The sequence below is a fragment of the Poromitra crassiceps genome, assembly GCF_964638095.1.
Source record: "Poromitra crassiceps genome assembly, chromosome: 19".
Taxonomy (NCBI): Eukaryota; Metazoa; Chordata; class Actinopteri; order Beryciformes; family Melamphaidae; genus Poromitra; species Poromitra crassiceps.
In genome coordinates this window covers 12,519,681-12,663,859 of record NC_139646.1, presented here as the reverse complement: position 1 = coordinate 12,663,859, position 144,179 = coordinate 12,519,681, and the positions used below count along the sequence as shown (strand labels likewise).

At 42.7% G+C, this 144,179-nt stretch overlaps 5 protein-coding genes and 2 pseudogenes across 11 annotated transcripts; 6 read left to right on the top strand and 1 right to left on the bottom strand.

Annotated features, from left to right (window-relative positions):
* Nucleotides 1–40,288: 40,288 nt before the first annotated feature.
* Nucleotides 40,289–42,698, top strand: ptger1a (prostaglandin E receptor 1a (subtype EP1); the record flags this gene model as incomplete). Its single annotated transcript, XM_083656145.1, has 2 exons — nt 40,289–41,161; nt 42,423–42,698. 2 exons carry the CDS (start codon nt 40,289–40,291, stop codon nt 42,696–42,698), a joined length of 1,149 nt encoding a protein of 382 aa, XP_083512271.1.
* Nucleotides 42,699–45,036: 2,338 nt separating this feature from the next.
* On the top strand, nt 45,037–71,347 carry ilf3a (interleukin enhancer binding factor 3a). The gene is made up of 20 exons (XM_083655955.1): nt 45,037–45,167; nt 45,707–45,853; nt 48,298–48,409; nt 54,200–54,393; nt 56,494–56,668; nt 56,847–56,997; nt 58,420–58,511; nt 59,212–59,307; nt 60,539–60,650; nt 60,730–60,827; nt 60,921–61,029; nt 61,270–61,422; nt 64,006–64,196; nt 64,415–64,534; nt 66,040–66,171; nt 67,185–67,346; nt 67,920–68,046; nt 68,224–68,262; nt 68,972–69,361; nt 69,669–71,347. Exons 2-20 carry the CDS (start codon nt 45,741–45,743, stop codon nt 69,839–69,841), a joined length of 2,739 nt encoding a protein of 912 aa, XP_083512081.1. The 5' UTR covers nt 45,037–45,167; nt 45,707–45,740; the 3' UTR covers nt 69,842–71,347.
* Nucleotides 54,819–55,809, top strand: LOC310793437 (zinc transporter 7 pseudogene; annotated as a pseudogene). The gene has a single exon. The product of its transcript is annotated as a zinc transporter 7 pseudogene (transcript).
* A 3,109-nt stretch (nt 71,348–74,456) lies between the features above and the next one.
* On the top strand, nt 74,457–76,939 carry acp5a (acid phosphatase 5a, tartrate resistant). 3 transcript variants are annotated; one of them, XM_083655567.1, is made up of 6 exons: nt 74,457–74,524; nt 75,136–75,226; nt 75,338–75,537; nt 75,657–75,781; nt 75,947–76,292; nt 76,460–76,939. In XM_083655567.1, exons 2-6 carry the CDS (start codon nt 75,136–75,138, stop codon nt 76,703–76,705), a joined length of 1,008 nt encoding a protein of 335 aa, XP_083511693.1. In that variant the 5' UTR covers nt 74,457–74,524; the 3' UTR covers nt 76,706–76,939. The 3 variants fall into 3 exon arrangements, with proteins under 3 accessions (XP_083511693.1, XP_083511692.1, XP_083511691.1); XM_083655566.1 differs by lacking the exon at nt 74,457–74,524 and adding an exon at nt 74,899–74,956; XM_083655565.1 differs by lacking the exon at nt 74,457–74,524 and having other exon boundaries at nt 75,045–75,226.
* A 4,233-nt stretch (nt 76,940–81,172) lies between these two features.
* Nucleotides 81,173–84,474, bottom strand: LOC310793895 (glycerophosphocholine phosphodiesterase GPCPD1 pseudogene; annotated as a pseudogene). Its single transcript has 2 exons — nt 82,545–84,474; nt 81,173–81,456 (listed from the first exon to the last, which is right to left on the bottom strand). The product of its transcript is annotated as a glycerophosphocholine phosphodiesterase GPCPD1 pseudogene (transcript).
* A 13,320-nt stretch (nt 84,475–97,794) lies between these two features.
* Nucleotides 97,795–129,107, top strand: slc44a2 (solute carrier family 44 member 2 (CTL2 blood group)). 3 transcript variants are annotated; one of them, XM_083655390.1, is made up of 22 exons: nt 97,796–97,890; nt 108,780–108,828; nt 111,880–111,953; nt 112,191–112,275; nt 112,492–112,576; nt 112,857–112,976; nt 113,080–113,140; nt 118,159–118,282; nt 118,806–118,889; nt 119,082–119,194; nt 119,936–120,067; nt 120,549–120,648; nt 120,931–121,023; nt 121,239–121,323; nt 121,430–121,692; nt 122,233–122,327; nt 122,904–123,007; nt 123,166–123,239; nt 123,480–123,550; nt 123,653–123,741; nt 124,541–124,625; nt 127,697–129,107. In XM_083655390.1, the coding sequence occupies exons 1-22, from the start codon at nt 97,854–97,856 to the stop codon at nt 127,804–127,806; spliced, it is 2,133 nt and encodes a 710-aa protein (XP_083511516.1). In that variant the 5' UTR covers nt 97,796–97,853; the 3' UTR covers nt 127,807–129,107. The 3 variants fall into 3 exon arrangements, with proteins under 3 accessions (XP_083511514.1, XP_083511516.1, XP_083511515.1); XM_083655388.1 differs by having other exon boundaries at nt 97,795–97,890; nt 123,480–123,741; XM_083655389.1 differs by lacking the exon at nt 97,796–97,890 and adding an exon at nt 105,923–106,089 and having other exon boundaries at nt 123,480–123,741.
* A 572-nt stretch (nt 129,108–129,679) lies between these two features.
* odad3 (outer dynein arm docking complex subunit 3) lies at nt 129,680–139,522 on the top strand (the record flags this gene model as incomplete). The annotated part of the gene is made up of 13 exons (XM_083655784.1): nt 129,680–129,758; nt 130,327–130,448; nt 130,616–130,693; nt 131,857–132,048; nt 132,340–132,441; nt 133,769–133,894; nt 134,651–134,773; nt 135,117–135,266; nt 136,345–136,505; nt 136,851–137,034; nt 138,039–138,188; nt 139,207–139,291; nt 139,395–139,522. 13 exons carry the CDS (start codon nt 129,680–129,682, stop codon nt 139,520–139,522), a joined length of 1,680 nt encoding a protein of 559 aa, XP_083511910.1.
* Between the last annotated feature and the right edge of the window lie 4,657 nt (nt 139,523–144,179).

The window sequence follows — 144,179 nt, the reverse complement described above, 5'->3', positions numbered from 1 at the left end:
ATGGTGGGGAGGGGGCGGGGGTGTATTCTGCAGAGGTAATATTGGAACAGAGTTGTAACTTTCATCTAATTGCCACCTAATACTATAGTAATACTGCACACTATAGAAAATATCTGCAACATTATTTTCATTAGGTGGCTTTGGTTACACAAATCAATTGACTCAAAAGTGCAATTAAGGGTGCTTTCACACTGGCGCCCAGGTAGCGTTCACGAGCACACTTGTCCCCAAATTGACCCCAGTTTCGGAACGTTTTATGAGTATGAACGTTGCATTCCGTTCCGTTCCGCGCCTGGGCGTGGCTACATAAGGTGAATAGCGAGAATTATGCAGGCCACACTGATTGGTCTGATTAATGTAAAGGGCCTTACACAAATCAGACCAGCGGATAAGAGGCGCTTTTCAGATATCTAAGCACAAATAATTGCACGCATTGGGATGGTATGTGAGGATTTAGCACAGCCTAGTTTAGCATAAGGCACCATCCACAGGTGCGCCAAGGTGGAAAAACCAGCACAAAAGTGGCCGCTATCATGGCCAGAGCGCAAAATGAGTGCAAATTGGCAGCTGCGCTCGTCCGACAATAGCATCCGACGATAGCATACAGTAGACACACCGTTATGGCGCGCAAACCGGCCCGCAAAAAGTGGACAGCGCTGTACTAATATAGGGCCCTGTGTCTTCCTCTCTGTCTGAGCTGGTGATGGTCGGTGTTGACATTTTTACGCATTCCAGCAAAGGCATGGAAAATGTTATGGCATCAAAATATGAGACCAGTAGTTTTTACCACATCCAAGAAAAACATTATCCTGAGAGATTCATTCATTCTCTTTACCCACTTATTGTTATTCAGAGTCATGGGGGCTATAGGAACCTATCTCAGCATGCACAGGGCCGAAGGCAGGGAAACACGCTGGCCAGGTTGCCAGTCCATCACAGTGCTAACAGACACTGAGTCACACTCACTATGGGGAATTCAGCGTCTGATCCACCTCACTTGCATTGACTGTGGGAGTAAATCCACACAAACTCCACACAGAAAGACAAGAAGTCACAAAGTGCTTCACATAAAAACAAACAATATTAATAAAATAGAGCAGTGTAGGCAGGGGCATCATGCAAGCCAAAAATCTGAGGGGGCGACTCTCTCACTCTCTCACTCTTTGGCCGTGTTTTTTCTTTTGCCCTTTGAAGACAGATTTAGAGGAATATCTCATTTTAATTTAGCATTAGGATTAGACTGTTGTGATGTCATTCAGTTTTAACCATCAATAATTTTTATTTTTCTCATTAGAGTAAATACTGTATATTTATTTAGAGATTTCTGTCAATTATTTGACATGTGGCCCGCACTGGAATTGAAAAAAAGAAGAAGAGACAATTACAGTGCACCTGAACGCAACATGCAAGATACCCGCTGAATAAGTGTCCAAATGTTCATGTCATTCTGGCCTTTTTTGACATTTCAGTCTCTTAATCAAACATTCTCCAACAACTACATATTCTTGGTGGCAGTTGTTGAGAATGTTCGATTGGTGTGCCATGGGCTTAAGTCGCACACAGGGTGACTTTTGAGACTTGACTTGAGAATCATCCTCAAAAGTCTTGAGACTCCACTTGGACTTATAACATTAAGGAAATGTCTACTAATAATATTGTCAACTATCAATGGTGATATGAACGCAGGAGTGAAGATAAATACAGTACTTGCTTTGAATTCCTTGCAGTGTTCTAAGCAGGCCGGATGACATGCAACACATGATAGAACGCTCAATCATAAGAGACTTGACACTTGACTTGCACTTGCCCCTCAAAAAATGACTTGTGAGCATCTCTGGTTGCAATACCGCACAACAGTCTGTACGCTCAGATGAATGAGCTGAGCGATCAGATGATGTTTGAAACCCACATCCTACTATAAGCTGCTGAACCATTCGGCTCTCAGAATCTCCATCCCTCGCCAAGGGTTCAATTACTCCCCTCCCTCACATCGACCATTTTTAACCGGGGGAAGATATGATGACACCTCCAGAGGATTTTCTCCATCTCCCAGTGGAAAGCAGATGACCTGTTGGCTGTGTGTGTGTGTGTGTGTGTGTGTGTGTGTGTGTGTGTGTGTGTGTGTGTGTGTGTGTGTGTGTGTGTGTGTGCGTGTGCGTGCGTGCGTGCGTGCGTGCGTGCGTGCGTGTGTGCGACTGGCTGGCAACGACAGACAGGACACAGATCCTGGTGCAGGAGCACCAGGGCAATAACAGGCTAATCTGCTGTCAGGTGTAAGCCACACAAGATGGATATTTCACTTGCATTTCCGAGAACTAGAACTCAGAGCGTTTATTTTTTACCAGGTTGGAGTTAGCCAAGTCTTCCCCGATTATGACCCGTATTGGAGGGTCTGCGAATACAGTTGAGTATTTTATTACTGCCTGGGGAGATTAAAGGATATCTCTAATTTCTGTGGAAAGTCATTATAGCCATTACAGAATGCATGAGCTGCTGTGGTGGACACGGATAAATGCTTCCCATCACTGCGGACAAGAGGAAAAGTAATAAAATGCAGTGAGAATGTGTTTAGAATGTCCCATAAGGAGGATAATATGCACAGCACATTGTATACAGGTTGATCAGATTCAGGTACCAGGCTCTATTTATGCATTCAAAATGATTACGTCTCCCCCATCTTCCAAGCTGGCAGCACAAAGAGTCACCAAAGGCTAACGTAAAGATAAACACAAACAATTGTTTTCGCCCATTGTTTTTCATTCTCAGCCTGCCTCTCTGTATTTATATTTATAGCCATATATGTTGTCATATATATATATATATATATATATATATATATATATATATATATATATATATATATATATATATATTTGTATATGGCTCCACAGTGAAGCCTTTGACACAGCCCGATCTCTGCATTGTATGCAACTGATGCGGAATTGTTCCTCTTTTGCTCCAGAAAGACATTTCACAGACTGATTCAAACAAGTCATGCAAGCATATTCCAGGAAAGGCATACAGTAACTTGGTTGGGTTGTGACTTTGTGTAAACCGTGATAGCTTTCCTTCTTTCACCCAGCAACAGAGTGGAGTCACCGCAGAGTCACTTCCAAGTGCTTCATCTGAGAGTCGATGGGGATAAGGCAGGAATGTACTGAGAGACAGGAAAGTCCAATCCAATGCAATAGATCAGTGGTTCTCAACGTGGGGTCCGGGGATCCCCCAGGGGTCCTTGGGGGGGGGTTCCAGGGTGTCCCCAGCAAAAAGGGTGAATTTTTCTCTCTCACTATAATTCCATCCATAATTAACACAATAATGTATATGTTTTGGTCATTCTATAATAAAATGTAAAAGCAAAAATCTTATCAGATGTGGGACACTGGGACAAAATCGAATCGTCCGTGATCTAATTTGTGTCGGTTTTCCTTGGCGTGAAAAAGTTTGAAAACCACTGCAATAGATGAATAGAGCATTATGGGACAGTGGACAGACATGTAGGTCTAAACATGCATGCTCTCAGTTTTACTCGTAAATTCGACAATGAACAAACGATGATTGTTGGTATTTTGGGTAAAAGGCACAGTTGGGAAGTTAATTGGCGACCAAACGTTTGACTTGGAAATGGAAAACGAGCATTTTTCACCTTTCATGAGGCATAGTTCAAATTACAAGCCCTAATTTAGGCTACTTGTGTCTGCAAACCATACAGATCTAAACAGACCCTTTACAGCCTCAATATGCACGTAAAACTCTTGTTTAGCTTTGATATAGTAGGCCAAGTATCAGCTCAACCATTCACTTTGAGAGTAGAAAAGATCAAATAAAATGTCAAATAAAACAAAACGTAAAAAAGACGCGCACACACACACACACACACACACACACACACACACACACACACACACACACACACACACACACACACACACACACACAAAGAGAGTGACCTTTGTTCCCCTCATTTCTACCAACACTGACTGAAATGCATCAGATAGCAGTCATCAGACGCAAAAAAGTGAGCATTTGCGATCAAATCAAAGTTCTTCTCTCTGACTGTGTTTTCTCAGCTCTGTCAGCGAACAGTGAAAGTATACATTGGGCGCTGCTTGAACATAAAGTTCAGTGAGTCTCCAGAGTGTCACATAAACACATGACGCCTCTATGGTGCAGCGGGGCTCAGCGCTGCAGCACAGCTCCAAATATGGATCCAAAAATATTGGGGAGTGACCAAAAATCTCTAAAAGCTTGCTGTGTTATTTTATTTTCATGTTGTTTATAGCGAGGTCCTGTTAAACAGTGAGTAGAGGCTAGACTCCCCCCATGTTTTGTTCCCAGACAGTGAGGCAAACGCAGAGTTTGGCTCCTGAACAGCAGCTAGCTCATGTGCTGTTTATAATCAGAGTTTGGCTCCCGAACAGCAGCTAACTCATGTGCTAACAGGTGTGCATTTATTTCGCCTGTTTCTCCTCCTATCTGTCACTTCTGTTTCATTTTATGTCACAAAACAGCCCTCAGGAAGACGTTTTTCACCGTATGTAGCCCCGCCCACTTGACCCATTGTGTCACGACTTCCTGTTCAAAACGCCGGCTGTTTTACCTGCTCAAACTAGTCTGACTCACCTGGTCAAACCTAGTTGGACTCACATATGAGTCAGACTAGGTTTATGAGTCACAGGAAGCGTAAACACAGTTTGTCTGTACTGTGCATTTTGTTCTCTGTTGTATGTATGTACTGTATTGTATGTGTATTATTTGTTTGTTGTGTGTATTGTGTATTCTGGTGTTTATTGAATGCATTGCAACTTCTATGTGCTCAAACAAACCTGTCCACACACATTATGGACAATTGAAGAATAGAATAGAATTGAAATTCCCATACCCACCATTGTTACATACAACAAACAAACGTTTCATGCACCGTGCATTGAAGCACACTATTTATTCCATAGATGACTGCTATGAACAAAATGATTGGCGAAGCCCCTGGAAGCAGAGGAATACACACTAATGACGTATTCATGATGAATCTGATTGACTTCCTGATGTCACAGCTATTGGCAGACGTGTTGGCAAAGTATCATTTACAATCTGCTTTAATGGCTGCTGGTGAGAAACGGATCAATTTGAGCCAAGGCGGAATTCATGTTAATTGTGGAAGAAGCAGAACAAGAGATTCAAGTTGATTCAACACACGCATAGCGTGACTGAAAGTAAGAACATTAATTAGTTGACAGTGTCTTTCCTGTCAGTTGTCACTCTCTCTGTCTTTTGTGACTCTTCTCTCTCTCTCTCTCTCTCTCTCTCTCTCTCTCTCACACACACACACACACACACACACACACACACACACACACACACACACACACACACACACACACACACACACAAACACACACACACACACACACACACACACACACACACACACACACACACACACACACACACACACACACACATTCTCCTCTGCCTGTATCCCTGTAGCTCTTGTGTGATGTATCTTTCTTAATAGGCACTATCCATCACACTGTACCTTCTGTTTGAGCTGTTTTTAGACTGCCATGGAAGTCAGCCAACATCCCCCCACCCCCACCCCTCGGTGACTGGGGGATAGCACTCCATTAATCTCACCCTCTGCAGTGTATGGATGTGCACCAACACATTAGCAGTTAGCACCATGGGATTTTGATCATTTTATCATGGCCTCAGCTTCACCATTCTCTTCGGATGTGTACTGTGTACACAATTAGGCCTATATCGTACATTTACAGTTTATGAACGCTGGAACTCCCAAACTGACTGGGAGGGGAATCTGCAGCTGAGGTGATGTGATGGCTCCCATGCATTTGACTGAGAGCAGGTGTCAATTTTTTTGTAAAGGGGTTTGATAATTGATTATAGCAATCAGAAGGAGACAGAGATTGTGAGTGTGTCACAGAAGTGCAGACCGTATAATGTTTCCATGGTGTGGACCTCAAGGCTATTTTATGTTAATTTTCAAGCGGCTAATACAGGCATTAACCAATCAGGTGAATAGTGGGTTTCCATGATTAAGGTCATTTAGAAACATCATAAAAGTAGTTCAGCCTGTCATCTGTTCCTCATGCTAGAATGAGGTGGGAGAATGCCCCTCCCACCACCCACATACACCTAGCCGCTCCTCCTACCAAGCCCTTGAACCCCCGACTCTCTACAACAGGGGTGGGCAATTATTTTTTCCTGAGGGCCAAACTGACTTACATCAAGTAAGCGAAGGGCCACACATTGGAGATTATACCTGCCAACACTCCTGATTTCTGCGGGAGTCTCCCAATTTTGAACCCTCTCTCCCGTTGTGATTGGTAATTTCTTGTTAATCTCCTGATATAATAGTGATACAAATCCAATGTAGCAGATGAGATTTATTAACATAATTCTGCCTTTTATTGAGTTTTTGGGGGTCGCTTTGTTTTTCTTTGAGTCACATTTTGCCCAACATGGGCAAAATGCGGCCCCAGGGCCACAGGAAATGACTGTAGAACATTAATTTCTTACACATGAGATTACTTTTTGCCTTTTACTCATAAAGATGATTGAAAGATAGCCTATTCCATATTCCAGACTGAAATGTTATAACAGAAGTGGAGTATTGGCCAGAATGACATGAACATTTGGACACTTATTCAGCGGGTATCTTGCATGTTGCGTTCAGGTGCACTGTAAAAGAAAAGAAAAATGTAATTCCATGCGGCCCGCGGGTCGTATTTTGCCCATGTGTGCTCTACAACCTTCCTATGCCCTAGCTATGGCCCCTTCCCTAGCCCCACCCCCTTCACTCACCATGCCCCCTCCCACCACCCACATACACCTTGCCACTCCCCCTACCCACTCCTCGAATCCTGACTCTCTCTCTCCCACCTTCCTATCCCCTATATGGCCCCTATTCCCTAGCCCCGCCCCTTCACTAAATGTCCCTGATGTGAATGTCCTGACTTTGGCATCTTCTGCCGCCCATCCTGGCCTGCTGCCAGTGCCGTGGGGAAAACAGCATGTAGTTGTGGGAGGGAGGTTGAAGAGGAATTCACAACAATGCTTGCTCAAGTGTGCTGCTATCACCTAGCAATAGTGTTCTGTCGCTAAAGCAAAACACTCCCATTCAGCGCACGGCTGGCCAGTATTTTCAAGCATAGCATACAAGTATGTATCATTCACCATGAGGACAGTAAAAACCTGGCTGCGAAATCATTTATCAAAACAAACCCACCCATGCCAGTCCCAAGAGCACAGAGAGAGAGAACAGATCAGAGAGTCCAGCCAAATAGATTACACTGTGGATCTCAAGAGGACTGTTTAGAAACGGATCAAATAGTGCTGCCAATTACTGGACAAACTGCCAAAGTGTCAGACATATTGAACCACTAATATTTGTTAAATATCTTCTTTTCAGCTTCACACGCGTTGGACCAGAGTTGGATTGGCTACAGGGCTAGTCTCTTAGAACAGACGAGTTGGCTTCCGCAATTTTCAAATGCTCTCGCCATACCGTCTGTACTTCGTGGGGGAGAATCATGCACCAACCGGAATGGGAAGTAGAAAGGCGGGTCTTCCGCTCATTAGTCCAATCAGAATCCAATATGCCGCATTCGCGTGTCGTGATTGGTCGGATTCCGTAGAACTTCTTTCCTGTCTGAAGGTTTTTTTCCCAACTTCCTTGTGCATGTTCTGGGGGTGTAACGTACAGACTGTATATAGCTGCATTCGCCGGATGTAGATGATACAGTCTGTTTTAAGAGACTACTACAGGGCACACTGGGACAATGGTGGTCCGGCCGCTCTGTGGGCCGCCGGATCAGCTCTTTTTTCTTTTTATTCAACTCACGGCCAGGTGCATCGATTTCCTCAAGTGCCAGTGCTGCAAAGAGAACCGCTCTTTTTATAGGGCTTTCACCATTACTGACTTCTGTGTCACTCTGATGTGGACAATTCATCTCAAGTTTAGTCCTATAAAGCTGCATCTATCCCACTAAAATAGACAGAATACAGGAAGCTAGGTGTTTTTACCTTCAAAATAAAGCACTCATTTATTACTGGGTAAATAAAAAACAGTCAACTCACTGCAGGTTAAAATTGACTTTGTTCTATGTGTTCTGTGTATTTCGGATCACATACAAAAACGTTACAACGGGCATCAATACGTCTATTTCACTTTATTTAATTGCTATTATTGTGAAGGTTTTAACCAGAAGTTTCAATTTTATTCTGTCTCACTTGGTGCTGACATTTGCGGCTCCAGTCTGCACCCGAATCATTATCACAAATGGGTATAAACGCGGAATCAAAGGCCGGAACGCAACGACAGTTTGTCGTTTTTATGCAGAGACCGTTGTCGTCTAAACGTGGCCTCACTCAAATGACCCTCTTCACACTCTCTCACACCACACTTCCTATTTCTTACTCCAAATTTCCCCTTTCGGTCCCAAAATGGAATTTTTGTTGTTGTTCTTTGACTTAATCTAAGAGGTGTAGTTGGTGTAGAAATACAGGAAATTAGTTTTAAATTATTATTATTATTATTTTCTGGGAGAGGATCTCCACGTGGCCTCAATCACTTGGTCGTGTCGATTTACCCTGTAGGCCTACAACATCAGGAAAATTAGACCCTACCTGTCTGAGCACGCAGCACAACTCCTGGTTCAGGCGCTTGTATTATCACACTATGCAACTCCCTAGTGGCAGGCCTCCCAGCATGCACCTTCAAACCTCTGCAGATGATCCAGAACACGTGTCACACCACTACTCATTTCCCTCCACTGCCCCCAGTGGCTGCCCACATCAAATTCAAAGCCTTGACACTCGCTTACAAAACTGCAACAAAAACAACGCCTGCCTACCTGAACTCCCTCATTCAGGTCTACACCCCCTCCTGCCTACCTGAACTCCCTCATTCAGGTCTACACCCCCTCCCGCTCACTACGCTCTGCCAATGAAAGGCTCCTGGCAGTTACTAGACTCTTCTCCTCTGTAGTTCCCCGGTGGTGGAACGACTTACCAAACTCAATCCGATCTGCTGTGCTGAGTCTCTCTCTATCTTTAAGAAGAGACACAAGACCCAGCTCTTTCGCAAACACCTTCACACTTGATGGGCTGGAATGATGAAAGGGATTGATGAAAAAGGGATAATAGATGTGCAATGTGAATGTTAATTGCGTGAATGATGATGAATGAGGGGCATGAATGATGAACAAAAGATCATATGCACTCTGTGCACTGCCTGGTGGCACCTAGGTCCATTCGGACTCAAGCTTGGCCTCATAGCACTTACTCATGTTGTTGTCTTCTGACTAGATCATTGCTTGGTTCATAAGGCCACAGAGAGGTCGAGAGGGTCAATTTATGGATAATGCGTATTTTATTATGAACAGATAAATAGGTGATTAAACTGTGCCTGCGTGTGCACACGCAGGTGTGTGTGCGTGAATGTGTGTGTGTGTGTGTGTGTGTGTGTGTGTGTGTGTGTGTGTGTGTGCATGCGTGCGTGTATGTATATGTGTGCAATGCATGCGTGTGTGCCTGTATGTCTTACCGGCTTTGAAACGGTATCGTCCTCAAGACGAGATGCTCTCTCTCTCTCTCTCTCTCTCTCTCTCTCTCTCTCTCTCTCTCTCTCTTTCTTTTTGTCCACCTGTGTCTCTGTGCAGTCAGACTGGGGAGATGTGGGCGGGGCCTAGGCGAAATCTCATTGCAAACTCTCGGTGCACACATCTCGGACACACATGTCTCCCCCACAAACACACATTGTCACTTATAGAAGCAGCTGCACTGCTTAAAAATAAGTCATTTACACCCTCTTTTAGCTGAAATCTTCACTCTAACCACTTGATCCAAGACGGGCGGGTGCAGCACAGTGTCAATATAAGCTAAAAACAGGGTGTAAATAACGTATTCTCAAGTCAACTCTGCATCTCAGGGCTTCTGGAGACTTACGCCATGTGAGCAGTATGGAGGCATTCCCACAAATGTTTTGTGGATTAAAACATTTTCACTTTTGGGTGAACTTATCCTTTAAGGGCTGGTGTGTTTGTGTCGATATGGCGCTTGTGTTGGAGTATAGGCCAGTGGTTATCAACCTTTGGTACGTGTACCACTGGTGCTACACAGGGCTCCCTCCCTCTCAAGGTTCTCAAACCTTGGTGTAAAAAGGTTGAGAACCACTGGAGTAGGCTATTCGCGGGCTAGTTGAGGTGGGCTGGTCCAGGCCCATTTTTAGTCCCAGTCCGTCTCTGCGCTGGACCGACCGACCACATCCGTGAAGTGTTTCGATTTTCATCATATTTTTCGCCCATCTGTCTCTTTTGCTCTCTCTTTCTGTCAATTGGGATTTATGACTCAGAGGTTTAAGCGGTGCAGGAACCCGTAGAGAACCATGGTCCAGAGCAGATCCATCAGTCTGGTTGAGAAATACTTTGTACAGTGTTGCTGCAGGAAATGAACTAATGCTTGTTGTCAATACCACAGACCAATAAGTCCCACCAACGAGGAAGAGGAAGGGAGAGACTGATTTATGGTATCAGGCTGATTTCGTAGAGGTTTGGAACCTCCAGTGTCACAAATGATTTACTATAAAAAAAAGATATTCTGGCAAGCAAATCATTGGTTTACAATTCACAGCAGGAGTAACAACTGATTTCTGCCAATGGACAAGTGTAAACCGTGCTGTATCCCCCGCAGTTGGGAATCGAGCCAGGAAGCTCCAGCATGGGAGGCGGACGCTTTCGCGAGGCTAAAACCCATGGCTCTAGTGTCTCTTGAGGTCTTGGAGAGTGAGGTTTACTCACTGCACAGCATTACCTGCTGTCCTGCTGGCTACCTTTACACTCACCCCCCTAAACCCGCACGCCCATCCAGGTCATAGCACCAATGTCATGTTGTGCAGTCCCCCGCAGTTGAGAATCGAACCAGGAACCTCCAGCATGGGAGGTGGACGCTTCAGCGAGGAGGAGGCTAAATCCCATGGGCTGTTTGTCACTATAGAGCGTCTCTCGAGGTTTATCGTGACTGAGGTTTATCACTGCACAGCAATCCTATAATACTGTATGTGTGTGTGTGTGTGTGTGTGTGTGTGTGTGTGTGTGTGTGTGTGTGTGTGTGTGTGTGTGTGTGTGTGTGTGTGTAGAAATTGGGTTCGGCCACAGATATGCCATTTTATGTACGATCGCGCTTAATCTTTCAGCAAGTGTAAAGAGCACCCCTACAGGTGACCTAACGGAGACAGATTTTTGAATTAGGTCATTAGGGCTGACTAAATGGGCAAAAAGGGCTAATTAGTGGCCAAAATGAGTCAACACAGGTTCAGCACCATGGAGAGCTCCATTCGTTAGCTACTGATGGAAGACACCATGGGTGGAGGAGCACACCTGAGCGGAGTTGGAATCCGCCAGGGAAGTGGACTATGAAAACCCTCTGGGGAGAGAGAGGAGAGGTTGCTTGCCAACTTTGTGAGTGAGGCCTGACTAAATGACCAGTCACGCAGGGACGGGTATTCCGCTAGTTTATATTAAATTGTAAAGCTGTCACGGTGTCAGCCGTTCCACCAGGGAAAGGCGGTACTGAAGCCATGAAAAGTTTGAGACGTGCGAGATTCCCTCTCTCAACTCCCGGGCTACACACCTGGGGCTGGTTGCACAAAACACCTTGAGTTAAGATTTTCCTTAAAGTCAGAGTTAATGGTTCTATAAAACAAAAGCGGTTGCACAAAACACCCTTAAATCTTCTCCTTAAGGGCGGCTAAACATTTGAAGGAAAACTTAAGGACAAGACTTAAGAGTGTTTTGTGCAACCGGTATTATTTTATCTTAACTTAAGGTGTTTTGTGCAACTGGCCCCTGAATCTCATCACTCATGATATTAACCAGATATCAACCTCAGTTTGCCATCCACTCATCACCAGATTGTTCCATTTAACTCATGGAATCCTCGAGCCCGTTCCTCTATGTCTGCCTGTCCGCCCACCTCAGCCTGCCTGTCTGCTCATTCGCCTGCCTGCCTGCCTCAGCCTGGGCATCTGCCTGTCGGCCAGCTCGGTCCATTACAGCTCCACCTTATTGTGTCACAGCCGATGTCTCTGTCCCATTTCCCCTTGCATACCTAGTTACCAGCCATTGTCCAAACCCTTTCCTTTACCATACACCTCTTGTCTGTGTCTGCCTTTGGGTCCCAGAAAACAAACCATCACAAAAGCTTGTTTGCTGCTTGTTTGTCTGTCTAAATAGTGTCTGCAGTGCACCGCACCAACCTCACCAAGGCAAATTCCTAGTATGTGAAAATGTACCCGGTGAAAAATACATCTGTCTTTGATTCACATGCTGCACATTTCAGTATCATTTTGACTGGTATGGGGTTATCACTGCTGTATGAGATGGAGTGCTTTCAGAAATCTGAATGGGTTAATAAGAGGGATCACGGGAAGAGGCCTGACATGCTATAGACCCATAGACCCTTTTCACGGGGGCCATTTTGTGTCGAAAAGGCAGAATAAACACAGGTGCAAGCAAAATGTGTTTGCAGCTAAAAGTTAAATGATGTCTTGGACTATTTTCAATAATGAAGACTACTTAACAGCTAACGCCCAGTTCACGTCATATCACAGTGCACGCCCCCTTTCTTTGAGGTCGTATAACCCATTCATTGTTAGGCTCGCCCCCTTTCTCTGATGCGGTCTCCTCACCCATTCACAGTTTGCCACACATGTGGCAATAACCAATCAGCCCAAACCATTCCTCTCCAGCTGATCCCAATCACCTAATCAGCATAGTATATCAGGGTCCATGTTTTGTACTCTGTTTGCTATGTGCTGTGTATGTGCCATATGTCATCAGAATCAGAATCAGAATCAGAAAGACTTTAATGATCCCCGGGGGAAATTGGGACAAGTTACAGTTGCTCGTTCACATAACACACATAGCATAAAATAAAATACAGTAATGGATAGTAAAATAAAATAAGCAGAATAAGAAGAAGAAGAAGAAGAAGAATAAGAAGAATAAGTATAAGAATAAGCAGAATAAGTTTCTCAGTTGCTGATCATCATCCTGAAGCAGTTTTTGCCCCACCTCCTCCCCTGACCACCACCATCGTCATGACTCCTGATTGAAGAATTCCCTATGGGGGATTTCCTATCCTATTCTTCACTGATGACGCCCTCATCATCTCAGGAGAGCGTCATCATAGCATGGAGTCATACGCCAAAATTAATTTGTTGTATCATTAAAGACTTGTTAAACTTTCTACTAGTCTCTCATGATTGAAATACAGTAGTGTTCACTGGGAAATAAGTGACAACTATATTAGCTGTGATTTTTGCATCTGATAGACTCATAACCATATAATGGGTTTTCAAGGGCTACTGCAACGGCGTAGACATCCAATGCCATGTGGGCTAGAGATGAACTATAACTCAATTTCATATATTTTTTTATATGATGACAAAATCCAACAATTGCTTCATTCATTTTACAAACATGATAAATTTAGATTCCAGATTTTTAATAAAAGCAGTTAGGCACAAGAATATAGAAAAATTACAGGCCATTTCCTGTACTGAAGGAGGGAAACTAGCTCATCACATGCTCAATTTGACGGTGCTTTGTCTTCAGAGTCGGGGTGGGGAGGCGTGTTCTTTCTGATTTTACACTCCATAATTCAGTTTATTGGACATGTACAATATAAAGATGGAAAGGCAGAAGCCAGAGCACTAGGACCGGCTGGAGTTCAAAGGAAAAGGGTCTGTCTGTCTGGCAGGACCATGCTGCAATGCTGTACAGCTGAGTTCAAAAGTCTGCTACATGTCAAACTGAGGATTCTTCAGCTCCAGCTCTTGTTGAGAATTATAGTTTGGGTATGTTTGGTATTTGTGTCAACACCGTCCTGACAGCTACCATAAACATGTCAAAGACATTTGCTGATAATATAAAAATAAAAATAAAAAATAAAAAAATCTCAACCAATTTTTTTTTAACGAAACGTTTATTAATATTTCTGCACATTAGAATGTACGCAGCTGCTTTATCATTAAATAACAAACAACAGCATGACATACGAGAAAAAAATAATAAAATAATAATAATATATAAAATTAAAAGAGGAACTATTCACAGTCCGGCAAACATACTGGGATTTTAAATCATGGCATCACATACATCCACATAGAGCGGAGTCTTACAATCAGGTCACATTGCTAATCCAAAATAAGCCATAACAGGAGCCCATCTGTTCCCAAACATTTCAGTTTTGCAGTTTTTTTCCCCTTTCAACACAATTTAATGTTATGCTAATGCAAAAGCAGCCCCCAGGTTTCCTGCTTATTGTTTCCTGCTTATTGTTTGTATTGTATTGTATTGTGCTGATTGTGGGAATCCTAGTTAACTCTCTCATACACACAGACACACACACAGACACACACACACACACACACACACACACACACACACACACACACACACACCTACACACACACACACACACGCACACACGCACGCACGCACGCACGCATGCACGCACACACACACACACACACACACACACACACACACACACACACACACACACACACACACACACACACACACACACACGCACAGGTGGCTGGAGTTGCACCATTGTAAATGGACCAATTCAAAAATAAAATTTTCTTTTGCTGGGCCTGAGGCCGGGTGTGAGTGTTTGTGGGATTAGACAAGGATGAATATAATCAACTGTGCCTGTGATGAAATCCAAACGACCTTGTCATATATTCCAGACATGTAACTGGAGTCACAACAGGCTGTGATGATTCTACAACAGCAGGTCAAACACTTGGGCAAGTTCCCTTGCCCTCCTGATTCCTAAAATAACCCAAAGCAGGTCAAACACTTGTGCTAATTCCCTACGTCCTCCTGATCTCTACAATAACTCAACCTCTCAAGGAAGCACACGCTGTTGAAGAGTTGAAAAGGAGCGGAATTACTTTTGTTTGTTTACAGGTTGGATGCAAGTTTTTGGTTTTATATACAGAAACCTCTCCTGTTGCTTCTGCTCTTCCTCTCTGCTTTTGAGCCTGCTCAACTACTTATCTATTTAGAGTGCGTGTGTGTGTGTGTGTGTGTGTGTGTGTGTGTGTGTGTGTGTGTGTGTGTGTGTGTGTGTGTGTGTGTGTGTGTGTGTGTGTGTGTGTGTGTGTGTGTGTGTGTGTGTGTGTGTGTGTGTGTGTGTGTGTGTGTGTGTGTGTGTGTGTGTGTGTGTGTGTGTGTGCCTGTTTGGACATACAGTACATACCTGGCTGCATGTGAATGTAAAAGGGTGAGTAAGAGAGAGAGCAAGGGCAACAACAAACTAATAGCAGTTGCAGCTGGAAAAAGACAGACTCCACACTGAGCTACACTGAGCAATGTTGCTCTGTATGTAGAGAAACATCTGACCCAAAATGATTGGGACCACCTCTTCACAGCATGACATGTATGTTGTTAAATAAAAAAAATAAAAAAAATTCCTGACAGCATAAATACATTCCAGCATGTCTAGATTCTATAGTACCACTAATAGTTATTTAATAAGTCAAGGTAAAGTCCCACTGATTGTCACACAATGTGTGAAATTTGTTCTCCGCATTTGACCCATCCCCTGGGGTGAGCTCGCAAATCATATGGTGATCTAACCCCCCAATTCCAACCCTTTGATGCTGAGTGCCAAGCAGGGAAGCAAATGGGTCCCATTTTTATAGTCTTTGGTATGACTCGGCCGGGGATCGAACTCACGACCTCCCGGTCTCAGGGCGGACACTCAGACCACAAGGCCACTGAGCTGGTCACTAATAATAGAGATAGTAGCAGGGACATTATTCAATTTTTCTGGCAGAAGGTTCGTTCTTGTCAAGCCAACTTCACTGGCTGGCGAGGGCTGGAACAGCCAAGTCAGCAATAAGTCAATAACACAAACTATCCTTTTTCAATAGCTTGCTTTTAGACAAAGTTTTCAGATTTTTCCAGGACAATTTATAGGTTTCTGTTAAGGGTTTAGTAAGGATTTATTTCCTCTGCATAACCTTTATCCAGTGTTTCCAGGTGAGAAGATGCCTGTCCGTCCTCAACTCATCCTAGGACTGAAGCGATCTGAATTAAGAAGTAGTAGTAGTAAGTAATAGTAAAATTTAAGATGTGCAAGTGCATATATATATATATATATATATATATATATATATATATATATATATATATATATATATATATATATATATATTATTATTATTTGGGGTTTTTCCCCCAAATTTGATATGCATTTTTGAAGTGTCATCTTTGATAACTCATTATGTTGCATCACTGGTAGTGTTCCGGCAGAACAGGAAATATATTTATATATATATATATATATATATATATATATATATATATATATATATATATATATATATATATATATATATATATAATGGAGTTAAAATACATTTCTGTTATCCTACAGTACAGTATATGGAGACTAAGAAATGGCCCAGGTGATAATTTACATATTATATAAAAGAGAGATGGATGCCAAGCTATGGAGGAGCAGCATCTGTAGAAATCTGATACACCATTTGTCTTCATCAGGAGTTACGATTCAAGAAATGACAACATTAATGTTTTGCACTGTGAATATAGACCATTTATGCATCAAGAAAATGTTCTATAGAGGCATGTGATGGTTTTAAACACTGTGCACCTCCAACATAATTTTCCATTTATGAGTGGCATCTGTTCCCAGTATGTATGAAATGTGAGAAATCTCAAATCTTGGCTAGATGTTGTAGCAACACACATAAGTATAATTTGTCCCAGATGCTGTGCAATCTGGATCTGTGCTTTGAACAAACCACTGCTCCTTCATCTTTTAAAAACAGTGTGGTTTCGCTCAAATAGCTACTCTTATGGGTCTCTGCATTTGGTCAATCCGAGATTTAGCCTCGATATGTTTCCCCACTTGTTGCTTACCAATATTTCCTTAGAACTGGCAGTATAGTAGTAAGCTGAGCTGAAAAAACAACTTCAAACATAAAACATTTTTTCCAGCATCCTTACATATAGTGGTGGATGGCTGGTAGCATGGTTGTGGTGTGGCGAGCAGCTATCCTGTGCCAAGCATGTGGTTTAGGTTTACAGTAGGCCTATCTGGATGGTAGGTCAGAGTGACACTTTCAAATCTCTTTCCTATCTTTATTTATTTATTTATTTATTTGTTTGTTTATTTGTGTATTTGTGTATTTGTGTATTTGTTTATTTGTTTATTTGTTTATTTATGTATTTATCTATTTAGTTAGTTACTTAGCTACTTAGTTATTTGTTTATTTTTAAGAACAGCTTGTGTGAACTTTGCTTGAATCTGTTATTCTACCAGTAAACATGAACCATATTAAAACACAACGATTTATACTGCACCCTAAATTACAGTATCAATTTTGACATTTACCATGTTATGTATTAGAATCACCTTTACAGCACCGTTGGGTGTCCAGTGACAAATTGACAAATTACCTGATGAAACAAACTTTCAGCTTTGTTTGGTTTGGTTTGTTTGGTTTATTTCATATCAAAAATACATAAAAGCATGACAAATTTACATTAATAGTTACGAAAAAAGTACACATTATGTAAATCGAAGAATAAAACGATCCAAGGATAGCCCAGTAAAAAGTTACAAACTAGAAGCCTGCTTATTTCCATTGGGGTCCTTCAAATATCAAAACCTTTGTATTACACAATGTACTTTATACAAGAAAAACAGAAAAAGCTTGTTTGATAACGGTCTCATTGTGCTGTAAGCAGAGACGAGAAGGTTGGGCTGGAGGTAAGTACAGCATGATATGAACAGCATCATATTATAAGCCATGAGCTGCAACACTCCTTTTTGCTGTTTCACCAGAGTGGTGTATCTTAGACAAAGCTATTGTCAGCATGTTTACAGCAGGTGCCCATAAATATATATTGAACTTGAAAGCAAAACAAGTTTCATTGTTAGTTCTGCATCTGTATCTCAAGTAAAGATATGATAGCCGGAAGCCTCATTGTCTGCCATACTGTCAAAGCTGTGTGTGCTGACACCGGAAATAACTGGAGGTAATTGTCCAGCTTCTTGCACAAGCACTATCACACTATTTTCTTTTTTCATACTGCCAAGTGTCAACACTCCATGTAGGGTTTATTTTCAGATTGCTTCATCATTTATTGTAGGCGTACTGCAAAAGTCAAAGACTGAATGTGATAAAAATGTAATCCCTTTAACCAACAAGCCACAGCATGCTGCCGCTATCTTTGTAAGTAACTTTGTATGCATTGAGTGAAGAGATAGATTGCCCCTATACTGAGACTCACTATCAAATCAGTTCGGGAATTAACTCATCAATTCCACTTCAGCTGAGGAATTGGAATTGGAAATTAGATAAACATGCAAGAAACAAGGGAGTGAATTGTAATTTCAGGAAGTTGAATTTAATTCTGTGGGATTCTGTGAAATTCTGTTTTTTTGTTTGTTCTTACCACATATCTGCGATATGTATAGAGTTATATCGACAACAACTAGAAGTGCACTCGGAGAGCGCAGACCTCCGCTAAGGCCAATACTCCACTCTGCTATGATATGCAAATGTTTGTGAGTCAGATCACAACCCAGACCCAGAGCCGTATAATAGAAGAGTTCCGACATCTCCATTCACTCCAATGGACCAGTTTTTTTCCAGGAAGTAGAAAGTGGAACTCTTGAGTAAAAAAAGCAGCACTGTCGAGTTGCAGCAAAATTGACAGTTTGTGTTCTACTTTGAAAGGGTGTTTCATCCTTTGAATCAAATTGTACAATATCAGCTTTATTTTAGCATGCAAAAGTAGCGCGAGACCCATTCCTGGCTGTTCATTGGCTAGTCTCGCATTTTGGTCCTCCGCTGACGCCACTCTCTTACTAGAGGACACTACCCAGACCCACCCACATCCCCCCAGCCACTCCCCTACCCACCCCCCAAATCCCAACTCTCTGCGACCTTGCTATCCCTATAGCTAGGGCCGCTTTTCCCTTTCCTGAAAACGCCCCCTCATACCACCCAGATACACCCGAATACAGACACTCTATGACAGGGGTGTGGGTGTCCAAACTTTTTTGAATGGGGGCCAGATTAGTTAATGTGAAAATACCTGGGGGCCTCAGCTGCACCTGTAACTTCAGGTTTAACCCTAGGTTTGCCGTGCTACGACGCTAGTAAACCTCTTACCGAGATAGATCACCATAGCAACTTATGGTTGCTAACAACCTGCTCTGTAGCAGATTAGGTTCAGAGGATAAGATCAAAACCCATGAAAGACCCACCTTCTTACCAATCAGCTCTCTGGAAACAGTGAGTCGCCATTCATATAGGATCCCCACAGCAGCGTAACGAGTCAGCACCGGGCCCCGATGCAAGATGGTCAAACCGGGCCCTGCTCATATAGCCCTGACAAAATCTGCTAACGGCGGCGCACCTTGATAGGCAATGCATTTTCGGTGACAGCGCACCTGTCCTGACCAGAAATGAAAAGGTGATGGCACACCAGAGATTAAAACATATTGGTGACACCACACCGACCAGGGAGACACACAGCAGCCTTATAAACACAAAACACAAGCGTGGATGTTCATTATTAGTTAAATAAATAATAAATAAAGCTACTTGCATCATAAGTGCACAATTTTCAATTGAGAGTGTTGCAAGTCCAGATAAACGGGCTTGTGACATTGAGCTTCTCATGTAAGATTTAATAAGCTTCAATTGGGAAAAGTGGGAATAGTTAGGAAAAGCAGTAAAATGGTAGGCTACAGACTTCGCCAGAGTATTCATATCTAGGCTACTCCTGCATTTAGCAGGTGCAACTGTGTTGCTTTTGGCCTGTATTATGTGATTGAACTTCATATTATTTCCAGCATAGTACTTGTATGAAATATGGAGATATGCGACTCTGCTGTCAATATATGTGACCACAAAATAGGCTATTTAGGCTATCTATTTATTTATATAGGCTATCCATGAAATCTATGCCTACACCGTGTCAATTCAGTTCAGCAGCCTTTTTTTATTTTATTATCATTATCATTTATTTATTTATTGATAGCTTATTATAGGAATTATTCCATCAGTGCGAACAAACACATCATGAGATCATTATTATTCATTGAGCCTAAATGGTCTAAATACGCCTACGGAATCCGTAGTCGTATTTAGACCATTTAGGCTTTCCAAAAGATTTTGGAAATTTAGACTGAGATAGATTACACATTACTTCCACTCGCAAAAAAGACATGCAGGTTTTATTGAGTTTATTGAGAGGGTGAATTGAGCAGCTGTAGGAATATACGTGGAGAGTCAAATAAATGACTGATGTGAGTAAAAGCGGTAACTTTAGACAGTCATTCGGGAACAGACTAATAATATCCAACGCGGATTTTGATTCTGACATACAGTAAAGCTTCACTTTGATTTGCGCTTTGAATGAATAAGGAAATAGGTGTGTCTGTCGCTGTAAGAGCTGGAGCAGTGCATTGTGATTGGCTAGTTGTTAAAAACCACGCCTCTTTCGTGTGCACGAGCTCCTGTGCACGAGCTGTGCATGCGCTCTCAGCTGGATTAGAAAAACCTGGATCAATGTATCGAGTTGAAAACCAGAGTCGTGGTATGGGTTAGCTGCAATGATCTGGTTAAGCCAAACCAGATCAAGGGACAGATCCTGGATCTGCTTATCCTACATTTGTGGTATGGGCCTCTGCTCTATGACCTCCCTATCCCTATTGCTACGGCCCCTTTTCAATAGCCCCGCCCCCTTCCCGATCCGTGCCCAAACTTAATGGGTTCTTCCTTGGCCCCTGCTACACCTTCCCACCGAGTTTCATGAAAATCGGCCCAGTCATTTTTTCGTAATCCTGCTACAAAACAGACAAACAAACAAACAAACATTGCTCACACACAAAATATGCCAGCTGTGTTTATATTTAGAAACAAGAAGAGTGCTTGAGACGGCCACACAATTGCACAATTGGTCGAAAATGATTCTTTATCAGTCTGGTCACATATTGTTTGGGTTTGCTCCTGACAGAAAATACTAACCACGTGTGAGAACATGAAATGCCATTTGGTGAGTAAGCATATCTGCCATTCCAGCGTTTATTACAGTCAAACCAAGATAATGTAATGTAAATGTTTCTCAATTGATTCATCACAATAAAACAAGAAAGCATAGAATGACCAGCCGTCTCTCAGACCCGCCATCGTTCATTACCATGTGGCTCTCAGACTATTAGCTATCAGCAAATGGCCCAGCCATTTCCAGACAGATTCAGTTTGTTTTCATTAGATAGTGTTTTATGTCTTCCAGCCATTTTTGGCTGATTGTTCTGTGTCGATTTCAGCCCCAAATCACCAAGCAGAATCTGTTTTGCTGTACAACATCGTCAACAACTGCCTTCATGGAAATTGAACAAATTGTCTATGAAAAACAACCTGACGTTTGGGGTGGCTCATGCCAAATCTAGAAACAGACACAGTATTGATGTCTTCATCTCATTATAACCTACTACCTTATTGTGACTCCGCAAGCAACATCTCCCGCTGGAAAAGTGTCATTTAATTTCACCCTAATGAATTCCAATTAAACATGCAAATTGCAAAATGATGGGTAAATAATTTAATTGCAAACTGTCTCAGTTGGAATCTAGTCTGCTAATCAGTCTGTTAAGTTACAGAAAAAAACGTATGTTAGGCGTTCTATTGTTATCCTTTATTGTCCCTGTGGAGAAATGCATCCTCTGCCTTTGACCCATCCTCTGAACCTTCCTAGAGCTAGGAGCAGTGGGCAGCCGCTGTGCAGCGCCCGGGGACCAACTCCAGTTCTTTTGCCAGTGTTTTTGATGATGGTGGGAGGAAACTGGAGCACTCGGAGGAAACCCACACCAACACATGCAAACTCCAAACAAAGGACCTGGGACAGTCCAGGGTTCGAGCCTGGGACCTTCTAGCTGCGAGGAAACAGCGCTAACCATTGAGCCATTCGAACATAAGCAAACCGTCAAATTAGGACCATGAAATGTTTAATACTATGTGGGCAGACAGGAAGGTTTTATATTGGGTTTATACTGGAATTGAGGGGCACACACTTGTTTTAATCTTGTAGAAATGTTTTATGTTTATTCTTCCAACATGGAAACTGAGGGTTATAGTCTAGGCCTTCGGCTATGGCTAGTAAGTGCTTCATTTAAATCTGAACCATGAAACCTCTTGAAAATCTCATTGAGCGCTGAATTCATTAAGAATCCAATGAATAAATACACATCAAAAGCACAATGGTGCTTCCGGTAAGAAGTGCGTGTGTTGAATACGTGATGGATGTGTGTGTGTGTGTGTGTGTGTGTGTGTGTGTGTGTGTGTGTGTGTGTGTGTGTGTGTGTGTGTGCGTGTGTGTGTGTGTGTGCGTGCGTGCCTGCGTGTGTGTGTTTGTGTGTGTATGGGCCCCGCCAATTAGCAGTCTTCGGTCCCTAAATCTTTCATGCCGCAGAACCACTTTAATGACGGTAGCACTTCCCTTCTTTTCCACACATGGACAGGAGCCTTCATGAATCACTATGAGGAGGCGAGCCCTTCACATTTATTACCACATCATCAGCAAAGCAACAAAGCAAATGTAGTGCTGGGTGGTGTCATGGATCAAACTGCTGCCTGTATTCAAATGTGCTGAGGCCCCCTGCAAATTAAGTGCCACCTTCTCTTATCTTTCTGCTGAGCTGGCAGAGATTGGTGATGCATTGCAAATTGAATTCTTTTTAAACTGTTGTCTGATTGGAATGGCCTTGAAATGGGAATGTGGGAGTCACACACGAGTATATCAAGAACCACAGAAAATCATTTTCCTTCAAGCTGAGAATTTATATATGCCGCTGTCTTTCTCAACTTCCAATTCTCTTTTTTGGCAAAGGAATATAAGATTTATGAACGTACCACAAGCCAGTGAGACAGCTCCAGTTGGAGACGACCCGAGTGTTCCTATATAGATTCATAAAGGTGGTGTGTTTGTCTAGGCCAGGGCATGAGATGGGTTTGGTTTGGCTCAGGCACCACAGTCAAACCCTCATCATGTGAGCTGATTTTGTCCAAATTCTGATATGAAAAACTGTCATTGGTTTAGCCTGCAAGAAAAAGAGCCAGAAACACTATCAGATGTATTATTATCATTATTATTATTATTATTATTATTATTATTATTATTATGATTATTATTATTATTATTATTATTATTATTATTATTAGTCTGAATAAGTCAGAACAGCGTTATTCCTAGGATCTTCAATGATTCATTCTAGATTTGTAACAAACTCAAATCTAGAATGCGGAGAGCTAAGACTGTCCGTCCGCATGTCCTTGAGTGCCCACCGCTCGGGTGGGCTCGTCAAAAGGGCCTTTCTGTGTGGAGTTTGCATGTTCTCCCCGTGCCTCCCGGAGGTTTCCTTCATATAGGAACCCCCTTCACCAAAACATGCAATATCCTGGTTGCTAATGTGGTTCCTCCTCTGGTCGTTAATGGCGCCTATTCAGAGCGAGGGGAACTGGTTGGAATAGCGTGAACCTCCCACGTCCTATTTCCTACCGGTGAAGCTTCCCCTATCAGGTGAAAAGAAGCGGCTGGCTAACTGCCCATGTCTCGGAGGAAGCATGGAGCCAGTTTCGGCTCTCCCCACATCGGCAGAGGGTGGAGTAGCAACCAGGATAAATAAATTAAACTAGCACTAATAAAAATAAAAATGGGATAAAAAATCTGGGGGGGGGAAAAAGAAAAAAAAAGGCTGTCCTGTGGATAAAAGCATCTCTGTGATGTTTACCAGCCATGACAGCATGTGGCTGGTGTTGTTTTCACCTTGTGAGTCTCTGTGTGTGTGTGTCATCATGGCAAAATGTGGCCTACAGACATGTACTGTAGCAGGAAGTACCACAGAAGCTATTTTGAGTATTTTGCCAGGTGTTTATGTCTGTGGACAATTTAGTCAATGCAACATCACAACTGTGCAAGATGCAGTCACAAAACTGTACATGTACATGTATATATCAGATCATATTGAAGGCTGAGTTTTGAAAATGGGTGTGGTTCGAGCAAAGGGGCCCGAGGTAGGGGGTAGGTGCAGGGAAGTGGGCCATTTGGTGGGCCCCCACTTTACGCCCTTGGCCCACATTTGTTTTAAGTCGCGGGTGTCGCGGCTGGTGTGACACCATCGCAAACTGGTCTTAAAGTGAAGTATTCCAACCTTCCTGGAAAAACACCACAGGTGTTATCACTATGCACAAGTCAAGTCAAGTCAAGTTTATTTATAGAGCACATTTACAACGACCAGTGGCCGACCAAAGTGCTTCACAGATAAAAACAAAAGAGTATAGAAACAATAAGTACAAGTGTGGATAAAAACAATACAAGTATAGAAACAACAGAAACAATTGATCAAATAAATCAATAAAACAGCAATTTGGTTGTCAGGAGGCAGGCTCAACTCAGATCGAAGGCCAGGGAGAAAAAGTACGTCTTGAGCAGGGATTTAAAAGCCACGAGGCTCTGGGCTGATCTGATGTGGAAGGGGAGGCTATTCCAGAGCTTGTATCTTGTATCCTGTAAACTTGTGTCCTGTAATAGAAACGTTCTGGGAAGTGTTGCTCGAGGATATTTCAGAAGACGGTCTGTGACAGCAAAGTCGCTGCTTCAGCTGGACCAGCTGGGAAAAATCTGGATGGGAATAATGATTGTGTAATGCTTCCCCATCCCCTCCTTCCTCCCCCTCCTGAACTACTGTTGGAGAGCCCTGGAGCAAGGCATTTAACCCCCGACTGCTCAGTAGACACCAGCTGACTGTGACTATATTGGCATGCACATTGCTGAAACCCACAGGAAGAGTTAGTACACAACTCAGATTGCTCTTTTTTTTACTTGGTACATTTAATGAGATCAGTTCGTTCTGCTGTCCTTGGCAGTTAATCTTGACAGAGGCCATATATTCTGACAAAACAGTTCATCGTGTGCGCCTTGCCTGTATCTACTGGGACATGCTGCTCCGTTCCGGAAACCCCTCCTCACTGACAGAAATCTCATTCTCTCATGCATCACCACTTTTGTATCTGAAATGATCAACAGCCGCTACAGCAGTGGCGTTGTTTTCACCTGTGTGTGAGTGTGTGTGTGTGTGTGTGTGTGTGTGTGTGTGTGTGTGTGCGTCTGCGTGGGTGGCATCATGGCAGAATTTGGTCCATGAGACATATTGTAGTCTGAACTACCACAGAAGCGGTTTTGAGTACATACGTACACGTGGCTACTTTGCCAGGTGTATGTCTGGCTGTCTGTTGACAGACTTTATCAGCGTCATAGAGTCACAAGATGTGCAAGATGCAGTCATGAAACTTTACAGGAGGGTAGTTTAGATCACAATGAAAGCAGAGTTTGAAGATGTGGTCCGTGCAAGGGGGCCGGCAGTAGGGGGGTATAGGAAGCAGGGAAGGGGCCATTGCCCCCCCCCCCCTGCTTTACGCGCCTGGCCCACATTTATTTTGAGTCACGGGTGTCGCAGCTGGTGTAATCCCACCGCAAGATGGTCTCTAAAGTTGTCTCCATTGTTGTCCTTGTTTGTTTCTTGTTTTAAGTTTAACTTGATGTCTATAGCACAATACACACTTAATACAACACAACACCTGTGTGTACCAAGGTGTGTGTACCAAGGGGTCCGCTGAGGTCCCGCAGGGGGTCCATACATTTTTGTCAAAGTAGGTTATGAAAAATGTAACAAATGTATTTTAGACAAAAAATAAATAATATTGAGTAAACTCCAAGCATTAATAAACAATAATAAGCTACTTTTGTCAAAAGATATTTACAAAGCAAATCAGATGAAGCAACATGTGAAACATGTTAGCTCCTTCATGCTTTTTTATGTAATCTTTATAAAAGAAGTATCAATCCTAATATCCTGGTGTGCACTGGTTACAAATGTTATTAGGCCATGCGTAAAATGCAACACGTTTGTTTTTTTTAGATTATTTTGGGGGCATTTTTGCCTTTATTTAGATAGGTCAGTATATAGGCAGACAGGTGGGGAGAGAGAGGGGACGACATGCGACAAAGGACCTCGGGTTGGATTCGAACCCGCGTCGGCCGCGCGAAGGACCGAGCCTCCGTGGTACACGTGCTACCACGTGTACCACGTGGGTGGTAGCTAAAATGTAGCACAATTTTAATTTATTTTTTAATTGTCCCTGCTCTGTTTCATATCAACCAAGGGGTGCTTAGGCTGAAAAGGGGCAGACAAGCAGGGGCTTTAAAGAGGGTCACAAACGGTGAAGAGTATGAAAAGCCAGCAGCAGCATTGAGACATAAAGTAAACTTGCACAGGACAAGTATGCTAGAAATGTTGCTCCATAGTCCTGATGAATATCAATGATCCAGAGACAGTCCAAGTTGGCACCTTGCCAAAAAATGTTTTCTTGTCATTCAGGCCTGTTGTGTGAGCCAGAACCTCAAACCCAGACTTTCTGGGTGGCGAACCAAACAGCTAATAGTAGTTACTGCATGATAACAATGGAGGGTGGGGGGGAGAGGGGTAGTCCTTCAATATAGACCAGTCACACATGTCTTTCTCTCTCTCTCTCTCTCTCTCTCTCTCTCTGTCTCTCTCACACACACGCACGTGCGCGCGCGCGCACGCACACGCACACACACACACACACACACACACACACACACACACACACACACACACACACACACACACACACACACACACACACGCACGAAACCAGAACAGAAAGGATCCATAACAAACAGATGTCTGTAGTGCTGGGAGTCACTGTCCCTGTTCACCTGTTGTTTTGTTGAATGATTTTACTGGGTTGAATTTATCCTTGAGGCAGAGGCGTTGGCTGTTGCTGGGCCTTAGCCTACTGTCGCAAAAAAAAAGTAGCTCAGAAATGGAAGGCTCCTCATACTCTGCCTTTTGAACAATAAGAAAATATTATGGCGTGGAATGTATTGAAGCCATGCGTGGGGACCATGGACATTGGCATGATAGCTAGGTTGCGTTTGTCTTGTCTTTTTTTTGCTGTGTGGTGGAGACTGCTTATTGATTCTGCCTGTGTTGATATGATCTGTTCAAAATGGGTTCTGTAAGGGTTTAGTTTTGTACATGTTGAAGGGCACCTATAGTCCTGCTAGCTAATATCTTTGTGGGTTTGTGGGTGGGGGGGGAGGGTCCTGTGGGAAGTGGGGTTATGTTCTGAGTGAATCTGTTTGTGTATGTGTCTGTATGTATAGTTTTTTTTGTAGATGTTTGTGTTTTTTTGTCTTGTTCTTTCTTTGTCATGTAAAAAAAGTAACCAATAAAAAATGTATAAAAAAAAGATCCATAACAGATACGCTGCGATAGGGTAACAGGCCAACAGCCATGCTGTCGGGGGACTGCCATCTTGTCAAAAGGGAAAGGAGAAAGAGGGAGCACCTGCATGTCCCTTCACTAAGATGTTGAGAGGGGCTGACTGTAACACACACACACACACACACACACACACACACACACACACACACACACACACACACACACACACACACACACACACACACACACACACACACACACACACACACACACACACACACACACACACACACACACACACACACACACACACACAGTCACAGATATACCACTGCTCCCTGAGCTATCATGGAAGATGTTAGGAGGTAAGTTATCGTCCAGAGTCCAGACCAGACGTTGAAGCTTAAATCTTTTACCAGACTACACACTTTGCCTCATGTGCTTCATTGAACATGCAGACAGATCGCTGAGGATTGATGAAAGAAGAAAAATTTGGTTGATTTGCTGTGAAAGATTTGGGCCAAGATTTGTGAATATTGAGCCATGTGCATGGCTGTTCTGATGTTACTACATGACTGTAACTGTTACGGTAGACAGGCCTCATTAACTGTTCTGCTGTTACTGTAACTGTTATCGTACACATACATCGGCCTACTTTTACATTACATCAGATTTCCCCCCCATTTTCTCCCCAATTGTATACTTGGTCAATTTCCCCCCTGCTGCCCTGGTTGCTGCTCCACCCTCTGCCGATCTGGGGAAAGCCGTAGCACCATGCTTCCTCCGACACATGCGCAGTTGCCAGCCGCTTCTTCTCACCTGACAGCGGGGAGCTTCACCGGCAGGACGTAGCATGTGGGAGGATCACGTTATTCACATCAGTTCCCTTCCCGCCCCGAACAGGCGCCCTGACCGACCAGAGGTAACACGGGGGCGCGAACCTACAACTCTCGTGTTGGTAGGCAGGCAATCTATCGCTACACTACCCGGACGCCCCATAGCCAGACATTAAGTAGCCTAAAATATCAGTAGTCTAATGAATGGAGAACTTCTATGTTATTAGAGGCGAGTCTTGCATTGTTCCTGTTTTGTAGAACTGTTGAAATGATAATTGTTTTATGTCAATAGATATGTTAGCCTGGGTAAACCCATCCCCCACGTGACCTGCTCTCAGACCTGTTCTCAGTCACTATGAGGGTTAGGGTTAGGGTGGGATAGTGACTGGGATAGTGACTGGGAGGGATAGTGACTGGGAACTGAGAGAGCAGGTCACGTGGTGGCTGGGTTTACCTAGGCTATAGATATGTAGTGGTAGCCTGGCTCATGTAGTGGTCAAGTTCATATTCAACTTTGCTTAATCTTTGACAAAAATCAGTTACAGTAGGTGCAATGGCAATACACCATGGACACAAGAAAGAAAGAAAGAAAGAAAGAAAGAAAGAAAGAAAGAAAGAAAGAAAGCATTTTTTATCGCCTTTTATTAGTATTTTGTAAAGAAAATTATAGTGTTTGGTAAATGCATTGGATAATAGGCTGCATAGCAATATAGATAGGTTGGTTCTGTAGGATATTTACAGAAGCCGATGTATCTTGATAGATCGTTAGTAGAGAGCAGCAGGGAAGTGACACACACTAACACCAAGCAGCAAATGAAACATGTCCTGTGACAAAAATAAATAAAAAATAAACTTGTACCACTGTTCCTTCAGAGGTCGTAGTTGTCATAGACTGTGTTGCATAGTTGATTGCTCTATTGCTGACAAAAATGTGTTAATGTAAGTCGCTTTGGATAAAAGCGTCAAATGACGTAATGTAATGTCCTCCTCATCTTAAATTCATCATTCTACGCATTATGAAGAAAGTCACCACAACAATAACTTAGCACTGTATAATACTTTACTGTATTCACCTCATGTAGAAGAGACTAACAGGAAGTGTAAACACAATCGTAAGTTCTGATTGTGTTTACACTTCCTAGTCTGATTCATATGTGTGTCAAACTAGGTTTGACCAGGTGAGTCAGACTACTTTGAGCGGGTAAAACAGCCGGTGTTTTGAAACAGGAAGTTGTGACACATGGGTCAAGTGGGCTGGGCTACATAAGGTGAATACTGCACTCCGAGACAAAAGGTGGTTTGAATAAGCTGAAGTCTAAAATAAATAAGGGTTATCCTGGCCTGTAACTTTCTGCCTCTATTTCGTTCAGATCCTGTCACATCGGATCGGAGGTTATTCTGTGTCGCTGTGGAAAGTGCAGCTGAATAGGCCGATCAACTGCCAGTGGGTCTGTCGAACAGCTGCTCTCCTGTTCTGCTCAACTGAAACAGTAAATATTCAGCTGTGTCAACACAGTTGTCTCTTGACATTGAGGATATCTTCCTGCACATATGTGTATATATATATATATATATATATATATATATATATATATATATATACTGTATATATATATATATATATATATATATATATATATATATATATATATATATATATATATATGTATGTATATATATATATATATATATATATATATGTGTGTGTGTGTGTGTGTGTGTGTGTGTGTGTGTGTGTGTGTGTGTGTGTGTGTGTGCGTGCGTGCGTGCGTGCGTGCGTGCGTGCGTGCGTGCGTGTGTGTGTGTGTGTGTGTGTGTTTTCTTTGATAGAAGTTTGGTTTGCAAAGCCCATTAATTGTTGTTATGTCAGTATTATTGTTATTGCCGTACTGCAAGTATCTCAGTAGTGGAGAACAGGAAAATCAATCAATTCTCTGGGTTTACACTGGCCCAGGGCAGAGTCAAATCTGTGCTTGCGGTGGATTCATAACATACAATCGTGAAGTTTATTTCCTAGGCGTGGACTGTTTCTGACTCCACTCCGTCCCTTCTCCACAGTTTAAAACATATAGGTCAATACAATAACTGAAATATTTAGAAATGACTTCTAATGGGGTGTGTGTTGGCTGAACACTCAAACATTCCACAATTTCTTGTTGACTTGTTGATTGTCAGACGGATGCATGTGGCTTTCCACTCATAATAGCCAGCATCACCTTCAAATGTCTGTGAGGAATGCACTGAATACATTTGCGTGATGTCACATTGTTTGATTCAGAATACATGGTAATTGTGGAATGGGAAAAGGTTTGGCAAACTAGGCTGCTGTTGGAGGACTAAATTGCTTTGTCCTGGTTCAGAAAGAAAGAAAAACATTTCAAATATTAGACTGTTTCTGGCAAACAGTAAATTCTGTGAGCTGCAAAGTCTATTTCAAGGGTAAGAAACAATCTGATATCAGTCTTTCTGACATCCTGGCATGTGCTGTACATGAAGAGTTTTGGTGAAATGAGGGATGAGCAGAATCTCTGGACACTCGGTAGGGCCTCGGGAAGTTTTGAGTATGAATCTCTGGACAGTCGGTAGGGCCTTTACTATGTGGCCAGGGGAAAATAATATGTACTGTATGTGCATGTGCATATTATGGGTTCTACACATGATTTGGAAATGGAGATTAAAACATAGAGAATGCCTTTGCTAAGCAGTTACCAAGAGATCCCTCTGCTTTCGTTTAATATTACATTTCCATAAATAGATCGAGATCTCACGGATCCCAGCTAAAACCATGTTAAGAGCCTCTCTGCCAGAGAGCGCTTCGAAGATCACCAGGTTTACAGTCTTTTTTTCTTCTTTTGAAGATCACTTTGTGGTCATCGGATGGGGAGAGGGTGCAGAGGGAGCCTCAAACCCCAGACTTGTTATTGGAAGAGCCAGTGGGCTGCAGAGGCCAAATGGCACCATTTGTAAGAGCAATTGATGAGGAAAATGGGGGCAGCAGGGTCTCCTTTCAGAGTGAGCTGGAGGAAAACACACATGGACGCCAAACGCTTGATGCTCTCAGAGACTAAATGGGTACCATAAAAAGGGAAGACAGTCAGAAATTTGAAAAATATTGGATCCTTAATCCAAGATGAATAGACACTGGACATGCTGCCTTTTCAGATGTGCTAATGAAGAGCTGGCTGAAGATGCTGATGCTGAATTCCTTCTGTGGGCTTTGAATTCAACCTGGGTCCTGCCAGAGTTGAACAGCATTGGTGTGCATATGTTTAAGACTGCTACTATTACAATGTCTAGTCGCTGTAGTATTTGTAAGTAAGATTTTATATACAGTATAGGCGATATAACCAGGGTGGGAATTACACAGAGGCCTCCGTTGCCCCTCCGTCTGGCCGTGATGCCCTGAGATCCCTAAGGCCACCTTTGCAGTGCCCTGCTACCAGCCTGCTACTGTCAGTTGCTTTAAAAGCATCAGTGGTCTCAATATAATGTAGACCTGCCCTATGCAAACGATGTGTAATTGGCTCATTTTAACACACATTTTAGAAAAATCGCTCTTCACAATGTCAGTAGAGCAATTGCCGGTGTGCCCTGGCATGTGGCCTTGTGCCCTAAAAAGCATTTGAGATGCTGAAGGTGGCCTTGCCCCTAAAATGATGAAATTCCCACCCTGGATATAAGACAAAAGAACACCAAATCAGATACACATACACACAAAAAACAACAACAGTGATTTCCCCCACGCTGATCCATTGGTCACGCGTATATGACGCCATCACCGTCTGAATGTATAGCCTTCTTCTTTTTCACACATCTCTGGAACCTCCTTTGAATTGACGGATGCTGCTTGTGTCCATCACCTTTTGACTGAACAATGCTTCCTTTTACAAGAGACGTGTTTCAGATTTTGACAGTTTGACGCAGTGAAATTACACAGTTTCCTTTCTAGCTGTCTTTCTTTCTTATTTTTTTACAATTCCACCTCTCCTTTCTTTCCTGTGAGCCAGTCTAAAGTGTTACTGTTACTCTGTTGCCAGACCAAAACTGTGCACGTGCGTGCGTGCGTGTGTGTGTGCGTGTGCGTGTCCAGCCGGGGTTGCCTGAGGTCTGTGGTCTATGTTGATTTAAAACAAACAGGAGCACCTGTCTGCAGTATGCAGCAAAAGAACCAAAAGCTGAGATGTAAAGCTGACACATCCTTCCTCCTCACGCTTTCCCCCCTCGAGTGTCAATCAAACCACCAGAAAATCTGATTGTATTACATGTTTTCTTTTTAATGTGGCTACAAAAGGCCCGCAGAATTAACTTTGGTGGCCTTGGGGAACATCTGGATCTTGAGGATGAATATAATTTTTCCATATTTTTTGTCCTGTTATTTTCAATGAATATTTGGTTATTTGGGTCAAAATATATAAATAAAAACAATGCATTTCCCCCATAATCTAACCAGATCTAATTCTCAGCCCTTTCTTCTTCTTCTTCTTCTTCTTCTTCTTCTTCTTCTTCTTCTTCTTCTTCTTCTTCTTCTTCTTCTTCTTCTTCTTCTTCTTCTTCTTCTTCTTCTTCTTCTTCTTCTTCTTCTTCTTCTTCTTCTTCTTCTTCTTCTTCTTCTTCTTCTTCTTCTTCTTCTTCTTCTTCTTCTTCTTCTTCTTCTTCTTCTTCTTCTTATTATTATTATCATCAAGGACCCCTAATTTGGTCCACATTGTGGCCACGGACCCCCATTTAATGACATTTTGTGTCTCAGACCCAGATCTGAAATTTGTCCAGAATTTCATGACTCTCTATATTGTCCTGTAGATTGAGAGATAACAGTGGAACTATGATCAAAACAGTCATTCTTCTACATTATTGTCTATTCTAAGTTCTTGTCAATTAAATAATGGTGAAATTTAATAATTAATCAATTCAAGATTCAAGATTAATTTGAATAGCCATAGTGAGTAATTATAATTTACAAACAAGGAATTTGACTTAGTGCAAGTATGCAGCGCAGATGGAGCAAAACAGAAAACAATCTCAAATTATAAATGATAAAGTGCAAATAATGTCCGTGAGATAATGTATAGCCTATTGTGCTCAGGGGGGCATCGGGGGAGACGGGGGGATGGGGTTTGTCGGACAAAGTCCTGATTTGTGGGGGCTTTCAGGTCTCATTGAAGAGGCGGATGGCAGTTGGGTGGAAGCTGTCCCTGTGTTCTGGTACTGCCAGACATCAGGCTTCTGCCATGGGGGAGGGCCCATGAAGAGTCTATGTCCTGGGTGGGTGGGGTCGGCCATGATTTTCGGAGACCTCTTTAGCATCCTGGCAGTGTGTAGGTCCTGAAGGGATGGCAGCCTGCACCTGACCACCTTTTCAACAAGGCGAATGATGCGATGCTGTTGAGAAGATGTCCTTGTGGGCAGCAGCAGCATACCATGCTGGAGGAGGTGAGGATGGACTCGACGGTAGAGGTGTAGAAAAATGCCAACACTGCCTTTGGCACCTTGAACTTCCTCAGCCGCCGAAGAAAGTACATCCTCTGTTGTGCCTTCTTGGTGAGAGCTCTGATGTTTGGCTCCCATTTCAGGTCACAGCTGATGATTGAGCCCAGGAAGCGAAAGGTCTCCACAGTGTTGACTGCAGGAGACACTCAGGGTGATGGAGGAAGGTGGGGCTGCATTCTTCTTGGACAACTGATCATTTAAACTGATACTTACTTTGAGCAGAGCTTTGGCCACTGAACAGCAAAAGTGAATGCATGAAATTGTATCAGTTCACATCGATCCAGGCGCCTGAAAACTGAGCAGAAACAAGATTGAAGAATGTTTTGCCCAAAGAGATTAAACGATTTCATCTCTATGGTTATCCCACAGAGTGATCGCAAAAACATGCATTAAACATAAACATCTTGATAAATTGCCACAATAAATATGAATGAGTTTAAGTTTTAAAAGGGCTAGCCCACTGCAAATGTGTACTGAGAAAAGTAGATATGGCTCTAACATTTGCAGTTGAAAAAAATCTCACTGTTAAATAGGTTAATAAATCGATACCGATATCCAATTCTGATTCAAGCTGTGTGTGTGTGTGTGTGTGTGTGTGTGTGTGTGTGTGTGTGTGTGTGTGTGTGTGTGCGTGCGCGTGTGTGTGTGTGCATGCGCACGTGTGTGTGTGTGTGTGTGTGTGTGTGTGTGTGTGTGTGTGTGTGTGTGTGTGTGTGTGTGTGTGTGTGTGTGTGTGTGTGTGTGTGTGTGTGTGTGTGTGTGTGTGTGTGTCCAGCCGGGGTTGCCTGAGGTCTGTGGTCTATTTGAATGAAAACAAACAGGAGCACCTGTCTGCAGTATGCAGCAAAAGAACCAAAAGCTGAGATTTAAAGCTGACACATCCTTCCTCCTCACGCTTTCCCCCCTCAAGTGTCAATCAAACCACCAGAAAATCTCATTGTATTAGATGTTTTCTTTAACATGGCTGCAAAACGCCCACAGAATTAACTTTAGCGGCCTTGGGGAACATCTGGATCAGGGATGGGCAACTTTGATGATAGAGAGGGCCACAAAAAAATGTCCTCGCTACCAGAGGGCCAGATTTTGCTGAGGGCTTGGGGCCGAATGGCGCCGGCGAGAAAAATTTGGGGCATTTGAACCCAGGTTTAGAGGAATAACTCATTTTAAATTAACAGTTGTGATGTCCTTATTCAGTCTTAACCACCAATATTTGATCCTTTTCTCATTCACTCCTATGTCACCACCTGCTCTCCCTGCAGGGCTTGAAATAAATAAATGTTTTACCACCTGCCAATATGGCTGCTAGATTTTAAAGTTACCAGCCAATCAGAATTTCCACTAGCCAAAATGTTTTTCTTGAAATAAACCAGAATATGAGTGGGTTAATTTAAGCATAAGTATCAGTAAGTGGCTCTGGATTCTCAAAGCCTGTGTTGAGGGTCAGACAAACAAAAATGCACTCTTGAAGCTAAATAAATCCAAAACCAACGAGTTAATTATTAAAAATTTTACTTCAATGTCATTTCTTACACATGAGATTACTTTTAGCCTTTTAGTCATAAAGATTATTGAAAGATATTCCATATTCCAGACTGAAATGTTATAACAGAAGTGGAGTATTGACCAGAATGACATGAACATTTGAACACTTATTCAGCAGGTATTTTGCATGTTGCGTTCAGGTGCACTGTGAAAAAATAAATAAATATATATATATATATATATATATATATATATATATATATATATATATATATATATATATATATATATATATATATATATATATATAATTTATTTGTTTGTTTGTTTTGTTTTGCAATTCCAGCGGGCCACACAGGGGGCGCTTGCGGGCCGCAGTTGCCCACCCCTGATCTGGATCTTTAGTGAGGGTGAATATAATTTTTCCATATTTTTGTCCTGTGATTTTCCATAAATATTTGGTCATTTGGGTCAAAATCTATAAATCAAACGAACGTATTTTCCCCATAATCTAACCGGATCATTTTATCTCTAAGCCTGGTCCACAATGGGGCCACGGATGTCAATTTAATGACATTTTGCGTCAGACCCGTGTCTGAAAATGTGTCAAAAATTCCATGACTATCTGTATTATAGGTAGAGCGATCACAGTGAAACTATGATCAAAACAGTCATTCTTCTACATTCGCTAATTGTTTTTATCTTCTTGTCAAATAAATGATTGTGAAGTTGTTTAACAATTCATCAATTTGACCTCCTGGAACTCCCTCAAGGACCCCTAGTGGTCCCCGGGCCCCACGTTGAGAACCACTGCCCCACCTGAGTTGCAGTCTGGAGGACATCCAGCGAGCTGAGCATCAGAAAAAAGCCATCTGAGTTATAGCTGCAGACTGATTAAGAGCGTATTCACCATGCTGCATCCGGCTGGACAACTGATACCTCCAAGGTTATTTTGAGCAGAGCGCACAGTGAACAGCAAAAGTGAATGCAGGATGAAATTGAATCATTTCACATCGATCCAGGACCAGGCTCCTGGAAGTTTTACCTCAGAGTGATCACAAGGACTAAGATGCATTATTGTAAACATCTTGATGAATCACAACAAATGCTGAATAAAACCGTTTTAAGTTTTACAGTCTACATCTACTGCAAATTTGTGCTGAGAAAAGCTTGAGTCTAACATTTGCAGTGGGGGGAGAAAAAAATCATGTGGTTAACTAGGTTAATAAATTGATACATTAGTTTGGACTATTTGATAACATTTATAGCCTATAGTTGCATCTTTTCATATGGCTTAGCCTACTGGCGATAAAAACGGCATAAAATAGCCCATTCTGATTCAAGCTGATGCAAAACTGTGTGTATGCGTGCACATGCGCGTGTGTGTTTGCGTGTGTGTGTGTGTGTGTGTGTCCAGTCAGGGTTGCCTGAGGTCTATGTTGATTTAAAACAAACATAACCACCTGTCTGCAGTAGGCTATGTAGCAGAAGAACCAAAAAGCTGACACTCCTTACGCTTTCCCCCTTCAAGTGTCAAGCGAGAAGGTCTCATTGAATTACATCATGTTTTCCTTAAAGGGACACCACCAAAAAACAATGCTGATTTTGCACATGATCTCACACATATCCGAAAACTGTAAACCGTTTTGCAGGCATTCATTTAGTTTGACAGTTATGAGTTGGGGGTACGGTGGCGCAGTCGGTAGCGCTGTCGCCTCACAGCTAGAAGGTCCTGAGTTCAATTCTCGCCTGGGACGCTGTGGGCGCTGGAGTTGTGACCCCCCCATATCTTCAGTGCCTATACTGCCCAGGTGGGCTATCTCATCGAAAGCGCCTTTCTGTGTGGAGTTTGCATGTTCTCCCCGTACCCCCCAGGGGATTCCTCCGTACATAACCCCCCACTAAAAACATGCAGAAGATCGTCATCCGACCAGTGACGACAACATCTGAAGTTGGTCCAATGATGGTCCAATGATGGTCCCCGGGTGCTGGAAAGAAAAAAGCGACCACTGCTCCTGGCCTGCCCCCTGGAGGAAAGGACAAGCCTGGATAGGTCAAATGCAGAGGACATATTTCACCGGCCACCGTCAGCATGAGTGTGTGTTGTGGCCGCATGCATGTGTTGTAGTGTGTTCGTGTGACAATAAAGACGGGGTTCCGTCTGAAATCGTGTTTTAGTTGAGTTAAGTTGTGGACCAGTGATGTCATTCATGCACAAGTGACATCACCGGTCCACTCATCAACTCATCAACTCTCAATAACTGTCAAACTAGCCTAAATGAATGTCTGCAAAACTGTTTTCGGATATGTGTGAGATTATTTATGCAAAATTACTCAGCATTGAAAATTGGTGGTGTTCCTTTAATAGCTGCATTTGGTGGCTATCAACTTTTTTTTTTATCCATAGGCGGCTGATGGCTGTTTAATCAGTCTGCTGTTAACAGATCTGCCTGAATGTCCTCCAAGCAAGAAATAAAATGTAGGATATGCCTCTATGGCCAATTTGGTCCAAACACGGTTTGGTATTATGGGACAAAATGAAAACAACCTAATTCCAAAAATAAAAACATAAAATAAAACATTTGTTTTTATTATTTTGTTGCAAAAGTACATCATATTCATGTTCCATCAAAAGTTTGTGCAATATATTAGCTATGAGAATTTATGATGAAAACTAGCTAAAGCTTATGTCATTTTCCTCACCTCATGCCCTGCAGGGTCAACCTCCTGTTTGAAGCTTGCCCCGCCCACCTATGCGATGTCACACCAATGAGGGCATGCAATTTTGATTGTGTAGTTTCACAGGTATAGGGCTCAGTAAAAAAAGTTTTTATTTTCACTCATCAGGCATGAGAATATAGCCTCTATAGTTAAAGTGTCCCATAATACCTTAAGTCACCCTACATGTAGACTCAGCTCTAACCGAGACTACCCTACATGAAGAAACTTGTCGGATCATTACAGTAGGCCTACAGCACAGCACTTTGGTTCCTACAATGGTTCCTACGTTCCGGCCATAGCCGGAAGTCAGGGAGCGAGGTTTTACCATCCAGACCTGATCCAGACTAGTCAAAACAAAGTGACAAAAAAAACTCCAGGAGAGGAGTCAGACGTGAACTTGACTCAGTGAGCAGAGCCGCCCATAGAGGCTGAGCGGGAAGCTAACCGGAGTGTGTGCTGAAGAGACATGCGGTTTGATGACAGGATCCTCTCCTCACACCCTCCATAGCTCCATCCACGGCGGCTGCGCGTCCACACCGTCCAGCCATGGGGAATTATAACAGACGGTACCGGGGTTTACTATCACTTCACCCTCAGATGGAAACGTGACTGTCGAGCATATTAAGCAAAATACATTTTTGGATGGGTTGAAGACTTTTGCTGAAATTGTTCCATAGACCCGCGGCGCTTTGGATTATTTCTGGATGTTTGTTTTGAGGAGGAATAATACACTCGGATATTCAACTTCACTGAAAATGATTTCTACTAGAGATTAGGCTATGCAGTGGTGAGTTTTAAAGGTAAAAGTAAAAAGAGAATCAGAACGTAGGAAAATTAATACTTAAATTAAATTAATTAATTAACCCCCTTTATCAAAACAACCAGAATACATAAGCTAAATGTAGGCCTATAGGCTATTCACTCTATATTATTTTATTTGATTATTTGATCACAATTAGCCTATATTAGGCTATCTGTGCAATCTTAGATGTAGCCATAGGCTACTCGTATACCGGTAAACTGCATCAAATATTCTGATTCAAGCTCCTGCAAAACGTGTGTTCGTGCGTGCGCGCGCGTGCACGTGTGTGTGTGTGTGTGTGTGTGTGTGTGTGTTGGGGGGGGGGGGGTGATTAAAACAATCAAAGCCATCATAATGTAATTTCCTCATAAATAGTCTACTCAGGCTGTTCAATAAGAAAGTATTGGCTATATCATTTTGGCTAGCTATATTGCTTGCTCTAGTGAGTTTATGTTGCTTGAAGGATCTGTTTCAGCATGACCTCTAGCCTACCTGAGTGAGCACAGTCCTTCGTGCTTCAGTAACACGAACAGACTCCTGGACAAAAGCTTCAGCAGAGGAATGCTCGTCACATTTCTGCGGTTGTCGAAAGGAAACTGTTGTGACTTGTCAGCCTGCACTGTGAGGAGGTGAACAGCTGTCATGTCAGGTTTAAATGGGATTTTCGAGGATAATTTGTGGTCTGTGGGTCGTTGAGGGCATTCTGAATGTAGTTAGGTAAATACTTAGTAATTGATGGGTAATTTATGGGAAACATCTGAAGAGTCAAGAGTTCATTTGCAAAAACAGATATCCCTATTTGTAGGCCTATTTACTATCCATTTTTTATTAGGCTAGGCTATGCCTATATTTATGTTGCCTTTATATTAGGCCATATTTATTTTATATTTTATTATAAATGTTTCACTTTTGTGCACTCCAGTTTATTCATTTTAAGAATGGCTTTTATCTGTTTTTACAAAAGAAGTCTTATCTGTCTTTGTTGCCAGGAGTCCCTGAAAGTACAGTATAGAGGGATCAGCTAAGCAGCATTTTGGTAAACAAACCACGTCACTTGGTGGCAACGGCAATGGAACCCTATGGAGCACAAGTGGCGCGAGGCATGAGTGTCTGCTCTAGCCGGCTTGACTCTGTTTACATTTTAAAAACTGCGACAGTTCACACAACTTTAACACGACATGCATATATTATACATCAAACTCTTGAGCTACTTCTGCTCTCACTCAGAATGTCAAAATATAAGCGATGTGATGTATAGTTTTTGAGATATTAACGTTTGTTTGGCACAACTCATACTATTAACTGCCGCGGGGTTACGCATTTCTGGGTGGAAAGTGATGTCACGCTGATTCGTCCTATAGATATAGAGGCTACGGGAAAGGAAGATTGAGATTAGATTGCCATAAAAATGCTTTGTTCATCATTTCATAATAGCCCTATAAAAAATGTGATTTAGGCTATTATGTTGACCTGCTCCTTTGCACCGTGCAAATGTGTTTCCATTAACTCACCTCTTCTTCCTCTTGCAGCCTCCCTGAAGCATGGACCCCATAACCTTCAAGCTTCAATGATGTTAGCTATGAGCCACTACAACTCCTCCGCCTCCTCACTCCTCCCGCCTTCCTCAAACACCAGTCTGGGGGAGGTGGAGGCCGAGGTGGCGATGAAGGGCCTGACGCAGCAGGGCAACCTCACCCTGGACCAGCCCACCTCCAGCGGCCCCATCGCGGCCATGCTGTCCATGACGCTAGGCATCGTCTCCAACATTGTGGCCCTCTTCATCCTGGCCAATGCCTACTCGCTCCAGCGCCGCCGCTCCAAAGCCACGTTCCTCTTGTTTGCCAGTTCGCTGGTGGTCACCGATTTCACCGGGCACGTGATCACCGGTGCCCTGGTCCTGCGGCTCTACCTCTCCGGAGGGGTTCCGGCCGAAGCCTACGACTCGGCCAATGCCATGTGCCAGTTCCTGGGTGGCAGCATGGTGTTTTTCGGTCTGTGCCCGCTGTTTCTGGGCTGTGCCATGGCCGCGGAGCGCTGCCTGGGCGTCACTCAGCCGCTGCTGCACTCCTCCCTGGTCACCACCACCCGCACCAAGATCTGCCTCTCCATCATCTGGCTGGCGGCTCTCTGTGTGGCCATGCTGCCTTGCTTCCAGCTGGGCTCCTATACCTATCAGTACCCGGGGACCTGGTGCTTCATCAAGGTGCTGGAGGACACCCAGGAGGCAGACGTGGCTTTCGTGGTGCTGTTCTCTGGCCTGGGGCTGACATCGCTGGCTGTGGCCCTGGTGTGCAACACCATCAGCGGACTGACGCTGGTGCTCGCCCGCCTCAGGAGGCACCCATGCTCCCAGCACTCTGCCACCAAGTCCCATGACATAGAGATGGTGGTGCAGCTGGTGGGCATCATGGTGACCTCCTGCATCTGTTGGAGCCCTCTGCTGGTGAGTCAGATTATAGGGAAACAGAGGAGAATACAGTGTTGTAGTAGAGTCGGACTCAACTCGAGTCCGAGTCCTGGACTCATTTTCAGGACTTGTGACTCGACTTGGACTTTAGCACTGATGACTTAGACTTGGACTTGAGTATTCATGCATTCGGACTTGGAAGTTGAAGACAGAGACTCAAACATCTTAATTGATAAAGACTGTTTTTTTTTGTATATTTTTTGTATTAGGCCATAATAATTTGACATAAGATATTGAAAGCTATATTAATACAGTGACAGTATTCAATTTTGTCCAAGGGCAGACATGTGTGTTCCACCTAAGATTCACATTCAGTATCTCCGGACTCAGACTCAGGTAATGGGGACTCGACTCTGACTCTTCTTTGGTGACTCGGGCTTGGACTCGCACTCTCAAGTCCCAAGTGAGTCCAATTCGAGTCTCAAGTTGAGACTCGAATTGGACTCGAGATATAATGACTTGGTATATAATAACACTGGTAGAATCATAATGGAGTGTCGGTGGGGAATGTCACATCCCCTCTAACTACACACTGGCAGTCTGAGAGCTGTGAGAGGAGTTATGGGGCTCAGTCAATTTGTGTCGATTTTATTGATTTTATTTCTGCCATTTGGGGGGGGGGGGTAGAAACAAATATAGCTAGCCTACAATCAGGCACAGGTGGTGTTAAAAAAATCATAAAGGACTTATAGTAAAACCTCCCTACATACAGTACATACATACATACACTATATTATTAGCCTGGGTGAACCCAGCCTTCAACGTGACGTCACAGACTATGCCTGTAACATAAGTGACTGATAGTAAGGTCACATGGAGGCTGGGTTTACCCAGGCTACTATATTATATTAACATAGCCTACATATGTCATATTATGTCATCATTTTCATAAAATATGTAAAAGAAAAAGTGCTTATCCAGGAAACCCTTTTTTTGTTTGTTTGTTTGTTTGTTTGTGTTTGTTTTTTGAATGAGTATTAGATTATTTTAAGAGGGACCTTCAATCAGTACTTTTGTTCTGATGATGCTTTGTAAAAATGGAGAGGAGGTTTAGTTTGTCTGCTTAATAACATTGTTGTTTTTGAGAAATTGCTGTATTATTGGCTTAACTACAATATTTATGCAGTGTTTTGGGTCAAACAGCAGACCAGTGACTCATAGCACCTCAAACAAATACTTAAATAACTACTTGGAAATAACTGTTAACTTGTATAATAATATAATAACTTGTTTGCAGATATTCGGCCTGATGTCGGTGATCCGCTCCTACAGAGACTCCATTGGGGATGACCTTTCCAGCTATAAGACCCTGATGGTGATGGGCGTGAGGCTGGCCGCCTGGAACCAGATCCTCGACCCCTGGGTCTACATCCTGCTGCGCCGCACCGTCCTACGCAAGATCTACCTCATCACTAAATGCCAGGTGCCAGCGGACCTGAAGGGCAGCATGCTGCGGCGCTGGGAGCCCACTTCCTTCCACACCTCAGAGAAGAACGCAGTCAATCACGTCTGACCTGAGAGAGAGAGACGGAGACCGCGGGGCTGTGGACTCACTCGTACCCCGGGTCGTTCCGCATATGGAGAACTCGGAGTGCCGAGACTCCAAAGAGAAAGTTCAAGGAACAACCTGATGTGGTGCTGGCTGTGATGGTGCACCAGCTGAAACATTCACTATTTAATAGCTATCTGGGGCGACACATAAAAATATCTCTGTACACTCCTACTTTAGAAAACTTTCCTGAGAACAATCACATGAAGCTGACGGTGGATCTCTCTCTCTCTCACTCCATCGAAGCTCACCAACGAGTTTATTTTCTGATCTTTCAAATGAAAGCTAGCTCATGCTGTTATTTTGCACATATTATTAGTATTATATACTTTGTACTGTTTTGCTTACAATAAGTGAACATTCCTTATTTTGTGTTTTCATTTGGACTGACAGTTGTCCATGTCATGCTCATATTAAAAACAGGGCAGAGATGCTAGGCTATTAGTATTATGTAAATGCAGCACACTATTTTATAATTTAGTCTGTCCTGAAAGCCTCAAAACAATGCTGGCAGAGTTTGCAGCAACAAAGTAAATTTGGTTGTATTTCTAAACCTTGTTTTCGCTGGCCTAGAGGGGAGCCTATAAATTTGAGTGTTGTTTTTATAGTTTTTAACTCTTTATAGTCAAATCTAGATCATTTTGGAATTTCACTGTGATTTAGAAATGCTCATTTTGACTCACTTTTACATTAGAGGAATGTGAAAGGACTGAGCCATATCCAGGGTAAACCCAGAAGTTGATTCATTTTTCCTTTCTTATCGAGACATGGACAATCATCAAAAATCTAAATTGAAGAATGAAAATTTAGTATTTTTAACTTTGAATTTTACTTTTCAATGTTAAATTTAGCATTTTTCCAATCCAAAATGAATAATGATAAAAAGGGAATGGCCAAAAAGAAAAATGGGGTCAGACTTTGATTGTTTTTGTTTTTCGATTCTGTTTGGAAATTGATTTTCAGCTTCAATTAAAAAAAAATTAACTGTTTTTCATTCTTCAATTTAGATTTTTTTTTTTTTTTTTTTTTTTTTTACCATTTTCCATGTCTCAATAAGAAAGGAAAAATTAATTATACTTTAGTACCCCGATCGAAGTTGGAGCCTGCTCATGATGTTAAGTCCAGATATCACATATAGCATTTAGCTGAATGTGTCTAATTAAGGAATGTTAATGTTCCATTCCATTCCATGTATATCCAGTAAGCAGTGTCATGCTCGTAAAGGAATATGCTTTTCCCTCCCTGGGTTTATACAGTACGTGTCTGCTTCATGTGACATAGTGTAAAGTTGTATAAGTTAATATACTTGAATTGTTTCCTTGATGTCCTGAGGATATGTAAATAAGTTTAAAATAAAATGAATGTAAATAAAATAATGGAATGTGACACACTTTAGTCATACATTTTGCATTTATTTCTGATGAACTGTCTGTTTTCTAAGTCAGACAAGGCCTATGTTAACAAGGAGGGTGTAAATAGGTCAATATGCATTTGGCAATAAAGTGCATAATACAGTAACGCTACATTTCAGTAGCATCTTTTCTACTATATGGGTATCCCAGCCCCTTTGCTGGGAGAGTCTGGCAAGCGAGACTACTACATGCGTGGATGCAATTATTCTCAGTTAACTTTGCACCTATAGTTACTGTATAGGCTACTTTTCTATATTATACACAAGGATGCCATTCAATATTTACACTGATGCCAGTGAGATCGATTTCTGTTTATTTTTGGATGTAACATTGTTGAAAATATATACATATTTTTTTATTGTCTTGACCTTTTTCATGTATGCTATTTGCCGCTAGGTGGCAACAAACGGTGACATTTGGAGATGGATCTGCAGTGCACTATGCTGTATTTGCCATCAGAAATTGTTCATGGCAAGTTATTTTGATCTACCTTATTATACTATCAATGGGTCTACCTTACTTGGCCTAAAAAGTCGACTTGCTATATTTTCATAAATTACCCAAGTAAGCAGCTGACATTTATTTATTATCTGTTTGCAGGACAGGTACTCTTGTGAAATGCAGCAGTCTACAGTTTCATTTGGAGAAGGACATCTAATAAACTCTAAACTAAACTAAACTAAAAAATAAACTGAAATAAACTAAAATGAAATAAACTCAAATCAAATCAAATCAAAAAACAAAGTTTGGGTGGTCCTCCGGAGCTCCAGCTGCACCCCTCCCTCTGTACTGGGAGAAAAGCTGATTTTGTCTCTGCAAGTGCTATATTACACAAAAACTGATTCAAGAGACTTTCATTTCATCGAGTTTTTCATTATGCATGGTGAGTTGCCCTGGCCTATCACGTCATCTCTATGCGCCACACCTCGGCCAGACACTGGTTGGTTTCTTGCTTGCACACTGCAGCAACAAACGGCATTGCGACTCTTGCGAGAAGGGCGAGAGACTCTACTTGACAAAGGTGAGCGGTTAAAGCACGAATAAGACGTTAAGCAAGTTCGATAGAGCTACAGATAACTCTTAAAACGTGAAATCGTGTATTCGCTAACTGTGGACAGTAAATGGCCTAAAATGGCCGGCGGCTAAACAGTTGGCTACGCTAACGTTAGCTTCAACTGCAGAGCTAAGCAGCTAGCTCGCTAGCTGTAAACGTAATTGATTGATTGATCATGTCCCCGGTTAGGTCGGGTAAAATGTGCTACGTTTCTAATAATTAACTATAGTGGTGCATTTTGCTGGGGGAGGGGATGCTCACACAATGGTCCATGACATTTCAGAGAATGGCCTCATTCAACCCGCCAGAGTTTCCTGTGTAACGCTAGCGTTACTTACTACGCTAGCTAACGTCGTTACCGGGTAACGTTCGCGGTACATCATTGTTGAAATGTATTTGGCCAGTTTAATCTCGGGCACAAGATTTGATTTCACTTCACTGCTTTTGTTCCATCCCATCAGTTGTACGTTGACTAACGTTAAATGACGCCTTTCTTTGTGGAGCAGGTGGGAACCTTCCGTGCTGAAACTGTAAAAAGCCATGGCCGCTGGACCAGCGACAATGTGGGATGAGCGCAAGGCCTACGATGAGCTCCTGTACTGGGACGATTTGATACAACAGGGCCACCGCCTCCTTCCGCATGACTTTGATAGGTACAACTGGCTCTACAGCACCCCCACTTCATTATTGTGCTTGCTGGTAGGCAAGCACAATCCTTGGAATCTCTCATACTTATTCTTCTATTTTCTTCTGGTCAAAAGTGGTTTGCCATATCTCCTACAGTTTTTACACTACATAGATATGTGAGACATCAAAATGTTCGGCTCATTGATGACACGTGTGCTCAGAGATGCGTTGCACATTGTGATATTCGCAATAACGTGCGATCCCCCCCCCCCCCAATTCACTAGAATGGGGTTTTGAAATCGTTGGCATTGAATTAGCTGTAGCTCAGAAACCATAAGACCTGCCTCTACTAAACTTCGTAGGTAGGTTCGCAGTCACCTTTTACTATGGGCGAAATAATTACACTAGTTGACCACTAGGTGCCGCTAAAACAGCCCTCTTTACGTTTTGGTCCATAACTTTTGAACCATAGCGTCTACAATAAAAAAAAATCCCTGGATTCCTTGGGTCATTCCGCATCTGCTCATATAGGCCTTGCCTATTTCCGTCTAACTAGATTTTCGAAAAGTGTTTTTTCGCTATTTCTCCTTTCGCCACCATCAGCTGTTAACTCATTGAGTGCCATGGACGAACATGTTCGTCATTTCGTTTAGTAACGTAGAGTGCCAAGGACGAACATGTTCGTCAATTGCGTTTTTTGACGGGGGGATGTCGATCTAAGCCTCTTACATCGCCTCTTACAATATGGGAGCTATTGAATGTGTCTAACCTATTTTACAGAACCCTTAGGTGACGACAGTGCTCTCCCGATTAGACAAAGGCCAGGAGAAAAGAGAGAAGAAGTCATGAGGAAACGGAAATCGCATCGATATGCTTGAAGCATAACGTTAGCTGTGCCTGTGAACAGCAGTCATCTGCTGCCACAATTGAGCCCCATCTGTGTCCGCTGCGATAGCCCATCCATATGATTTAGTTGCCGACACCAGCGTCTTTCTGAAAAGTTACATTATTCTCAGCTGGGAGCCGAGGACACGCTGTAAAAAAGCGGGGGGATGCAGCGGACTTTTCAGTGCAGATCAAACTCAGAGCAAACCGCAGCAGAGACACTCCTCCCACCACGGAGGAGGAGGAGGAGGGGGGTGGGGCACGCAGGGCACTACAGCATACAACCATTGACAGTACACACAGACCCAGGCAGCAGCAGGCTCGATGCATAGAGAGCAAACAAGCTAGAATAGGCTATCTGATGCCCACCAGCAGTAAATCAAGACCAGCAAGAAGGTGTAGGGTCTGCTCACGCAGGGGCCAGCGCTGCTGGTTGCAGCTAAAACATATTTGGCCAAACAAAATTCCTTTGTTTTCACTCTTTTATTGAAGGAAATTATTTTTGAGGTGTCATTATATCAGAAAATATTAGCTTCAGAGTCAGAGTCAATGATGTGCTTGAAATGTTTAATTTCACAAAAGGCTCATTGTCTCAGCTTCTAGAAAAAAATTGCTGTTTTTCGTTAAATCAAGCTATCTTCTCCGGCTCATAACTAAAGAACGGAAAATGGGATCAATAAACTTTTTTTTGCAGATGATAGAAGAGAGTCTCCTCGTTCTTTGTGCGTGTTCGGTGTTTACATAGTAATATCACACAATATTCTGTGGGCCTCGAGAAATCACTGAAAACGCTCTGAAACTCTGGCACTGGGAGCGTCCGTTCTCCAAAAGTGGCTGGCACTCAATGAGTTAATGAGCTGCTAACGTTCGGTTATGCAGTATGCACCTTATGAGATGAGACTACAGACATCAGTGAGACTGGACATCCACAGAGATACACTCCAACTCCGATAATGTTAGACAGACTGTTATAAGACCCTTCTGCCAACTAATTAACCACGCAGCCACCATCAGCTGTTAACGAGCTGCTAACGTTACGCAGTACGCACCTTATGAGACTAGACGTCCACAGAGATACACTCCAACTCCGGTAATGTTAGACAGACTGGTATAAGATGTTACTGGAATAAATCGCAAAAGCTGTCGAGCTGTCCTTTCTGCCAACTAATTAACCATGCCACGAACTGACAGCCGTTTCCCATTAGCTGATATGGCCAGGTGTTGCACCGCACGCTGATCAGTCTGTCCATTCCGGTAACGTTACAACACTGCAAATAGCTTTTATTTATAATGATCAGCTATCAGGTATAGTGCACTTTGTAGTCAGTACACTGCACAAAATAAGAAAAAAAAGTACATTGCAAACATTTTTTTTTTTTTTTTTTAATAGACCCCATTTCGACCAATCGATTGGTCTGAGCTGCGATCGATTTCTGGTCGACCAGAATAATCTTTGGTCGAGGGCAGCCCTAGAGACACTGCACTGCAATGTGCCGGCCCCCATTCCTATACATTTCCTTAGTGCCTACATTTGGCTTGAGTGTTTAGAGAGCAAGAGTCTCATTTTACTGTCTTGTCCCTCTAGATATGAAGACCTGCGTTACTGGTATGACTGTCTGTGCTATGAGGAGGAGCTGAGACATTACCACGACTACGTTCATTCCATCGAAGAGATTGAGGACAACCGGAGTCATGAGGTTTTTGCTTCACCTCTTAAATCTTCCCCTAATGGCATGCTAATCTGTTGGTAGTTTGATTTTAGTCTTTTCACCTCACTTCTGCAACTGTAATCAAAGGCTGAACATCAACCCCCCCCCCCCCCATCAATCTTATTTCTTGTAACAAAAAAAAAGCTATGTCATCGTGTGATCCATGTGTCCCGTTTCCCAATTTTTTTACCATAGTCCTTTTATACTTCCCAGTCCCCCCCCCTGCGATGTGACTATTGCGCATGCGCGATAGTCACATCGCAGAACGTGCGATGTCCAAGGCAAATTAACTCCTCATGTTGCTTGATAAACTCTCTTTAGGGGTAGCCTACTGAGTGAAATGCAGGCTGTCTCAAAGGAGAGAGATGCCCTGCTACTGTACTCGCTCATTCGGTGCTTAGCTTCAACACAACAAACGTCCACAGAGACCTAAATGGAATTATTTTTGCTTACGTTGCGTTGCTGACAGGTAGCCCGTCTGTAAACGATGTGAGTGGGGAGGCGGATGCGTCCAGCTTGGCCATATGCCAACAAACATCCAGACCTGTTCAAAGAGCAACAGGTTCGCGAATGTGATCAATAGCACAATTACATTCCCTCAAATAAGCCGTCAATCAAACGAGTGTTATTTTGTGACAAGCAAACGTTTTTCACCGTCAGTTTGACGCTCACGCAAATGCGCTCAGTACGAGCACAACTTAATGTAAGTCATGACGCTGTTTAGTAATAGGGAAGGGACCTTCTGGTCTATTCATACATTTTTGTGGAGGCAAATTTCAATGGCTAATGAATAAAAGTTGTTATGTAGTTTTGAGCCCATGTCATTCAGAGGCTGTTGGATCATCCTACCTGTCAGTGCAGAGGGGAGAAAAAATAGGCAGCACTGCGGGAGGCAATCCATTCTGTCCAAACATCACCAATCTCATCATGACATCTAGGAATAGGCTATATTTTGCTAGCCAATGCGTTTAGAAAAACATTCTCACTTTGTTCAGACAGTCTTGCTATAGTGTAGCGTTATATTTTACATGATTGCTATATTGTAAACGGCCGTGAGATTTGCTTGGGGAGCATAGTGGCTGCACAGAGAGAGAGAGATACATGCAGAAAGAGAGCGAGAGAAAGAGAGAGAGAGACTCCCCCACTTCACGTCTTTTAGCCAGCCTCAACCACGACAATTTCCTGTTCTTCTGAATTTCAAAATAAAATACATTTGGCGTTTCTTTTAAACTAATAATACCAAAGTAAAAAATAGTGAATACAGTGACATGCTAGACATGTAACACAGGGCAGGAACAGGTTGGTCAAGTGAAAGTGGATCCCTTGATTTAGTCAACCACAAGGCATTTAAGCAACCTGAATTCCTGCAAAAGAGTGAAAGTGAGTGACTAAAATTAAAATGGCTGACCTCAGGCTCATTTAACTTCACAAGATGCATTTACATCAGAAAGCAGTAATTAAAATCAATGAAATCTAATATTTTTCTGCAAATAGCATCACTGGGAGGTTTCTTGTGGCACTCAATATTAGGCGTGGGCAATATATTAATTTTATATCAATATTGTGATATGAGACTATATGGTCTTAGTTGTTGGATAATGGTAATATGGTGATGGGGCATAAATGTTGTCTTTTCCAGATTTTAAAGGCTGCATTACACTAAGTGAAGTTTAGGCTAGTGACATTTTAAAGTAGAATGTCGTAACTCACTCACTTTTTCATGCTTGTAAGTCATGGAAATCCATTGGTCAAAATGTATATGAACCCTGATAGATGGCGCTGAGGCCTACCAGTGGGCCACAGCCCAGTGGTTGAGAAACACTATTAAAATACCGTACCTAATTTCCCCATCAAAATCAGATGGACTCCTCTACAAAGGCACCCAATCATTCTAGAAGTGTTTCTCAAACAGTGGTCCGCGAGTTACGAGTAGATTTCTATTTAATTCCTTTTTTTTACCTCCCACTATCCAATCAGAGAAATATTTACATTTTCTGGGAAAATCAAGGTCAGATCATGATGCCTCTAAAAGACTATATGTATTTTTTCACCCCGAATCCAACGCCACCACCCATGACTCTCTACGACTTACGGTTGTGGAGATACATCCACTCTGCCTGCAGGGCTACAGGACAGAGACAGAGTACAGTGGGTGGTTGGGAGTTCCAAGTTACTGACCAAACACTCTATTTCAGTAATTGCTGTCAGAATATAGAGCCATTTAACACTTATTTGAACACAAAAACATCACTGAATGCATCTTGAAGATGGCAAAAGATAGCCTATTTGACTTTGGCAACATTGTGCATTTATTGAACTTGAAAAAACTTTATTTGAACTTTGGATATATTTGAACTGAACAGGAGAAATAAATGTAAAAAAATAAAGGTAAATGGACTAACTAAAATAAATTACATATATATTTTTTATATCGGTTATCTTGTTTTCATAATTGTGGGAAGCCAAAAATTTTATTAATTGTACTGCTATTTGTCATTTAATTAGCCTGTAATTTGTCATTTACAGTTGAAGTAGTAGGCCTATTGTTTTTGGGGATGTTTTGGGAGTTAGGTGGTCCCCGAGTTTTTTTCATTGGTTTAAGTGGTCCTTGGTCTGAAAAAGTTTGAGAAACACGGTTCTAGAAGTATTATTTTCTTTAAAATACAGCTATTCTGGTAATCTGGTGAAAATCTCAGTATTTTTTCATATCGCAGGCGGGGGGGGGAAATATCGCAATTGTCAGTTTTTTTCCAATATCATGCAGCCCTAATCCATGTCTATAAGACCAGCTCATTTAGGTCACATGGAGATCGCTATGAACTAGAGCCCGACCGATATCAGTCGATATGGCAATATATCGCGATATTTTATTTCCCGATACTGTATCGATACTTGGATGCCAAGTATCGCGATATTTAAAAAAAAAAAAAAAAAAATTGCAGGCCATGCCATGCCAGGCCTCTGCATCTGGTGATTCCCACCCCTAATCGATACTGTATCGATATTTCCCATATTGATGCGTTCAGTAACACTCAACACTAACTAAATTTGTCCACTAACTTATAAGTATAAAGTGATGTACGGTACATATTATTACACTACCTGGGTGGTACACAGTGTGTTGTATCTTTAGCTCTATTATTTAATTTTGAGTAAATTCTGTAGAATATCGCAATATATCGCAGTATGTATCGCATCGCAATATATCGCGATACAATCGTATCGTGACCCAAGTATCGTGATACGTATCGTATCGTGAGATCCTTGCCAATACCCAGCCCTAATTTCTAGTTATTTATAATTATTAAATTCCCGGTGATGTTTACTGTTTCATTGCATTGATGTAATTTTGGACAATAAAGTTGATTGATAAGCTGTAAAACATCCTCCATATATTACATACAGTATCTCAAGTCATATCTTTGTCAAGTGTTATATATTTGAGGGATCATTGCAATTTTTTTTTAAATATAATGGGTATATATAATATAAGAATATCGGCTGATATATCGACATCGGAATTTTTTTACTCCCTGATATCGGTATCGGCATCGGCCTAAAAAATCCAGTATCGGCCGGGCTCTACTATGAACCCATAGAACCGCAAATACACACAACAAGCAAAAGAAAATCAATTTTTATAAAATGGTTTCTGTATCATGATTTTTTTTAAAGGTGTAACAATGTATTTGTCAAGTTCTACTCTGGATTGAATCACTGTTGATTGCAAAACTAACTAGAAGAGCAGCAGAGAGCAGAGTCAGATTTCTTCCATCTACGGAATACGGATACTGTATTTCTATTAGGGATGCACGATATATCGGCAATCATATCGGTATCGGCCAGTATCGGCCGATTTTTTTACATATCGGTCATATCGGTATCGGTCAGATGTTGCAATGTTAATATCGGTTATCATTATCAGCCAAATTCTTCACATTGATATGAAATAATGCAGTAAATCTATGATTTATGGGCTTTTCCAAAGGCTTTGCAAATAAAGAAATGCATAACTTTTTCAAATTCAGTGTTAACATGTGTTTTTCAGTATGTACAAAATGTGATGATCATAAAAATGTGGTTTTATACAGATCATATCGACATCGGTAAATATCGGTTATCGGCCATAACAGCAATGTTAATATCGGTTATCGGCATCGGCCAAAATTTTCATATCGGTGCATCCCTAATTTCTATTGGTTGTCCAAAACCACATGACACAAACAAATGCATTCTATTGGCTGCCCTGGCTCGGTGGCTCCTTTACACTCAATATGCAAAAGAGGAAAATAGGGTGAATGAATGGGAGGCAGGAGACCGTAATGTAGAATGTGGTCGCCTGAATTGATCGCGGCCCACCTGCGGTACCTCCATGGCCCACACTTTTGGAATCACTGGGCTAACTAAAATAAATACTATAAAAATATTTATCTCGATTATCGATTATTATTAGAGATGCACCGATTGCCATTTTCTTGGCCGATTTCCGATTTTTGAATAGTCTGACTTGCCGATACTGATTTTGGCCGATTCCGATTTACTTTCTAAGAACAATAATTGACGGGTTACTTTTTGACTCTTTTTTTTTTACTTTGCTTTAATAGAAAATTAACATTCACATTTCTTATCATTTGCACGAGGTAGGACGATCTCACTCAGAAACATCTAAAAATAAAAGTGTTCCAGGTTACTGGAAACAGCTTTTCTTTTTTGTGTAAATAGACTACAATGAATATAAAACAACCAGTATATCCCACAGCTATCATGCATTTACTTTTCCAAAAGAAAAAAGGAACAGAACAGGGGCTCCAGATGGAAAGTAGCCTATGGCTAAATCAAAGCATATCTTCCCCTATGGTGTTTAATGTTTTTTTTGTATATGTCCCTGCCAAATAAACGAATAAAATAAAATAAATAAACGTCAAAATGTTATCCATGGACAAGGAGTTTATAGCCTATAGGTCTGGAGCCCAGAGACCTTCGAAGCCATGCCCACTCTACAGTTGTGGAATTGGCTGTTATTGAGTACCGGTAGATGAGGAAATGAGTTTGAGTTGACTCACAGAGTCCGTTTTTTTTAATCTGCCATTCGAAAAAAAAATCATCTCGCACAGAAAACCTTGCACACTGGTCCGATGCATTTTATTATTATGTTCGTCGTTCTATTCGTAATACGAAACAAATAGTCCTCTCCTGTATCCACGTTACAACCTGACTGACAAGATAGCAGCAGGCAGCGGTGATGTGGACTGCAGCTGGTCGGGGAAGAGGGGCCGGTGACTGCGGTGAGGTGAAGCGAGCCGCTCAGACTGGAGTGGACTCCAACCTACCCTGGCCCTCCGCGGCTTATTCTCGACATGCATGTGTGACAAACTGCAAGCTTTGTATCGTCTTCACTGACGGTGAAAAATTTCCGCACCGACGAAGACATGCTGTGGCATGTGTGTAGTGGCTGCTTTTGTTTTGGCTGCAACTCATCCGTCTCGGTCTCGCTGCTTTCGGGTGCGCGCATGTCACGTGAAAATCGCCTCACAGAATCGGCTATTTAGAGTGACCGGTGCAGATCACGGTCGAGGCCGATCACGTGGAAATCGGCCATTTCCGGTCACGTGCCGATCAATCGGTGCATCCCTAATTAATATGTTTTCATAATTGTGAGTAGCCAAAATTGTAATTGAAATTAAAAATCAATGAATTGCACAACCTTACTTTAACTTGAGACTTTTCATCACCTACATTGTGTTCATGACTGAAATACTTTGTGGTTTCTCCCTGAAGACACCTCTAACACAGCAGGTGGCACGACGACGGCCGTACGACCGCCACGTGATGGCCAAGCACTCTGCAGTGTATCCCTCCACAGAGGAGTTGGAGGCGGTGCAGACCATCATCTCGCATGTGGAGTGCGCCCTCAAGACGGTGTCCGACCAGTTGGACAAGAAAGACGTCAAAGGAGATTCAGAGGCGGGGAGGTAAGCAAGGCGTCCAAATGCAGTGTTTCCCCTACCATTGCCTTGGAGGGCGGGGTGCTCCCACAATGGGACTGCGGGCTAATTTGGCTAACCACATCTTTTGTTAAGCAGAATCATTCTGAATGGCCCTGTTAGTGTTACATGTGACATCACTGATGATGGTACCCCAGGTCTGCATAAAGTACAGGTTAAACTCATATATATATATATATATATATATATATATATATATATATATATATATATATATATATATATACATACATACATACATACATACATACATACATACACACACATACATGTATACACACACATACATGCATATATATTAATTATCAGAAAATCGAATCCAATATTGAATATCCAGAATCGTATCGAATCGTGATTAATCGATTCGGAACCTTGTGAATGGGAATCGATTCATGAGATTTGAACCGATACCCAGCCCTAGTCTCAACCTGAGCTTTGCCTTCATGGAGCTTCTTTATGGCATCTGGAGCACCAGTCTAGGTCTGATCTCAGACTCCTTCCACATGTTCTTTGACTGCAGCGCTCTGCTGGCCTGGCAGCTTCAGTCATCACCAGGTGGAGAGCCAATGACCGCTTCTCCTACGGCTATGTGCAAGCGGAGGTTCTGGCGGGCTTCGTCAACGGACTCGTCCTCATCTTCACTGCATTCTCCATCTTCTCCTCAACAGTTAAGAGAGCTATGGAGCCTCCTGATGTTCACCATGAGCGCCTGCTGCCTGTGTCTGTAGCCGGCCTGCTGGTCAACCTGGTGCGCATCTTTGTCTTCAAACATGGAGGCCATGGCCACTCCCACTGAGGAGATCCAGGTCATGCCCACAGCCACTCTCTATTTAACGACAGTGTGAACCACGGTCACAGTCACTACCACAGGGCCAAGCATGGAGACGGGGCACAAGCACGGTGGGCACGGGCACAAGGTGTGTTCCTGCACATCGTGGCAGACATGCTGGGCAGCGGGGGCATCATCAGCTCTGCTCTCCTGATACAAAGATACGAGCTGATGATTGCTGACCCAATCTGCTCATGAATCATCTCCATCTTGATCGGAGTCAGTCAGTGCCGTTACTGAGGGAGTCTATCGGGGTCCTGATGCAGAGGGCTCCTGTGCTGGACCACACCCTGCCAAGCTGCTACCAGAGGGTGCAGCAGCTGCAGGGTGTGTCTAACTTACAGGAGCCACACTTCTGCACACTGTGCTCTGATGTTTACATCGGCACGCTCAAGCTGCTGATCGCTCCTGATCTTCACACGGGCAGGAGTGTGGCAGCTGTACATCCAGATCGACGTGGCTGCCATATAGAAGCCCCTCCCCCTCTTCTGAAAGCCCCTCCCCCTCCTCTGTACTCCTGGGACCAAAGCTCTCGTGTGCTGCTGGACCAATGACGAAGCGACTCCATCGCGGGACAATGCGAGGCCAGATGGGGCGGGCAGACTATCTCCCAAGATGCTCTAGTCTGGCGTCGAACTCATACAAACCTGTTTTTTATGAATCTGTATCGGCTGGTGACAGAGGACAACGTCATTGTGTGTAAGTGCCTTGATCAGGAGTCGGACAATCGGAGCCAGATCCCGCTGTTTTCCTGAGTGCAGTCAACTTCCTGTGACATAATCACTCTGTGACTGAAGCCATAAAGGAGAAAAACAATGCTGATTAGGGTGCGTTTGTAAATCCCAGGGTTCGTACAAAGTCTTGAAAGTTTGGAAAATGCTTGATTTTAATAGTCATGTTTTCAAGGTTAGGAATATGCTTGAATTTGAATATCCTCCTTGAAAAGTGGTTGATTTTCAACACACGTTTCATCTACATATTACAATCACTCATGTAAACAATCTTTTTTGGGTGTGATTATTTTTCTCTTGAGGAAGTCTGTGCTCTTTGACCATCACAGAGATCTTTCATTTCCTTTTTATTAATAGACCTGAAATTGTGTCTCACATGAATCATGGGGAGTTTCACACATCATTTTTGTGTCAGCTTTGAAACATGAAGTCTTTTAACTTGACAGTTTTATTTCCCCTAATATAAAAAAAGATGTATATTTTTTTCCCTCCCCCTGCTGTGTCAAGTGCTGATCCCAAGGCGAAAGAGCGCGTCCTGCGTGGGGTTATGAGGGTCGGCTTGGTGGCCAAAGGGCTCCTGCTGAAGGGGGACATGGACCTGGAGCTCGTGCTGCTTTGTTCCAACAAGCCCACCATCGCTGTGCTGGCACAAGTGGCTGAAATGCTAATTGCACAATTAGAGGTAGAAATGATTACTTCTGATGTCCATGTCTTGAGTTGTTTCATTACATTATCAATAGAAGAATTTTCAGATTGTAGATTCTCCTCAAATTAATTGATCAAAGAATGGATGCATATAGAGGATGATGTTTTGTTTTTTAGATATTTACCATCCTAGCTCTCCGTCTCTCTTTTAATAGGTTGTTACGGAGGACAAATATGAAGTAATCCAGAGTCCAGAGGATGCAGCCATTGTTGTGAAGACCACCAAAGAGCCGATCCGGACTCTCATCATCCATCTGACGTCACCTCTGATCAGGACGGAGCAGGAGAGTGAAGCTACTGAAGAAGGTACGCATCTTGGTCTAGCCTCCAACTACCCCCGGCTCTGTCCTGAAGCCCAATAACTCAACTGATCTGTGTTCTTTGATCTGTGTTCTTCTCTGTAAGCAGATCCTGTACTGCTCCACTGATCTGTAATGGTCTTTTAACAGTTCAAACCTTCCACCAGTGCTGTCCATCCCCAGGCTATAGAAATCAGTGAAGCTGTACAGTGTCTCAGTCCGATGCCAGTGAACAACCAATGAATGTTGGCTCTTCACTCGCTCGAGAGTCCCATCGTCGCTCTGTAACAAACTGGCGATTGCCAGCACTGCATTTTGTACATGTTGATGACAATGCCTCAGTCGTAAACAACTTTCTTTATTCTTGTGAAATTGTATCCATGTTTAAAGTGAAGGCTTTAGAAGAATAACAAGTTAAAAGCGCGCAGTGCATGTATCTTATGCTGAAGTTGTACGTTTGACACTAACTGCAGCAAAACTGATCGGCAAGGAGGAGATTTCTTTGGCTTTTTCTGGGAGAATCAAAATTCAACCCGACACAAGCAATGAAACCAGAGATGCAAGTAAATGTTTGTCTGTATGTATGTGTGCGTCTTGGTGTTGGTCGGTGGAGTGTTGGTGTGTCTGTATGTATGTGTGCGTCTTGGTGTTGGTCGGTGGAGTGTTGGTGGCTCTGTTTGAATCAGCATGAACTGTATAATTGATGTGGGAGTCCAAAGTCACAGTGAGGTCTTTTGAGTTGAGTGTCAGGAAGAATAAACTCAAGCTTTACCCCCACTTCAGCATTATGAAGTCTTCAAAAGGCCCATTCTAAGCCTCAACTAGGATCTTAGCCAGGGAGTTGGGTCAGGGAACCCATCAGTTTTGCTGCAGAGTGAAGCAGACTTCCACATTCTCTAAATGCTTCTAATTTACAACTGATTGCCTTCTAGTTTGTGAAGTTTTTTAGGGACGCTGGACCTTTGACCAACTGGACACTGTCTCAGGAGGGGGGCTAAGCAGCAAAACCAAGCCGAGGGGCTGAGGGAAGGGGACGTTCACTGTAGTATACCAAGGACACAGGACACATAAGATAACTACATGACACTATGTAATAATGTTACAAATACTACACTATGTAATGTTATAAATACTACACTATGTAATGTTATAAATACTACACTATGTAATGTTATAAATACTACAAAGTATTTATGACTGTCTCTACACTTGATGCTCTCACCTTCACACACTGTGTAAAGCGTAGCTTGGGTCTGTCATAGAGGATTATCAGACATATGTTGGGACCAAAGATTTACACAATAGGAACTGCGAGCCCCTTTCCCTGCTGCTGGTGCTTTGGGGAAAGCTGCTACTCCCTGAGCTGCAAGACAGAACCAACCCCCTTGGTCAAACTGTACCTTGTCTTCTTACCCCACCTCGTCAATAGAAACGCGAACAGTCAACGATCCGCCGGACGTTCTGGACAGGCAGAAATGCCTAACTGCCTTGGCGTCTCTCCGCCACGCCAAATGGTTCCAGGTTTGCATTCCCGTCCTTACTTGTACATAAAGTTGAGCTCTTAATTCTCTCAATGGTCTCTTTATTATTTTCTCCATTTTCTGAGAAAGTGCAAATGCAAAATTTTAACGCTGCCCTCTACTATTCCTGATCTACTACACATTTGAAAATGTCGGAATTCCATATTTACAATTTCAAAAGATCTTAATTATTGACTGATGTGAAACTTGTTCTGCTGATCCATACCAATGGCTTATGTCAAGAGATTCAGACCAATCATTGGTACGGACACAGATACAGGAATCAGGACATATCAGTGGATGCAGCGTTCTTGATGACTGATATCAGCTTTCTTAAAATGTCCTGTATTGCATTCTCTCTTTCAGGTAGAGCTGTCTCAATTTCAACTGCTCTACTATTGAGGAAATTGGCTACACACGACTATTAAGATCAGATATTGTTTCAACACTAGGAATATTGTATCTCTACAAGAGTTTTTCTTCAATTGTCCGAAATAGGTAGCATTATATGTACAAAGAAAATGTCTTAAAAAATATATATCGGTTTGTACATTTGTTGAATTCGGCGATGGCTCAGTTGTACAGAGCTAACTATACTTGGTAGTCGGGGTCCATCCTGTTGTTTACCCCAAAAGGCACAGGTGGTTGTCAGTTGAGGTCATAGCACTTCTGACTGAGCTGGCTCACGCTTTTGTCCGCAGGCCAAAGTCAACGACCTGAATTCTGCTGTCATTGTGATCCGGATCATGAGGGACTTGTGTAACCGTGTTCCTACCTGGGCACCAATCTCAGGATGGGTGAGGAAACTTTATAAATACAATTAAGATAACGTGTATAAACTAGGCTTGTTGCAGACGCTCTATTCTGCCATCCATTCTGCACGTTTGAATCAAGCAGGTCTATAATAAAAATACGAGATGGTAGGTCCAAGTGGATGTTGAGCATGAAGTGTTGGTTGATTGAGGAAATTCCTAGCCTGAGTAACACTGCAACCAGGTTTGGACCTCAATGGACGGCCGTTTTCAGTTGTTTTTGAGAGAAAGGAAGGCTCAACCTGAACTCTGAGCCCCCGTGCACAGGCATTTAAAATAACTATATAAATAGCCAATCTTCTTGCTGAGGGTCTCATTTGCTGATGTAGGTAATAAAGAGGCATTGGTATTTCATAACTTGTTACAAGTTCCATATATGGACAAGTAGGGGAGCCTCCCTACTTGCATGGCAGTCTCATGTCGCATCGCTATGACCAGTTGTGTGGTGTGGGCACATTGAGGGCAAACTAATACTATTTGCGGTGGAAAACCAACAGGTGCTATCAAAAGCAGAGCAAAGAAGAACAAAGTCGAGCAGCTACTAATGGTGGAAAACTGCTATTTTAGTTCAAAATCCGGTGCTGAATCACTCCATGGCAAAGACCATAGGTTGAGGCGATGTCTCGTCATAGACGCTCGGTTAGCTGGCTCAGCCTGGCTGGGGGCGTGGTCAGAGTGGGGTAAATCCCCCGTTCTATCCATTCAGCAAAGTTAGAATTTAGCTACTAGCCCAGCCCAGGCAGACATGATCGGGGATTTGACCACCGCAGTAAACGCACATCTGAAGAGACGTCTTGTGTTCTGCTCTAGAATCCCCAAACCTGTTGAGTCAGCCGATTGGGATATATGGGCGGTTTTACCCCACTCGCGTGCCAGCCGTATAACATTTTGTGGGCATAGAGACATGCCGACTGTCTCTTTGGATATGACCCACATTCGTGAGTGCAGGTCATATTGAACCTTACTTTCCAAAAATTCGCCCGCCACTTTCACAATTTATATACCCAGCTAGGGTTTTAGAACAGAACAGCATCTCCTAAGTGGTTGATTATCAGTCAAAGTGGTGTGTAGAGTCGACAAACCTGCCAGTCACAGTATTTTACCAGCTACAGGCATGTCCCCAAATCCTGGACTTTAATGTATTTTCTGTACCCTGACTAACCATCTTTATAACCGTATGTGTATGCTCTGTTTCTCTGCTGTGGTCCCCACACAGCCTCTTGAACTACTCGTGGAGAAGGTCATTGTTACAGCTGAAAGGCCAATGGGAGCAGGCTCATACTTTCGCAGAGTTTTAGAGTGTGTGGCCTCTGGAATCCTCTTGGAAGGTAAGCTCTCCACTTCTCATCTCGTCTTTTAACACCGACATGACCATCATAAGACTCATTAAACATGCTCTTTGCAAAGATGGCCCCGGGATTAAAGATCCGTGTGAGAGAGAGAAGACCGACGCCCTTGGACATCTTACACCACAACAGCGTGAAGACATCACTTCCAGTGCTCAGGTAAGACAGTGCTCATGATAACATGTATTGTATAATACATAACATGTATTGTTGAACCCCACAAATTGTGCCTAACTTTGACGTTCCCCTTAGCACGCCTTGAGGCTGTCTGCATTTGGACAGATGCACAAGGTGCTGGGGATGGACTTGATTCCTCAGAAACCACGGAGGTTAAGGAGCGACAAAACCAAAGATACCACAGGTACCTGGCTAGCTGCTACAATAATGATCAATCTCCCTTCCCGAGTATCGTCTCCTCATTTGAGAGACCAATATTGTGTCCTTGTTTGTTTTTTGGTTGTCATCCATTCATTGTCAGTGTCACTGAGTTTATAATGACAAACTTGTTTGGATTATAATAAACCCTATATAGTTCAAGGACCATCAAACACTCACAGGGTGGAAAGATCTGTTCCCAGCCTTGTGTCTATTGTTTCTCCAGCCCAGGTTTCATCTGATGGACACGTCAGCTTGCCGGCTAAGAGACCTTATGCAGAGGTGGATAAAGGGGGGGATGACACCCAACTCAACAGCAAGCAGAGAAAGTTTCTCAAATTCCAGAAGAACCAGCGCTTTCAGAGGAAATGGTCAAATGGTAAATGGATTGTGTTCATGCAACACACGCCTACATTCACACACACATTAATACACCGATGGAGGCAAGCTACCACACAGTCGCAGGGTGCTGGCGCCAGTGTTGTAGTCAAGTCACTATATCTAGAGCCTGAGGCGAGTATCTGAGTCACCAAAGAAGAGTGTGGGTCGTGTCCCCATTACTTGATTCAGAGTCTTGGATTACTGAATATGAGCGTGAATCTACGTTAGGTGGAACACACGTGCCTGCCCTTGCACAAAATTGAATAATAGGCTCTTTCATACACAGATCGCGCAAAAATTGCCGTTTAGGAGTCCCGTAAAGCCAGCCGCCTCGCCACAGAAATTGCTTTCACACGAGCCAAGCAGCACGGCCACATTACCGTGCTGCTCTGTACTTTCAGGTGAAATCCCCTGCTCCCGCATTGAAAGGCGAGCGGAGGGATTTCCTGCTCCTCCTAGCCCAAATTAATATTTTCATAGGTTAGTGTAGCCTAGGCTACTGTATGATGAACGAATTCATTCAACAAGACTTCCCTCCTAGTCCGCTGAGCAGGGAGGATAGTGCACTCGCATGGTGGGCGGGCAGATCGATATGGTGTCCTACTAAAATTGGAACGATACACGACCGCCCGCATATCAAACAGCTGCAGTCTGCATAACGTTCGTCGGGGGAATAGTATAGGCTATAAATGCACATGACTACTTAACGTTAACTAATGTCAACATCGTTTGAGCATAAAGCGTAACCGCACGGAGCATTCCTCCTGGCGTCCCTGCAGTCATGATTGTATAGGCTACTTTTTTTTACTTTCACTACTGCACTTTCTTTATCACATGAGGTGATTTCCCCTGTAATTTTTTTATGAATGAGCAGACCATTCGCACCTTTTCCGGCTCGCTGCGACGACCTTTCAAGTGGAGGCGGGTTGCCAGGTAACCCGGCGCTGTTACTACCTCCTGTCGCGGGACAAAAGGCGTAAAACAATTGTCCACCAAAGCGCATTCACGACTTTCACATCGGAGGCGCTAATTTTCCGTGCATTTTTCGGCTTTCAAGGCCGGTGTGAAAGAGCCTACAGTCACTATAGCTGTCAATATTTTATGCCAAATTATTAGGGCCTTTTACAAAAAATGAACAAAAACAAAAAAGTACCCATTAACAAGTGTGAGTCCTCGTCTCCAACATCCGAGTCTGAATGTATGAATGCTTGAGTTCAAGTCTGTCATCAGTGCTCAAGTCCAAGTTGAGTCACAAGTCCTAAAAATGAGTCCAGGATTCAGACTCGAGTACGACTCGACTACAACACTGGCTGCCGCAACCATAGGAAGCAATTTGGGGTCAAGGACACACAGACTGGAGGAGCCAGGGATCTAACCATGACCTTCTGATTAGTGGACAACCTGCTCTATGTCCTGAGCCACAGCCGCCCCCAATCATGTTCGTAATGGACATCAAAGACTTAGGTATTCGTCAAGCCATTCATATTCACTTTTGCTGTCAAATGAGCCACTGTACACCATACAGTATATTCAAATACAGCAGATTGTCCGTACGTACGTCCGTACGATGTTCATTAATGCGACATCTGAGGAACGCTTTGATGGAATTTCATCAAATTTGCCTCAAACATCGACTTGGACTCAAGGATGATCTGATTAGATTTTGGTGGTCAAAGGTCAAGGTCACTGTGACCTCTCGAACGCCATTTTCAAGCTTGTTAACGCGATATCTCAGGAATGCCTTGACGGAATTTAATCAAATTTGTCTCAAACATCGACTTGGACTCAAGGATGAACTGATTAGGTTTTGGTGGTCAAAGGTCAAGGTCGCTGTGACCTCTCGAACGCCATTTTCAAGCTTGTTAACGCGATATCTCAGGAATGCCTTGACGGAATTTCATCAAATTTGTTCTAGTTTTGGAATTGGACCGCATTTCCATTAACGTTACTGCACTTGTGTGAACACTTTAGTGTAATAAAATAAAGTTATCTGTAGTTTACAGGCAGCATTATCACCACTAGCGTTAAACAGTTTGTTTTTGATGAGAAATGAAACAGTAAGACAGACTCACCCGCTACCGATATTGAAAGTGGGGCATTTTAACAGGAACGACTGGACTTTTGAGTCCTGCCTCAAGTGGCCATTCGAGGAATTACAGCTTAAACAAAGACTTCCGCATCTTCAGGGGAAAGGGGCAGAGCTTGCCCACTGTTCAAAACACATGAATCTTTGGACAGACATACTCACACATCGTATGACATGCAAATATTCATGACTCTTGAGTAGTCAGTGAGTCCATGTGACACACTACACAGGCTAGCTCCTATATCTAGTGTTTTGCAGTGTTCCACATTAAATGAGTCATTTGCCCCTGCGTGTGGAAACTTAGGATACTAATACAATTATTTTATGAAAATGTACTAAAGATTAGAAAATACATCAAAACAGCCACCCGACGGTCATTTTCACTTGGTGCATTGTAGAGCTAATGTCTCTAAATTGATTGAACTCGTGTGCTCCTTTTGCCTTGTAGTATTGATCTCTCTTTTGCCTTTCTCTGCCTGTGCATTCTCCCCATAGTCTCCGATGATCTGTGTATGAATGCAGTGATGCGTCTGAACCAGTACAAACCTGGTCTGGATTACCGGCTCACATCTCAGACGGGCCCGGTCCATGAGCCGGTGTTTACCATGGCTGTGGAGTTGAATGGGAAGACCTACGAGTCCACAGGGCCGTCGAAACGGGCTGCCAAGCTGAATGTCGCCACCAAGGCAAGACTCTTGCAGATTCCAGAGAGATAAAATCCCCTTTAATTGCTATAGTATTCAAAACTAGCATGCCAGGTTCCCTACACAGCATCCAGTTTTGTGCCATGCAGTGAAGGTTCCCTGAAACACAGGGTATTGTGATTGTTGTCTCAGCCTCTCTCCACTGTTGGAGATGTGTCACTCCTCTTCTGCTATCACATGTTGGCTCTTGTCTTTCACAGGTCCTACAGGAACTGGGTCTGCCAACTGGTTCAGAACCCAAGGCAGAGTCCAGTGGTGCCAGCGAGGGAACAGAGGAATCGGGAAACGCTGTTACCACAGGCTCTACTGCATCAGAAGATGTATGTACCGGTGTGCCTCCATCTTGACTGGTGTTTAGAACTCAATATCCCCTGTAGCTACAACGGGCCAATGATATAATGGCCACACGCATCATGCAGATGTCTTTTGAAGATTTCTTCTTCTTTTTTTATTTTCTTCTTTTTTTTGTTCGTTTGTTTTTATCGGATTTGTCTCCTATTTTCTCCCCAATTGTACTTGGCCAATTCCCCCTGCTGTTCCAGTCACTACTCCACCCCCTCTGCCGATCTGGGGAGAGTTGTAGACAAGCACATGCTTCCTCCGATACATGTGCAGTCGCCGGCCGCTTCGCTTCGTCTTTTGAAGATTTATTTTCTTTCCCTCTGTCTCTTTGTTTCGTCAGCAGACACCGTGAAAACTCCAAGAAAATAAAGGACATAAAACGTTCAAAATATACATCTCTTTGTCATTTTTAAAGTCTCTCAAGTTAGTGTCCATTGATATACAAGCCAAAACACGTTAGCACAACAGAAATGTGCTGGAATCAAATACAATTACTGAAATCGTATCACATTGTCCATGTAAAGGCACATCAACAGACACACAAATACAATGACAATTATGTGCACCTGTTGGACCACGTGCAGAATGGTTATTTTGGGGCGATAGGTATTTCTTCTAAAGCAGCCATGTTGGTTCTGACACACAATTCCATGGTCATGCACTTGACTTATCTCTGGTCATGTGATCCGTTACACTTTCAACACCTTAGAAAATGTGCACAATTTTTTTTTATCTCACCAAACAGGATAATTTAAGGTGGCATATTTTGTACCTTTTTGTAATGTTACCCTTTTATCTTATTTATATTTATTTTATTTTATTTTTAATGACTATGGACTCATAAATTTGACAAACATCTCAATGAAACATGTCTTTAAGACAGTTACATCCCTTTTTTTAAATGCCCCATACAATAACTCCCTTTTTCCCAATGTTTGTTTCACTAGGGCTGGGCGATATGGAGCAAAAATCATATCTCAGTATTTTTAGGGCTGAATGGCGATGCAGGATAGATATCTTGATATTTTCTACGAAGTGGGCGTAATGTCCAGTTGTCAGCCAAAGCCACATGTGAGATGTCGCAAGCATTTTTATTAAAGCAACTGATCAAAATAAAAGGCAAAAAATTGGTTTCCTTCACTGATTATTGGTGCATTCACAAAATATTTACACAATGGGATTTTTGATGTTCAATGTGGTTATGACTTAAGTGGGTAAAGACAAGTAATAGAACAGTTTGGTTAGTTCAGAAAATGCCGTCGCTTGACTGTAATGCAGCCTTTAACACCAGTAAAAGACAACACTTATGCCATATTACGATATCCAAAATGTAAGACAATATCTAGTCTCATACCATGATATCGATCTATTGCCCAGCCCTAAGTCATAGACTAAGAACTCGGTGGTGAATTGGTTTGCTTGAGTAAAGCAGGGGTGTCATCGTGGACTAAGAAGCTACTTTTTGCCCCCTTGCTATGAACAGAGTGGCCAGGGTCCCATCTTGACCAAGCACGGGAAGAACCCAGTGATGGAGCTGAATGAGAAGCGCCGCAGCCTGAAGTATGAGCTCTCTGCTGAGACAGGCGGCTCCCACGAGAAGTGCTTCATCATGGAGGTGAGTCGGCGGTACCACACGTTATGCAGCAAGCTTCCCCCCCGCAAGAAAGATTAAATCTGTCGGGTTTTTGTTTTCCCGCCTTTTGCTTTCCATATGCTGTATGTCAGGGTTCACGTGGGTCATTGAAATCTTTGAAAGTTTGTGAATTTGAGAAATAATCAAGGCCATAAACGTTTTTGAAAATGGACACAATTAGACATGTCATTGAAAGTGCTTGAATTTATGTAGAAGGCAAGAGACCACATAGTCTGCCATCACTAACACACATTCACTCCTCTCTCATTGTTTGTGAGCTTCTGTAAAGCCTGCTAGTTTTCATTATAAAAATTCTAACTAATTATTGGATTTGAGGGAATTGGGCCTGAAAAGTAATTTAAAAGCCATAGAATTTGATGTTTAAAAAGGTGTGGGAACCCTGCTATGTATAGAGAGCTTTAACAGTACAAAAGCTGAGCTTTTGAAACCTGTGTTGTGGTCGCACAATGTCCAGGTTCTGCCATGCATTAGCATTCATATCTGAATTGTGTGTCTATATTGCATAGACGAAGAAAACTGTAATCTACTTGTGATTTTTATGTTTGTGTAATTGAATTAGACAAGAAAGTAAAAAAAACAAGAAGAAAAAAAAGCATGCACATCCAAACACTGAAAGACATGGTGCAGGACTGAAGTGCAACTGAAAATAACAAATTAAAATTGCACACTCGTTGCTGCTCCCACCATTTATTGGTATTACCACAAGTGTGACATTTCGGGCAAAGACCTTCCTTAGACATGAAGCAAGTACAGAGACACACCTTCAAATGCCTTTCCAGGGGGGTCACCTGACTAATCATGTGATACACCATATACAGTACATAGTCAAAGGATGCGTGAGGAAAATTGTTTGACAATGTTCCTTCTCTCATTCCCATCTTATTCAATGGTGTGTTGGAGCAGCAGAGGGAGACACATCCATACTTCGGCACCAATGCCCTGTTGCGTGGTGTGTTTCCCTCCCCATGTCACAGGTGGAGGTTGATGGGCAGAAGTTCAAAGGGAGAGGCTCCAACAAGAAGGAGGCAAAGGCCTACGCTGCCCTCGCTGCCCTTGAAAAGCTGTTTCCAGATGATGCTGGTGCGCCGTCCAGCTACAGAGATCCCTCAAAGAAGAAGGTCACATACACCGACATGGTAATTCTAGTTCCAAGTCTTAGCAGCCATGTCCGTTATCCGGGCAGGCCTGATGATGGCACATCCATTTCCATCAGATTCCCCTCAGTTTTGTTGGGCAGACAGATTTGTCACCCTCCGTCCGTTTGGCCAATTGGAAAAGAGGAAGCGCTCCTAGGTTTGCTTTGAAAAATGGAGGCGAACACCGAGGGCTTGGAGTTTTATGCAGTGTATTAATGCAGTGTATGCATACAGTTTTATGCAGTGTATTAATGCAGTGTATGCATCCTGTTGTTGTATGGCTCATCATCAAAGGCTTTACAAAAACAAAGAGGAAACATTTTAAATTAATGCCCGCTACTGTATAATGTTGGGATGATTGTAGCTTTTCCAGGTCAGTTTTTATTGAATTTATACTATATAGTCTGACGTTAAAAGACAAGCCAATGGACAGTATAGTCGCTCCCTAACTCTGCAATGAATCCTCTGACACATATGCTACTGCATGCACATAGCCACACAAGCATAATACTCCTATCACAAAGTGATTGATGTTGACAGTTAATCCCCTGCAAACTCCCGCTTAATTAACAGCACATACCAGGATTTGGCACGATCCGAGGCATCCCTTCAGACCCCGGGTCCAACAGCTGGGGTCGAGGCAGAGGTCGAGGCAGGGGCCGAGGCAAACAGATGTCTGGAGGAAACAACTACAACAAGAGTAAGGAACACTACTTCTCACGAGCTTTAGGCCTTGTCTTAAATAGGAAAAATTGTATCCTTTAAAACACTGTTCATAAGCACCTCACACATAGATGGCACTTATTGATCCCCTTTGTTGAAATTCAGGTTCACCTGTGAGCAATGTAAAAGTAATTTGTTTCCTTTGTTTTAACAGCCAACTACAATTATGGGAGCAGTGCTGGCACAGGTTTTCGTAAGTGTCTACTACTTGTCTCAATTGTCTCTATTAGCTCTATGTTTTCATTTGGGCCTCCACTCAATTGCATGCTAAAATGGCATGGTTTGCAAATAAGTGTTTATGATGCAGATGCACTACAAATATTCAGAGTTAGAGAGAGAAAAATTGCAGTTTCCTTCATGATCAATCTCCAAGCATCTTTTTGTGAAACATAATTTTAATACATGGCTATGGCTTTAAGCCACATACAGTAGACCACATTTTGATCATGAAGTTGCACTATTGTTTGCTAAGTTTGAAATTGTTTTATAGCAATGGAAACATTTCTTAATAGAAAACCTATATTCAGAAAATCCCTCTGGGCTTTGTCATCAGGTACCTCATCTGCAAGGTGCTTGATTCACCTGAAGGCATCTCATAAGTACTAATTGGCGTTGTCATCAGTGATTGCATGTCTCAAACAAATGCAGCTCTCAGGTCTCGGTTTGTCTAGGTTTTCATGTTGATAAACTGATTTGTGATTTCTCCCATACAAAGTACAATTATCTAGCTAACAGAAAGGGCAGAAACTTAGTTCAAATTTGAACTCAGATTGATATTTTGTTCATTTTACAGTTTGATTATGGTAACAACAACAAAAGTAAGGATCATTAAGTGAGTTTTCTTCATGGAAAGCTGGAGGGTCTTTTCAGTGATATGTGCCACTTTTTTAAACCTCTTTCAGATAAGCCATACGCTAATAATTCAGCAGCAGCAGCACCCAACACTACATCCACAGGGGCCGACTCCTCCGGGGCACCTGACACCACCGGCTATGGCACCTTCTACCCCGAAGGGTGCACCTATTCTGCGCCGCCCATGTCCGCCACAGTCCCCTCCACCCCTACCCCCACCCCCACCCCCATCACCTCCACGCCAGCAAACTACCAGTCAATGCCTCCTCCCACGGACCAGGAGAGCCCCTATAGTTATGGCTATGGGGACGAGAAGAAGAAGCTGCTGACCCAAGGGAACCAGGTGGCAGGTCAGGGCGGCGCCCAGAGCAAAGACTACTCCATGTACAGCACAGCGTACCCCAGCTCCGTCACAGGGGGCCAAATGTACAACAACTACGGTGAGGATAGAGAAAAGGCCAACCAACAGTTCCCATGCACACTTATGTACCGAAGCCTGTTGAGGACATGTATTCATATTTTTTACACCAATTTCCTGTGATAAGGGAGTCAATTTAATATTTTGAATTTAGTGATTTATTTAGGTATTGGCTTATTTGTCATCTCAAAAAGACATTTTTGTTTTCCCAGGATAATGAGGGGGTGAGGGAGGGAGATAATTTGTTTCCTATGATATATATATATGTGGCCAGTTTCTTTATGGTCTGAAAAAAGCTGACTGTGCATCCTGGTGTCATCTGTCCACAGGTTGGGGAAACCAGACATCCTGGGACCCCCAGCAGGGCCAGGGCCAGAGCCAGAGCCAGAACCAGAACCAGAACCAGAACCAGCAGGGCCTCAGCAACGTGTACCAAGGGCAGGCCTACACAGGACAAGACCAGACCACCTACCCTGGATACGGAAACATGAATTATCAGTAAACGGCTCATAATATACAGCATTTCTCACCTTACCATGTCATCTTTTCACCCTTCTCTTGGCGATGATCCATGGGATGCTACTTTTGAAATTAGATAAAACGATTTTCCTCATGTCTGTTGATTCCCAAGCAAGAATTTTGATTTGTTTTTCTTACAGGTCTTGTTACTCTTGTAACTCCCTTGTCAGTTAGTTATTTTACGCTAGGTTAATAAACAATGTGAATCTTTTATGTTAGCAGAAGCAAGGCCATCTTGGATTATAGTCTCTCTGTTGTCTTTAATTTACCATCATCCCTGTGAATGTAAAAAGAAAAGGGGGGGGGCATATCTTGGTCATCATGTTGTCCTCTTTAAAAAAAAATCATGGTTTTATTTTCTAAATAAGGATGATGTTTTGTTTTATAATGTAGTGTATCGATATTATCAGTAGGTTATGATTTTGATTTTAAGTAATTATGTAATTTTGAACTGAAGATGTGTTAATTTCTATGTTGGTCATAAATGCTCTAATCTTTTCTTGTTAAAAATAAATTACGTTTATTTTGGAGCAAAGTAGAGATATCGGAGCTTTCATATTGAATTGGGTTCAGGTCTGCTTGGCCTGCTGTTTGTTGATGGATCGTGTATGACTTGACAGGACTTTGTTACATTTGAGGATTGTCGGTTAGGGTGACCAGATCCCAACAAACCAAATGTGGGACAAGTTTGTATGGGACAAAATGGGACATGTTACCAAAGCTGAGAAGGGCTGCAACTAACGATTATTTTCATTATCGATTAATCTGTTGATTATTTTAGACTAATCGATTATCGTTTGGTCTATAAAATGTCACAAAATGGTATGTCAACTGCTTTTCCCCCAAAGCCCAAGATGACATCCTTAAATGTCTAACTTGTCCTGACCAACAGTCCACAATCCAAACCAGTTTACTGTCATAAACGACTAAAAAGTAAAAATATTCCAATTTAACAAGCTGGAATGAGATAATTTGATATTTTTTTCCCTTCTTAAAAATGAGTCTAGGATTAATCGATTATAAACAAAATAGCTGCAGACCAATTTTCTGTTTATCGACTAATAGTTGCAGCTCCATTGCTGAGAAGGTAGTCTAACATTTTGACTTATTTGTATTCTGCCCCTGCGAGCAGAGGTAGGGACTTGAGACTTGGTGACTTGGACTCAAGTCCCTGTTTTGATGACTTGTGACTTGACCAAAATAAATGACTTTAGACTTGACTTGGAAGTTAAAGACTTGTGACTTGACTTGAGACGTGATGAATTGTTTGTTTTCGTCAATTTAAATATTAACATGTTCATCATTGTCAAGTGTCTGTAAAGTTATTCGGTATGCGAGTGCAAACTGGAAATGGCATTGTCATGATTGGATGATGACTGGCTGTCAGTCACGCTCCTCTCACTGGATGGTTTTGTTTTTTCAAGGAGAAGGCACTTAGGTTAGTAGTTGGTCGTCGTTACTTGAGAAGAAATTAAATAAATACGCTTTTATAAAGTTATTTTTTGTTGATTGCATTTATTTAGCTTTTAGCTGAATATCAATTACAATACATTCAATTAATTGTCATACATTTTGAAACCGGTTAGATTGTACAATAATATCCCTATTAGACAGGTACTAATACCTTCATCTTTTTTCTTTAAAAGGAAGGTAAGACTGCATTATCTTGGGTGGGGAAAAAGTCACTTGCCTTAACTAAGGACTTGTCTTGACATAACGTGGCATGGCTTGACTTGCCCAAAACAAAATGAGTTCTGACTTGCTTGAGACTCAAAGTGACTTCGGACTTAGTTGAGACTTGGACCAAAGTGACTTTGTCCCATGTAATAGGCTACATTTAGATCAAAGAACATTATTATGCATTAAAATGGTTCATACACTTTGTCCTTAAACAGAATTTCACTCAATGGTGTTCCTGCTCTTATACTTTAAGCCAGTGCTTCCCAAAGTGGGGGTTGGGACCCCCTGGGGAGTTGCGGGACACTGATGGGTGGGCCACAAGATGATTTATAGAATGTGTGAAGTACAGAAAGTGTGTAATACAATGTAAAAACTAGTAAAAATGCCATATCTTTAACCATAGTTGTTTCTTTAGTCTAGTGCATGTACGCACAAATGTTTGTATGCTTCAACCACCTCCAGGGATAGTGGGGGTCGCGAGCCTCTGGCACCGTTATTTTGGGGGTCGGGGGCTGAAAAGTTTGGGAACCCTTGCTTTAAGCAACCCTGCCTAAATTTAGAACCTCTCTCGCTCTCATGCAGTGGGTTGGCTTTTGAAAACGAGAGCCAGTCAAAATGTGGGACATCATCTCAATATGTGGAACATGGGAAAAGGCATGAAAATCCTGGGCATTCCCACACACAGTGGGACACCTGGTCACCCTACCAACAGCATTATTGGATCACCTTGAGCTTCCCAAATACCGCACTGGTATTCCTCACATCAGTGTTACGGAGCACTTTGAATTCTGCAGTGCATGTGAGGCCCACATGGCCCAGATGCTTTATGCTACCAACTAGTCTAGCATACACATGTCACCATGCAGTATATGCATGGGCTATGTACAGGCTATTAAGATGAGAGGAAACCTCACTGAACTCTGGGGAAAATTAGGTCTTTGAGTTCACCAGGGCAAAAAAATATATAAGCACACACAAAATAGACAATAAAATTGTAGGATTGATACTGGTATTATAACATAACCACAGAATGAAACAACTATCTTTGTTAATGTATGCTGCCAACAATTTCAGAACTTGAGTATACTGTAAGAGATGAAGATACTTGCATGAATGGATTTACTTGCATTGTTACACAGATCTATAATTAATACATATGAACTATGTGCAGCATGTATTATGCAAGTATAGTCTATATAAGTACACATTCTTATAGTTTTTTACTTTATTAAAACACCAGCTGGTGCAACTTGGACACATCTTCAGAAATGAAGATGAGAGGTATGTATAATATTTGCTCTATTATAAGCATTAGTGAATATAATAGGGGTCGGCCGATATGGGTTTTTCACTGGCCAATGCCGATATGAGCACGGTGGCCGATGGCTGATATATAATGCCTATAGTTTTTTTATTTGTGCATCTGATAAAATATAACAATATAATAATAAACGAGACAAAATTGCTCTGCACTCTGTAGGCAGAGTAGATCTGCACTGTTTGCAGTGTACTTATTTTAAGTTAAAGAATCTAATTAAATGTCCACAGGTAATCAAACTAAACTTTGTTTAAAAAAAACGTGTTAATGAGAAATAAATAGATTTAGTGCACTTAACAACAGCATTAATCAGCAGATAACAGCATCTCCTTGTTTCTGAGAGAACGGAAATTTGGAAATACTTGCATAAATAAATGAATGTTGTTAGTGCACACAGTAGCAGCATCTCTTTGTTATTAGTCCCAGTTAAGAGCAGACATGCAGCAGACATTTCTGTTCATCAGCTGATACTGATTATCTCAAAATGGCTAGAAAATGTCATTAATCGCCAGATTAATTGGGCAACTGATGTGACAGTCTATACCTCCAGATTATAGGCTATACCACATGCTCAGTTCTGCAGGGCTGAGTAAGAATATTGCTCATTACCATTGGTGGAAACGGATGGGGGGTTAACGTTGAGAGGGAATGGCGAGCGAGAACAGGGGGGGTGGACACGGCATTCCTCCTCAGGTTCCCCTTGAAAATGTCTTGCATTGCAGTGTGGAGAGCAGAGCAGTGGAGAGCAGAGCAGTGGAGAGGGGGCACCATGAAAGGAGCAGAGAATAGTAGGAGAACATGTATTTGGAAGCTGAATAAGCAGTGTCAATGTCAATGTGTAGTCTGTCATGAATAAAATCAATGGGGAATAATCAGTAGATCTCTGCAATTTTATTTAAAGAACTTTTGTAAGAGATTTCTATGTAGCTCTAATGGTAATGAGTACAATCAATAGGAAAACAGAGTAAAGCATTCAGCTCTTGATTTTAACAGAAATAATACCATTGAAGTGATTTAGCAGTAAGAAATGCACTGCATTAAATCCACAGTCTTCAATATACTCGCAGCAGACCGCTACCTGTCCAATGGACAATTCTAACGTGTCTTGATGTTAAGGTGAGAAGGCTTAAGGACACACAGAATTATAAAAATAGGCTAAATTAGTTTGGTGAGCCCAATTTCACTAACGGCAAAACATACATGTAAGTAGGCGATGAACTCTGTGAGACTAGGCAATTAGCCATAACTTGACTACCGGCATATGCCAGAATGCATTATGTAAAACATCCTACTGAAATAGACAAACATTTTTGGTTATTTGAAAATATGGGAGAAGGCTAGAGCAAAAATGCAGACGATGGAGGAAAGGAAGGAAGGAAAATAAACACAGATTAACACTGTGGTGGAAAAAGTGGTTCTGGGCACCGGCTATTATAACCTTTGTGAATCACATGTGGCCCAGATGACCCTACAGTCCCGAGACTGAGTCAAGGGTGTGAGCAATGATCATGCCCCGCCGGCGTGGCCTGGGGCTGGGGCCGGGCCGCCTGCAGCCTCCCCTCTCATCTGTGACAGCTGATAAAAGCAGCGGGGCAGGAGGAGTCAGGCTGACAGGGTGACCCGGGCCGGCGGCGAGGCATCTTGAGGACACCTCACCACTTATCAGCTGTGAGTGTTGGTATCTGCTAGCTGGATGTTTTTGTTGTCGGCTGGCTTTGCTTTCTTTTTGATAGGAGAGGAGTGAGGCATGGGATAATTTGACTAATGGCCAGGCTGCTTTGTTTTCTGGTCTTAATGATGGTTATTTGATCACGTCTGTTTCATAAATTCAGTAAATGACTGAATGTCTGATTAAAAATAACTATACATCCTATTATACTCTTTTTCAAATGTCACAATAGACGCTAGGAGACAGAGATATTAATGTCAGTGAGCCCTTGACCCTCTGTGCCTGATCACTTTGATGACACTCTATTAACTCCAGCTGGGACCTATCTACTGTGGCTGCAGCCAATCACAAGTCACCTTTAAGGCATAAAAGCAAGAGGTTGTGCTGTTGCGTGGTAGAAGGGGAGGAGAGAGGAAGCCTAGGAGTTGATGGTAAATGACACCTGGCATTGTGGTGGTTTCGTGTTCTTCTTTTTGCTCGTGGTTTTTATGCTCTCACTTCTTGAGTTTGCTTTCAATTTTGTTTTAGGCTGAATGCTCTCTACTTTGAAACCGGGTTTTATTTCTACTGCCAGTTCAACATGTATTTGACTTTCTTTCTTTCTTTAAAGATGGCACTCATGCTGCTATCCATCTTAGTGGTTGCCATCCCTGTGGATTACTGCTATCCTACTGCCTTCCAGGACTTGGAGCTAAGTAGCAGTGAGTAGCACTCTACATGGTCTCGCAATAAGTTTCTGAACATTTGTCAATGCTTGTGCACTTGTCATTGGAGCTGCTGATGTTTTGCTGTGTCCCCCCCTTCCCCCACAGCAAACCGAACCTCCATTAAGTTCTTGGCGGTGGGAGACTGGGGAGGAGTGCCTCATCCTCCATATGTCACTCCTGTGGAGAAGGCTACTGCCCGGGAAATGGGCAGAGTAGCACAGCAGATGGGAGCTGACTTTGTTCTGGCCCTTGGTGATAACTTCTATTACAGAGGTGTGGACAGTGTGGATTCTCCTAGGTTTAAGGTCAGTTGAGTAAACTCTTGTTTCAAATGTGAAATTTTGAGCTGTTGCGCTTGTGCTGCATTCTGAAGCACAGGAGTATGTTGAGTAAGCAAAACATGGTTTGTAATTTGCTCTCTCAGGACACTTTTGAGAACGTGTATACAGCAAAGTCTCTCAGAATCCCCTGGTATGTGCTTGCTGGCAATCACGACCATGCAGGCAATGTTAAAGCCCAGATTGAGTACAGCCGGAAGTCTGACAGATGGTAAGGATTAATATTATGAAAAGGTCTATCCTGAAACTTAATTTCTTAACTTGGAAAACTACAACCCTCCTAAAGCAAAATGGGACTTCTTAGAGATGGCTTTAACCCGTTTTCATTCCTTGATCAGTGTCTCCTATGGCTTTTCTCCCTCTGGAACCTTCTCAGGCGCTTTCCCTCTTACTACTATGAGCTCAACTTCCGCATCCCCAACACCGGGAAGACCCTGAGCATCATCATGCTCGACACCGTGATGCTGTGCGGAAACTCGGACGACTACGTCGACGAGAAGCCCAGAGGGCCGCTGCGTGCGGTGGATGCCAACCGTCAGCTGACCTGGCTGCAGGAGAGGATGGCTCGGTCCAAGGCAGACTTCCTGCTGGTGGCCGGTCATTACCCGGTATGGTCCGTGTCGGAGCACGGCCCCACAGACTGCCTGCTGCAGAGGCTGCGTCCGCTGCTGGTGAAGTACAAGGCCACTGCCTACCTGTGTGGTCATGACCACAATCTGCAGGTTGGTTCTCAAGCGTTTAACTCATGCCTCCTTAAACGGATTCATATTCATAATCCCTGCAGAGCTGTGAACCTTTTAACCAAATGATTTTTCTTGATAGGTTTAAGACTTAAACCCCATGACTTAAACTTTTAAGTCATGTCGTGATTGTCTCTCCTCCCATGCAGTACATCGAAGACGAAGGTGTGGGTTATGTGGTGAGCGGTGCTGGTAACTTTCTGGATCCCGACGTCCGTCACTGGCACCATGTTCCCAAAGGCTCCATCAAGTTCTTCACTGGCCAAGCCTCAACGCAGGGTGGCTTCGTCCATGCAGAGGTCACCAAGAACAAGATGGTCCTGACCTTCCACCAAGCTAAAGGCACCTCTCTCTATCGTACCGTCCTGGCTCAACGGGACACTGAGCACTTTTAAGAACATTAGAGTAGTCTGGTATATACTGTTGTGCATTTAGTTGACGCTGAAGATGGTGGCTGGCATTCAGGAAGTTTACTTTTAAACTTTGGCATTAGAATTTGTTTGCAATAATATGAATGTTTTAAAAAAATCGTTTTAGATGTTCAATCAAGATTTTTATTGTGAAGAGAATAAATACTGTTAATAATGTTCAAGCAAGATTTTATTGTTTGAAGGGAATAAATACTGTTTGTAGAGAAGCTGTCTCCTGTCACTCAGTCCACTTGTCTTGTCACACCACAGGCTATTTGTGAAAAGCTATCGGGGGTTTACTTCCCCTTCCCGCCACAAGCTGGGTTTTGCCTACTAATGATGTCCAATGTTACTTCTGGTTGCTTTGCTTTGTTGGCTACTGGGGTCAGCTGGTATGTGAACTGATGGGCTCAGCATGTCAGAAGTGTCTTGCATGGAAGAAACTACATTGTTCCACAACAGGAAATGATCTCCAGCTTTGTTGTAAAACACTAGTGCTCTATCATTAGTTGGGCTTCCCCTCAGCCCTTGGTATGATCTAACGGCATGTCGCACAGCGGTCCCTTGGAGGGCAAGTGGGCAGGGGACGAACATGAATAGAAATGCACCCGCCATGGTACGCTTGCAGTCCAAACTATCATGTGAAATGGTGTAATTCCCGAACATGGGTTTTATGTGAACTTGAGCATGAGTAATGTTTCATTAGTGCCCTTCTCATGGTGCTTGGGGTCACCTTACATAAGATCAGCAATAAAACGGACAAAAACACCAGCAATCCATTGATACAATATTGACAATTTAACTGCAGGCTTCAAATTCAATTTAGACTAGCGCTTTTCAAAGTGGGGCCTCAAAACGGTTTCAGGGGAGGCTCAGTGAATGGAAGTGGAACAAATGACATCAAAAGGAGATCACAGAATAGTGTGTGAGTCCCAGGAGAAAACATGCCTTCGATCTAACCTTTTCATGTATTTTGATGGAGTCTGAAGTCAAACTGCAATATCAGGCTATATTGGCTCAATTATTGTGTTTATGGGGTCAAATAACATCACGATCCCATAGGTATCCAGGAATTGAGCGAAACTAAGCAAGTAAAATGGGGGGGGGGGAGTTCCTGGCTTTGTCTGAGGTCCGATGGGAGGCCCGCAGCAGTCTCAGACTTTGACTTTCCCAGATCCAAATGAAGATTATTGTTCAAAAACGGGCATACCCATTGGCCACTCACTATCATAGTTAAAAAGCAGGCCTACCCATAGGCCACTCACTATCAATATTTTGCTTTGCATTCCTCAGAATGGCCAGCAGATTGAATCAAGCAATCCCTTTTGAAAAAAAAACGTTTTGCTGTTTATCCAGAGTTTTTAAAAGAGAGGCTAAGATATATTTGGTATATTACTCAACATGAAACATTTTTTAAAGATCACAAATATGAAAAATGACACTGGTCCTGTCAACCAGCCTTAAACGTGAGACATACATGTGATGCCAGTCATAGGAAAGATCTGGAGAGTTTAAATGATGGCACGGTGTGCTACAAGCTACCGCAGGTCAGTAAGAGATCAAGACTTCCACATGCATGCCACCTTTGTCAGCCGCAGCTCAACCTGGCCTGCTAACAGAGGATTAGTCTGGACAGAACTGGCTAAACTCACTGAGTCACTGCCAATCAGCTGAGGGTCAAGGACAGGGAAGGATCACTTGCACTGACTGATGTAAAGCAGACAGGAGGCCTCACTGTGTTGGTCACCTGACAGACTGGGACACACTTTTGGAGATTTCACTATAAGCATCTAGGGGCAAAGCTAGGATCAGTTGCCATTGGTTCCCAATTTGGGGACGTCCAGGGTTAAGACTTTAAGACAAACGTAAATGTTTTGAATTGCTCATCAGTATGCATTAGCATTAGCATCCACATTCTGGAGCTTTCCGGTGTCTTCCTTCCTCACTGATGTTGTCCGACCTTCCTCAAGTCCTTATTAGCCCCACATTAAGCCTTCTTTTCCAGTCAAGTGCATTGTTGGTAATGCATCTCTCAGAGTGTCATTGTGGAGCTTAGCGGGATAAGATCACTTCCCTGAGGCAGTACGATTAGCAAACCCTCTATCTCCTCCAAGAACTGATGAGCCATATTTCTTAACTTGCATTTCATCTTTTTTTTTACAGATTCTGTATTGCTTGTACCGTACGTATGTATTTGAAAGCCACATGTCATTTTTAAGAGGAGCTAACATGGGGACAACTTACAAATTGCACACTGCAGGGAATTTAAACCTGAACCTTCTGTCTGTGAGGTGACACTAAACACTAAGCCTAGCCATCGCTCCACATTACACGGTTAACTCCCTAATAACAACCTTCTGTCTGTGAGGTGAGGCAGGTGGTGAGCCACGGCACACAGGCAGGGGGGTAGGCCACGCCACACCGCGTCCGGGGACCGCCACCCTGCGTAAGTAGGGTTCCCAGAGCAAATCCTGACCATTTCCACTACATCCCTCGTCTATGCAATATACATCACATCAACACCAACATGGCCTGGCGGGAGAGACATCACGCGACTGGTTGTGTAGTCTTTCTGATTTATAACTTATAGTTTTATGAAAACTGTGACTTTATTGACTTGCAAAGTTATTTTTTTAAATTGACAAACATATGTGTAACTCATGGCTCAATTAAAAACTCTCTCGACTCTCTCTTTTCAGACGCTGTTTCGCATAGGGCCCTACCGGAAGGGGAGGGACTTTGGCTGTGCATCATTTCCTCTGCAAAATCAATCCTCTCCTACAACCAGAATAGCAATTTCCTGTTAGTTAAGCTCTCATCCCATGCAGGTTTCTGCATGTTCCTCGCCTCAGATGGAGCTGCTGCTGCCCGATGATCTGATTCCGTGGCTCAAAAGTAATAAACGGACGCTGTATTAGAGGCTAAGCTGCACGGGTAATCTCCTCTCCCTAATCTCATCCCTCACAGACCTGGCAGTCTGGTTCACAGACAGAGTCAGCAATGTTAACTCAATGAGAATTCCCTGAAATTATAAAACAAAATCTGTTTCTGTTTCTGTCTTTTTTTTTTAATGGCAACAAGAGAGAATAGGAAACTTATATGGCTTCTGCAGTCACACCCTAAATACATTATCATATTATAATGACTTGATTGAATTACACAAAGACCAGGCTTGTATCACATTTCTGTGGTTTTAAACACAACATACGGCATTTAGTAAATGTTTTGAAATTAAGATTTTACAGGCTGACCAAGCCAAAAAGTATCCCAGAGAATCATGAGTGACCATAAAACATTCAGTTTAAGCGAGAACAGAAAATATCACGGGGGGGGGGGGGGGGGAGGCGGGGGGGTGTGGAACTTACTTCCGGGGCAAATTACATCACAAAAAGTCATGTGCCTGTTGAGCTCTATTTCCGGTAGCACACACCCACCTGAACGCAGTCACTTCCACTAATTAAATTAACTGCACCTTCTCAGTTAACCAGCTAAGCCAATCATTTTAAGGCCTGGAGATATCTTTGGTATCAGAATAAGACGAAGGTGTTGGCAAACGGTTTCTTATTAGACACCATAATCACACAACACAAACCTTTAACATTCAATTTACCCAGAAAACCTTCATAAACAGCAATTCAATCACTCGAAACATGTGGACATTGTGTAAGGTGCACTTCTCCATTCTCTCACACTTCTCTTAAATTCTCTTCAGTTATTAATAAAACATCTTCCCCTCCACCGAGATGAGTTTTGACTGCTTCTGAAGAAGATGGAATCGGCGTGTAATGAGTTGAGAATTCAGTCTAATATCAGGCTAGTTAGGTTTAGGTTTAGGCAAGTAGTGGTTATGGGTTAGGGTTAGTGTTACGGTACGTCTTGAGAGGACTTCCTTAATATGTAAAACATCATCTTTTCCCACTTATTTTCAGTATGTTGTTTTGCTGTAGTATATTGATGCTTGCAGATCTAGGATGATAGTTGTAGGTGGAGCTGCAGGGATAGACTGACATTTCACATCTGCGGGGAAGGGGAACAACGCCTTTCCATATAGCTTCTGGGAAACACCGGGGCCAGGAAGAAAAAAGAGAAGTGAAAGATAAACCACGGACTGCTATGAGCTAAGCAGTGGCAATGTTTGGAACACATGTGGAACTATTGCTTGCAAAGGGGCAACTGGCTGTGTTTGACATTCATTGATAACTCTGGATACAATAACAACAGTTTAACACACACCATCATCATGTTTGGGGGAATGGATTCCCCAAACTTATACGAACTTGCTAACCAGCACAACGAAGTTGGTCATCTCGAACTTCGTTGGAGATGACCGAAGAGAGTTTTGTCCCCACGTGCCATGCCAGAGCTTGGGTTCCACTGGACCAGACAGCAGGAATGGGAAGAACTTGGAGAACATGAGTGTTAACCATAAACCCATAAACAATAGACACAGCCTCAGGCCTCGCTCTCCTTCGGCATGGGCTGGTTGTAGGAGGGGCTGCTGATGTTGAAGGAGGTGGGGAAAAACGAGGACGGGATGTACGGGATGACAGCGACCATAGGGCTGGTCACAGGGCTTTCAGTTACAGGCATCATGGGGATGATGACGTCATCCTGGTCCCAGACGTGGAAGGCATTCGGGTGGGAGTGGGTGATGGAGGGCGGCATGTGCAGGGGGCTGACTCCGTCCACCTCACCCTCTTTTTTCCGGTCCACCTCTGCTGGGCCCAGCAAACAGTCTGTGGGAGGACACAAGTTTGATACTAGAAATGTTGCACATTCCTAATGTGTGTGTGTGTGTGTGTGTATGTGTGTGTGTGTGTGCGTGGCAACACACAATTGCTCAAGTGCAGTGTGCACTTATGACATCACTGGTGATGCCACAATGGCAACTGTGAAATCATTGGCGCATTGCCAGTATGACATCATCAGTGATGTCAATTGGGTGAGTCATGCATTCAGTCAGGAACGGATAATGGATAGGATGTCATCAGTGATGATGTCATCAGTGATGTAATAAATCCTTATTCTTCTTCTGTGGTGTCACATTTGGCATCGTTTATTTTGCATTACCTCCTCCTTTTATCCATTCATTGTTTCCCTACATTCTGTCCCCCATATTTGTTGGTCTATATCATGTTCGTTCTCCTGTTAAATCCTTCCGGCTGAGGCTATAAGTGGTGGTGAGTATAAGTAGGGAGAAGAGGAGTGGCGCATCATCTTTTGCTACATGATGCATGTGGTCCTGGGCCGAATTGTCCCTTGTTCCTACATGTAGCAATCACAATAAAACAGCACTTCACAACATGTACACGCAAGTGTGTTTTGGAGTTGGAATGTGTATTTGGTGATTTAACAGGGGTAGGCTAGCCAGTACAATGACTACCATTCATTGTGCTAAGCTAACTAACGGGAGGGGTGGTTCGCTATTTTTGTTCTGCATGCACAGAAAGGAGAAGGGCATCATCTATCTTCTTTTTTACTATCAGGAAGATGGCAAATAGGTGAAGCTCCATTTACTCTGTAAATACGGGCATTTTAAACTTGGGACTGAATGGGGGTTGACTCGCTCTTGCAGCCAGCCTCAAGTGGCCATTCAAGGAACTGCAGTTTTTATTACTCTGCATTGCACTCAGTGCAACCAAGAAAGCCTGCCTCTTTCCTTTCTTACATGTCTTACATATAGACATCTGAATCCTATCCTTATACCTAAAGAGGCCTTCTGTTGACCATCAATGTCATAAACACACACACACACACACACACACGCACACACACACACATACACACACACACACAGCACAAACATTTACATGACAGCCTTGACATTTGTCATTTTTCGTCTCGTCTGTGATCCCCTCCTGCAGGGAGTGTTGCTCTTCTACCTTGAAAATACTGCGCTGTTCTCCTTGGTCCTCACAGATTATATCATAGATGAGCCCATCGATACCCTGTTCTCTCAGCTTCCTCCTAATCTCGTGGTCGTTGTTGTCATCTCCCCAGCTGAACACCACCAGGCCTTTAGACTGGGCCTCTCTGATGTAATTGAGGTTCTTCAGCAGCTCCTCTGTGTGGCCACTGATTCCCAGGATGTTCTCGCTCAGTGCAAAGCTCATGGCACTCTGAGTGGTCTGGCAGCGGATGTCCATGAGCTCTGGGTAGATCTCTGAGATGCCCTGCGTCAGGAACAGGATAGGGTACTTGTTCTGCTTCTGACGCACCATGGTGCAGATATCTGGGTCGAAGCAGGAGAAGACAACGCGTCTTTTGCCGGCTTTCTGCAGAACGCAGGACAGGATGACGTCAAGGAAAGTATTCATGTTGAAGTAAGATGACAGGTTGCCCTCCCATTTTCCATCCTTCATTTGTGAGATCCATTTCAGCTCAATGTTGAAGCCCACATGCTCAGGAACAGCTTGGAAGATCTGTGAGAGTGAGGGGAAAGGTTGATGCTCATCAATTTCCTCTTCATCTTCCAGCAGATCTTCGGGAGAATTTCCTTTTATGCTGGCAGTAGCATGGGCCAGCTTCAGAAGCTGTAGCTGATCAAATGTCAAGTCTTTGACTGGCACCTCAATAAGCTCCAGAGAAGTCTTGTCATTTCTTTTCTTGGTGGATATGCAGCAGGTCAGATCATGGTAAACGATGGGAATTGCATCCTTGGAGAGGTGAACATCAAACTCTACATAGGCAGCACCGTATTTGGCAGCACTTTTGAATGAGGCTATGGTGTTCTCCCTGACTTTGTGGTGCTTCGCTGCGTGTCTGCTGCCAGCTCCTCGGTGGCCCACATCCAGAGTGCCCCTCTTCCTCCAGTACTTGGCAAAGGAGGAGCTCATGTCACACTGCTGATCCTTGATAGGCCGGATGACCAGGTAGTTCACTCTGACTTTCCCAATTATCTGTCTGGAATTTTGTCGCCTGATAGGAAGTGTGACCACTCCATTGTCATTGCCACTCTCCACAAAGCTGGAGGAGAGGAGGCAAGCTGTGCCCACATGTCCTGGATTATCCTCGCCCTGCACTACGTGCTCACCCAGGTCCTCCTCAAAGAACTCGAGGGTGAGACCCAGGTTGTCTGGGTCCATGGTGTGGATGCTGTACTCCGTCCACCGGGAGGGCTCCAAAGCATACCCACCCTCGGGTTGGGAGTGGCGTGACCTGTAGCCATTGTCATTGATCATACTCATCTCCAGAGTGGTGGTCATATTATGCCAGTACGAAGGGCTGAGCTCCCCTTCCTCCTCCTCCTCCTCCTCCCCCTCCTCCTCAAATCCCTCTAATGTCACCTTGATCCTAAAGCGAGACTTCTTGTATTTCTTCTTAGTGATGGACACCGGAGCCGAATAGTCCAGATGCAGGCGAATCTCTGTCTGGCACGTCAGCCACCCAGAGTCTACACAGTTGACCCCGTTGTGCATTCCAAACTGTCCATCGTCAACATTCAGCTGTGACTCTGTGGGGCTCATTGTGCGGGGCTGCTGATGGATCTCCCACATTTTGACTATCACTTGACAGGGACCACCTGCACTCTTCGACTCAAGGAAGAAGCCTTTGAAATAGCGGTACTTTGAAACAGCTCCTCGAGGCACCGTGATGGTCTTGGTCCACATATTGCCATGATTGTCATCAGGCTGTAAGGTCACAGCTCTTTGATGGCACCAGCTTCCTAGAGTCACACAGCTACCAACCACTGCAATCACCTCACCTGGGGATGTGTCTGCTCTGACTGCCAAACTCACCTGAGTAGTCTCCATTGTTCACACAGAGTATGGGAAAAAGCCACAGCACAAACAAGCTTATTGGTTTTGACGGTCTTAGCAGCCTTGAAGGTGGAGGATTCTCAACGAGGCTCGCAACGAAGGTAGGCAAGTCGGTCCAATGCTAGCCATGGTTGTCCGTAACATTGGAGAGCTGTGTGTTCGTCCATCCGGAGTTTTTGCTCCAATTGTCTCCAAAATTTGCAGAAACAATTTTCAGGGTCTGGCATGAACCTGGTGCAGAAAGAAAATGCGTAGACGCGGGGCATTCCAGCGATATTTTACATAAACCAATCACAGCTCATGCTGCTATGACATCATCTTGTATTGACCACGCTGCTATGAATGATGAGGTCATGAATCACTGATGCATACAGTTATATGCTGCATTCGTTTAAGGCCGGAGCTATCCCGTGGCAAGTGATAAACGCGTCATCTGCGACCTATGTGCGTTTGAGCTTCAAGGCTTCAAGTCACAAAACCATGGATGCTAAATAGCTGTTAGCTGTCTAAACAACATTAATATTTAATTGTATGGGTTTAACCAACTATTGTATTGGTATGCTGATTGGTCTGAAAGCTTACTATTGTTGAAAAGAAAAGAAAAATGTGTCAAAAATGTGTTTTCAATTCTTACAATCATGGGTGCCATGTTGAATTGATGTCAAATGACGCGCTGGGAGCAACTAGGGTTTGAGAAATCATACCCGAGTTTGCAAGTAGGATCTCGTTAACGTGGCGTTTTATTTGATTTGTGACTTGCGAGTTATAAACGGACGCAGTATTAAACCATGGTTCTAGACGGCTCGGCCTGGTGGCCAGGTCACCACTAATATAGTGATGTCATATCATGGGTGATGTTCTAATGTGGTCATAGACATTGTGATATCATCAGTGATGTCCTTGTCTGCTGCACTGAGATTGGGAAACTGGCTTTTGTTTACTATGCCCCACACAAGTGGAACAATACAGAAACTCGCAAAATTACACACACTACAGTACATAATAAAGTTAAAGTTGTGTGTCTGTCTGTGCCAACACTGCAGACAGTCTCCACCACCTTAGAAATCAATACACAGTGACATCATCAGTGATTTGTGATGCAAATCATGATATCATCAGTGATGTCATAAATCCCAAAACATGTTGCACATCATCTCCAGAGGGAAAAACATAGTAGCCTACATTCAATCAGGTGTGTCTTGACGTGATGTTTGACTGGCAGTGTTTTCAATATCAGAACAACAGGAGCTTTGGCAGGCCGCAGGGTCACTTTGTGCTTATAAAGCATGTGGTTTCATGATTCGCGGGTTTGATGTCTGTTTCCTGCCTTGACTGTGTCCTTAAGCAAGAACCCTGACTTGCTTGGTTCCTCACTCATCCATCACTCTGGATAAGAGAATCAGCTAAATGTCTTGAGATAGAAGAAAGTAGCCACGATATTAGATTTTTAACCATATATGCAGGCTAAACTAGAAACCGAGGAAGTAAAGTATAGCCTATCTTCATACTCCAGTCTATAGGCCTAGGCTACTTTTTTGAGTATACTGTAGGTAGGCCTATTGCACTAACTTTCCTCTTTTGCTTGCATAGTCATACTGAAATATTGCAACATCACATTGGGCTACACTTGTGTCTGTCCATAAGCAACAGAAACTGAAAAATGTAGGCCCTACCTGCTACATCCAGCATGAGGTCCTTGATGAGGTGGCCCACGATGGCATAAGCCACAGCCACTACCACCAGGGCGGCCATCACGAGGTACAGGGCCGATCTGGGAAGCTGGACAATGTCCCTAGCAGGAGGCCGGTACTGCTTGTACAGAGGCTCCATGTTGTGAACCAATGGATGTCCACCTGCCTCCGTGTAGTTGTTCATATTTCCAGAGCACGAGCCACCACCTCCTCCACTGGTAGTTATTCCATAGGCTATAATTCCCACCGTTGATTTTTTCCCCTCAGGGAAGCCTCAATGGGTTCTCAGAAGAGCAGAGTAGTCCTGTTGATTAAATAAATGAATAAATAAATAAATAAATAAATGAATAAATAAATAAATAAATAAATAAATAAATAAATAAATAAATAAATAAATAAAATAACATTTATTGCTGTTATTGTTCAAGTTTGTGATTCTGTCTAAAGCAGACTGAAGTGCACAATTCACATGCTCAAATAGCTGTGGAAATGCCCCGTTTTATCTAGGCTACTTGTTAGGGTGGGTATGAGTGAATTATCTACTCAAGGCAAAAAGGACAAATAAACAGCACTGATGTGCTATAAGAAATTCACCTACCTGGCTGTCAAGACCGCGTTGTTGCTTCTAGCGAAACGCACTGGGATCTTTACAAGAACTATAGTGCCAGTTCACAAACATGTTTATATACAGTGATTAACTTTTTGTCTTCCATTTTTAAATTAGTATTATTATTTTAAATATAGCCTATAGCCTATATAGCATAATTTGTTCATCATCCACCGGCAACGTCAAGTCATTTCAAACACCTCTCTACTTGTCCAGTCGGTGTCCGCTGTCCGCGGTGCTGAAATAATCCAGACTGTGACAGAGCAGCGCCAGGAGTGGGCGGGGATTGTGCATGCAGAATTGACGAATATTTGTTTAGCAATCGCAAAACTTTAGCCTGCCTAGGACTATTTACTAAATTATATGCGCTATTTTAAATGTGATATAGGACATTCCTTAATATCAAGCATGGCCTACAGAATTTCGGAATTGATCATCAACACAGTTCCTTTATGCAATGTTTTTGTTCAATACCGGTAAACTAGCTTCTGACCCTTCTGACTAGAAAAGGTTGCCGCTTGTAAAGTCAGTGCGCTGAAGAAGGGAATGAGCCATAGGGCAAAATATATCAGTTTTATTAACCAAATAAGCAAAAATCAGGAAACATACAATGCAGTGCCGGGATGCTGCAAATATCAATTCAAATCATAAACACTTCCACAACAAACTGTTTCTCTCCAGCTCGAATTTATCTTCCTCAGCCCTACCTATTCATTGGACTAAACTATTATCACAGCTAAACATGGCATGTTTTTAATTAAGCTGTCATTGTTTTTAATTAAGCTGGCTACATTTTCAAACAGGTTGATTGTCTAAAATAACAATCACCATTCTGTGTGGGCAATTTATCTTCCAATTCTTCAGCCAGGATAACTCCCTCATATATAGGCTACTGCTATATATATATATTTCAATTGTAGGTTTTGGTACATTATATTCATATACAGTACTTTCGGTAACGCTTTAGAATACAGCCCGCAAATAAGCATGTAGTTATAGTATAACTACAGGGTACAAGGAGTGTAGTTATAGTATAACTACGGTGTACAAGGAGTGAATTTAAACTTTAACTAGAGGGTAACAAGATCTGTACTTATAGTATAACTACGGGGTATCACACTGTAGTTATAGTATAACTACGGGGTACAAGGAGTGAATTTAGACTTTAACTAGAGGGTAACAAGATCTGTACTTATAGTATAACTACGGGGTACCACACTGTAGTTATAGTATAACTACGGGGCACAAGGAGTGAATTTAGACTTTAACTAGAGGGTAACCAGATCTGTACTTATTGTATAACTACGGGGTACCACACTGTACTTACAGGGTAACTACGGGGTTGCGGGCTGTATTCTGAAGCAGGGGACCAATTCTGTACTTATAGGCTAATTACGGGGTACCACACTATACTTACAGGGTAACTATGGGGTCGTAGGCTGTATTCTAAAGCAGGGGACCAATTCTGTACTTATAGGCTAATTACGGGGTACCACACTGTACTTATAGTGTAACTATGGGATACAAGGAGAGAATTTAGACTGTAACTACAGGGGAACAAGATCTGTACTTATAGTATAACTACGGGGTACAAGGAGTGTAGTTATAGTATAACTACGGGGTACAAGGAGTGTAGTTATAGTATAACTACGGGGTACAAGGAGTGAATTTAAACTTTAACTAGAGGGTAACAAGATCTGTAGTTATAGTATAACTACGGGGTACAAGGAGTGTAGTTATAGTAGCTATAACTACGGGGTACAAGGAGTGAATTTAGACTTTAACTAGAGGGTAACAAGATCTGTACGTATAGTATAACTACACGGTACCGTACAAGGAGTGTAGTTATAGTATAACTACGGGGTACAAGGAGTGTGTGATGTTGACAGACCCGAAACACCTTACGACCCCAGTTAACATCACTGATGACGCGTCCCAGCGCATGCTGTAGTATGTAAATTTTAAACATAGAATCCTGGCTCCCCTGGCCAGTGACACTTAATAGACTAGGTGACAACCAAGTATAGTTTGGTGACAAGCTGGAGAGACAGTTGACGGTCGGAGAGACGGCATCCGGTACGGGGTGGGTTTAGCACCCCAGCCTGGCTCTCTCGTGAGGGAGAAATCCACAAACGCTATGGATTAGCCTCCTGAAAATCTGTGCAAAGATCGGCGCGGCCTGGGGTCCTTCAGGCTAGAGCGAGGTGCTCGGCGCAGGCGAATGACGTGCAGCGCACAGGCCTTCTTGAGACATCCTCCCTGCCCATGGTACGGCATGGTAGGATTGCCTTTTTCCACGGGAGGGTCTGGTGAGACGAAGGAGGAGCCCAGCCTGGAGTCACCCACAGGGCCTTAGACCCTCCATGCACCGAAGGGTCTTTCAATACTGCGGTGTAGCAGTAACTCTATTGCAGCGGATTGGGCGTGATCAACCCTTCCGCAGGCAATGTTGCAGACAGAGTAGGAAGGCTGATCCGTGAGCGGCTGCTTCTGGGACGCGGGTCGGGGTCTTAATCGGCCTCGGCTGGGTCTACTGGGCGAGGGTGTATGATGTTGACAGACCCGAAACACCTTACGACCCCAGTTAACATCACTGATGACGCGTCCCAGCGCATGCTGTAGTGTGTATATTTTAAACATAAGTACAGATCTTGTTACCCTCTAGTTAAAGTCTAAATTCACTCCTTGTACCCCGTAGTTATACTATAACTACACTCCTTGTACCCCGTAGTTATACTATAACTACAGATCTTGTTACCCTCTAGTTAAAGTTTAAATTCACTCCTTTTACCCCGTAGTTATACTATAACTACACTCCTTATACCCCGTAGTTATACTATAACTACATGCTTATTTGCAGGCTGTATTCTAAAGCGTTACCGTACTTTCTTTTTAGTTGAATGACTAATTGTTGTTTCATAATGGCTGCTTTTTTCTCCCTCTCTCTCTCTCTCTCTCTCTCTCTCTCTCTCTCTTTTTTTAAACTTCTGTGGACTCTTAGAAGTCTGAAATTAAGTTCTAATGGAAATTCAGTCAGAAAGACTATAATCTGCACTTCATACTTCCTCAGTTCACTCCTTATTTCTCCACCCCTTCAAATCTGCTCACATGCTTAAAATAGCCTGTCAAAATAGCCTGTCAACTTCCGGCTTCAATTGAATAATCAGCTGTTTGCTGCCTGGTCTCTTTTATCCAATAGCATAGCGTCACATCACCTCTCACCCCACACACCTCCATTGTAAGCCTATCACATTGCTTTTCACCCCTCATCGTAAGCCTGTACAACTGAATTTCCCTCGGGATTAATAAAGTATTTATCTATCTATCTATCTATCCTATCACATGGCTGTTGTCCTATTAAATATGCTTGTTTCTATCCATTCAGCCTCCCAACCTTGCTGACAGTCTCGCACCCTCCACCTCCCCTTCTCCACTCAGTTTTCGCAGACCCATCAGATTCTTCAGTCTGAAGAGTCTCATCAGTTTCAGAAGGGGAGGCCTCACCATCACCACCACCGGTATCTAGACTCTACAGGGGGATATGTCTGGCTGCTGCTCATGGCTGATGCAGCTCTATCTCAAGATCTCCCTATGGTGTCTAAGCACCAAAGACTATTAACAATACCTAATTCTCATCATATTTTCTGTAATGCATAATTCATTCACTATTGTAATAAATATTATTTTAATTCACTGGTCTCTAGTCTCTCCTGATTGAAATAAAGTTTGTATTGAATATCGATCCAATGTGTAGACTTCAATTTGTTTTGTGGCTTTGGATATATATTCACAAGACACACGGTTTGTGAACACAATACCGCCCCCATATGGCAGAGTCAGGTTAGTGGGGATCACTGCACATATCCGATTGCTGGTAAATTGGCTAGCATAATTACTCAAATAAATAAGACTAATATTGGTTGCATGGTCATTAGTGAATAGTGTTCCTCCCTGTGGAGGCACAGGGCGTGGTCTAACAGAGACCTGCAGTCACTTCCTGTGCCTGTGGCCAAGTGGGCCAAGTTAGTAGAGAGTGGCGTCAGCGGAGGACCAAAATGCGAGACTCATTAGCCAATGAACAGCCAGGAATGGATCTCGCGCTACTTTTGCATGCCGATAACCGCGCCATTTAGGAGACCGGAAGAGTTTCTTACAATTGGCGGAGCCTGGAATGGGGTGTCTCTAATATTAAATGTCTCTGACTCTAACCAGCCAAAGGAACCATTAACTCAAAGGTAAAGTATTTAGAAATGCGGTAATTTTGGAGAAATAGGGTCAGGTGAATGAATCACTGTAAGTAGCAAAAACACAACGTGACATGAAAATGATATTGGCGTGGTTGACTGCATTGCTCTATCCATGCATTTAAGTGAGTGACGAACTAGCTGGTTAGCAGTGCGTGCATGTGTGTGTTTGCAAAGTGTCTGTTTACAGCCTTTTACAGAGTTGAGTTGGGGCAAAAGGTGTTGGTGTTGGTTGTTGCATCATCAGTAAACTAACTAACCTTACTCTTGGTATATCGATCCTTACAGTTAATGTGGTTTGTAGAAATGAAGTGAAATTGTTTTCCAGATTTTATATTTTTTATTCAAACAGGTGTGACATTGTTAAATTAAAAGTGCCACTCAAAATCATGCAGGATTTTTCTAGACCTGGAAAATTGATATCTTTGAAAATCGTCCCTCCACCTCACAGTCATCTCCTCAACCCGAAGATCCTCAGGTAGCAATATGAAATCACAGATAGGCCTACTTATATTACAGATCTCCAGTCGCTGTCATTGTCTGATGATGGAAATATAGGCTATAGCTGTGTCTCTGATTATCCAGGCAGATATGGATGAAGGGCTGGCCACAGACCAAGAGTCTTCAAGAGGGCAGTCCTCCGGTGAGAGCCTGCAGAGTCAAGAGCAGCACAGGTGCAGAACTCAAGCTCACATCCAAACTTGACCCAGTTTGCATAGTACTTTTCCCACATAGTTTACCTGCACACACTTCCTCCACATGAGAAACTCATCATTAGATAAGACATTTAGGTTAAGCCAAAGACTATTTTGTTCAAGCAGGAGTAGTAGGCTATAGTTTAAATCAATTTGTCATGTGATGATAGTTACTGTGCTTCCTTGTTTAACATTCACTGTAGTTCAAGCATAGATGACATCAGGAGGAGAGTGCTGGACCTGCTGGGAAAGATCATGGCCTTGGTGGGCAGGCTCACTGAGAAGGTATCCACTTTTTCTGTTTTAGTTTTTAGATTTATTTATTTGCACAATTAAAATCACAAACGGACGAAAGGAAGCAGCACTATCTCACTCTATATGCCAAAACGACGTTAGCCTGGTTCAGATAAAACTTTAGTTTTTTGTTTATTTTATAGTTTATCTTAAACCGTTTTTATCTCTATGTGCTGTACTGGTCACTCTCATTTCCATAACACATAAATGTTTTTTTTAATCAAGTTTTTTCCAGATTCCCCCCGTCACATTTTCTCCACAATTGTACTTGGCCAATTCCCCCTGCTGTCCCAGTCGTTGCTTCACCCCCTCTGCCGATCTGGGGAGGGTTGTAGACTAGCACATGGTTCCTCCGTTCCAACACGTGATGTCGCCAGTCGCTTCTTTTCACCTGACAGCGAGGAGTTTCACCGGCAGGACATAGCACGTGGGAGAATCACTGCATTCCCCCCCAGTTCCCCTCCCTCCAACAGCTCGACCAAAAGGCCAGGACATATACCCTTAAAATCCGCGTTCCCAGCACCCGCAGACACGGCCAAGCCGTAGGGGAACAGCGGGGCTAGAACCTAGGACTGTGGTGTTGGTAAGCAGATAATCTATGATCCTGTTGTCTGTATAACTGTCAGTAGGTGCTATGAAACAATTTTTTTCTCTTCCCCCCCCCCCCCCCCCCCCCCAGGTGATAGAGTGGGACGTGCAGCTGATGGACCTGATGGGCCATCAGCACAGTCGTGCCATGCAAGCCGAGATGCTGGAGAGCTGGAGCAAGCTGAGCGATGAGCTGAAGGGAGACTTTGATGCGCTGACCAGCCTCAACACGGGCCTGGGTAGGCTTAGTTTAGAGTTAAGCTTAGCCTTCAGCCAGACCCCAGAGCAATGACAAACTGGCACTGTGTTCTTCTGTTTGTTATGAAGCTCGTTATTCCATTTCTGGCTTGAAGAGTTCAGACTAGCTGGCCTGATCTGCTAGTTGGTGGTTTTTGTGTTATTACACCAGGTTGGCATGCAAATTACCTCAGTCCGTTGCTTTATTTCACTTTTAAATTGACACAGTGCCTTATACAGTCATGTCTTTCAAGGGTTTTGTTGTCTCTTTGTTATTAAGATAATTGAGTGAAGTTTTGATTTTACTAACGTGCTTCTAAAAGTGTCCACTGTCATATAAAAAACATCTATTCCAATGTGAACAGAAGAGCACATAAGCTTTGTTTTCTGCAAGAATACAGTTGACTGTGTCCCTGTCATAGGACAGTAGTTCAGGTTATAGTCCTCAGTCAGAGAATGAGGAAACGATGTTCAGCCCATGTTTTAATTATGTTCAATTACAACATCTTCAATAAAAACAGGCAATACAAACATACATGTTGGCCAGGACTGGACAGTCATTCACTCATATACCTTCACACTCATTCAAAACTCCCAGCCAGTCATTTACAGATAATTCACTCATTTCAAACTAAAACAAATCATTTTTCTTCATAATGACACATTTAAATGCACCCTGCCTTATCTTTGCTATCGGTAGTTTGAAAATAGACATCTTAAATATGTTGAGGTATTTTGAGGTATTCAAAGTATCTCCTAGAATAAATGAAGTGCACCTCAGGTTTCTATAACAGTGAAAGATTGCAGTTTAGTGATCGCTCTGCCCAGGATCAAGGCGTGGATCTCATGGGTTCCTACAAAAAAAAAAAAAAAACATAATGAATATAATTTAAAGGAAGGATAAGTGATCAGAAGTGCTGGTATATATTTGAAATTATATGAACATGATGCCAACATGTTTGAACAATTTGAAAAGTACCATGCTCTCAACAAGCATAATATGGTAATAATATTACAACATGAGCGATTAAAACAAGCTTCAACCTGTGGTCATTTGTGCACTGATGACCTCTGGTGGTCAAAGTATATAACTGCGGTTATTGGTTATAAATTTATTCACTAAGCAACAGCATGTCTCTGGCCTGCCTGGTGATATCCAGAGCCTTGCCACAGCTATTCCTCTTCAGCATGGAGATCATCTCTGGAGCCGCTCTGTTGGGACGGGAAATACACTGATTAGAGAGAAAAAGTGACAGGGGAGACAAAGGGCAACTTTGGCCCAGGACCATGTGCACGTAGCAACCAGGCGACCTCATGCAACTCAAGCCCATTCGAAGAAACTATATCTATATCTTTCAATACCCCAAGTTTAACAGGTTTAGAGACGTTTTCGATATCTTCAATCTCTGTGAGATGTTCAGCTGTGTAACACTGGAACAGAACCATCGCCAAGGCAACGACAGAACATAATTCAACTGAATCCATTTCAGAGAAAAACATGACATTCTTAACTCATTTCCCGCCAGAGTTTCAAAGGAAAAGTCGTCAGCCACCACCAGGGTTTCTGATAATTTTCACTAATTTTCCAAGACCCACAGAATATTTTCTTCTATGACTGTAAACACTGAATATCCCAAAAGAAAGAAGAGAGCCTCTACTTTCATAGGGGGAAAAAAAGTTTGATTCTACCTTCATCCGTTCTTTAGTTATTATAGTTACCCAACTTCAACTCACTTCCTGTCATTTTGGAGGTTTTCGGCAGGTCTGATTCTATTGGAGTCAATGGGAAAAGTCAACGTGATCTCAGATTATGACAGATTCTTTCGCCCCAATGTTCATTAAAGTAACTATTCGGCCCATTCTCCGAAGCCACATATCTTCTGAATATTCTGACACTGACACTAAAATGGCATTTTTCAGACAAACAGATCAGGAGAAAATTAAACTTGTTCTAGACCTGTCTCTATCTCAGCAACACACTCTCGCAAGATTTGGCAACAGGGACTCATGTTAGCAGGGAGCAATTAGCTAAAGCTAAAGCTGAAGTTCGTTGATGTAGTAGCTTTTATTTTATTTTATGGAATATCTTAGTTTCAACTGTATTGAGCTAACAACGTTTATGTGTGTGGTTTGTGTGGAGTTTGGAAACTCACAATCTCTATTTCAAATCCAATAAAAATCGAGAAAATATATCTATGATTTGTAAATCTTGTTAGCCTGTAGTTACAGGCTAAATTCACTTCTTGCACTCCGTAGTTACCCTGTAAGTACAGGTGTGGTACCCCGTAATTACCATATAAGTACAGATCTTGTTACCCTGTAGTTACAGGCTAAATTCACATATTGTACTTCGTAGTTACCCTGTATGTACAGGTGTGGTACCCCGTAATTACCCTATAAGTACAGATCTTGTTACCCTGTAGTTACAGGGTTATTTGCGGGCTGTATTCTAAAGCATTACGATTGTAAGAAGGGGAAGTAATATTGTGAGCACGTATTTGGGATTAAGGTTGTTTGCTATAGTTGGAGAATGGAGGAATGTTCCTTTAAGAGAGGTGGAAAGAAAGCGAAGAAGAAGAGTGGGAGAGGAAGTAGGATTGTTGGTTTAGACTCAGACGTGTGTGTAAGGTGTGCAACTGTACCTGTTACCTGAGTAGTTGATATAAAGTTCCATAAAAGCTGATCGTCGCCTCCTGTGAACCCTGTATAGCTGTGCAACAGAAGTGGAGTGATAAAGAGCTAAGGGACAATTCAATACTAGAATCAACTCCGTGATACCAGGGAAGAATCCGGTATTACACTGGTGGCAGCGGTGGGATATGGACATTGCTTCAGTGTCTCAGTGGGTGGAGCAAGGGAGCAGGCCCCCGAGGTGGCGGCTCCCCTTATCTGAAAAAGTTGTGGACCCCCAGTATGACAGACTGGTGATGAAGGATGAACTCCTTTGTCGGAAAATTCACCACAAGTCTCAGAAGCGCCCTCTTTTCCAGGCGGTCATTCCCACGTCACTCGTTCCTCAGGTCATGCAAAAGCTTCATGGGGACCCAAGTTCAGGGCACTACGCATATGAAAAGACATTGGACAAAGCAATGAGACTATGCCACTGGCCACATATGGCAAGGGACATTCTCGCCTTCTGTCAGACATGTCTCGCCTGCCAGACACGTCGGTCCCCAGTCCCACGCTATCAGGCGCCCTTGATACCTATCCAGCCAACACGTCCTTTCCAGATTGTTGCAGCCGATCTTTCTGTGCTGCCCGTGTCAAAATCGGGCCACCGCTATGTGCTGGTAGTAATGGACCTTTTCTCTCATTTTGTGAACCTTTTCCCATTGAGGGATCAGACAGCACAGTCGGTTGCGAAGTGCATCTTTGAACAATATATCCGTCAACATGGGGCCCCAGAGTCTCTGCTCTCAGATCAGGGCAGGCAGTTCGAGTCTGAGTTGGTAAAAACCCTCTGTGAGTTCCTGGGGGTGCATAAACTCAGGACAACGGCATACCACCCTCAATGTGATGGAGCTGTGGAGCGGTTCAACCGCACAATGAAAAATGAACTGGCAAAGCTGCTCTTTGAAAAAGGGAGTGACTGGGATGAGCACCAGCATCAGGTGGAGTTGGCGTATAATACAACAACCCATGCAGTAACCGGCTTCACACCATTCTTGTTGCTACACGGCCGGGAGGCAAATCTTCCTTTGGATATTCTGCTTCAGGGCCGCCCTGCACCACCACGGCTACCCTCCCATGACTCCCCAGCACAGTATGCCGACTCAGTGAAAAAGAGGCTCTCTGAGGCTTTCTGGACAGTGGCCAAATCAAATACTACGGCTAGTCACAAAAACAGTACTATGACAGACACTTTAGATACTCCCCTTATGAGAAGGGAGACTTGGTTTGGGTTAGTGACCCTGCCCGTGACAATAAGTTGGCCCCACTGTGGACTGGCCCGTATAAGGTGTTGCGTCCATGTCATGCTCCAGATGGGCACCCCCCTGTGACCTTTGAGGTAGTGGCCCCGTCAGACCCACGGGCCAACCCGAGAGTTCTACACTACAACCGCCTGAAATGATACTGTGCTCCTGCCTCACCCTCCCAACATGGGGAGGAGCCGTCAGTGCCTCTGCAAGCCCCTGCGACCACAGCGGTTCCACCATTGACCGCATTGGCAGGCTTCCTGCCTCCTCCTCTTCCTCCTGCTTTTTCCTCAATGGGCCAGGAGCGAGTCCCCTTAGCTCCTGATCCAGGCGGTAACATGGTGCTACCAGACCCCCCGCGTGGTTCCACAACTGGCCCAGCTCCACTCCCCCCCCCCCACTTAAAAGCTGATCGTCGCCTCCTGAGTCCTGTGAACTCTGTATAGCTGTGCAACAGAAGTGGAGTGATAAAGAGCTAAGGGACAAGTAAATACTAGAATCAACTCCGTGATACCAGGGAAGAATCCGGTATTACACCATGATTTGACCTCAAGTCATTTTTCAGAGACCTGCTGCATTGTCAAATTGTGCACGCACGCACGCACAACACACACACACACGCACGCACGCACGCACGCACGCACACACACACACACACACACACACACACACACACACACACACACACACACACACACGCACACGCACACACTGTAGTCAAATGTAAAAAAAAAAAAAAAACTTTAGAAAACATTAAATCTAGCTACAGTATAAAGTAAATAGGCTTTGTTTATTACCTACGCTACATTCCATTGAAGTAGCGGGCGGACAAATTTTGTTTTTGTCCCGCCCCATGCTCATTATAATTCGCCACCAAATCTGTCGATCACCAGTTTCCCTTCTCCCATTGGCTGGAATCTCTCTCCCACAGAATGGAATGCGGCCGTGGTTTGGTTGGGGAAGGTCCATGGACGTTACGCCGCTATTCAGTCGGTGTCTTTTATTGATGCTTTCCCCCTGACATTTCCATGGTAACTGTCCTGTCCTAGTTCTTCTGAGGCGCTGTCCTGTCCTGTCGTGCACACGGTGTGTGAGTGAGGATGGAGCTGGAGGAGAAAAACCCAGACCCCAAATACGGTGAGAAAACACTCTTTCTGCTTTTCCTCTCGCTGTTTTATTTGAAGAAATGGAAACAATGACGGCAATGCAATGGATGGATGGGTGTGGACCGCATGGGTCTCACGCAGATCTATGGCATCCTCATCCCCTAAACCCGGCTTGTTTGTCAAAAGTAGTCTAATCTGTAATCTTGGATAATGTGCATGTGCTCAGTTTAGACCTTTTTCATTGGAAAATACGGAGTGGTTGAAGGCGTCATGGACGCTGCTGCATCGGGGTGGATATTGAATTACAGTAACGTTAGTTTGCCTATGCTATGATACAAACCAGACGCATAGCTTCAAAGAAAAACGCAACCTGACAGTTCAGCATAGAGTTTATTTCATTATGATATTGTTGTTGTTATTATTATTATAATATGGCATATTGTACCATTCTACCACTGATAACTATATAGCCTAAAGTAGCCTCATATAGATTGTCATCCACAACCGAGGCCTGCTAATAGCCTACTATACCAAAGAAGGTTGACATTTAATTGAACTGTGTCAATGGACAATGTCAATAGACAAACTACAAGAAAACATTAAGACATTTAAGGTGCAGAAGGGAAAAGTATTCACATTAGCCTATGTCTATGAATCTAGGCTATGTAGGTTAGCTGTTTTTTTTAAATGATCAACTAGTCTGTCACAACCACCATGTGGTTTTCTGTAGGATTACATATAATTTCTTATACACACCCAAACAGCCGTACAGGTGTATACACTCACACTGATAGTCATTGTTTTTGTATACATATTATGGAAAACTCACACTCTATTACAGCCATCAAGATAGATGTGACTCATTGCAGATTGCTGTGTGTCACATTTTGGGATTTCTCCCTCAAGACCAGACAGGGCAGCCTGTCTGGTGCAGTCCTGTGCCTGGGCTGGGTTGTTGTTCATATGGACTGTTGAGTCATGACGTTTTCGTAACTCGTGTTTTCCTTGCCCTATAATACCGTGTCAGTGCCATTACATCTGAGAATGGCCATAGACCGCTCTAGCAGAAAACCCCCGTCTCACACCCTGCATTTCAGTGGGAGGACAACACTGACAAACCGCCACACTTTTCGTATTCTTTCACAATGTAAGGTGCTTACAGTAGTAAACCAGACCACACCCACAATATCTGAGTTAAGTGCACATCCTCTCCAGCCAGAGGATCCTTGGGGTGTTTCCTTGTCGCTTTCCTGTTACCATGGAAACAGCGTGGCACCCCGCCCCCACATCCAGCGAGAGGTCAAAGACCATGACCCTTTTAAGCTGGAGTTAAAGAAGGCCTTTTCTATGAAGAAGCGTGCTTCTCTCCCAGACACCAGACACAATTCCAGCTCTGTTTCACCCTTTGTGTTCTATCTAAACGATTGGCCAAATAAACAGAGCCTACTAGGATGTTTGGACCTGTGGATCCTCCATGGCTCTCCTGCTACACTCATATTTTCCCTCGGTGTGTTGGGAGTGTGCAGAGCTGGGCAGGCTGCAGCCCGCTCGGCTCTACCCACTCAACAGACAGACTCATGGGGCAAACCAGTCAATAGTGAGCTGGCAAACACTCAGATGCATACACTGCACGAGCGCACACACACACCACACATGCGCACGCACGCACGCGCGCACACACACACACACACACACACACACACACACACACACACACACACACACACGTCCTAAATACAGTATTTCACACTGATCTATTGTCTTTCTGACTTGGCTGTTGGTTTGGGAGGATCAGACAGATGCATGTATGTAAACCTTTATTTATTCAGGGAGGGCCATTGAGAGCAGGCTCTCTTTTTCAAGGATGCCCTGATTATAACACAAGATACTGTATAAAACACATTACAAACATTATAGTACAAAAAAACACATTAAATATAAAATCACATGAAAATCACAGGCTCAGATAAACAACAAGAGTATGTCTAAAAGCACCCTGAACGTCTCCATAGAGACAAATCATCCTCTAAAGCACCCTGAATCTCTCCATAGAGACAAATCATCCTCTAAAGCACCCTGAACGTCTCCATAGAGACAAATCATCCTCTACAGCACCCTGAATCTCTCCATAGAGACAAATCATCCTCTACAGCACCCTGAATCTCTCCATAGAGACAAATCATCCTCTAAAGCACCCTGAATCTCTCCATAGAGACAAATCATCCTCTAAAGCACCCTGAACATCTCCATAGAGACAAATCATCCTCTAAAACCACCCTGAACATCTCCATAAAGACAAATCATCCTCTAAAAACACCCTGAATGTCTCCATAGAGACAAATCATCCTCTAAAAGCACCCTGAACATCTCCATAAAGACAAATCATACGTCTCCATAGAAACAAATCATCCTCTAAAAGCACCATGAACGTCTCCATAGAGACAAATCATCCTCTAAAAGCACCCTCAACCTCTCCATAGAGACAAATCATCCTCTAAAAGCACCCTCAACCTCTCCATAGAGACAAATCATCCTCTAAAGCACCCTGAATCTATCCATGGAGACAAATCATCCTCTAAAGCACCCTGAACATCTGCATAGAGACAAATCGGTCCAGAGTCCTGCAGCCTCTTCCATCTATCAGGACCGTCAAAACTGAAAACGGTCTTTCCTGCCACACTGTTCATACGTGGTGTGTCTCTAATGTGATACCCTGTCCCTGTAGCACTGGAACTCAAGAGCCAAGACAAATACAATGGAAGCTTGTTGCCTGACAAAGTTTTGTGAACAAACAAAAGACAATGTTGCTCTCTTCTTCGAATGGTAAGGGAAGGCCAACCCACTTTTACCGCTTTTAAAGAAAAGCCCGCTTATATACTCTCTCATTTTTTTAACGCATGTGTTAACACTGAAAATAGGCCATTGACACTTTCACATTGCCTTCCCACCCGGGACAGCTGTTCCCCTGGAGCCTGTGTTTCAGCGGATGGGCTAACTTTCACTGGACACATCCCTGACTACTAGATACAGTGCTCTCTTTCTCTCTCGCCTTTCTTCACAATAACCATTTTGTGTCTAAAAGGCAGGAAGTAACACAGGTGCAACCAAAACATTAATGAGGGCCCCGGCACTGGAGCCTTTAAATGGATTGGGAATTGGAAACCCCCCATTAATGTTTTGCTTGCACCTGTGTTACTTCCTGCCTTTTAGACACAATATGGCGGCTGTGAAAAAGGTAAATTCTTAACTAGAGACCACAGTGACAAAGTGACAAAGAAAAAAAGTGACAAAGAAAAAAAATCTATCTGTAATGTCTTCTTGTATGTACAGCGCACATGCGCGCACACATGCAACCACAATGGCCACTAACCCATTATGGTAGCCAGGGAGAGGGTCATCTGATGCCCTCTGGGCCCATCAGTGGATCAAATCAGTCATGACATCATCACTTCCCTTAAGACACACTTGCACTTACACACACACACACACACACACACACACACACACACACACACACACACACACACACACACACACAAACACACACACACACACACACACACACACACACACACAGACACACACACACACTCTCACACACACACACACACACACACACACACACACACACACACACACACACACACACACACACACACACACACTCACTCATCCAAACAGTCAGCCACTAGTCTTACCAGAAATATATGATATTGTCAGCAGACCAAAAAGACCAGCTCACCCCAATTTTAGCATCTTAATGCTTTTTTTTTTAACCTTTATTTATACAGGGGGAGTCTCACTGAGAGCAATGGTCTCTTTTTCAGGAGTGCCCTGTGCAAAAGTAGTGTAATAAGTAACGAGTTACTCTACACAGACAGTAATATTGTAAAGTAGTAACGCATTACTTTCAAATGAAAGTAACTAGTAATATGTAGTATATTACATTCTGAAACATAAACCATAACAGAATGACAGAATGGAGGGAGGTGTGAGTGTTTATTTTAATTTTCAAGTAGTCTAATTAGTCTCCACTCCTGTCCTGTCCTCCACAAAGTATTTTGTGCAAATGGTGATGCCACCACAGATAGAAAAGTGCCTGGCCATGCCATGGCATTGCTCTGAGGAGCGGAGGGTTAGTATCTGGGGAATAGATCTAGACTGCGTCAGCATCAAGAGGGAGGGAGTAGGGACAAGGACTTCTGCACTGGGCATGTGTAGGTCAATGCTCAGTATTGTCTTCCACAGTATGGCATGCTGTGGGTCCATCACATGGCAGTGGAGGTGGGCAGGTCATGTGCCGAACGTGTAGGACGCTCTTCATCTCACATCCTCTGGACATACGGCTCGTCTGCACCGCCTCATATCTGTCAGGCTGCAGGCACGCACATCACACACCATAACCCAGTCATTAGCCCTGTTCACAATGGTTCACTCATTCACTCACTCCGGTGAGCAAAAGCTACCAGAGTCCAATTCCTTGTACGTGTACATACTTGGCCAACAAATCTGATGCTGATTCTGATTCCCCACGTAGTGTTTATCATAGAGTGAACTATATGGGATGGGGAGCGATCAAACGAAGCTTCTTTGGTAAACATGACCGCATTGCATTATGGTATATGGGTGAAAATGTAGGGTAGATTCGCTGTTGACTTGAAATTGCAGTGCATTATCTATACTTTATAGTGGACCAATATAGTGAATCAAATTAACTGTTGAGAATTCGGACACTCGTAAAAAAGAAAAAAAAAGAAAAGAAAATGGCGACGAACACACTATATAGTCCACTTCCACTATTTCTGTAGCCTAATAGGGAACGATTTCGAACAGAGCTAGAGTCTTGTGAATGCTTCAAAGTCCTGTGCGTTTCAACGAATGTGCTGTGTGAAGTAAAGTCTAACTTGACTCATGTGGAGGCGAATTATTTGACAGTGCTGGGAAGGGAGGGGCGAGTGTGTTCCACATGACGGCAGGAAAAGACGTCTAGACTAGAAACAAGAAGTTGAGAAATCATTGTGAGAAGTCCAATAATCTCTTGAGAGTAAGAGCAGCAAACTGTACAATCTTAGCCCATGAAGAATTATTCTCTTTATGTTTGTTATTTATAGACATCACATGATGATGGTAGCCTAAGCATTGTCAACTGCTATATAGTTAGAGTCAAATATATTTTTGTCAGGCAGGCTGACTGCTGGCCTGCATCTGGCTATGTCGGCACGATGGACGATGGCATCGACCATCGTCGATGGGCCGACCCCCATCGACCTCTGAGCCTCCTACATCGGACCATCGTGATTAATTATCTGTCCTAACCCTCTGTTCAAATAAAAATGTTGCAGATTTAATCATAAAAAAGGCCAACTCCACTCAGCCGCGACGCACGGGTGGCATTAAGCAAGCGTACCCTATCCCCACTTCAGAGAAGCGGTAGAGCAGAGAGGAGGATAAGCAGAAGTTGGTTGTGTTGTTGTTAAAGTGTTAAGACAAAGAAGAAACTTCACGTTCTTTCCTGTTTTCAACCCAATGTGAGTAATGTTACAAGTCTTCAACTGTGAATTCAACCGGCCTGTTTCCATGAAGTCGCTCCATTACATACTGTGTAGGCTACTGCTGCTGTTTCTATCTCTCCTTAACGTCACCTAATGTTAGGTTCAAAACAGAGCCCACACGAGTCTAACGTTGGCCCGCCAGTAATTCTGCCCATTTTCTGGCAGCTAGTTAAATTCAACACACACATTGGTCAGGATCTGTAATGTAACGTTATTTGTTTTGCGCCTTTCAATATTGCTGGTAGTAGTGATAGCCTACTGTATGAGTCGCCTGGCTCTGTGCTGGAGTAGTAGCCTATCCAAGCCCGCTGGTCTCTCATGACATGATAGATAGAGTACTTTATTAATCCCCTGGGGGAAATTCTTGTGTTACAGCAGAAGCCAGTGTCAGTACAGCTCAGTAAAAACACACAAGAGAAAGAGTCTAGTCAAAAATAAACATAGAAACCATGTCAGAAACATGTAAGGAAAGCACAGCATTTAAATTACCTATCTACAATAAAGTTAAATAAAATAAGACATGTAGAGCTCAGCTGTCCTGTTGTAAACCTGAACTTGCATTGTAGCGGCGCAGCCAAACAGCACCGCAATGACTTCAATCATTACATATTACATCACATATACATTAATCCCCCCCCCCCCCCCCCCCCCCCCCCCCCGTCAACGGCGATTAGGGATGGGCATTTCTAGCAAAAACACTATTCGAAATTCGCTGGCCACAGTCGACTTTTAATCGAAATTCGAAAATAAATAAATAAATGTAAAAAAAAAAAAAAAAAAAAAAATTGGTGAGTGAAATGTTGCATTGTCTCCCCTGATTCTAAGTCTAAGGCTTTATTAATTAATAGAAAAAGCTTCTGCTGTGGATTTTTAGCTCAAACAAGCATTGCACCACTGAAGTAAAGAACATGTTACATGACATTGACATTTTCGAAAATAAAAAACAGTTTTGACAATCATGAGTGGTTCATTAAATATTTAGTAGGCTCAGGTCTGAGTGCCAAAGGGGTGCCAAAGTCACCCCCTCTCCCTCTTCATGGGATTTCATCCACCATTCATTTTTCCATAAACCTTGCTTAAAATGCGTATAAAAATTGTTTTACTTGCTCAATCCAAGCGATTCGACTATACTTAGAATCAGGGGAGACAATGCAACATTTCACTGGGGGGAAAAAAAAAAAAAAAAACGATTTTCGACTTTCAATAATAAAAGTCGACCTTGATAATAACAACGATTATTCGAAAATTCGAAATTCGATGCCCATCCCTAACGGCGATGCCATCGTCCATCGCGATGTTTCACTGTGGAACCATCGCGATGGCTATTTGGGTGACCTCGCACAACCCTAGTCTTTACAAATAATGTCATCGTCAGTGGTCGACAGCCTGACAATATATATATATATATTTTTTTCAAATAGTTTTTATTCGTTTTTAAACAATACAAACAAGAAAAAGCAAACCCCATAGAAGACAGACAATACAAAATAGGTGCAAGGTTGCATGATGTCATACGTGTATACAATCTCCTGAATATTTGTGATGCAATGACAACCAAGTGTAAAAATAATAATAATAATAATAATAATAATAATAATAATAATAATAATAATAATAATAATAATAATAATAATAATAATAATAATAGAGACAAGGAAAGAACAAGAGGGGGGTGGGAAGAGGGTAGGGTAGAGCTGTTGGGGGCTACTAATCTAAAGTTCTTGCGTCAAATTCCTTATCATAATAATCTAAGAAGGGGTGCCAAGTCATTTCAAACTTTTCCAGAGAACCCTGGACTGTGCATCTGACTTTTTCTAGCTTAAGAAATGACATTACCTCACGAATCCAGCGTGAGTGTGATGGAGGTGTGGGCGATTTCCAGCTAAAAAGAATAAGCCGGCGAGCTAGTAATGTTGAAAAGGCCATTAGATCTGATTGATGTCTGGATATCCCACTGTTGCTAGGGGCAACCCCAAATATTGCAGTAATTGGATCTGGGTCAATCTGTTTTTGACATATATATGAGAATGTATTAAAAATGTCTGACCAGAATCTGTACAATTTTGGGCAAGTCCAAAACGTGTGGCCCAGAGTACCCGGAAACTGATGGCATCTGATGCAATTTGGGTCTGAGCCAGGATCTGACAATATTTTTGCCCGGCAGCCAGATGGCGGATGATGTCATCAGTAACACACTGGCATACAGCTAAATGTGTTTGAGTATATAACCACTTTGCCTGCATATGTGCTTAATAACCGAGTTGATCTGCAACGGAAGTTTCTAACAGCTGCCACGGAAGGAAACGGTGAAGATAGTTTTTACCATGCTGCTCGTTTCCACTGAAGTCTGTTTCCCAACTCGTCTCGCACCCAGAACTGTTACACTTCCTGTACGTATGTCAAATAGACCACACATCTTTTGTTGCCGTGGTGCCGCTCTTCTCTCACTTCCCCCATCAATACTCCCTCGCCGACAAAATAGAGCAAGTCAAACCGAGAGAGCAGGGAGAGGAGGAGGCAGAGCTCATACAAGCTTGAGTTTTTCTGAGAACGGAAAAAGGAAGCTAAGAGACGTAAAGACACTGACGAACGCAGCGCACTGAGAGAAGTCTACACCGCTGTCCATGAAAGCCAGAGAGAAAGAAATAACGGTGGAATGACGAAACACAGAAAAACCGGTACTGTAATAACCTTTCAGTGGACAGATTCTGCCCACTGCTTTTGATGTATGAGGCGAATGTGTCAGTGAATACTTGATTGTTGACATGATCAGTGCTTGCTATAGAGTGCTGCCTTCACTAACCGTAATGGTTACTAGACTGGTTTCAAATAACTGTTACACATCACCTCGAGCAGACTAGCTAGCAGTTTAAAATACTCCAGTGAGTGAAGCCTTTTAAGTTGTACAGTTGTGTCTCTACAATGGGTAAGAAGATTCAACTGTGTGTGTGTGTGTGTGTGTGTGTGTGTGTGTGTGTGTGTGTGTGCGTGCGCGCGTGTGTGTGTGTGTGCGTGTGCGTGTGTGTGCGTGCGCGTGCGTGTGTGTGCGCGTGTGCGTGTGTGTGTGAGCAGACTAGGCTGGGCTTGGCTCAAGATGCCACTGTGCTGCCCGTAAGTGTATTTGGAGGATAGTTGAGTTGAGCAGCCAGCAGCCGCATGAGGTGAGAGTGTGGCTAACGTGAGAGGATGTTGGTTTCACTCACATGACAGGATATTTCAAGTATTGCACTGTTTTATTATGTATGTTGCAAGTCTGATGTATACCTTCATGCACATTGTAAGACCATATGAAATCCATTTTATTTATTTATTTCCAAATTCCATTTGATTCCCCCCAATACACTTTTCCCATTTCGAATTTAGGGGTTAGGGTAGATTTTTAGTTTTAGTTTTTTGATGACGTTTCCCTCTCAGCCAGGCTCTTTGACATGTTTCTCAAAGTGATGATAACACCAAGTTGTGAGGTGACCTAAGGTTCCCGTGCACAAGAGACCGTCCTCACTGAAAACACCCCAAACCAAGAGGGGATTATTTATATAGGCCTATTTTATGAAATCATTGCCAAATTATGAAAACATTTGCAATATTCAATTTTTCATAATTCCATTTTTATTTCCAAATTCCCTAATTCGGTCTGTTTTTTTCTGCGTTGTGGAAATCATATGGGCCTAACATTGTTCTCCTACCTAAAGTGTTGACTCACAGTGTGTTAGCACACAATGATGTCACCCTGCCAGCTGAGCAGGCGTGGCTGCTGTTGCTCCTCTCCTGTGTCTGAGGTGTTTCCATGGTGGCTAGAGGTGTCCACGCACAGGGAGCCATTCTGTGGGTTGTCCCCATGGGGAAATTCATCCTCAGCATTTGACCCATCCTCTACTAGGAACCTTCCTAGAACCAGGAGCAGTGGGCAGCTGCAGTGCAGCGCCCGGGGGACCAACTCCAGTTATTTTGCCATTGCCTTGGTCAGGGGCACTGACAGGAGTATTAACCCTAACATACATGTCTTTGATGGTGGGAGGAAACCGGAGCACCCGGAGAAAGCCCACACGATCACGGGGAGAACATGCAAACTCCACACAGAAAGGACCTGGGACGGACCGGGGTTCGAACCCGGGACCTTCTTGCTGTGAGGCAACAGTGCTAACCACTGAGCCACCGTGCCGTCATCCACAAGTGTTGGCTCACAGTGTGTTAGCACATGATGATGTCACCCTGCCAGCTGAGCAGGCGTGGCTGCTGTTGCTCCTCTCCTGTGTCTGAGGTGTTTCCATGGTGGCTAGAGGTGTCCACACTCCACACACAGGGAGCGCTCCGTCACCAGGGAGCCATTCTGTGGGTTGCTAGGCATGTCAGTCTGGCAGAAGAATCCTTTTGTTGTGGAAAATGCCCTTGCTTGGTCAACACATGCACTGACTGTTCATGAAAACGGTTTTGTTGTGGCTGCCATCTTGATGCCCAATTTGATGCCCTCTATTTGCTGCGCAAAATAGTATAAAACTAAATCTTAAATTTCTCAAAAAGTACAGAAAGTAGCAAAAAGCTGAATAAGACTAATAAAGTACTAAAAGTGGTGACCCGTTTAAAGTTTGAATGGAGTGTCTGGTTTAAAGTAGCCTATTAGAGTAGTTCAAAGAGGGCATGGTTTTGAACAGTCATAGACTTACATTGGAAAAACAGCTACTGTGTGCTGCGTTCAGGCATCAAGATGGCCACCACAACAAAAACAAACGTTCTGTGCAAGTCATGAATAGATTGTACTCATATTCATGCATCTCCGACCCACACAGTAGTAAGAACTGTCCACAAAATTCACAGTTCGGTTCGGTTCGCAGTGGTGTCACGGTTCAGTACGTTTTCATTATAGCAAAAAAGTAGAAATGCCAGAGAAATGTCCTTGATTTTAAAACGTTTTGTTATTTTACTTATTTATGTTATCTAGTTTAAATTTTGATTTCATTTTACGACAATGTTTTGTCTTTTTCGTTTCAGTTTTAGTTTACCATGATATCCCTGTAGTGTTCAGCAGTGAACAATGCGTTTCGGTTTTTCGGTTTGCAATGCATATTGAACGGTTCGATAGGAATGCGCGTATTGTTACACTCATAGTAAGAACCTTTACTTTTCTAAAGTTAAAATATCATATTCATATGAAATATACTGTAAATTATCAGGAGAAATGGGGTTTAGCCTATTTATTTAATAAATAAATCTATGATCGTCACTAAAGTGAGCCCACTAGATTTTGGTGAAGTAGTCTGATGTCATGCATTCTAGTTTAGAGGCATGAGACATGAGATAGAAGTTGGAAGTCAGTCACAGATTCAAATGGTAGGAGAAGACAATAACAAAACATGTCTTGTGTCCGCAGGGGAGTCCAGGAAGTTTGACCCTAACTTCAAAGGACCGATTCACAACAGGTAAGAGTGTCTGTGTTTCAATCTCTGCTGATCATTCTGCACTTTAGTGTAAGGCAGGGGTTCCCAAACTTAAGAATGCTGCGGTCCACTTTGAAATCACAACCCTTTAAGCTACGAGCAACTTTTTCGATTGTTATTAAACAGTATAATTACAATATTGATGCATCACATCTTACCTATAATAGTAGCTGAGACCAAAGCCGTGTGTATCTGAGATTGCTCCCTTAGGTGATTATTAAGTCTATGTCTGTCTAAACTCGCGTCAACAGGGGGCTCTCTAGAGCAGAGGTTCTCAAATGTTTTTCAGCCAAGGACCCCTTACAAGATAGAAAATATACCGGGGACCCCCTCATTCTGATTTGTGATTTTGGGCTAAGCTTAATTGTTTCCACGGTAACGTGCTTGACTTTTAATTTGATAGGTTTGTTATTAGAATGTAATCCATGAACCATTTTAGATTTAAAGCATAAACTATTTTCGTTGAACTATGAAGATTTTGCAAAAAAAAATATATATATTTTTGACCGAGGGAGGGAGTTCGTTCCACCATGTCGGTGCCAGGGACGAAAAAAGTCTTGAATGGGACGCGCGACTATTGACTACATGTAGTGGTGGAGGGGCGAGGCATCCAGCACTAGTGGAGGGGTGAATCTAGGGAGCAGTGTGAGGGCTGGAATCTGACGGATGCATCAGATGAATATGCCATATCTTTTGGCCAAAAATATATATATATAGAAAATAAAATATATATATATTTTTTTTTTTATTACATTACATTTACATTACGTCATTTAGCAGACACTTTTGTTTTGTCCAAAGCGACTTACAATATCACAATTTGTCAACAGTACAGAAAACCACTATGCAACACAATCAATGACAGCCAAGATATTTTGATAGACTAGCACCATGTAGGAAGTAGTTTGAGAAGGAATAAGTAACATGTAGCATTTTATTTTTTAATAATTTTTTTTTTTTTTTTTTTTTTTTTTACTTGCAAACTTTTCGCGGACCCCCTGGCAAAGTGCCACGGACCCCTGGGGGTCCGCGGACCCCCATTTGAGAACCACTGCTCTAGAGAGACCGACTATTAGAGGTAAGATGTGATGCATTGATATTAAATTTATACTGTTTAATAACAATCAAAAAAGTTGCTCGTAGCTGCTTTAATCACAACTCTGATCAACACACAATGCTAAGATGATGTATTTCCCTATATGTTTTTTTATATTATATATTTTTTATTTCATTAAAGCAGCTACGAGCAAGATTTTCGATTGTTATTAAACAGTCTAAATTTAAGACTGATTATCAGGCCGGTACATGGCCTTCAAATCTAGTTTGCTGGGACTCTGGTTTGTGGGCCGCAATTTGCCCGCAGGCCGGACTTCGGACTTGTCTGGCCTAGTGGGTGTTATTCAGGTTAAAACAACTTACAAACAGAAACTAAAAGCTTTGTTGCAGGGCAAATCATTTGTTTATGGCTACTTATAAAAGAAAATAAGTCACACATTAATGAAGACAAGCCTAGGTTAATGACTAGTGCCACGTCAAACTAAGTGCGTTGTTTACTGAAAATCACATGACTTACTGGAAAGATGGACTGAGAATGAAACCTAAAATTACTTTATAGTGACATTTTAATTAATAATTGATTTTTTTGTAGTTACATTTCACTGATAAGTTAATGCTATCTCGCTCCCCAGTAAAATGGGGAAAGCCTAGGCTCTAATGTCATTGTTTTTCATAAAGGTTATGCACGTTAACTTTTGAACTGTTACAATGAATGAAATTATGAAATTATAAAAGGTGGAGATGTTACAATGAATGAAATGATGAAATTATAAAAGGTGGAGAAGATTAGTAGCCTCTATCCCACACCACTTGTAACTGTAGCAGCTGTAGCTCAGGAGATTCAAGATTCAAGATTCAAGATTTTTATTGTCACTCCATGGTACAAGTATCACGTGTGAAATTCTTGTGCTGTGAACTCCGTTTACAACATCGTACAAATATAACAGGGCATTTGAGTGCAAAAACAACAAGAGACACAACAAGCAATAAGGCAGTATAGTAATAAGACAAGTCAGAGACAGTGGCATATTCACACACATGTCGTGTGCATACTTTAAACGTGCTTAAACATTTTAAATTCGGCGTATTTGACATACAGGTGCCAATAGCATATTCCTTATTAAACATACAATTAAACTCTGCGTTTTAAATTTGGCGTATTTGACATACAGGTGCAAATAGCATATTCCTTATTAAACATACAATTAAACATTAGACATACGTAATGGTAGCAGCTACAGTACGGTACAGTACGGCTACTTCACTATTTGTGTTTGTAATTATACTGTTTAATAACAATCGAAAATCTTGCTCGTAGCTGCTTTAACAGAGCATGTGAACTTGGGCAAAAGGGAAATTAATTAATTAATCCATCCACATATAAAAACATTTCGGCAAAATACCCAAAAGCAGATTGCCAACATTTTCTCCCCCTACTCATCAGAAGTATTTGCATGCATAACACATTTGTTGAGACAAAATGTGATGAGCAACAACAGAAGAAATCAATCCACAACAAACTATTACTGCTAGGCTGTGAAAAATGCTACTTTATCTGTAAAGGGGAGACTTCTGGTACCCATTGCACCAATTTCCATTCAGATAAATTGAGCTGAGAGGTCAATGGGCCCCTTTGAAATAGTTTTCCCTCGCCCAAATGTAATCTATGTTTGGAGCGTTATTTAGCCCCTTTCCCGACAAGCTAGCATATTATTCTTCAATGGATGCCTGAGGTCTTCTAGTTTCTTCTGATAACAGGATCTCCACTGTAGACCACTCGCAGCCCAGCTGCAGTACCTCCACGGCCCACTAGTGGGCCGCAGCCCACAGTCTGGGAATCACTAGTCACCAATAACAGTCTGTCTCACTCTACTCTCCTCTTTTATCTGTTGACCTTTTCTCCTCTCCTCTGCTCTCCTCCCCTTTCCTCTCCTTTCCTCTCCTCTCCTCTCCTCTCCTCTCCTCTCCTCACATCAGAGGGTGCACAGATGTCCTCTGCTGTATTCTCTTCTTCGTTGCCCTATTGGGCTACTTTGGTGTGGGTATCCTAGGTAAGATTATACAGTACACTGCTGCTACTACTGTATTTCAAATACAGCATACAGTATTATGTTTACCTGTCATCCATCATGTGTAGGCTACTTACTGTAATCAGTGCTCACTCTGAAACTCAAAACTATATTTTGGATTCTGTCTTTAGGGGCCCCAGTGTTCTACGATTGTTATTCAATGCTAAATCCACTTTTCTTCTGCCTCAGTATGAATGATTTCTCTTCTCTTCCATGCAGCCTGGTCCCAGGGAGACCCGAGAAAAGTCATCTATCCCACCGACAGCAGGGGGCAGTTCTGCGGACAGGCGGGAACACCTCTGGAGTGAGTCCTCTCATGCTTGGACCCACTGATATTAACAATCACCGACAGTATTTATGTGTCCTTGGAAGTCTTCACGTTGAGATTATTTTAGAAAAACGGCTTGTTTATATCTCATAGAATTATATTATTGTTATTCTGAGTGATACTCCGCTTTTAGGCCTTAGAAAGAGAAAAAGAGAGATACATATCTGTTCTGTCACTGTTCTTACACAACAGGAAGAAGCCTCTGCTGTTCTACTTCAACATCCTGCAGTGTGCCAGTCCTCTGGTGCTGCTGGAGTTTCAGTGCCCGACCACACAGGTCAGCAATAAGATCTACTATATCAATTAAACTGCATACTTTTTCCTTTTCATGTTTTAAATTTGCCCTGTCTAACAATGTTGTTGTTGTTTTATTTATTTATTTATTTATTTATTTATTTATTTATTTATTTATTTATTTATTTATTTATTGATTGATTGATTGATTGATTGATTTATTGATGATGATGATGATTTTATTTTATTTCATGTTATTTCTTTCTTTTTTAATCATATGTGATGCTGATTGTCATTACTTTTATGTTGTTATTTGCATGCAGGTATGTGTGGAAAGCTGTCCTTTCAAGCACCTTACATTAGTGAAAGCCAAGTTAGGCTTCAGCAAAGAAGACCAAGACTACTACAAGCAATACTGCAAAGACGGAGTGGACTTCTCCATGGTAAATAACCGGATAAGTAGATGATTCCCATTCTATGCATGTTTCAACTGATTCTGTGAAATGTAGTTCTAAGAAAGCACAGTGAAGGACTTGTGTGTTTCAGGCCACTACTGAGATCCTGAAACAAGGCCTGTGTCCCTCCATGATCATGCCCAGCAAAGCCTGTAAGTGAATGTCTCCTGCTTATTCACTTACTCTTCATCCTTAAAGGGATACGCCACGTTTTGGGGAGTTACACCCATTTGCCATATCACCCATACATAACCAAGATACACAATACCTTTACCGTCACTCTCCGTACAGTATACAGTGAGCGTCAGTCATCCAGTTAGTTAGTATTGGGCTAAATGGTACATTTCTTTTTTTTTTTATAGTATTTATTTTTGAGCAGGGAGCATTGGCATTACAGTACAGTAACCAGTGTAATTTTCTTTCTTTTTTTTTCACATTGAAACATCGCAACCAACACATCTACCCTCCTTTGCCTCCCCACAACCCAATCCCATTCCAACAGAAAAAATAAATAAAATTAGATAATAAAATAAAATAAGAATAATAATATACATACATAGACATATTCATATGTATATGCATATACACACGTACATACAGTAAGAGGTAGTATAACAGTGAAAACAGTAATAACTCAAGTTGTCAAAGTTTATACTTGCAAGCATCTGGGTCAAGTTGGCGTATTTCGGTCTCATGAGGCCAGAAAAACACTGCGCGGCTGTGAGTGTGGTGGGCAGGCAGCAAGGTATTCGTCCATCCCTGGGAGGGCCCAGGCCCTTGTTCTATGGAGCCACGTCGTCTGGGGGAAGACCATCTACGTATTCGATCAGCGGTCTCCAATGTGAATAAAATTTGTCAGAGGAGCCCCGCAGAGTGAATTTAATTTTTTCCAATTTAAGCAAAAATAAAATGTCTTCAAGCCAAGCTTTAAATGAAGGTGGCTGAGAGGTTTTCCAAAGAAAAAGAATCCTCCTACGAGCAATTAACGAGGCAAAAGCGATAACATTGGATTGGGTGACCGACATATCTAGCTCATCCGGTGGTCTACCAAAGATTGCAATATGAGGGGATGGACAGATTCTCACCTTCAGAATGTCCGAACACATATTAAAAAAGGAGTACCAGAAACCAGATAGTTTGGGACAAGTCCAAAACATATGAGTCAAGTTACAAGGTGCTTGTGAGCATCTCTCACATTCATCAACCACTTTATCTGGGTAGAATTTAGCCAGTTTGGCCTTACTATAGTGAAGTCTGTGTACTACTTTAAACTGTATCAGGCTAAGTCTGGCAGAACTAGAAGAAGAGTTGACGCCTCGCAAGGCTTCCTCCCAGAAGTTGTCTGAGAAGGACGTCTGCAGTTCACTTTCCCAGCTCTCTCTGCTTTTATTGATGGCCACCACATTCACTGGAGAGAGGAGATCATAGAAATAGGAGACATGGCCCCTGGATAGAATGTCTGCCTTAAGCAGTAGATCTATTCCACTGGGAGGCGGGATTTGAGGAAATAGAGGGGAGTGGGTTCTACCGAAGTTTCGTAGCTGAAAGTACAGAAGAAAATCTGAACAGGGTAGGTTAAAAACAGTATGAAGTTGATCGAAGCTGGCAAACACACCGTCTATATACAAGTCTCCCAGGCGGCGGAGACCTCTTCCCTCTAAAAGTGAATAGTAAGGGTCTGACTTAGCAGGCAGAAATAGGTGGTTGTTGCAAACCGGAGTCGCCTGAGGTAAAGAAGACCAACCAAAATGACGCCTGACCTGTGCCCAGATCTTAAGAGAGCTTATCACGATGGGATTAGAAGTGAACTGTGAGAAAGATACGGGTAGGGTGCTACACGCGAGAGCCTGAAGTGATGTAGAACGGCATGACATGGCCTCAATCTGACACCAACTACTTTGGGGGGAGGTGAACCAGAGCATGATCTTATGCACGCTGGCCGCCCAGTAGTAGCCCATGAAGTTTGGTAAGCCCAGTCCGCCATGGGACCTGTTCCCCTGTAGTAACAACTTGCCAGCTCTTGCGTGCTTGCCCGCCCAAATGAAAGAAGAGAGAATACCATCGATGGTAATGAAAAACGATTTAGAAAGAAAAATGGGCAAACATTGAAAAATATATAAATATCTAGGAAGTATGTTCATTTTAACTGTTTGGACTCGACCCGCCAGAGAAAGAGGCAGGCGATCCCACCTTTGGAGGTCTGCTTTAACTGAGGCTGTAAGGTTAGTCAGGTTCTTATCCTGTAATGTACGGATGGATCGAGTGATTTGAATGCCGAGATATTTAAAACCAGAGTTGCATAATCTAAAAGGTATTGACGTGGATGGAATTATGTCGGCCGGTTTATTAATAGGGAGGCACTCACTTTTTTGAATGTTTAGTTTGTATCCCGAAATCGCACCGAAGGATTTCAAGACTGACATGATGCGTGGGATACTGGCTAAGGGATCACATACATATAAAAGGAGGTCGTCAGCATACAACGAGACCCTGTGCTCCGTGCCCCACCTCTGGATCCCTTTCAGACCCTCTTCAGTCTTCAAAGCAATCGATAGGGGTTCAATGGCGATGGCGAACAATAGCGGTGAAAGCGGACACCCCTGGCGTGTCCCCCGGGCAAGCGAGAAAAAATCTGAGCGTTCAGTATTGGTGCAGACTGCCGCCTGAGGGGAGGAGTAAAGTAGTTTTATCAAAGAAATTAAGTTAGTTCCAAAACCAAAATGCCGTAAAGAGGAAAATAAATAGGCCCACTCCACCCTGTCGAAGGCTTTTTCAGCATCCAGAGACACAACCATTTCTGGCTCAGTAAGAGATGACGAAGTGTGGATGATACTGAGAAGCCTCCGAATGTTTGTAAAAGAATGCCTCCCTTTTATAAATCCAGTCTGGTCTTCTGATATAATTGATGACATAACTGACTCCAATCGCAAAGCGATGATTTTTGCAAGTATCTTGACATCTACCGGTAGCAGTGAAATGGGACGATATGACGCGCAGCTCAGTGGGTCTTTACCTTTCTTAAAGATCAAAGAGATAGAGGCTTGAGAGAGGGTAGGTGGTAGAGAACCCTGCCGAAACGAATCATTAAACATATCTAAAAGTAATGGAGCTAATTGAGTTGAGAATTTTTTGAAAAATTCAACCGGGAAACCGTCTGGACCTGGAGATTTACCGCTCTGCATAGATTGTATCGCTTCTTTAATTTCGCACAGTTTGACCGGAGCATCGAGAATCTGTTGATCGCTACTCGAGATCTTAGGGAAGGATAACTTATTAAAAAAAGAAGTCAAAAGAGTGTCATCGTTTGGAGGTTCAGACATGTATAATTGAGAGTAGTAGGTTTTAAAGGTGTTATTAATCATAATGGGGTCAGAGACAACAGAGCCTGATTCATCAAGTATTTGAGTAATTTGATTTGAAGCTTGTTTGGCTTTTAGTTGATAAGCCAAGAGACGGCCCGCCTTGTCCCCGTATTCGTATGTAGAACCCCGTGACTGGAAGAGGAGGCGTTCTGCCTCCCTAGTTAACAAGAGGTCGAGCTCAGTTTTCAGTATCAGCCTATCCTTGTATACGCCAGAAGATTGATTGTTTAAAAGCAAGATATCAAGGTTAGCGATAGCCGTTTCTAGCTCCTTTTGACGTGCTCTACGAAGTTTATTAATATGTAGTGTACGTGAGATAATTTTCCCTCTAATGAAAGCCTTAAGGGTTTCCCATAATAGAGATGCAGAAGTCTCTTCATTTTGGTTGGTCTCACAGAAAAAGTCAATAGATTCAGAAACATATTTGCAATTGTTTGCATTGGTAAGGAAGAGAGGGTCTAAGCGCCAGGTTCTGAATGCCTTAGGCTTCAATTTAAAGTGGAGATCCAAGATCACAGTAGAATGGTCAGAGACAGTTATTGGGGAGTAGTGAGTGGATAGAATAGATGAAATAAGTGACTTATCAATAATAAAGTAATCTATACGTGTAAATGAACGATGTGCATGGGAGAAGAAAGAATATTGTCTTGTAGACGGTACATTTCTAACAGCGCCAAAAAGCTCTGTGTACATGTTGTGACTCAGGTACTCACCACACGATGAACTAATAATCCATAGTTACGTGAAACGTCATTTTCGTAGTAAATCCCCACACAGAGTTACTTCCTTGTTTGCCTATACACAGCGCCTCCGCTGTACACCTGGCAGTCATGTTTAGAAAGTAGTTCCTGCTATATATTTACCTTTAAAAAAAAGAATGTTTCTTGGCATTTTGGATTAATATTTCATCTCGTGGTGAGTACCCGAGTCACAACATGTACATAGAGCTTTTTGGCGGTTAGAAATGTGTGTTTTTGGTGACTTTGAACGGCGTACCGTTTCGTCCAATACTAACTAACTGAACGACTGTAGCTCACTGTATACTGTACGGAGAGTGACGGTAAAGGTATTGTGTATCTTAGTTATGTATGGGTGATATGGCAAATGGGTGAAACTCCCAAAAAGTTGGCGTATCCCTTTAAGGTCCCTTCACACCAAGAGTGATAACTAAAGATAACTGTAAACTGTAACGATATATTGTCGCTCAAGCATTCACACTAAAACATCAATAATATTCATGAATATTCATAGCAAAATGGAAGACGATTACTGACTTTGTCTAGGGTGTCCTATGTGGTCATAGGCAGAGCCGCATAGATAGAAGAGTCCTGACATCTCCATTCACTCCAATGGACCAGTTTTTTTCCAGGAAGTAAGGTCCTGGAACTCTTGAGTAAAAAAGCAGCACTGTCGAGTTGCAGCAAAATAGACAGTTTGTGTTGTACTTTGAAAGGGTTTTTCATCCCTTGAATCAAATTGTACATTATCAGCTTTATTTTAGCATGCAAAAGTAGCGCGAGACCCATTCCTGGCTGTTCATTGGCTAATGAGTCTCGCATTTTGGTCCTCCGCTGACGCCACTCTCTCTCTAGAGGACACTAGTCATAGGGTGTTTATAGGTGTTTGCTAGAATGTACTGCAGTAGTAGTACAGTAGTAGTAGCAGTACTAATTGTACTAGTAGAAATGGATGAAGTCGTAGTGGTATGTACACCCTTTATTAAAAGTTGTTGTGTCCATAAGTTTGTTTTGTATGTGTGAAGTTCCCCAGATAGAACCAAACAAACTGACCATCTACTCTCTCTCCAGTCACACGTCGCTGCCTGCCTGACTTCGGAACGATGATAGGCGGGGTGGTGGTGGTGGGCAACGAGACCATTTTGGATGACGGTAATGGCACGGTCAGTGCCAAGGACCTGCTGGAAGCGGCTAAGTGAGTCTTTCTTCCTGTATGCTTCCACACCCAAAACGAGACCAGGCAAGCCTAGTTTAGCCCGACCACAGATGCAGCCTGTGGGGAACATGGTCTGTCAGGAGCTGAAACATTTCACCATACACTCTCTGACTGTACTCCAATCAGATGACACTGACTTTACACAGAGAAGTAGCATCTAAGCCTCTGTGAACCGTTCCTCCTGTTCCTGTTATCATGGTTAACTGGCTTAACATCATGTGAACCGTAACATTATTCTCATGCGGCGATTCATTTCATGATGGATTACAAACCGTATCCACTGTTTAAGTGTCTTTATTCCATGTTATACACAGCACCTGATTCTATACAGGACCTAGCATTGAAAACAGGTCAGGTTATGTGTTTTTATGAAACCTGTATCTTAACTTTGGCTGGTAAAAATTATTCTTAGCAGTAATGTTTTTCTTAGTTTTGCAGGTGAGCTGAAAAATGTATTTTGGAAACTGGTGATAGGCGTTAAATATATTTCCTTTTGTTACAGGAAGTCGAATGTGGTAGTTGAAGCTCGCCAGGTGGCCATGAGGATCTTTGAGGACTACACTCAGTCCTGGCATTGGATATTGCTGTAGGTCTCTCCATTCTCTAGCCTAGCGGTTACTGCAATTGAACGACACAGACAAACATGATATTTTTACATGTGAAACAGACCTCGTTTTCTCCATATTTAACTTATTTTTACTAGTTTAACTCTCGGGATCATGCAAAGCTAAAATCCCATGGATGTTAAAGCTTTATCTGATGTGTCCTCCCTCTCCAGTGGTCTGGTGATCGCCATGGTCGTCAGCCTGATTTTCATCGTCCTGTTGCGGTTCTTGGCTGGCATCATGGTCTGGGTCATGATCGTCTTGGTTATTCTGGTCATTGGATACGGTAGGTCATCCATGTCTTGGCAGAGATAAGAACATTTAGGTTTTTTATGATCTATTTGAGATCATGCTGCTTATTAGTCTGGTAAAACCATCCTGATCACGTGAACTCACGTTCAGTTTTGCTGGACTGGTCTGGACTTCCACCCGCCCCCCAGCCATTTCCAGAAATTACAATGTAACTGGGCCAATCAGGAACGCTGCACCATTAGTTAACAACGTAACCGGGCCAATCAGGGCTGGAAAAACAGTAATGGCATCTCCCGAAGCAAGGAGTGGTAACGTTAACGTTGGTAGAGTAAACACAGCTCTAAGTGCAGTTATTGCAGAAATAGAGTCAATAACAACAAGAACAAGAGTATGCCACAGTGGAGTTTCTCGGCAGAAAAGACATTTTCGCCATTCTTCCGAGTGGATTTGGATTGGATTTGGCAACGCTGATTGGCTGAAGGAGTTGTCTGTCAAGGCAAGTACTCCCGCCCACTGAAACCACTGTGGACCACTGGACGTCTGGAAGTCCAGACTGATCCTTGGAGCGAAACAGAATGTGAGGTCACGTGATCAGGGTGGTTTTTACCAGGCTAGCTGCTTACAGTATGTCACAAGATATAATAAATAAATAAATAAATAAATAAATAAATAAATAAATAAATAAATAAATAGATAGATAGATAGATAGATAGATATTTAAAATACAAATTTAAAATGCTATCTTCTAACACTATTATTGCGTGTGTGTTTTTAGGGATTGTCCACTGTTACTTGGAGTTTTCCAGTCTGAAGGGCAGTCCTGGAGCTGACGTCACCATCCGTGACCTCGGGCTGCAGACGGACTTCTCTGTCTACCTGCAGATCAGACAGACCTGGCTGGCTTTCAGTACGCACAGCCACACTTGCATTCTATAATGCAACTCTTTTCTCCATGCAGCATACACACTATGTCAACATTCACGCACACACTCATTACTGGTGTGTGTGTGTGTGTGTGTGTGTGTGTGTGTGTGTGCGTGTGTGTGTGACTCCTAGTCATAAATTGCACATTATAAGAAAAACATGCATTTTATTCCATCACAGCAAATAATATAAAGCAATAACATACATTTTTATTATTAAAATGTTTCTTGTTTGCTGGAAAATCTGTCTGTATACTATATCATAATTGTGGAAATAATCACATTATGATTATGTGTCCATACTATGTATGTACGGTACACATGATACAGGACAACACACTTCCTCAACACCCTGTATTTAATAGCCTCTTGAATTAATGGTCGATGAATCAAAACCTAACAGTCGTTTAAAATCAGTGTTGCTCTTAATCTACCTTGTTAATTTTTCCCTCCCTCCTCCCTCAGTGATCATCCTGGCCATAGTGGAGGGGATCATCATCCTGCTGCTCATCTTCCTCAGGAAGAGAGTTCTCATCGCCATCGCTCTCATCAAAGAGGCCAGCAAGTCAGTCTATCTCCATCTTGTAATGCACAGGGTCATTCCGTGTGTGTGGTGGGAAAGTGTCCATGCAAGCTCAGATATTATAGTTCAGTTCATATATCACTTTTGTTTGCTGCAACAGTGACGGGACACATTCAGTTCTTACACCCAAAAAGAAAGAATGTACAGTAATCTAATTACAACTGTGGACAGAGCTTATGTGTTACTTTAGTTTGGGAACTCCCCCAGTGGAAAATATGATATGATCTGTTGAGAGGTTTTTTTGACCGTTGTCTTCTTCCGTAGAGCTGTCGGCCACGTGATGTCATCGCTGTTCTACCCGCTGCTGACTTTTGCCCTCCTGGCCATAGTGATTGCTTATTGGGGCATCACGGCTGTGTATCCTTCTGTCTATTTCAAGCCATTCAGAATATGATGGTTAATAATAAATGTTTAACTGCATAATTAATCCCTCCTTATATCATAGTGGTATGAAATATGTGAGCTGTTTGACCTGTTGTCTGTTCGTCTGCGCGCGCGCACACACACACACAAAACACCATTCCAAACATATTGCCCCTTGTTAACCCAATCTCCTTGACACCTCGGACCAGTTTCTTGTCCACCTCCAATGAGCAGGTCTACAAAGTGTTCAACACCACTGAGTGTGAGTACGCAAGAGAGACCTGCGACCCCAAGGTATGCCGGTCAATGTCAAAACCTTTATGAAAAATTGTCATCTTTCCCCTCATGATAGCCTTACTGTTTGAGCTCCATACTAATCTATTTTCTTCTCTTTCTCCAGACGTTCAACACCTCCAACATGTCATCTGCGTGTCCTGACGCCGAGTGCCTGTTTGCCTTCTACGGTGGTGAGACCCTCTACCACAGATACCTCATAGGGCTCCAGTTCTACAACGTTTTCCTCTTCTTCTGGTGCGCCAACTTTGTGACGGCGCTGGGCCAGGTCACTCTGGCGGGGGCCTTCGCCTCTTACTACTGGGCCTTCAAGAAGCCAGACGACATCCCCGCCTACCCCATCTTCGCCTCCCTGGGACGGGCGCTCAGGTTAGAAGCTGGATGATGTTCCTATGTATTTGTGTGTGTGCATGTACTTTTGTGTTCTGGGCACCCAGAGTCTATCAGTCTGACGACTCATAAGACTCTGGGACAGACCGATGATATTTCGAGGTTTGTCCGTGCCAAGCCTTCCTCTTCCGTGCGCCACGGTCATTGTTTACGATTGAAAGTGCAGATGGCATTTTGGCTAATAATAATAATATATTGCTGCATGTGATTGTGAAACGTTGTCGGACTGTAAACATTAATGGAAGCGCACGTCTTGGGGCAGACATATCCGCTCAACACTGGAAACCCTGAAATATCGTCCGTCTGTCCCAGAGTCGTCAGACTGACTCTGGGTTCCCAGATTGATGAGTGTGTGTTTGTGTGTGTGAACTCAACTCGTGCTTTATAAAAATAAAATAAAAAGCCTAATGGCAAGATCTCAACACTGTGCAAGAAATGTTGTTACCATGTCTTATACAATTATTACAGATTTGTTTTACGCTCTCTCACCCTTCCCATCTCCCTCTTCTTCCGGACCAGATTCCACACCGGTTCCCTGGCCTTCGGCTCTCTGATCCTGTCTCTGGTCCAGATCATCAGGGTCGTTCTGGAGTACCTGGATCACAAGTTGAAAGGTCAGACAGCAGAACATTAGAACACTGACTTAAATACACTTGGGGGTTCATTGACTACAGACATCAGGCATACATTTCATACATTTATCATACATTTATCAGTGGCTGTTTTCATGCATAGATACTGTAATAATGTTCATAACCCATGCAATCTAGTGACTCACGTAATCTGGCTTTGGTTCAATACATGTAAACGTCATAACTTGGTTAGAAAACGTGGCTAAAATGAAATTCTGTTTGTGAAAAACCAGCTTAAAATGCCAGGCTACTCCGATATTTAATGGGCTACTGTGGCAAAACTCAAATTTAGACAACAAAAATGTGGACTATTGTTCCCCTGTATTTGAATTAACTGACTCTTTTTTATGTGGACTGTTCTGACTGTGATCAACACATCATAGGTGGACAGGACTATTATTTTAATTGGACTCAATTACAGGGTATCAAAAGTTCATGTAAACAGCCTAACCTCAAGACCTTAACAGTGTACGGCCAAAAGCCAGCTTACTGTGCATGCATGTCAAGGTAGCCGGTCATAATCTCAATACATTCATCCTTCTTGCTCTCACCCTTCAGGTGCCCAGAACAAATTTGCCAAGTTCCTGCTCAAATGCATGAAGTGCTGCTTCTGGTGTCTGGAGAAATGCATCAAGTTCCTCAACAGGAACGCTTACATCATGGTGAGGTTCTGGAACTGCAATACAGCTGACTAACAGATTTCAGCTCTGGTTCATTTTTAAAGTGATGTTGATTTCTCTCTCTCTCTCTCTCTCTCTCTCTCTCTCTCTCTCTCCTCTCTCTCTCTCTCTCTCTCTCCCTCCCCCCTCCCTTCCACTAGATTGCCATTTATGGCAAAAGCTTCTGTCCCTCAGCTCGAGATGCCTTCTTCCTTCTCATGAGGAACATTCTCAGGTGGGCATTCATGTAACTTAACGTTTTAAATAGAGCTGCTACACTAGCCTCTATTATCGCTACTACAGTATTAATATTAGTATTTACATGTATTATTCACTTGTTTTGTAAAATCAATAAGCTAAGCATTAGTTTCTAGACTACCTACATCCTAATATCCATTCAGCATTTATTTATTTCTCAGAACAGTTTATTTATTTCTACTTGCATGTCCTGCACATGTGTCTGTTCTCCATACAGAGTGGCAGTTTTAGACAAAGTAACCGACTTCCTCCTATTTCTTGGGAAGCTCCTCATTGTGGGCATTGTTGGTAAGGCAGCTTTTACTTTTAAAATGGAGGAACATTTTCTACACCTCCTCAGAAATGAAATGAATCCTCTAAGCCTTCATTCACATTCTTGTTCCTATACAGGGATCTGCTCTTTCTTCTTCTTCTCTGGAAGGATCAAAGCAGTAGAGGAAGCGGCTCCCTCTCTCAACTACTATTGGGTTCCCATACTGGTGAGAGAGAATGATGTCTATAGACCAAATCAGCGGGATGTTTACATTTACTTCCGGGTACCCCTGGATCCACACATTATAATGGCGGTGAACGGCACAAACTGACGTTTTGAAGACAAAAACAGACAAAGAAGACAAAAATGGTTCGTCCGTGTTGTGTTGTTGTTTAATATCATAACAACACTTTCACTAACGTTAGTGGAGACCAGACTAGCTAATTTACCTGTTGGACCAGACTAGAGTAGACTTGAAGCTAAATTAAATTGACGTGGCGTCAGTATCTCTGTCTGTACCAGGCTCTTTCTCGCCGAGAAGAGCCTGGTGACGCGAGGTTACTCTGTAACGTTAACGACTGCAAAAAAACAGCGAGTTTGACAGACAAACAAACGATATTAGCTAGCTAACACTACATAAAACAAACACAGAAGAAAGGCTAGATACGTCGGACAAGCATGTTTACCAACCGTTTAACCATTTAAATTGAAAGTAGTCGGCTGAAAACAACGAGAGGGTTTGACAGCATTTATTTGACAACACGCACATTTAAACCTGCCGCCTTCCCCAAGTGGTACCCGGAAGTAAATTTGTTTACATGGTGACGTCACGGTGATTTGGTCTATACAATGTCATCTTTGGCTTTGAAACTTTACCATAGAGAGAGATATCCCAAAATCACATCGCATTATGATTCCAGTCAAAGACGATAACAATAATATTGACCTACAGTATCGCCCAGCCTGTTTACATCTCGGTGGGTCTTGCATCATACCTCTTACATTACAAATTTGTCATTGTCTAGACGGTGGTAGTGGGCTCCTACCTCATCGCCCATGGCTTCTTCAGCGTGTACGCCATGTGTGTGGACACACTCTTCCTCTGCTTCTGTAAGTACCTCTGCGTAGTTGTTATTAACATGTGGGTGGATAGGCACAGTGTTGAGTTCTCTTCTTCAGGTGCATCTTGATATCAGCTGTCCTCTCTTTAAACACTCATACCACTGCCTCAGGCTGAGCAGCTGGATTCCTCTTGTTCCTGCCATGTTTCTGACTGTTCTTCTCTTCTCACTTTCCCCTTTATTTTTCACACCTTCTTTTTCACCACGTTTTGCCCATGTTTTCATTTTCTCCTAATTTTCTATTAACCCAATCAAACATAAATCACTCACTCACACACACACACACACACACACACACACTCGAAAAGGCGAGGACTTGGAAAGAAACGACGGCTCGTCCGACAGGCCATACTTCATGTCCCCCAAGCTGCACGAGATCATCTCCAAAGCAAAGATGGCGGACGACCGGGACGGGGTGGAGCAGGCGGATTCTGCCAGGCAGGACGAGGTGCAAGTGGAGGAGGAAACGCCTCTTCAGCAAGACGGAGAGATCCAGCTAAAACAGCAGCAAGCGCTGATGCAGGGCAACGAGGAGGAGCAGCCCCTGCGGTCCGTGACGGACGCTGAAGAGGCGCGGGAGGAGAAGACCGAGGAGAAACGAGCAGAGGAGGCCGAAAAGACAGAAGAAGTGGACGTGGCAAAACCGGCGGAAAAGCAGGAGTCGAAAGAGGAGGGTAAAGCCGAGGAGGTGGCGCCTCCATCTGCTGAGGCTGAGAAAGAGGAGGGTAAAGCAGAGGAGGTGCTGCCTCCATCTGCTGAGGCTGAGGAAGAGGAGACGGCTGGAAAGAAAGATGAGAAGGAGGAAGCTAAAGAAGAGGATCCTGCCTCTGCACCACAGGAGTAGATGTTAAAAGAACACGGCAACATTTTGGGAGAGTCGCCTATTTGCCATATTCCCGATAGTAAGACGAGAAGATAGATCCCCTTCTCTTCTCTGAGCGTGCAGAGAAGCACTAGTTGTAGCTTAGCACAATGACTGGTAGTCTGTGGGACTGGCTATCCTACCCCTGTTAAGCCACCAGTGCCAAAACGCTCTTATGTACTCTTACAGTATGTAGCCTACACGTGCATTCACCACGTTTTGAAAAATAATGCAAAATTACGAGACATTGTCATTTTTGAAGCAAATACAGTACATAGCCAGAACTACTACAAAACCGGAAGTTCTGTCTATGTATTTGCTTTGAAAATGACAATGGCTTGTATTTTTTTTTTACATTATTTCATAACATGGTGAATGCCACAAAATGCACATAACAGTACATAAGAGTGTTTTGGCACTGTTGGGATGTATATTTGGTGACTTAACAGAGGTAGGCTAGCCAGTCCCGCGGACTACCAGTCATTGTGCTAAGCTAATTAGCAAGAGGGTCACATCACTACTCTTCTACTGCACGCACAGAGAAGAGAAGGGCATCTATCTTCTCGTCTTACTATCGGGAAGATGGCGAATAGGCGAATCTCCCAAACTGTTAGCGTGTTCCTTTAATATTAATGCAATGGCCAAAAAAAAAAGCGAGGCTTGGTAAAACCTCATGAAACATAAAATGCGTACGTGCTGAACGGAACAACTGTAACTAACAACTTTGTGGTCAGGACCTGTTAAATGTAGTAGGCTGTACAATGAGCTAAAATGCAGATCAGTGGCACGAGTCGTGTGTGGGGTCGAAGCAGGTGGAAAAACCCAGTGCATCTCTGTAGCTTGAGTAAACGTTCTGTCGTGTTGGTTTTAGACAGTGTTGGTTTTGATATCGTGAAGATCTGTAGAACATTGTGAGTGCTGACCCGGTGCCTGATTACTGTCATTAATATGTTGCTGTCTCAATCGTGTCAATGAATGCACTACAGAACCACTAAATACCATGTTTACAGTCACAACAACACGTCTCAATCAATGGTGAATCTCCTTCACTGTTTACAATAATACCAGCTGACGCCAAATGGTTCCAAACATATTTAATATGAATATTACATCTTTTTTTCCCTATGGAACTAATGTGTATATACAGCAACAGTGTACGTCTATTAATGTATTTATTTTGCTTCAGTCTTGGTAGAGATGCCCCCACCAAGATTGGATGTTATCCCATGTATTGTATTGCCACCTACTTGCCTTGGTATTTCAGACTGGCATAAGTGCTGTGATTGTGTTGCCATGACGCAACCGTCTTGACCTCTCAGACTCTGCAAACCCTACAATTGTTTACTGACTCCACTTGCCTTGCTCTCCTCTGCCCCCTGGCCTTCTTTCTCAGTGCTGCATGGTGTCTACACGGCCTAACGAGCTTCTTTTTCTCAGTGCTGCATGGTGTCTATACGGCCTAACGAGCGCTTTGCTACTAACATCTTCACGTCTCTGGATGCTTTTGTACTTTTCTCTCCTTTGTCACGTTGTGAGCGTTGTGTAAGTAGATTTTCCACTGATGACATTCCATGTTTATTGGATGTAGTTATTGATTATTAAAGGTAATTGTATTTAATCACAGTAGTTTTGTTATGTGTAAATGTACGAGTGCCGCGTTGTTGGCGTTTGGATAAAGGAAAAACAGGTGAGTTTGCATGTACAACAAAGTCAGCTTTAACGGATAATGTAAGTCCACCCCAAAATGAAAATGTAGTGATTGTCTACTCACCCCCATGCCAATGGAAGGGCGGGTGACATGTTTTACTCCACAACACATTTGTGGCGTTTCACAGCAGAACACCGTTGCAGAATTCTCTTAAACAATTTAAGTGGATGGGGACCAACTTTCAAACGTAAAAAAACAAACATGAAAAGCTTCCATATTGCTCACCTGGCGTAATCCAAGTTTCATATACAGTATAATAATATTTTGTGGACTACTGTTAAAAACCGTCACCCGTCCTTCCATCAACATGGCGGTGAGTAGATAATGACTGAATTTTCATTTTTGGGTGAACCTATCCTTTAAATAAGAGAGGCAGGGCTTTGGCACTTAGAGAAAATGGACAATTACAAACGCAGGATAGCTGTAGGCCAATATTGGCACGTTGCTAGGCTATAGTGTTTTCTCTCAACCCCTTTTGTCCATGTCACAGTGGAGGACCTTGAACGGAACGATGGAACAGCAGAGAGACCGTACTTCATGTCCCAGAACCTGCTCACCCTCCTCAAGAAGTCCAATGAAGTGGCCAAAACTGTAGACTAACTCACACACGAGTGTCTGTGTCTGTGTGTGTGTGTGTGGGGGGGGGGGGGGGGGGCTGTCTTATTTGCGAGTGAGAGCAGAACAAAGAGAGAAGGTTAATTCTAACCACTATAGGAACGACTTGTGCTATGTATCGCGTGCCTTAAGTTTATTATGAGCAGCGTTGTCTGTCACTGTATTTTGTCTTTATGTACTTTTGTATGTTGTTACTAGCCTTCAGGTCATGCATCATATGCCCTCTGAATTAAGGTTTTTTTTTTAATTCCAGAAGGGGAAATGGGAGCTCATGTTCCAGACTATAACAAATAATTTAAACCGCAGTACTTCTTTTTACTTTTTTTTTTTCTCAGTAATGTTTTTGTCTTGTCTTATTATTATTTGTAATTTTGTGCATTTTGCTCTTGTGACTGTTTCACTTTGATGTTGTAACTTTTGCTTGTTTGTTTTCAAATCAGGCATTGTTGAAAGTCATGCAGCCCATGTGGAGGCTTTGAAGGGTCCATAATCTTTCAATGAGGCTGCAGTGTTATGGAAAATGTGTGCTGTTACATCAGTGATACTATTATTATTATCATTTCATTAAGCTTACTGCATATTGCACTGTTTGAAATTAACTCACCAAAGCAATGTTCCTAAACTGTAGGCTATTAAAACTTGAGAAGATGTACACATCATATAGCCATAAGAGATTACAGGTCTTGACCCAAGTGTTTTTTACTTGGAAGCTATTTGTTATTTTATATAGCTCAAGTTCATTTTTTAAGTTAATGTTCATGCTTTCCATTAAATATGAAACATATCCATGAGAAATGTGCAGATTTTGAGTTTATGAAAGCATTTAAATTACATTACATTTTGTTGTAAATTAAGTTTTGTATTGCCATATCAGTGTTCAAAGAAAAGAAAGTAACACAAAAAACTGCTTCTTCTAGACCTTTTTACAAAGCCGTTTTTCATAGTGGACTGGGATATTGATTAAGACTTGGATGATCACTGTAGCAGTGTTTTCCGTGGTACTGTAGGTGTTCATACTTGTTTGGCTGTGTTGGTAAATTCGATTTGAAAGTTACAGCATTTTTTGATTGTGTAATCTGTGAAATCTGATTAATAGGCCTATGTTGAATTTATTGATGAGTCCTGTAGGGAAACTATATAAAGTTAGTTTAATCCCACCCAAAAACATTCCCTTTATAGAATTTTATGGGAAATTGTGGAAAGCTGAAAAAACAAAGCATTTTTTTTTAATAATCAAGACAAACTGGCTTATAAAGGGTTACAATTTTGAAAATCAATAAACATTTGGGTATGTATGATGTCGTCTGAGGTCTGAAGGTATAAGGTTTGGCACACACACACACACACACACACAAAACTTCACCACTGTATTGTTAAATTAAGTGACCAAAAATGGTCACTTAATAAGTCAACCTGGGATAGGTGAAATATTAATTTACCCATCATGAGAGTTAAACAAAAAGGCTATATGGGTTTTGTTTCCATTATTGCGTTATATGGTGCACACATCACATCAATAGTCTCGAGAACCTGAAATGAAAAATAAATTGCCTTTCCTGGGCTAGTAGCCATTGTGGATTTACCATTTCCACCCTACTCAGTCACAAAAAGGAAATTAAACGGTAAGTAAACGGACTGAAGTTACATTTCTGTAATCAATAGCCGCCCTGTATTTAGATAACGAGACCGTTCTTTGGAAACTTTGAGCCGCCCTCGACTTGGTCAATGTGTACTGTTGCTAGGCAACGTGGTCACAGGTCTTCCGGTTGATGCAGCCAGTGGTTGAGACCTCGAAACCAACACTGGATGGACAAATTAGTATTTCTTTGATATCTGTGCTTGAAATAATAGACAGAAAATGGCATTTAGTGTCGATGCGATGAAACCGCCCCTACACGACCAAATAAATGAAATGCAGCGAAAAATTCAACTACTCGGTAAGTTGTAACGTTACCTGACAGACCACTCCGCTGGGAGAGGTCTTTGCTGATCCCAGCTAGGTTAGCTAACCACAATCGGATTTTTTTCTACTTTTAACGCTAGTTGTCAGTTGAGCGATATAAGTTTAAACAAAAGTATCTCAAATAAACCATGTTTAATTGTTACCGCTAATATTTTGTTAAGAGTCCTTATTTATGGAGGCCTGACCTAGAAAAAAGCATAAAAACATTACAAAAGCACGATATAGTTCAACAGGCTTGTGAAGATGAAGCCAGTCGTGTTCTGACCATTGGTTCTGACTTCAGACCTTTATGGACAAACAGAAATCGAATATAAACGGCCTACCATCAACGGAATGCCTGGCATTTATACCAGTATTTTGTATATGGGCTAGTAAATTATATATATATTTTTTTTTTAATTCATTAGTAATATGGCCAAGAAGAAACCCAGGGACTACCTAGGTTTAGAATGTGAGAGGTCTATGTATTCTCAAATAAAAAGAACAAAACTCCTAATCTAGCTCTATATAATTGGTGGTGTAACGACGAATGTCTCCACCAGAGGGCGACAGAACTGCGTACTATGAGAGCTCTCAGTCCAGCATCAAGAAGAACAGAGAGACCATCCTTCATCTGAGGCAGGACAACAAGAGACTGCACAGGAAGTTTGCACAAACTCTTGCTGTAAGTCCCCTTCCCAGCTCTGTTGTTTATTTGTTGTCTATTGCTCTCTGTTATCATCACCTGCTGTCTCTTTCAACTAAACAGTAAATCTGATCAAGCCTGACTCGTCCCCCCTGCAGTAGTCTTTTTCACTTAAAGAAAAATTTGTGTTTTGGTCTCATGTCTAGGGTGATGAACATGTCATCAAAGAAGCCTTTCATAACAGAGGCTTGGAGAAGGATGCCTACCGCAACATGTCTGGGAAGGTAAGAGCAACCACTATACAGTACATAGGCCTGTTTCTGATTCTGAGTCTCAGCCAGTGAGCAAACCCACCCCTTCCCTCTGATGATGCAGAAGTTAATTGAAAAGCTGTAGTTCCTCGAATGGCCACTGGGCGTCGGGGGCAGTAGGCATTCCCCCCATGTTGAAATGCCCAACTTTGTAACAGGATTAAACATCTTTCCAGTGAGGGGCAAAACACGGTTTTGGTCTATATAGCTAATTTTCACCTTTTCATAACAACTGTAGGGGGGGGGGCATTTTTTATATAACTCGCCCGTTTGGAGTAAAATAGATGATAAAAAAGGAGGTGATTGACAGATCACCTGTCCAGTGATCACGCAGCTTGCTGAACACGGACCAATAGCAGGCGGAGCTGCGGCTCTGGGTGACTCCCATCTCACATGAGGTGCAGAAGGACTCAACCCATTCCCTCCCACTCTGCTGATGAAAAATCAAGATGGTGACGGCCAACGTTTCAACTCCAAACGGGAGACCAAGATCAGTGGGATAGCTCTGTCCATATTATTTACGTCAGTGGTCCCGGCGTAGCACGCTGTATAGGCGCTGCAGGCTCCATTCAACAAGGCCCTACTTTTTCATACATGTAGCAATCACAATAAAACAGTACTTTCCTTATACACAAGGTCGTTGTCCATCAAGTCAGGCTATTTGTGTTCTTAAATATTGCATAGTTTCCAATTCTGAGCATTTTTTGTCATGCCAGAGCCTGTCATTTCTGTTTTTATTCCTGTCTTTTCCTTTGAAAATGGCCGTTGTTGTTCTTCCGCTTCCCAGCGGGGAAGCAGCGCCATCTCTGCTGCACATCTGGAAGAACAGAAATTACAGGCTCCAGCATGACAAAAACACCTCGGAATTAGAAACTACGCAAAATATAAGAACACGAATAGCCCGACTCGACGGACAATGACCTTGTGTATAAGGCAAGTAGCCTGCTGTTTTATTGTGATTGCTACATGTATGAAAAAGTAGCGCCTATACAGCGCCTATACAGCGTGCTACGCTGAGACTCAGAATGAGAAACAGGCTCAGATTTGCATTGAGGCTAATATACTGTATCTCTGTCTACCTTTCACACACACACACACACACACACACACACACGCACAAACTTCCTGTCTGTCAGGCGGCCGTCACAGTGCTGGACCAGAAGGTGCTGATCAAGATGAAGCGTCTCAATGCCCTGAAACACAACACCCAGACTCACCGGCAGCAGCTGGAGGAGCTGCAGCTGCAGTACCAGAGACTGAAGCCAGAGGGCAGCAGGATCACACAGTCTGCTGATGTTCGCAGTCAGAAAAGAGCAGAAGATGAACAGGTATTCAACCGTCAGGCGCCATGGTCAGGCGCATGAGATGCCTGTGATAACCACAACTTTTCTACCCAGTTTTCAGTCCTGATATGAAATACACTCACATACAGCAATAAACAGCGCTGTGTGTGTGTGTGTGTGTGTGTGTGTGTGTGTGTGTGTGTGTGTGTGTGTGTGTGTGTGTGTGTGTGTGTGTGTGTGTGTGTGTGTGTGTGTGCGTGCGTGCGTGCGTCTGTGTGTGTGTGTGTGTGTGTGTGCGTGTGTGTGTGTGTGTGTGTGTGTGGGTTGTCTCTTCAGAACCTGCGGGTGCTCGAGAACAATCTGGAGAAGACCCAGTTAAAGTGCCAAGAGGCTGAGCACATCATGAGAGGTTATCTCAAACTCAAAAACCACCTGCAGGTAAGGCCAACATACAAACGATTCCTTTTTAGCCTCTGGGTAATTATTTTGTGTAGTCATTGTCAGATGTTTGAATTGAACTCAATTCAGTTGAGCTGAATTGTGCAGACGTGAAATTAGCTGAATTGAAGTAATAAGTAGTAGTAATAGTAGTAATAGTAGTAATTGAAGTAAGTAAGTAGTAAGTAGTGGACATTGCCACAAGATCTCTTTGCACTGTCGTTTTCCCACCATGGCATCATTCACTCGTTGTGCAGAGTTGTTATAGACGGTTTTCACAGAATTGTCAGTCCTGACTCGCAAACACTGCAACAGGAAGTGAGCTGGGGTTCAATTTAGAATGTTTATGTTGTCAAGTTAAAACTGTCTATAGCACTCTATACTGTATATAGATTCTCAACACTTTATACACCCTTTTCCATGTAGAAATTACAGATGAAAAAATGACAAATTTGGTCACAAGCCGTATTATTTATCAGTATTTATCAGCAGGTCAATCATCAGTTCACTGATTCAGCTGCTCATTACAATAGGCCCTACTGCACCCACACGAGAGCTGAAGTGCTTGTATTGTACAAAGTCTGCTAATATTTCTAGCTGTCTGTTGCTCATAGTGCTCCACAGTGTAATTGCTATGAGACTGTGCTGTACCTGTGATATGGGACTGTGTACCTGGTGGCATGTGGACTGCCAGTGAAGCTTCCACACTGGTAGTTCCTGTCCCAGACTCACTTTACCTTTGTTTGCACTTTATACCAGCACTTCTTATCATATACAAGCACGCCTTATCAGCGCTTTTCTTCTGTATTTAGGAACGTTTATTAGTCAGTAGACAGATATTCATAGTGGTCGACAATGTCACACCATTGACATTGTCCACCACCAGCTGCCTTTGGCATCTTTACAGTTTACATTTTTAAAATTTGATTATATAGACCCTTTTCACAGCAGCCCGTTTTGAGGTGGTAAACAAGGAAGTAAAGCAGGTGTAACCAATGCCGTTAACGATGTCCCATTCCATTCAGGTGTTCCAGTGCCAGGGCCCTCATTGATGTTATGGGTCACACGTACCTGCTTTACTTCCTGCTTTACCACCTCAAAACGGTTGCAAAGGAAAGGGCCTATTCTCTAGTGAAACCATTGAAAACGCTTCAATTTCTAGATCACAACAGCCAATAAAAACAAGTGTAATTCTCAGGGCCACGTGCTGTGACAATCCTTCTAAGACTACAGAATCCTTTCTCACAGCCGTTCCTCCTCTCTCTCTCTTCCCTCTATCTTTCCTGTCCTCTTTGTTTCTGTCACTCTTCCACTCTCACCCCTTCAGGAGGAGAGTCTGTCCTTCCAGGGCCAGCTGGACTGTCTGGAAGCAGACATCCTGAAGCACAGAGAGGAGCTTCATAGCCTGCAGGTCATGAACAATTACGCCCAGCTCTCTAAAGACGCTGCCAAGGTGACACCGTAGGCGTAGACAGTGAAAGAGATGGACGGAGTGTGTGTGACACCACCCACTGCTTTGTGGCCTCGTGTTCTGAATCCTCTAGTTTGGCGTTTTGGCCGCTGCCGCATCTTGGGTTTTTCGCACAGCTCGCGTGAGACAGCACAATAGACCCATTTCACGGGGGCCATTTTGTGCCGAAAAGGCAGGATAGACACAGGTGCAAGCAACACACTAATGAGGGTTTCCAAATTCCAATCATGGAAGTTGGAAACCCTCATTAGTGTTTTGCTTGCACCTGTGTTTTCCCTGCCTTTTTGACACAAAATGGCCCCCGTGAGAAGGGTCCATACCGGGGGTTTCCCACAGAGCCACAGCTCCGCCTGCTATTGGTCTGTGATCGGCGAGCTTTACGATCACTGGACAGGCGACCTGTCAATCACATCCAACATATTGTCTTTTCTATCGTCTATTTTACTCTAATCGGGTGAGTTATATAAAAATTCACCCCCCGTAATTAGCTATACACACCAAAACTGTTTTTTTAACCAAGCTGTAATTTCTTTTATTTACTGTGTAAAGACGGGCATTTTAACCTGTCACTTTAACATGCCACTCTGTCTCTCTCTCTTGTCCCATCTGCCCCATCCCTCCTGTCGTCCACTCTATCTCTCTCTCTCGTCGCTCCTGTCATCAACTCTGTCTCTCTCTCGTCCCTCCTGTCATCAACTCTGTCTCTCTCTCTTGTCCCTCCTGCCGTGCTCCTTCCAGGCAGAGTTACAGCAGCAGGAGGAGTTGCTCTACAAGGAGCGTAAGGAGAGAGAGCGCGTCATAGCCTGCTATAGGAAACAGGTTGAGGAGCGCAAGGCCCAGACTGAAAAAGTCGATAGAAGGGTGAGTTATATGTGGCCGTAGCCTATATACTGTATGTGAAATTCATCCATTTCAATCAATTCTAATCAATCAGTCCTACTTGGCCCTCAGCACTTGTAACTGAACACAGTATCAAATGCTGTGCTAGCCAACAATTCCAACAATTGCGCAGTTGGTGTCCACTCCATTCATGGAGAGGAGTGACATAGCTGAATATATCAACAGACATGACCCACATAACAGGATTTGTTGATATCAAAGTAGCTCAAGTCTTTTTGGTCAGAATAAAGCTTCGTTCAGAACAGGGAAATAATTCATCATTGAGTTTGGAGTGCTGAATGATTGTAACGTGTGCTACCTCCAGGCCCAGAGAGTGCCTCTGCAGCCGGACGAGCTGAGCAGCGAGGCCCATCGCAGCACCACCAGGATAGGAGGTGAAGAGGAGAAGACCATCTCCACTTTTGAGGAAGCCTTCCGACGCATTAAGGAGGCCACTGGAGTCACCAACATACAAGTACGGGTGTGAAAAGATATCCTTAAAGGGACACCACTGAAAAACAATGCTGATTTATTTTGCATATTAGCTCACACATATCCAAAAACTGTCAACAGTTTTGCAGACATTAATTTAGTTTGACAGTCTCCTGTGCCCTCCGGGAATAAGAGTACCCAAACCCATCTTCGGCACACTTTCTGTATGCTCTGGAATGTGTGGAATGTATCGTTAGATTTATTTTTTTATTTTTTTATTTTTTTATTTTTTTATTTATTTTTTTATTTACTCGATATACTATACTACTGACATGATACAAATCTGGTCTAAAACCTTTAAGAGTTGATTTGTGTTAAGTGTGGACCATTGATCTCACCAGAAGGCTCTGAATCATTGTGTACAGTCTTGTGATGACATCACTGGTCCACACTTAACTCAAGTCAATTCTCAATAACTATCAAACTAAATGAATGTCTGCAAAATTACAGTTTGTGTTATCATGTGTAAAAACAAATCTGCATTGTTTTTTGTGTCTCTTTAAGTGTTGTTGTTGTTGTTTTTAATCTCTGTAAATAGTCTGATATTTGTTTCTGTGAAGTAGCTGTCCACAATACTCATCCACAATGTAGAGCTGAACAGTCACGTGACATCTTTTGCCCCGGAAGTGTTTTTCTCATCCATTTTCTCCACACAAGTTGCCCTAATCTTCTTCGGTAGTTTAAAATCTTGTGTGGTGTATTACCCCCCCCCACACACACACACACACACACACACACACACACACACCTGTCTGTTATATGTGGGCACCCGGGCCCCCTATCATAAGCTTTAAATAGCTTCTTTGGGGTGACCCTTTCATGCATCCAATTACTGTAAATATATGTATGCAGCATGTACTGTATTCCATGTTATGATGTGTGAAATAAACTAAAACTAAACTAAACTAAACTAAGCTAAACTAAACACACACACACACACACACACCTTTTTTTCTCCCTCAGGCAAACCCTTTTGGTGTCACGACCCCAAATTTGGAACCACTGTGTTACTGCGTGTACTATACCAATGTGCAAATGCATGTGTGTTAATGTGTGTGTAGGAAATAGCGGAGCGCTTCGTCTCTCAGGGGGAGACACACAAACACCTGGAGGAGCTGAAGGTGGAGAATGAGAGGATCCTGCTGCAGCTGAAGGAGGAGAAGGAACTCCTGAAGCAACAGTTTCAGGATCTGAAATATTCTGGGGAGGCTAAACTCTCCAGGTGAGACAGCAATACCATTGGTATCAAACTGTTCTGGGTGACAGGATAGGGGTCTTTCACTTCAATCATTTGAAAATATATTTTGAAACAACAATCCACCAACTAATGATGGATCATTCATTCAGGACAATTCCTCTGTAGGCATCTGCATGAACTATTACAAAAGATGTCCAATTTTCAAATTTAAAAGAAAACCCACTACCAGTGTTTACTGAATTGATTGGGAATTTCCCAAACCCTGTTGTATGTGCTAGGGAGCAACCCAACCTCCTAACTGTCCATCTGTCTTGCAGCTGTATGATATTGTTTCTGTCTTTCTCTGGCCTTCCGCTGTGGTTTTAATAGTGGGCAGCAGAAGCTGGAGGAGCGTGAGCACCACCTGCAGGCTGAGGAGCAGAGGTGTGATGCAGCCAAACAGTGTCTGGACTGGCTGGTTAAAACCCTCAGTGCTGTCCATGCTGGAGTGGAGCACCTAGCTGACAAACTGCAACACATCACACTGGTAGAAAACTTCCTCAAGATCATGACTGTAAAATGTCCAATTGATTTACCAATCAGTAGTGACTTGTTGTTGTTGTTGTTGTTGTTGTTGTTGTTGTTGTTGTTGTTGTTGTTGTTGTTGTTGTTGTTGTTGTTGTAATAACAATGTTCATATCTGGCATTGCATGTTTATGAACCAAAGGGAATCATTATATTTGGCACTGTAGTATAAAGGTAGAAAATATGTCTGCTGCACATCTAAAAAAAATCTGGTGACTTTCCCATCCATGAATCCACCCACACAACATCTAAATTCTTTCCCCCCCAAACTATCCTCCAATTGACCTTTCCTAAGTCCCGCCCATTTTTGCTCTGTGTTCCAATAACTGTTGAGCAAGCTTGTTCCCAAACTTTTCAGCCCCCGACCCCCAAAATAACAATGCCAGAGGCTCGCGACCCTCACTGTCCCCAGAGGTGGTTCATGGTTGAAGCATTTCATAAACAAAACAAACAATTATGGTTCAAATGTACTCTTTTTAATAGTTTTTTAGTTTTTACGTAGCACGTGGGAGGATCACGCTATTCCCACCAGTTCCCTTCCACCCCGAACAAGTGCCCTGACAGACCAGAGGAGGTGCTAGTGCAGCAACCAGAACACATAGCCTTAATCCGGCTTCCTACCCGCAGACACAGCCGATCATGCCTGTATGGACGCCCGACCAAGCCGGAGGTAACACAGGGGCACGAACCTGCGACCCTCGTGTTGGTAGACAGGGAATCTACCTCTACACTACCCGGACGCCCTTTTAGACTTTTTTGTGTGTGCTTAAAATGTTAGAGGTTTTCTGTTAATTTAAAAGATTTACTACAAGTATGATTTATACTATCTGAAATGACACATTCTCCTCTTTAACATTATAGACTTGAGCACACAGAAAGCAGTTATACACAGCAACAACACCTCTGCTGCTCTCTACACATGAAAGTTGACCTAAGTTCTGACCTAGGGGCGGGGCTTAGGAAGGGTCAATTCAACCCTTGTTGTCCCAGCAGAGTGAAGGCTCGGTGGGCCAGCTGTCGCCCAGCTCAGAGCAGTTTGTGGTGGAGCTGCTGATCCAGTGTGAGCTGAAGCTGCAGCTGCTGCAGGAGGAGCTGCAGGGCAAAGACCTGGCTGCGGTTAGGAAGGAGATGGAGGAAGAGGAGGTGAGAGCAGACTTCACTTGGCTGCTGGTTGATATGAACATTCAGCCAGTTGATATGGGCTTGTTTACATTTGGGGTTAGCATGTAAACGACAGTTCTGCATAATGAAGCATCTTTTTACCTGTTGGGGCACCTCCTGTTAAGTCTATTGTAATGTACAGTAAGCTTATCCCTACATGCATATTCATTCAGCCATGCTGTGGTGCTTGTCTAGCTTATCTGTCCCAGCTGAATGGAAAGCCAGCTGAGATGTTTGCTCTTGATTAACTAACGCTCGACAGCACCTTCTCTGTTTGAGAACATAGCCTATCATGGTGGACCATAGGACAAATGTTCTGACGTAACAGTGTCTGTCATTTACTAATGACATTGACCACTTTAATCTCAGATCCATTTTTGGAAGGCATAATCTCTGTAGTTGACGTAACTCTATTCTGATGACTGATATTAATGTGAAAATCAGCCAAGCCTTGCTTGACCAGCACTGACTTGGCTAATGACCTTTAAAGTGATCATCTCTAAGATTTCAGTTTTGTTCTCTTTGGCGACACCTATGGCGATGATTGGTAATTGCAGCAATGCTAGCAGAGACCGTTTTTTTTAGCTTGTTATCTTACTTCACACAAGAGATGAAGAGCGAGTCTATTGACTTAGCTCCGCCCAGCCTCTCTGGGGTGTCACCACAGATACCCAGTTCATAAATGCAGCAATACTGAAAATGAAAAGGCTTCCATCAATGGGCTATAGGGTCAATGCAATCATCATTGTGTTAACTCAGTCTGCAATAGATAGTGACTTAACAGACATTTATTTTATTTAGGCCTAAATGGAAATCTTTGAGAATATCACTTTAATAATATAGAATAATAAAAGGGTGTTAGTGGCTTTTTAAGATTTGAGATTTGAGTTTCACAATGCGCAGTGATTTTTAGTTGTATACAGTCTCATCGCCCACAATATTTGTCCTGGTGCGAGTCAGTGGCCATGCATGTGTGAATATGTCTGTGTCGTCTGAACAGTTCTATGCCAGGATTGAGGGGAAACTCCCAGATTATAATACCCGCATTAAACTGCCCGAGGACCAAAGGCTGGACCTCTTCGACGGTGAGTTTGGAGCCACACACACACACACACACACACACACACACACACACACACACCTGTGTACATCTTTCTCAGTTTCAAACCCACTTCTTCTCCATCTCAGAGGAAGACGAGAGTGAAGAGGACGAGGCTGACATCATCTCGCGGGAGGCGCTGAAGCGTCAGTCTCAGCTGATCGTTGACTCAAAGACCAAGAGAAAACCCTGGAAGAAGAAGAAGGGCAAGTTCTGATCCAAAACCAGAGGCTCCACGGTCCAGAACATAAAACATACTGCACCTAACCTGGTTTGAGTATAAAACAGACAAACTAGAGGACAATGGGCCTCTGGGGACTTGAGATCCTCCAACACTTCATATTGCTATATTTTTAGCTACCAATTAAACAAATCTATTGTAATTGATCACTACTATAGTATGTTAGCTTAGCATCAGTTACAAGTAATTCAATATAATTATATATATATATATCTATATAGTATTATTATAAGACTGAAAATACAAATGAAAATAAATGTAAAAACAACATACAGAAGTACACTTTTTTTTTTGCCACGGCCACTATTACAATTATTCTGGATATTTATGAACAGCTCTCTGTCTCTCTCTCTCTCTCTCTCTCTCTCTCTCTCTCTCTCTCTCTCTCTCTCTCTCTCTCTCCCTCTCTCTTTCTCTCTCTCTCTCTCTCTGTGCCTTTGACACTGGTTACTTGTATGTTTAAGTACTGTACAGTAGGTCTGTTTTGACAACAGAAATGTTCTCTGCCACGTTTCACTGTTGTGTCAACAGTTGTTTCGGCTTTTCTCTTTCACTGTTTAGAATTACACACTCTCCCTCATTGGAAAACCACAAGCTATGTAAAAAATCAAAACAATCTTTCCCACATTTTGATTATATTGATCCCTTTTGACCCAGAATAAATCAAAGCAGGAGAAACAGGTCACCTGTGCCCAAAGGTCTTCCTCTGCCATTGTCCCTCTGATGAAAGCCCATGTATTGTTGATGTAATGGGGGTCATCTTACAGATATTATGCACTATAACCTGCAGTTCACTGGAAAAATTACCATTGTCCCTCTATCTCATTGTGTCTATGGTTTGTATTCTGTAACAAATCCAACCTTTATTCAATGCTGAATCACATCAATAATAGCTCAGACTGGCAGTTGGCAAATGGTGACAGGGAGATAAGATTGCCTATTCTGGTCACGAGTCGAAGCCTGATCCTGTTATCAAACTAAAATGTTGCTAGGAAGTCAATACAATAAAGACAAATAATTGTCTGAACATTTGGCATCATACTGTATATCAATGTTTGGTTGAAATATGTCAGAATATATTTACTTTCATGCCAAATTTACAGTTTATTATGTACAGTTGTAGGCCTGCTTTAAAAATATCTATTTTTCCACATTTGACAAGTGAGGCCAAGATTGAACTATTTCTATTATGTAAATTAAAGTTTATTCTAGCAGCTCTTGGGTGTTCGGTTGTTGGTAGAACAATAATCATTCCTAATATATTGTAACACAACATAATACCAGAGGTGTTCTGTTTTTCTCTCTTTGTTTCTCTTCCTTGCACATGGTCAGAGCAGCAGGGAATGAATGAGACTTACATAACTGGACAGACAGCTGATTGGTGTGAAGAACAAAAGCTGTGTGTGTGTGGGGGTGTGTGTGGTGTGTGTGTGTGTGTGTGTGTGTGTGTGTGTGTGTGTGTGTGTGTGTGTGTGTGTGTGTGTGTGTGTGTGTGTGTGTGTGTGTGAAAGAAAAATGTGTCATAGGAAGGAGTGGGACTGGTGTTTCATTCTTTCAGTACAAGGTGAAAAGGAGAGCAGTTGGGGTTGTAGCCTAGCCTGGGTGAACCCAGCCTTCAGACTATGCCTGTAACGTAAGTTTCTTCATGACTGATAGTACATAGAGGTCACGTGGAGGCTGGGTTTACCCAGGCTAGTTGTAGCCTACATCATAAATAATCTGCTGTGGGATGTCTATATGTCTGTCACTCATTCTTTAAGTTCTGCAGTCTGGTCAAACGTGCGGGTTAAACCCACCTAAACTCAGAGTTTTCCCACCTTTTTGGGTTTATTAATACAGTCACAATCCTGGTGACATCAATTTGTAGTAGGCCGAGCCTATACGTTAGATTTGACTGGTTTCCAAGGCCAATACTGACAGGCTCCATATAAGCATCTTGAAAATGTGACCATTTTCATTCCAAAAAACATTTCACACAATGCCCCACCTCCACACAATACTGACACAGAGGCTCCATTTAAATTTGTCCATTTGCATTCCAAAAAGTATTCAGTCAATGCTCACCCACGCCCACAAGGTATGATGGGGGAAGTCCCTGAAACTGCATTTAGACCATCATAGGACACAGCTCCACTGAAAGCCATGATAGGTGGGTTAGCAGATAATGCCTGATAATGACTCTGACTACATTAGGCCTTAAAATTAAGAATATTTACAATTTAACGTAACTATAAATGAATAAATCAAGTGTGCAAAGAAATTGAACAGACCTACACATCATTAGCAGATCGGCACCAGTGATATATCATTCTAATCCAGACACATTTGTGAGAGCACATTTATGTTTAGGTGATTGACCAATCACAGATGAACGTGTGCGCTTCCTGATGCCAAGTTTGAATCCACACTCTGTGCTTCCTCCTCCTCTACTGCCAACAGAAATGCAAATTGAAATTCATTTAAAACATGACTCAGCAGCAGCTTTCAGCACGGGTTTTAAATCGTAATATTAGGGAAAAAGTGAACAACGAGCACATTCCAAAAAATATACAACTTCGGTGCAGGGCACATGTAATATCAAGTCACACGAAAAAGTCCTTTTAGACTTTGGACTTAGTCTGGATACCCAGACTAAGGTATTAAACCTCTAAAAGGACTTTTTTGTGTGCTGGCTTTTCTGCTGTGACTTTAAATCGTAACGTTTACGTTTGATATGCTCACTTTAGGCCCATGCAGGTAAGAAACTGAAAAAAAGGAAATGGCAAATATTTGCTATTTCCTTTAGCCTAACATTTCAAAAAAGAAAAAACATTTCACTAGGAAACTTTTCGGGCAAATTAATCATTCTAAATCAAATGATCCCATTTGTACACTTGCGCTGAAATAGCACGAATCCAGAGCAACTTTCTCATCATTGCCACATAGATAACAGTAATGAATGATATGATATGGCATCTTACCTGGTTACAGTTCTCAGCTGACTGACACTGGAACCAATGGTGAAAGTGCCTTATGCTGCCATTATAATGCTGTTATACTAGCAATCTCGCACGCTACGAGCGTTCGATTCCTGGAACTCAGTCAAACTTAATTTAACTTTAGTTTTCATTGTGAATTAGAAAATGGTTGGGGGGCCACTCTGCACCCTATCATGGGCCGCATCTGGCCCCCGGGCCGCAAGTTGAGTATCACTGCTATACACCTTTTAGATTATAATACTAACCCCAGTGATAGTTTTTACAATGTAAGTTTATGGGAAGACTGTTCAAACCATAGAAACAATGCCCTGTTTGAACTCTTACTACTCACTCATACTTTAAGATAGAAACTCCATTCAAACTTTAAACGTCACCACTTTGAGTAGCCTACGGTACTTTATTACTCTTGTTCAGCTTTTAGATATCTTTTGTACTTTTTGTTTAAATGACATGTTGAAATGGACTGAGTGAAAGAAGCAGTAGAGCTGTCTGTGAGAGCAGCAGGAACCACTGTGGAACTTGTCAAACAAAGAATATCTCAACATTATCTCAAAAACTATACATCACATTGCTTGTATTTTGACATTGTGAGTGAAGACAGAAGTAGCTAAATGGTTTGATGTATAGTACAGTATGTAGTGTTAAAGACAAGTGTGAACTTTCACAGTTTTAAAATGGGTGAATTTAGTGAAAAGTGCAGTCAGCTAGAGTGAATTATGGCATCGCTTGCTCAAGGCCTGCTCCATAGGGTCCCATTATAAAGGTTGAAAAAAGTATGAAACTTAAACTTCAATTTGTGAAAATGTATCAAAAAGCTGAATGTAGTACTAAAAGTGGTGACTAGTTAATGGTTTGAATTGAGTGTCTAGCTTAAAGGATGAAAGAGTAGTTAAGAGTTCAAATAGGGCATGTCGTCCCATAGGCTTACACTGTAAAAACAGGTGATAATTCTAAACTGTACCCAGGTAAGATGGTGGCCATGGTAGACCATAAGTTCTGACGTAATGTCACATCACATCTATAGTTCTATATCTATGGCCATTGCTACACATGCTTTTGTGGAGATGAACCATCCACAGAGGGCCAAAGAGGAACATGAAGGTGGAGATGAACCATCCACAGAGAGGAACATGAAGACACAGAGTTGGGATGCTTTAGCTTAATGAGGGGAGCAGTGAGGTAGAATGATATAATCTGCAATGTCATCAACACTAGAGGCAAACTGGGAGGAGGACATTCCAACACACACACACACACACACACACACACACACACGCATGCACGCACACACACACAGAGCATCATCCACCCACACAAAGAACAATCAAGCCCTCAGTGACTGCCTGAATCTGTCTGTCACGCACTGTCACGGCAGCGTGTCCTCTGGAATATTCTGTCTTTACTTGGGAGAAACACACCTTTTAACATCGTCTTCAGGACGAGAAACATACCTTTTAACATCGTCTTCAGGAGGAGAAACATACCTTTTAACATCGTCTTCAGGAGGAGAACATACCTTTTAACATCGTCTTCAGGAGGATTTTCAAGATGCAGATTCAAGAGACGCCAGAAGAGAACAGTTGAGTGACTATGTTAAAGGTTTAATATAATGGCCTGTATTGGAGTGCTGAACCTTTGCTGAGCTGTAAAGACTT

What these genes read in the sequence shown, in the direction of transcription:
- acp5a (XM_083655565.1), top strand. Translation starts at nt 75,106, where the DNA reads ATGTATTTGACTTTCTTTCTTTCTTTAAAGATGGCACTCATGCTGCTA. An exon ending in TGGATTCTCCTAGGTTTAAG is followed by an intron (nt 75,538 to 75,656) that starts GTCAGTTGAGTA and finishes TTGCTCTCTCAG; the next exon opens with GACACTTTTGAGAACGTGTA. An exon ending in AGCCGGAAGTCTGACAGATG is followed by an intron (nt 75,782 to 75,946) that starts GTAAGGATTAAT and finishes GAACCTTCTCAG; the next exon opens with GCGCTTTCCCTCTTACTACT.
- ilf3a (XM_083655955.1), top strand. Translation starts at nt 45,741, where the DNA reads ATGGCCGCTGGACCAGCGACAATGTGGGATGAGCGCAAGGCCTACGAT. An exon ending in GCCACGCCAAATGGTTCCAG is followed by an intron (nt 58,512 to 59,211) that starts GTTTGCATTCCC and finishes TTTTGTCCGCAG; the next exon opens with GCCAAAGTCAACGACCTGAA. An exon ending in AGGAAACAACTACAACAAGA is followed by an intron (nt 68,047 to 68,223) that starts GTAAGGAACACT and finishes TTGTTTTAACAG; the next exon opens with CCAACTACAATTATGGGAGC.
- slc44a2 (XM_083655388.1), top strand. Translation starts at nt 97,854, where the DNA reads ATGGAGCTGGAGGAGAAAAACCCAGACCCCAAATACG. An exon ending in ACGGAGTGGACTTCTCCATG is followed by an intron (nt 112,977 to 113,079) that starts GTAAATAACCGG and finishes TGTGTGTTTCAG; the next exon opens with GCCACTACTGAGATCCTGAA. An exon ending in CACACTCTTCCTCTGCTTCT is followed by an intron (nt 124,626 to 127,696) that starts GTAAGTACCTCT and finishes TCCATGTCACAG; the next exon opens with TGGAGGACCTTGAACGGAAC.